Consider the following 144,179-nt stretch of genomic DNA (forward strand, 5'->3'; position numbering starts at 1 on the left):
TTATAGCATTTATCCATTAATATTAATTCATAATTTTTCTCCCACAATTTTATCCGGGCATTGCCAGGACAATTTTATTCGGCGCTCTGTCCTTTGAAGTGGGTTTTCTCGGGGTATTCCCGTTTCCCTCATACCAAGATTTCCACTCAGGCCTGAAAAGGTCCGTCTCATTGTATGCTTAAAAGTAAGAATTGTTAAAATCCAAAACTTTAAAATTTAAGTAGAGTTTAGCTGTCATCTATTCAAGTAATCTGTTTAAACAGATAAACTGAATTGAAATATTAAACAAAAAATCATTTGTAACTTATTTCTCAATCCTCGATCAATCGCTTTTTAATTACAATGCACATATTCCTTCGAAATGGCGTGTTTTTCATCAATGCCTCACTCTCCATTCAAGCACCATCACTACTGATAAGACTCACCAAACCAACATAGCGATATAATTTTGAGCCTCGCAACTTTTCATAACGCTCTGTGATGATACACACTTTAGTTAAGCCATTTTCAACTTATGTCTAACAAATTAATCGTACACACAACAACCAGGTTATATTTAACACTTTAGACCAAAATACTTTCACGTATCAGCTTAACCATAACACCACATGTAGAACGAAGAGAATCCACCGTTTTTGAATTCCCCTGGTTGTCTCCTAAGTCTCTACAGGGCTTTTTAGATTTTATATAAAAATAACTGCCATGTTTTACTTTTTTTTTTTTTTTTTACTTTTGAGAAAAATCTTCGTGCAAATAAGTTGAGCCTTTTAGCCTGTTTGAAATTTCTTTTTCTCTCCCATGGACAGCTCCGCTACAATACTAGATAAATACAATGAATTTCTATAGTTTTGATATAGTAATTTATTATTTTTTGGTTATCCAAATATGTATATATATATATACCGTGTTTCACCGAAAATAAGACAGGGCTTATATTAATTTTCACTCCAAAATATGACACTAGGGCTTATTTTCGGGGGATTTCTTATTTTGATATATTAAAAAAATGAAGTTACAAAGTAAAACTATTAAACTAACCATTTAAAATAAACTATTATTAAACTATTAAACTAACTGATTAATACTTAAACAAACTAATTAACTAACTATTAAACTAATTAATAAATTAATTTTTTTATTTCTTTTCTCTTCCTGCCACTCTTAACTAGGTCTTATTTTAAGGGTAGGGCTTATATTAAAACTATCCCCAAAAATCACACTAGGTCTTATTTTATGGGTAGGTCTTATTATCGGAGAAACACGGTATATAATATTGGTTTGGTTTGTTTTGAATTTCGCACAAAGCTACACGAGGGCTATCTGCACTAGCCGTCCCTAATTTACCAGTGTAAGATTAGAGGAAAGGCAGCTAGTAATCACCACCCACCGCCAACTCTTGGACTACTCTTTCACCAACGAATTGACCGTCAAATTATAACGCCCCACGGCTGAAAGGGTGAGCATGTTTGGTGTAACGGGTATTCGAACCCGCGACCCTCGGATTACAAGTCAAATGCCTTAACCACCTGGTTATGCCGGGCCATATAAAACATAAAAAAATCTTATTCCGTTTCAAATCCTCTACCTGCGAAACATCTTCAGACTTACCAACATATGAGTATAACGGTCATAACAAGAAAAGATAATTGTTTGTTTCACTCTTTTGTATAATTTTCTATGTTTTAAGAAAAATTAAGTTTCAAATTGTATTCGTAACTAGTAATAGTGTATCATAACTGAAATGTGATTGTGTAGTATCCTCTTTCTTAGACAGCAATGGCTAAAAGGTAAATATAATACATGTATATAAATGTACAATGTTATGATACTTAATCTGTTTAGAATAAATACTTGTATTTTTGACTTATAATTTGTAGTCATTCAAGAAAGAAAAAGTATAGCATATTTTTCTTTCTAATATTTAATGATGGTTACGATATAGTTTTGTTTTTGTTTGTTTGTTTGTTTTGAATTTCGCACAAAGCTACTCGAGGGCTATCTGTGCTAGCCGTCCCTAATTTAGCAGTGTAAGACTAGAGGGAAGGCAGCTAGTCATCACCACCCACCGCCAACTCTTGGGCTACTCTTTTACCAACGAATTGACCGTCAAATTATAACGCCCCCACGGCTGGGAGGGCCAACATGTTTGGTGTGATGGGGATGCGAATTCGCGACCCTCAGATTACGAGTCGCACGCCTTAACACGCTTGGCCATGCCGGGCCAAGGTCACGACCTCGGTCAAACCTATTAAACACGTACAAAGATTTCGATTTGATGGGTAAAATAAGAGATAAAATAAAATGTTTTTCTTTAAAATATTTGACAATGTGACGATCAATCCCACTATTTGTTGGTAAAAGAGTAGCCCAAGAGTTGGCGGTGGGTGCCTTCCCTCTATTCTTACACCACAAAACTAGGGACGGCTAGCGTAGATAGCCCTATCCCTTAAGTAGCTTTGAGCGAAATTTACAAACAAACAAACAAAATCCACCAAACATGTAACGAAATGATTAAACAATGTGGAGCTAAAGAACACAACATTTCGAAGAAGAAAGTCATTAACGTTGTGACTAGGAGGAGAAAACCATAAATAGCTATGTTTTGGACAGTAACAAGCTGTAAATCTACGTCAATTCGAATTTAGCCCAACGCCATCATCCTCAAAATCAATATTATGGTTACAGAAAAGAACCCAGAAGATCTTTAAAATAAAAGTGAGCAAATCTCATGAAATGATTAATATAACAATATGCAATACTTTAGAACTGATAAAGACTCACATTCTTGTAATCTCCCTGATACAGATCGAAGTCAATTATAGTTACAAGAGTAGGATGATAAAAGATGTAAAAATGTTTTACAAACATATATTGAGTCTTCTTTCCGGTCTGGATCTTTCTTGATATTTTATCGAGGGCTTACTTTGAGTGATTTAATTGGAGTTGATATAGGTACAGTTCACTTAACAGGGAGGGAGCTAGATAGCTCTGTATTTTTTCTTCGCCCGTCATAGGCCGAGTTATCCCATCGCTGAAGTTAAGTGGTTTGTAATGTTGTAAATCTATAAACTTTCCTGGTCAAATATCTGACAACGCTTGATGTTCATATTATAATAGTGACAGACTTTAGAGAAGGCAGCTGGTCAACACTACCCTCCACCAACTCTTGGCTACTCTTTCACCAACGAATAGCGAGATTAACCATAACAAAGTAACTTCCCTATGGCTGAAAGAGCGAGCATGTTTGGTGACGGGGATTCAAACCCACAACCTGCAGATTGCGAGTTGAGCGCCAAAAATCACCAGACTAAAGAACTATGTCTCCTGCACAGGAAGACAAGTCCTAGAATGGCAGTTGCTGATTGTGAGGATTTCTTTACTGTGGGAGATATGATCAATCTAGCCCTAATTAATAAAGCCAATTCTGAGACATGCTAAAATGTTTTGAAGTGGTCATGCCAAACAAGAGACAGGAGAAGAGAAAGCCAGCAGCTGTAGTTGCACTGGCACTACTTCTACCTAAATATGCTTCCAAGATTCCAGCATATCTAAGAAAACACAGTATTAACTCCAAGTTCCACCTCCACCAGGACCACCAAGTGACATTGTTTAATTGAATTGGTTTCCAATCAAAATTATATATATCGTTCAAATTGTGATACCTCTTATGCATTACCTTACACTTATAAACAAAAGCCATCTGGTATTTATTCGCCATGTTCACTAATTAACACAAATCCTTTTGTAAGGCAGTAGCATCATATTTACAGCCAGCAACACTTAAAACCTATTGTTAACTTGTTGACTATCCAACAAAATTATAAACCACAGTATTATGGTAAAGATGCTATATGTCGTATATTCAGATTCACTAATACCTCAACAGATAAGAATAGTGCCTGCAGATAACTAGAACAAATGTATTATAGAAGTAAAACACATTAAGTTGAAGAAAAGACCGGCCACAATGTTACACGAAATGAAATCAGTTTTTATTTAAAGCACAACAATTCAAAATAGACAAATGAACAGAATACTTATAAGCTACAGTAGGGCAGATTCGAATCCTCCATTACAACACTAGATAGATTACAGTGGCTTTCTATAATTTTGATATAGTAATTTATTATTTTTTGATTATATAAATATGTGTGTGTATATATATATATATATATATAACATTGTTTTGGTTTGAATTTCGCGCAAAGCTATGCGAGGGCTATCTGCGCTAACCGTTCCTCTAAGGCTAGAGGGAAGGCAGCTAATCACCATCACCCATCGACAGTTCTTGGGCTATTCTTTTACCAACGAATAGTGAGATTGACTCTTGATTTAAACGACCACACGGCTGAAAGGGCGAGCATGTTTTGTGCGACGGGACTTCGAACCTGCAACCCTCAGATTACGAGTCGAGTGCCTTAACAATCTGTTCATGCCGGGCCAGACACAGAAGATAGCTCGCTGTGACTCTGCTATAAAACAACTAAGCAAGAAAACTCTCTAATTATTAGAAGAAGAAGCACGCTATTTTCTCAAGTTTCACAAGGGGCACAGAATTAAGAGGAGCTTTCACGAAAAATATAAATTTTCATTACGTTTTAAGTTGAAAATAATTGGTAAATATTCAACCAAATGATTCGATTTGTTTCATCTAGATCAAATAATATTTGCACCGATAATTCATTTATCAGCTGAAAATCTATGTTGGACCCAGCTAAAGTTGATCAAGGGTCTTTATTTTCAGTTGTTAGTGATATAATTTAAAAAAAATTAAAAATATATATACATTGAGTGGCACGCAACGAAACTTTGACATCTTTTAATCATTTTCGTATTGCTTTAAAAATGCAAAAACGGTTAAAATATGTGAAAAGTTTCGTTTTTTAAGAATCGCTGTGCATTCTTTTAGATATTTTAATAAATGACGTATAAATTATAATACATTTAGACATTCGTAGAAAATTTAAATGTATGCAATGCAATATATGTATATGAATGCGACATTACTATAGCTTGCTAAATGGTGAATTGTATGATGTTTGTATTAAAATAATATTTTATAGATCAGGTAGTTAAAATATGTTTTAAAATATAATATATACAGTTCGTCCTAAATACTGATTTTCATTTCATGTGTGTGTGTTTGGTGTTTTGATTGTTCATGTTTTCCGTGTATATTTAATACTTACCTTGTAAAGAAAAAACCGTGTTTCTAGGGGTACAAAATAGCTGTCAGTGTGTTAGGTTGGAGTTAAGATGTCGAGTAATCAGGAAGAAAATGCCGAGCAAAGTCAGACAAATTTAGATGGTACTCTCGGGGATTCTTCTTCTTCGACTGTTAGAGGTAGGCTATATTTGCATATTACTAAATGGTAACAACAAAGAAGACTTATCCTTTAAAGTTTGTTTGAGAATATGAGCGAAGCTGTGAAACACCAAGTAGAATAATACAGTTGATCGTATAGTACATTTTACCAAATGATTTTGTCGTGCTCGTAGTATCTTGAACTTAAGTGTCCCATTGTTAGTTTACATAATAAAAGTAAGTAAAATGGTTTAAACTTACGGTTCTGGCTTTCGAAAATTTTGTTTTCGAATTATGTAGCAATCTTTCTTGGTGTTGGCAATTATCATACATGCAATTCACTAATTCGTAATTGCCACCTTAATTTGAGAATGACAAAAAATTATATACGTTACATTAAGTTATTTCATTTCTAACGAATAACAAAGTGCAATTTTGCCCATCAGTGCCATTCTCTTTCCTGCCACAATCCTATTTCAAATTTCAGTCTTCATATAGAAACTCTTTATCATAATTATATCTAACTTTAATATTCATCTACAAGTTTTATCCAACCAGTTTTGGGCCTGGCATGGCCAGGTGGATAAGGCACTCGACTTGTAATCTGAGGGTTGTTGGTTCGAATCTCCATCGTACCAAACATGCTTGCCCTTTCAGCTGTGTGGGCATTATAATGTGACAGTAAATCCCATTATTTGTTGGTTAAAGAGTAGTCCAAGAGTTGGCAGTGGGTGGTGATGACTAGCTGCCTTCTCTCTAGGCTTACACTGCTCAACTAGGGATGGCCAGTGCAAATAGCTCTCGTGCAGCTTTGCGTGAAATTCAAAACAAATCGGATAAACTTGTTTACACAATTCCTGTGTTGGAGCTTCTGGAAAACCTTAAGGTAATTTATTACATAGCTTAACAATCCTTTGAAAATGAACAGGTTGATGGACTGTGATATCATCATACGTTTATACAAAATGGAGATTTTAAACTTCTAATAAAACATACATCTCAAACTATTTATGGTTATTGCCTTTCAAATAGGATACACTTAATGATAATACTGTGACATGGAGAGCCATATATTTCTATGTAAGATCAGTGAAATTGTTTACCAATAAACTTTAAATAAATGATTATACTTTATGTTAGTATGTTATTTAGCATTTAAGGATGGAACTTTAAGTCTATTTAGGTTACCTTATCACTAAATAAAATAAAAATAATTAAAACCAACCTTTTTTATTGAAATACTTATGAAGTTTTTTCTTAAACAACCTTGAATCTACCAGACCTGAAGACAACCCATGATCATGTGGTTACCTGAAATACCCCAGGGTTCCATGCTTTCATAATGCACTTTTTCTACTAATGCAACAGTAACTTGATAACTTTGGTACGTCTGGTCCTGGGTGAATCTTGGTAAGACTTTATGTCATAAGGGTTCATGAGCTTTGATAACCTGATGTTTGGTTTACATTCTAGAGTTTCTTGTTTTCTTCACTGATATCCTCTTCCAGTGGTATTGCTTACAGTTTCTTATATTTTTCCCTATTATATATATCTCTTGTATAAGCAACCTGTGTACTTAATTTTTAAATAACACCTCTTTACTTTGTGAAGAAAAGTAGTTAGGCTCAAATACGTAATTCAACAATAAAGTTTAGCCTTTTAATACTTCATGCACTCATTAATTATAATGATGTCTCTTCTTTGTAACCAGAAACTAACATCATCCCTCCAACCTTAGTTTTTTACATTGGCAATTTCATAATTATTAACATCCATGATATAGCATTGCTAAAAAAAAAAAAAAGAAGTTATATAGTTGGGAAATTTACCCATCTCAGCATTTACCTCACAGCAGAAACATTTTCAACATCTGTTTCATAACTGATAGTCAGTCCTATTTGTTGGTAGAAGAGTAGTTTAAAAATTAGTAGAAGTTACTGCCCATCACTTGCTTTCCTACTGGTAAGTGATGCAAAATGAGGGACAGGAATAGATAAGTTTTCATAGCTTTACTGTAACTCAAAAGAGAAAGGAACAAATATTCTTCCACAATTTGGTAGCAGTTGCAATTAAATCAAATTGTGGACCTGGTCAGTACTTTTGTTGCTTGCTTAGTGAAATAATTTTACCAAATAATAGTTGGAAACACTGGTTTCAGTTACTCAGTTATTTTCTTGTGTTGTGAAATGATTAAGAAAAAAAAATTGAATTAATCAGAAATAATAAATTATAATGATAATATTTCAGTTACTGGGAAAAATGCAATAATTGAAAATGGTAATAATTAGAAACACTAATTTCAAATAGTTGGTTATTTTTAAGACTAATTAATTTAATAGTAATTATGATTAATTTCTTTTAATGCTTCTGGTTACCTGAGTTAATTGCTCATCTATAGTTTGTACTGGTAAGGGTTCCAAGTAATATCTATTTATATATTCTTCACACATTAGACATTTCAACTAATCATAGTCTGAATGAAATACTTTCAGAATATGGCCATTAATCATCATCACAAGATGGAGAAGATTGTTAAAGATGCTCAGTTGATGATGACAAATGAGTTGAAACTACTTCAAATAAGTGAAGAAAAGATAATAAGTTAGTTGAAGTGTTAGATTATATTCTTGAACAATTATAGTGATTCAGTGTTCGATCAGAAGAATAAGACAAAATGACAAGTTTTTGGGTATTACAGCTTGTTAGTTACTTCTGAGACCTGTTCCTCATTTCTAAGTAGAAATATTCTATTTTGACAGTAAAACTGAAAATCGCATGAGAATGTGAATGTTTATGAATATGAACCAGTCTCAAGACTGCAGATATAACTGAATGATAACCAAATTATTTTTTGCTGTTGTGAAGGGGCCTTGCTTAATGTTTGCTGTGAGACAAGAGTAATCTCTAAAAGTCCTCAATAAAAAATGTTTTATGTGTATATTGTGTAGGTAAAGTCTAAGACTAATTTTTACTAACATGATGTACCAATATACTATACAATAAATTAATGTGTAATACATTTGCAACTTGAGAAAAAATTATATAAAATAAAGTTGACAAAGTAACATAGACTGTCAGTATTTTACAGTAATGATAAAATAATGAGTTAGTACCAGCTGACCTCTTTCTGCATTTAGCTTCAAAATATGAAAAATGCTTGTTCATTAGCGTATTACTTATAGCAAATTACGAACACTAGAAAATGATGAAACTCCTTTTGAGACGTTACAAAAACTTAATCATCTGAAAAAAATTTTAAACAACAGAGCTGGACAGTTACTTCCTTTAATCATCTATTCCCAGGCTTGGTCAAATTGGATGACTTCCAATATCTTTTGTTATACATAATATTTACTATGATTCTGAGTTTACTGTGTGTTTTCACAAATTTTAGCAAGGCTTTTAGTAAGTGTTAAAAGACTAAAATTACTTCTTTATGTCTTAAACTTTTCATATTTCATTTGCATAATGTGTAGAATCAACTTAATGAATGCTAAAAGGTTTTTTTTCTAATATTTTTTTTGCTTTACCCTAATATTTATATGTAGAGAAATCATCTATGGACAGTGATACAGAAAGTTTGAAAATATGAAATAAAATGAATACCATTTTTGCTTCTCCACTGATTTTAATATTGATCACAGTGGCAATTCATAAGCTTTTTTTTTTTCTAGAGTTGACCTAAGTGGCATATGATTTGAATGTTATGCTTACCTACATATTTCTATCTTGGAACAATCTTGTTTCTATCTTTTGATTCGTCCATGGAGGGGTAGTATACCAAGTATGCACTCTACCCTTTGGGCTGACTGCTTATCCTTATGTTTTATGTCAGGTTATGAGATCTTTAGCTCTTCATCTACAAGCATTGGGACTGTGTTTCCATTTTTACATGGACTGCTGGCTACTTCTGGCCCATTCCAAACAGAAGTCAGCCAATCATACTCATCAACTCTTTCTTAAAGCTGCTTCTGTGGGCTTGTTGATTAAATTGAAGAAGTACTTCTTACATCTTACCCAATACTTTGTGCATTTGGATGTCCATTTGAATACTTGCCTCAGTCAAGCCCAACCTTCTCCAACTTTGTTCTGTGTAATTGTCAGTTGCCATGCACTGTCACTTTCTGTTCAGAAGGTTCTATCGCATTTGGGGATGTAGTCTTCTGTGACACCACCAATCCCTTTTGACTGTGCACACATGCAATTCCTTTAGTGGTCTTTCCATGATCAATGGAATATTGTTCAGGATTGCTTTGATGCTCCCATAACACTTTCTCCTTTTATTGTAGACAATCTCCTTTGGTGGTTGGACAAGACTTGCATGTTGGTGGTTATCCTGCTTCATCCTCCTTGTCTGGATTTATATCTATTTGTGGATGAATCTCTTTTAGGGCTAGGATGTGTTGGTGGGTTGATCACCAGGAGACTTTAGGTTATTAGTTTGCTGATGAATGGTCTTTACTTATCCAATGTCCTAAATGTTCCTAGCCATTTTGTTGGGCTTTGGATCACTTTCTTCCCATTGACAAACATTTTCTGGTGTGAAAAATATTCCCTTGATAAAGGTTGGGCATTTTATTTTTCCACCAAAGAATATATTATTCACACTGATCCTGAAGTTTTTCACTTTACTGTGCTGCATTTTCATACTAATAAACATTCTTCCAAGAGATAATGCAGAAGTATACACTGTGCTAAAGAAAAATGACACAAGATATAAACACAAGCCTATATGTGGGAAATATGTTGTTGTTTTTCTTGATTGGATGGATAAAATTGTGATATGGAAGTTTTTATGTCAGTAGGTCAAAGACATGCTCACATTTAAATGGATGACAATATTTTTAGTGAAACTTTTTATGTGATTTGAGCTATGGAACTGATCTTTTCCTCCTCATGTCAATAATTGACAAAAACATAAGATTTATGCTTTTATTAGTAAAGAGGCCAGAAATTTTATTATTTAAGTGGTTCAGAGTCAGTTTAATTGCTAAGCATAGGAAGTATTGGAATTCATAACTTTCATTTTTTAAAATATCTGATCTGCTTGGTGGGTGCTATGTCATATTGTATATATACCTCATTCATTACAACAGTTAAATATTTAGTTTAATTGCTTCTCTCAAAAATACTATTTGTACTTATTATTGCAAATTATGTTTCATATACAAACCATAATCATATATACAGATATGTGCACTGCTATATAAAAGTATATTTGAGTCATGATTTTTGCTTATCAGACATCATTTAACTATTAAACATTTTTGGTGAAAACAAACATTTTGTTATAGGTGTCCTGTTTCCAATGGTTTTGATATGTATTTTTCATACTTTTATAATAGCCTATATTATACAATGTGTACTTTCAATTTACAAATAAACATTTTATGTGTATATCTTTTAGATGCAGGAGCAGTTTATGCCATCTGCACTTTTGCTCTAATTTTTGCCTTTGTTGGGTTTCCTTTGTGGTGGAAGACAACAGAAGTGTTTAGAGTTCCATTACCTTACCAGAAGATGGATTCCTTACCAATGCAGAAAGTGAGTTACTTTTCCTGAAATTATGCATCTTTTAAAGAATTAAGTTATGGACAGTTTTTCACTTGTTAACTCTTTCCATATGGGGTCTGTCAACATGACCAATATTGTAACAAAAATGTAACCATCAGTTTCCATTTTACAACTTTTTAATATGTTTTGTGTATCTTTTGTGACATTTGACAAACTTTCACTAAACGTTACAAGTTTTTTGTATACAAAAAGTTTGAATTGAGTATTTTTACTAAATTGTCCATGAATATATATGAAGTCAGAGTATTGATTGTTCTAAGTGCAAAGTGATTTTCATGTTGAAATTAAAAATACTTTTATCTGAAAATTTTTAACTGCTAGTTGTATAACCTCTAAAACCTAAATAAATGTCAAACATTTTTTGAAATTAAAGCTGTATATTTTATCTGATATTTTCACTGCACTCACTCTTTGGCTTTGTAAATTTGACTGACCTTAAATATACCATAAGAAAATGAAATAAATCTATATTACCATTTTTTTGTTTCTAGAATGACTGGAAATTGTAATAGTAAAATACAGTTGTTTATCCCAGATAACTTAAAGCTTGTAACAGTACATACATGTTTATACTTAATTTTATTATTGCTCTTTGAACTGTGTTTAACTAATTATCCTGCCACATAAGTTGTAAACCCTCAAAGAATGTATAGCACAAGTTACTGTATTGAATGAAATTATGCATGATCTTATCACAAGCATATCTCCAGAAGAATTTTTATTACAATTATTGTTTGTAATTTTCTAATTCTTACATTTTAGTTACTTTTATAATAATCAATAAACAATATACATAAATAAAAAATATATATATTGTACTTTTGATCTCGTTTTTTGTTGCTGTTTGCTGATAAAATTTAAGCCCATATTTCTGAAGTTAATGGTAATAGTACACTAAATTTTTATTTGTTTAAATAAAGTACAGTTACGACAGAAAGTGTTTGTACCCCTGTGTCCCTAGTGGTTTTTTGCTTATAACTTAAAAGTATCATGATTACGCTAATAGTAGTGTAATATATTATAAATATTATACTAACACACATCTACATAATTTTTTATGTAAATTAAATGACAAATAAACTGTTTATATAGAAATAACTAAAAATAGGAGGAGCAGAAAGTGTTCGCACATTTCAGAACGTATGAAAAAACTGATATTTTGTAAAAATTTTGTTTAGTTTGGCGGATAAACTACATTATACCATTTCCAAAACTAGATACTGGGTTTATAATTATTGGAATTTAGCCAGCAAAAAATGTACTTCTGGCAATTTAGTGTCGTCACTGTCATTATCTGTTTGGTCATCATGGCGAACAGAAAACAACTGTCCAGTGATCTAAAAAACCAGATTATTGTAAAATACAAGTTTCGTGTCTCTTTCCGGTATTGCTACACAACTTAATGTGCAGAGATCTACTGTTTAAAGCATAATTGCCAAGTTTAAGCTTACAGGATCAACTGTTAATCTCCCTCGTTCCGGACGCCCCACCAAAATTCCAGAAAGAACCAAGACGAAGCTTCACAGAGCAGTTAGTAGGAACCCTCGTTTAACACGTAACGACATACAGAAACTGGTAAGAGAAACTGGGGTTAAAGTAAGCACTTCTACAGTTACGAACATGTTACGCTCTTCTGGGTTCAAAGCATGCTGTCCTCGTAGAACTCCATATTTAAAGCCTGTTCATTTAGAAGCACGATTGAGGTATGCAAGAAAGCATGTAGATAAACCCTTTACCTATTGGAAGAGTATTCTTTGGTCAGACCAGACCAAAATCGAGCTTTTGGCAAAATGATGTTCTCTATATTTTCCATAAGAAGGAGGAACAAAATCTTCCAAAGAACACTGTCCCTACAGTTAAACACGGAGGTGGCTCGACCATGCTATGGGGTTCCTTCAACTTTTCTGGTGTAGGCAGCCTTCACTGCATCAACGGAATCATGAAAAAAGAAGAGTATGTTGATATATTATGCACTTGTATCAAGAATGATGCTCGGAACTTGTGGCTTGGGTGTTGTTGGATTTTCCAGCACGACAATGACCCTAAGCACACATCAAAATATGTGCAATCCTGGTTGCAGAGGAACCATATATGCAGACTGGAGTTGCCATTGCATTCATCCGATCTCAACCCAATTGAAAACGTTTGGCATGAGTTGAAGACCAGGGTTTATCAGTGTCATCCAAAAAACTTGCAAGAGTTCGAGGCCTTCTGTAAAGAAGAATGGAAGAAAATACCAGTCGAGTACTGTCAAACGATCATGGAGGACTATGAAGAGAGATTGTGCCAAGTAATTCACCTGAAAGGCTACACAACTGGCCTTTAAAGTAGACTCACAAACACTTTCTGCCCCTTCTGTGTTTGGTTATTTGTTTATAAACAGTTTATTTGTTATTCAATTTACATAAAAATTTATGTAGATGTGTGTTAGTATAATATTTATAATGTATTATACTTTCATTATCCTAATCATTATGCTTTTTAAGTTATGAGGAAAAACTACTCACGATGCAGGGGTACAAACACTTTCTGTCGTAACTGTATCTAAGAACACAGGATAACAACATGCATAAAGCAAATAATGATCTGTGACTATCACAATTTATCACTTTCTCTCAGGTAGGTCTTGACAAGTATTTTTCTATCCAATTCAGCAGCCAGGCCTAACCCTTAGGAAATAGGTCTGACATAAAAAAATAGTGGAATATATTTTTTAGTTGTTTGTTATTATGGTAAGAGACATACACTTTTATAACAAAAAACAAAGTTTTCATTATTAAACTTTATTAATATAACATGTATGAAAGATAAACTTCTGTATGTGCAATTATTAAAATAGTAGATTAGCTATAACTTAGTTGAATTCTTGTAATAAATGAAAGTAAAATGAAAATAATTACTACAATATCAGTACACCAAGCAGATTTCAGAATATATCTAATCTACTCATCACTGTAGCACTTTACAATGATAGGTTAGGCACACCAAAAGGCCTTTATTTAACTTCACTACTGTTTGTACTGGGAAATGGAGGATATGTATTTGCTTCCACAGCAGTGAGTGTGTGCTAACATTCGCATATAAACAACCACTTCATAGTATTGCATGGACTAACTTCCTTTTGTCTTGTCTAAGTCTAAAACACAGGCACTGGTTGGTTGAATTGAGAGAAAAAAAACAAAATTCTTATAGCCTTCAAACTCTGTTGGTTACAGAGCCATCAAACAGAAGATCAGAACTTCTCTTGCAAATAAAAGTTACAAAGTTTTCTCTGACATCTAGTACTCATTTACTATTTTTACAACCAACACAAAGCTAGAGTTAAATCTATCAAATTATGTATTACATTAGATTGTCTTCTGTGCAGAAAATTCTCAATCATATTTTCAGTTCAAAGTTTATTCCCATGGGAAGTGCATCAACAAGCTTAACTGAATTTTTAATGTTTCTTATGGCAGAGGTGCATGTGTTTAAATTTAGAATTATAGTAAGGCTTAGACTTTTGGGGACACGAGTTCCATTGTCTATTTTGGTTATTTCATCCAGTGTACATATTTATCTAGTACTGTTCAAGGTCATCATTAAACCTTTGCATCATTGCTATAACTAGATCATTTTCTTTCTAACTGATAGAAAAAAAAATACTACTACAACTTCACTTTTGTAGTTTAACTTGATAAAGCAATTTTTATGATCTCACTCCTTCACTAATTCCATTATTGTGGGGGTGTAGTTATCGATGACTGATGCATTTCTAGTATTTGGTTTCCAAAACAAGGTTTCTCTGTCTTGATGTTTTTGAGTTAGTAGCTATTCTACAGGCTTGTCATTTTACTCTCTCTCTTTTTATCATGGTTGATTCAGACAACTTCTTTTTTCTTCCTTTCCAAGTAGGTGTGTCTTACTCTATTCCAAACTTAGTTTTCCTGACTCTGGGCTTTCTCTTTTGTGTTTGAGGCTATCATGTTCAACTGTCAACCTAACAGGTTGAGAATGTCTTAGCTTCAGTGGTTGATTGACTACCTCATGTGTGCCTGGACCCTTCCTACTGAATAATTTTTTTTTTTTTCCCATCATCAGGTATTTTTAGTGGATGTATTCCTAACATGAACATTGTTTCATCTCTCCTCCAGTTCTCTCTCCCTCACATTTGATATCCAATCTCAGACTGTACATCTCTGGTTGAGAATTTTCTGTATTTGAAGTGGTTCAATTTATATGCTTTTAACATATTTTTTCTTTTTCTCCCTTGTAGTGTAGTGTAGTGTAGTACAACTCACTATATTACGAACTGAGATATATCTCTTCACAAATTTCCACCCTTCCTACATATTTCTGATTCATTTTGTGTAAATTGTCAAGAATGAGCTTTTACTCACTTGTTATAGTACTTATATTGATTACTGCGAACTATAGTTTCTAGACTAGTGCAATACATGTTAACACATGTGGGTGGGAGCTTTGTTCAAGGATAGTGGCATGCACAGAATATTCCAAGGCAGTGTAAACAATGTAATAGCTTTTTGTGATACAGAGAGTTATATATTTAGGTTGTTTGTTACATGGGTAAACCTTCTTCTCCTCAACTTGTTCCATTGATCCTTCTGAATAAGCTAAAACTGTTTGAGTTGATTAAGATTTGGTAACCTTTATACACCACCAGATTTTGTTGTATTTATCCCTACCCATCCTGCAATCAGCTAGGCCTAATATGGAATTCTTTGAAATGATTTTTCAGGTGTGTTATATTTTATCCAATTCCTTCATTTTTTTATGATTCCTTTTTACCTCCATGTTAGCTCATTTGTCATCTTTGACTCTTGTTTTACACATGGTTTCATTGTAACTGGAACTTACCCATTAGTCATCCTGGTGTGTTATAATAATTAAAATTATATTACAGAAAGTCTTTTAAAACTTCTGTTACTTTACTTTCTGAAAATTACTGTAACATCACATAACTCTCAACCAGGACTGGAAAGGCCAACTTCAGGTAATGCTGATGTTTGTACTTACCTGTTAGTCATCCTGGCAAATTATGACTGTTCAATTTATGCTACAGAATGTCCTTTAAAACTGGTATTACTGTAATTTCTCTCTTACTGCTGTACATTAGATATAAAAATTGTATTTCATGCTGTTTAAGTTTTAATTAAAAACTTCTGCTTGGTTTTGTTTTACCTTAATTCCTTTTTACAAATTTTAATACTTTTAACATTTCACCTGATGTTTGGTGCAGATAGCCTAGTTGCTTTGTGCTATAAAACACCAAACTCACCACCACCACTGTAATTGGGATTTTGTCTCTCTCTCTTGATGGAGCTTTTTCTTGGGTATGTTTGCCTCCTATTTATTTTTAGTATTTCTGTATTTTTTTTGGTGATATGTTTTTAATCATGTACCTGAAACTAGAAACTCTTGTATTATATGTGGGTCAACATTCGAACCGTTCCTCTTTGTTTGCATGTTTATCACAATTGCAGCCATGACATGCTCCTATTCCTTTCTTGCTCTGGTTCCTTATCAACTCATCCCTGTCCCCATTACAGGGTTTTCTCATTTTGCTGTTTTATTCAGTGCTGATGGACATATTGCCAAAAGTACTAATGACTAGCTAGGTGGCTCTGATCTAGTGGAAACTTGTCTACATTATGTTGATACCCTTTGGAGATCTTTCACTACAGTTTCATGGGTTATTCAGGCTTTGTCCCTGCTATTCATTTTCCTCCTTCATGACTTGGGATCCTGCTATCAGCCTCAGTCAAGACAGTACAAGATTTTCTGTATCTACAGGCCATTGACCTGTTCATCATTTTTCTCTATGGTTTTATTCCAGGCTGTTTGTTGTACTTGTGCCATAGGAGATTATCCACCTGTAGAGGTTTTGTTCCACCTCATTCTAATTTTCAATCTGCCTCATTTTACCTTAGTCATTTCTCACCCTTAGGTGGGTTTTTCTCCAGGTCTGTTGATGACAGAGAGGAATATTATAAATGATTATTTGCATATTCTGATATTTCATCACTCGTGACTCTCTCTTCAATTTATTCTTCTTGGGGTGGTTTTTCTATTTCGAATGCTGCTATTTGTACTTGCTTCAGCCCTGTATGTTCTGTTGAGCATTTGCTGTGTTCATTTGTCACTTACAAGCTTTTGGTTGAACTTTCCTTTTGGTTGATTAGATACTGTTTGCTTGTTACCCTTATCAGATGTTTTTGGTGGTGGCTCTAATGGGCTGTTAATCAAGTTGGAGAAGTGCTTACTGTGATCTAGCCAACATCTTGTTCATTTGGGTGTTTTTCTACATGCTCATCAGGACCTATCATTTTTATCTTCAGAGTTGTTCAATGTGTTTTTAGTTTGGTGCCAGCTCACAAATTATATTCTTTGGGGATGTGATCTTTCAATGTAGCCCTTAGTTCAGGCTCATTTGTGGGCTCTCTTTCATGGGTTTTTCATGACCAATGGAATTTTGCAGGGATCCTTTGTTGGTACTTATTAGCCTTCCTCCTGTTCTTTTCATTGATTTGAGTTGTTGGCTAGATATTACTTGTATGTCAGGGAATGTTCCAGTTCCTCCTCCTTGTCCAGTTTTTCACATTTCCTGGATGCATCTCTTCTGGGATGGGTTGTACAGATTGAACAACTAGAAAATTCAGCAGCTGAGATATCTTATCCTGGAGTTTCTCACTGTCGGTCATGGTTTGGCTCATTTTTTCCATATTGCTAGAAATCATCTGGTAATGATATATTGTGACTGTTTTTTAGTGGTTGCTTATCCCATTCACCAGGATGGCACCCATTTTTCATCTCTTTGTATTCATTCATTGGATCTTCTTTTTAGGCTCACACACTTTATTCCAGTGAAAACAATCTAAACAACATTTATTTGATGGAGTGTTCTCTTGATCATTTTGTTTTCCAGTACCTTTGACTTCGCTGAGTGATTTCATTCATCATTGACACACTTTTTTCAGTCCTTCTGATAACTCCTTTTCTGGCTGTCTCAGCTGTTGGTTCTCCAGTTCCAAATTCCTCACCACCCTCAGTCACTGGTGTTTCACCCAGACCTTCCTGTCCTCCATATTAATGTCTGGTTTTCCTTTATTATTTGACAAGATGATATGGCTTTTCCTGACAGTTAACCTCTATTCTGGCTTGTTTTATTCACCTTTACTATGTGGAAGTTTCTCACTGTAAGTGCAATTTTTTATCATTGGTTTCTGGGTCTAGGGTATTTCTCTGATCAACCCACTGTTTTTATTCATGCAGATTTCTTCTCTCAACTTTTAAATCAGGGGCGTTCTGTCTTTTCAGTTTTGGATACTTAGATGTTCCTGTCCCATATCTTTCATTTTTCCTGATCCTACAGGTTTTTACCTCTCCTGTGCTTTACCTGTAGATGTGCTCCTTTTGGATTTATTATCTATCATGCTTTTCTGGATGGGGATATTTATATGGTCCTGCATATCTCACTTTGCTTATTTTCATACCACTCTCCTAGTGGTTCTTGTTTCTCTTTCATTTTCCTTTCTTCTGCTATTCACTTGTGAATGTCTCTGATCTGAGTAATTTACCATCTATGTTTCTCTATCCTTCTGCATGTTTCCTTTCTCTAGATCATTTTTCTTCCCTCATGCTTCAGCAGCTTGTGAGGCACTTTAGGCACTTTCCCTGCTTTCCGTTTCACACATTTATCCTTGTCCTGATCCGAATATACATTTATGTCTTCTACATGCTCTTTGTTATTTTGTCTGCATGGATTCCTTCTGTGGAGTCTTTCAGCAACTTTTTCTTTCTTGGCAAATATCCTCTGTTTGTGTTTTTCCTCCTGTGTCAACTGGGTTTGGTGCTTTGTTCAATTGCTGCCACCTTCTTCATCATCTTTCTCTCATACTTTGTTTTGAGTGTTTTCTTATCCACTTTGACACTAACTTTTCCTTGGCTTTCATCTTCCTTGACATTTGATGTATTTTCTTTAATTGGGAATTTGGACTACCCACAATATATTCATTTCTCACTATTTGCATCCAGTTCTGGCTTTCTTCCTCTTCAGGTTATCATTTTCCATCTGTAGCCATTCTAGAATATCAGAATTCGGGGAGACTTTGACTGGGTAAGTTACTTTTTCTTATTTTTCTTTTTCAGAGGTTCATTTTATTTTATCAACCTTTTCATGGTGGGCTAGATACAGTATATCCAAGTTGTTATACACATTTGCACATAAGTATTTTCATAATAACTTTTGATGCATTTGCATAATTTGGTAGACTTTTATTACAGATTACAAGTTTTAGTACACTTAAAAGCAGATATTTTTATTGAAGTACTTTTAGTGACCTTTAGTCTGTACAAAATGACCATCTTGGTTGTGTTTTAGTGAATTTGTATTTTCTGTTATATAGTAACATTTCATTTATTATGTATTATATATATATTTACAGATTATTACTTGTTTGGAAATAAGTTATTAAACTTTTTTCTTTAAATGTAAAACAATACATAAAGAAGTAAAGCAAACAAATATCTCCTCTATCAACAGCCTTTGAACTCGGTTGCTGCTGAACATGGGTTGCTAAGCCTTTTAATATTTTGTATGTGAAGGATATGAAACAATATATTTTTTGAATTTGATATACAGTTCAATTATCAAAAAATCATAACTTATTGTACTAATACTACATAATTCCACATCTTGGTTCAAAAGAACATGGTATCATTTTAACAGATTAAATGGCTGAGAAAACTACAAAGGAGAGATTCTAAGCTGTTGATTGATTATTCACATGTCATATATTGAAGTAGGTTTTTATTTTATATTGTAGCATGTCAATATTGATAATTTAAATTCCTAAATTTTATGAAACTGTAGACTTAGATGTTTGTAATGTCAAAATACTAATTTTAACCAGTACTGCTTTCAACATTCCATGTGACTCGCAAAAATCAACATTTAGGTATGTTGTTTTACTGTTTACTTTTGAATAATAAATTAATTCATATATAATATTAAAGTTTGAATTATAATCTACAATTTTATACCAAACATATTGACAAATTCATAAAATAGTATTTCATTCGCAATGGATTTAATTTTATGCTTATTTTAATGCCTATGCTTGTTTCAGTATAGTTTTCATTTTTGCATGTGACATATATTCTTGCCTGTGTATTGCACAAGTTTTGCTTGTCCTCTAAATTTGTAGATGATTCTTGAGAGTAAGAATCAACAATAGTTGTTTTATGAAAATGCTAATGTGTTCAAACTTTGGTAAACTGTTCTAGAAACTCACCTTAAACTATATAAAAGTGACACAGCAAGAAGAAGAATATTAGCTACAGTCAGTGTGCTATTGGCCTCAGAAGCTACAATTGTGATTAATGCCTATTAATCAGAAAACTATAGTATTTGACCAGGAACATGTATAGATTTCAGATGTTACAAGCTGTTCAACTTCAGTGAACTAACTTTGAATGTTGGTATTTCTACAAAGACATTAAATATCTTCATTGGAAAAAGTCAGTTTATGAGTGTGCGAGGCTAATCAACCTAGCTAACCTAAGCGAGGTGTGACAATATTAACACAGAATTAATTTACTCATCATGGACCTGGACAGTTGATAAAATATTCAATTCTAAACTGGATATAAGACTCAGTATTGTCTGTAAGTTTGTAAAACTGTTGTATACAAGTCTTTATTTCTAATAACTGTTTATTATAAATTATATTACAATCTGCAGAGGTTAGGTGTTCTACAAGAGTGCTTGTACATTTATCCTCATGATAGAACTGGTTCATAAGTTTACACATCCTGGACTATATGGGTAAAGCTTAAGAGAAAAATTGTCTATCCCCTCCATGCCTTGTGTTGAATATGCTGGTGTGGTCTGCTTTTGAAAAAGTAGGTTTTTATGGTCACCTATTGCATTATATCGGGTATTGTCATTCCTAACACTTATTATTTAAAAAAAAAAAAAACTGTGACCTACAGTTTTCAGGCATGAAGTTACAGGTGACTCCTCTATTCTACTCTGTTACCTAGCATCTCTCAGAGGCTGGAAGGTCTGTCTTTCATCCTTCACCTGATATTGCTGTTTATGATGGGAAATTTACTGCTTAGTTACATCATGAGATAACTATGTCTTATACCCCTTATATCATGGAGCAGCCTGATTTGTCTTACAGCTGCAAAGAAGATGTATCTTTAGATTTCCAATGATTTGATCTTCTTTGGTATGTGTTGGGTTCACTGTGATCATTTTGAATAGCTCACAATTTTGTTGAATTTGTTTGATCCTCACTGCTGTTTTGACATATTTATCTTTTTTCCAAATTATCTCAAACTTATCAGCATTCCCCACATCAAGGTGAAGATGAATTGGATCTTTAGCTGACTTCTACCTTTGTAAGATTGTCATCTTTTGCTCCTTCTTTGATGTCTTTGCTTGAATTGTGTTGGAATTTATTGAGTAGAGATGCCTTTTTGGAGAGAGTTCATCTACCTGCTAATTTAACACTGTGAATTCCTTGTGGCTCCTATTATTCATCCCTTAATGTTTACAGTCATTTCAAGGCATTGGAATCATGAACTTATGTTGTCTGCATTCTTCCTTGTCATCATTAACCTTTAGACCATTTTTTTGGCTCCTGCTGTAGATTTAAGCCTTATTTTTGAGACTTGTGGCATTGATGACTACATTATATGGGTGGGGTCTATAGGGACAAAGTTACATTTTCTGGACATCTGGAATTCCTTCTCCATAGATCCATGGGTACTTCAGGTTATAGTGTTGGTTTTGGGCATTCATTTCACTTCTCCACCTATTATTCTCCCAACCAGTAGTTTGTCACCCCAAGCAGATTCTTAGAGTGTGGATCTTTATTCCAAGGTTATCAGAGAGTTGTTGGTCGAGGGGGCAGTAAAGACAGTCAATCCCATTCTTCCTAGATTTTATTCCAATTTGTTGTGTCCAAGAAGATGGGAGACTAGCAAGTAATCATCAATCTTTGTTATCTCAACCAATTCTTAGATCCTTCTAGTTTCATAATGGAGTTTTTTCTCAACCCACATATGCATTTTTCACTAGATTTGTGGATGTTGCTGATGCATATCTCCACGTTCCTATTGCAAAGTTATCCTTCTGCTATCTATGTTTCATACACAGAGTCAGGTTTTGCAGTTCAAGGCTCTGCCCTTTGCCCTAGCAACTACACCATATGTCTTCTGCAGAGTTTTTTTTTTTTCTTCTCATCTTCGTGCTATGGGCCAGTGCACATGTCATTATGCGGACAACCAGTTACCTCTGACACAGTCTCATCAGTTGGCAGAATGGCACACCCAGATTGTTCTTTCAGAAGCCACCAAGGCTGACTTTCTATCACAGCCAAATGATCCATTCTCTTGTTGACTCAATATGCTGTCCATCTGGGTGAGTTTTTTTTGTTTTGTTTTTTCAGCACATTTTTAAACAGATTCACATTCAGCTGCAGGATGTGAAATGGGCAGTCAGGATCTTACTGACATCCCCTTCTCCAACTGCATGGATGGTTTTCTATTTTTGAGGGAGGTAGGCTTCTCTTGAATATCTGAGCAGGAGCAACATCTCGAACTGAAACAACCATTGTTGGAGGACCCAGTGCAAACATTCAAACTTGATAACCTCCCTTCAGAAGGCTCCCTCTAGTACAGCAGTAAGTCTACAAATTTACAATGCTAAAATTAGGGGTTTGATTCCTCTCAGTGGGCTCAGCAGATGGCCCAATGTGGCTTTGCTATAAGAAAACACACACATGCATACTCACTTCCGAGAGTGGGTGCATATATTGGTGGTCAGTGTAAGAAGACAGTTATCTCCCACATCAGCAAGTGTAGAACCTTGTGCTGTTGAATGAGCAGTGATTTAAGGTATCAATATATTGAAGGGGAAAGTTATCTCTCCATCAATTCCATAATGGTCTCTTCCCTTTCCTAGCAATGGATATTGTGTTCTTGGGATGTATGTTTTTAAAATATATTTTTTACTGGGCTCACTCTATCATATCAACCTTCTGACTAACCATGTTTCAGAGATAATGGATGTAATAGCAGATCATCTGTCTTGGTTCAGCCATACTTTCCTGACCAAATAGATACTTCATCATGATATTTTCTGGTGGACTTGCTGTAAGTTTGGGACTTTAATGATTGATGCATTTGCCACTCATTGGCACTCTCAACTACAGACATTTTGTTCCTTGGTATCTCATCCTTGGACTTTGGCAATAGATGCATTCAGTCAAGGTTGGATGGAATTGCATCTCTGTGCTTTTCCCTAATTTGTCTGTTATCTGGAATTTCAGCTGTGTATTAATCCATTGCTTATTAAGTGCTGTTGATAGCCACAGATTGGTCTGCCCAACCATGGTTTCCTCTTCTACAACGTCTTCAAATGTCCTCCTCTGCCACTTCCTCTGTTGAGATAACCCTGATCTGAAAGTTTAATCCTAGACATACCCAATCTCACACTTCATCTTTGGAAGTTATGAGGTCCTTTGCACTGCATCAGGGTTTAACTTTAAATTTGCCCTGTATTTGTCTCAATTTACCTTCAGACTCCCAGTTGCCAGTTATCAACAGTAATGGCACATTTATCACTGATAGTGTCTCATGAGGAAGATGAATCAACTTGCCCAAGTATGGCAACCATGTTTGTTTTTTGGCATGGCCTTTTGACAGAAGTCTTGCTTCATCTACTGTAACTTGATATAAGGCAGTTTTATTGACCACATTTTGATATTCTGAACATCAGATAGTATTTGAATCCCCAGTGCTATCCAACCTTCTCAAGTTATTCAGTCATATGATTGTTCCAAACAGTCTGTTTTCATGACCCCACAGGGATATTCAGGTGGTATTACATGCTTTGTCATGAAATATATTCAAGCCTTTTGCCTCATGTACCATGTTGAAAGGGGTCATGGATCAACCAATTTGTTAATTCACATTCAAAAGTTTATTCATTTGCTTTTTTAGAAATTTACTCAATAAGTTTGATATCAAATTTAAGATTATAATTCACATTTTAATATTATATCTTCATTAATTTTTTTAACTTAAATGTAACTACTAAAAACTGAAATATCGGTTTGTATGTCATGTGGTACATTGAATGCAGTATTGTTTCAAATTAAATGTTTGTGATATCCAGTTACAAAGTTTATAGTTTGTTATGAACAAGGAACTCAAATCAGCCATATTGACAAGCTAGAATATAAAGTAAGAAGCTCTTATTTTTTGTGTTTACTGACTCAAACACAGTGGCCAAAACCACTTCTTTGGAAATGCTTATGTACACCAACCTCTGTCTATGATATGCGAATAAGCAACTGAAGTCTCAGGATTTTGCACTAGAGGCTTTTTCAGCCTTTATCAAATATTGAAATGTAGAACTTTTATTTTCATACTGGATTCGAACTGGTGAGGTAAAAGTTTAGTGAGCAAGGAATTTAATTTTTTTTTAAATAGAAAATCTAAAGAACTTTTGTTTTTATATCCTCCAAATTTAAAATTTGATAATGCTTAGTAACCTATGAAAAGCAGCAAATGAATAGTGGAGGATGTCAGGCAGGCTGATATGTGGATTTCTCACAATACTTGTCTTTCACATTATTCAAGCAGTCTGGCAATTTTTTTTTCTGAGAGTTTTTACATTTACTCTGTGGCCATTTTGACCAAATCTGCTGTATTATAGAGGGGTGATTATATTTTGTCTCCTCCTCTTGTCTCTTTACTTTCCAGTGCCCATAACCTTTTTTTTTTTTTTATTCTCACTGGATTCCATTGTGTGTAAGTGTTACCCAGACAAGTGTATTTTTATTTGTCTAATGTTGCACTAGCTATATTTACACTGGTTGCAGCAAGATCTCGAGATATGAATTGCCCCATTGCCCTTGTCGGAGCCTACCAGATGGGATTTCCATTTTATGCTGGACTATCATAAGTAAAGCTAAAAGGGATCATGCTTGTCTTTGCAGATCATTGGATTGAATAAGTCGAGGTCAATTTGATTTTAAAAATTTAGGGAGCTTGGTTTATCTATTTCACTGTTTCTAGAACACTGTTCCTAATGTGTATTACCTCCCAAATTCTACATAAGGAGCTAGGGAGTCATTAATACACCTATTTTTCAGTCATTAGGATAGTGAATAGATACTTTTCCTCCTGAGTGTTCAAGTGATTTCTTTCAATCTGAGTCCCTGAATGTTTTTCCTTGTTGTTGGTAGGAGTGATACAAGCTAATGTGAGAGCTTATTAATAATGGTTCAGATTTAAATTTACCTATCTGGTTGGTGTTTGTATGACTCTTCTTTTGATCATTATTGGATTATTATATTGTCCATAGAAGCAAGTCTACTATTTCCTCATAATTCTGAATGCAGAGTGATTCCATTCTGTAGTAAGAGTGAAATTGACAGACAATTCTATCTTCAGAGAACAACATAAAACAATATGTAATTTGATAGATGAAAAATTTGATTTTCTGTTGGTCATAGATAATGTAGAATTAAAGGTGAGAGACAATTACTAACAAATCCTGAAAAAGGGAATATGACAGATGTGGCAAAAGGGGCTTAATTTTCTGTTTAATAGCTTTTAACCAACCAAAATTGAAAGCTATAAGAATTGTGGTTTTTGTCTGAGCAGTGGCAACTGTAGTTAGTAATTTGTATTTAATTTTGTACTTTATATGAGAGTTGGTGGATAAGATAGAGAAAAGGATATGTGTTTGAAAATATATAGCACTAGGGAAAATTCAGAATTTTTTAAAAAATATTATCTTATAAAATTAAGAACTTAAACTTTATATATGATTGAAATATGTTTATTAGTTAAAATTTTATTCTATAGTAATTGGTATAACATAAACAAAAGGTAAATTAAATTTTGAATGTACTAAACCTTGTGACGTGCAGTAAAGGATGTCTGTTGCAATGAAGTTAGTTCATTGATTTTTCTGATAATCTCCACTATAGAGTGCATTTTACAATGAACTATAGGATTTGCAGATAAAACTGCTTGTGGGCCACTAAAGGTATGTTTTTGGGAGCCAGGTTGGCTCCCTTAATAAAGTTAAGTGTGAACCATGGTACTAATAGCCAGCCAAATGCATAAAATGTATTTTTTAAGAAAATATTTGATTCTATTTTGACTTCTCAATGAAAATATATATTTATTAATTCTGTTGTAACTTTACTTTTATTTAGGTGACACACTTAATAGAAGTAACCATAGTGTTGATTGACAACTCTGTTGAGAAATCTTCCTTATGGGAACACCTGACACTTTTTAATTTGAAGTCTTCAGATCAGCTAGAATTCAAGTATCATTTCAATTTACGTGAACCATTTCCTGAAGAGAGAAGAGCCATAGTGGAATCATCTAATTTAATGGGTATTTATTTCAAGTTAAAATTGTTTTTCAAACAACTTTGTTTATATAAATATTTTTATTCAGTTAAAAAAGCCAAATATTAACAAATTTCAACTCTTGTGATCTTAACTCTTTTTGCTGCAGACATGTTAAATAGCACATGTTATGACCATTTGTAGCTTTTATTAAATAATTTATTACTTATGGAATTTATGCCACTCAGTAAATGTTTTCACAAATATATAGTGCACTCTTGTTACTTTGGAGAATTCTCATTTTAAACACTATAGTATAAATAAGGTGATAAAATACACATCATGTTCTTGGAGCAGGGGTTATCTTATTTTTTTGCAAATGCTTTGTTGCTCTTGAGAGTGTCATATTAGTGTAATAAAACAGTATAACGTCAAATGGTGATTTGTTGCTTTACATTCAGCAGATTTCTACTTCAGTCAATGATACTAAAATAAACATGGAAAATAAATATAAAATGTTGAAATGCGAAACAGTTCAAACTCTCAAGAGAAATACTTTGAAATTTTGTGACCAACAATAAAGGAAAGAGGACACAACTGATCATCCAATTTTACAACTTTTCATTATACTTTGATTTTTTATTGGCTGAATAATCAGTTATATTGTTAGAGTTTTACTCAAAAAAAAAGTTTTATATTTATTTAGGAGAATTTGAAAGCTATACTTATAGATTTTGAGATTTCTGAGAAAAAGAAAAGCATTTTTAACCTTAATTTAAATTTCATTGTGCCATCAGACTAATCAAAGAAAAAAATTCAGTATATTCATAGACAAATCTTTAGTAAAAAAATACTTTATATTAAAAAACTGATTTTTTTTCTGTACAAATGACATATAATATTTATTAAACACCTCCCCAGTTTTGTGAAGATGCACATATACTGTATCAAAATTATCGTTTCCAACTGACTCGGTGTTGTGAGAGTTATGCACATCAGGAATGACGGTGTGTGTTTATTGACAATGAAATATGATATTTAACATCATCAGTATCATCAATCCCCCTTCTCTTCCATTGGCATACATTTCCTACATTCTAGATGGGTTATTGCAAATTTTTTTGGTCATTTGGTTTACATAGCCCAGTTTTGTAGCTCTGTTTTATTAGCACGTTTTAAACAATTTTTTCTTTTAATTTACGTGTATATACTGATCATTCATCCATGTTTATAACTTTTAAGTTTAATCATATTATTTAAAACATAAATATAATAAAAAGAGTAATTCCATTATCAAAGTATTTAAAATTCATATAACATTGTTTAAATGCACAAATGTTTTGAATATTTTCAGTATGGAAAAATGTTTGATTTTGTTTATCTATTCATAAATTTTTATTCTGATCTAACTACTGCTTCCAAAACACACCTCTTCTCATGCTTCAGCTTTACCCCAAAAGAAGTTTCTCTACTCTACCTATCTAATCATTGGTATGTGTCTTTCTTGTTTGCTCCAACCTTTATACCCTGCGATGTTGACTATATTATTTTAAAACCTGTGATTTTCTCCATTAATGTCAGTGTACCCCCCATACCAGATCTGCATATAAACTTTGTTACTTCCTATACACTTTTCTTAATAGTAGAACATTAAAATACAGGTTTTTACATGCTTGCCACATGTTATATAACTTTAAATATGCCTACACTTTGGATTATTTTTTTATCTGAATTATTAGGTTTTGAGTTTATTGTCTATTTTATTCAAGTTTAATAATATATGAAAAATTCCAGGACATTTTAATATATGAATCTTCACATTTGCATCTCTGACATGTAGTATCCTAGTGCACCAAATTTGCCACTTCTTGAGTCTAGTGTTTCCTGGACATTGAAGGGAGATATCTCCTGTCTGAAGAATGTCATATTCCTCATCAGAGAGTTTGAGTCTTACGAGGTCTTATGTTTCTCCTCCTGTAGGCTTCGAAGAGTAGATTGATGAGAATTTATATTTTATTTTTCTGGCTCCTTTTTTTTTGCTCAGATAGCTAATTAGAAGCCTGAGGGGGGGGGTCATTCAGCTGATTATCTATTCTTTCCACCTTCATCATGCATTGATATGCATACTGAGATTTGTGGATCACTTGAAAGAGGCTGCTGCCATGCCTTTTTCTCATTTATTGAATTAGCATGCCTCAGTTTTCTATTACTCGGAGAACCAATTTTAATCTTCAAAGGCTGGATCCCCCTCTTTCTCTTTTGAGGTTCTATACCTAGTGCCTCTATTCATCTTAATCTCACTCAGTTTTCCAGGATTTGACTGTCCCTAACAACAATTTTCCATTTTTCATCTTCTTTGGAACTGTTGTTTGAGACCTTTCATAGATTAATTGCTTAATTTTCAGAGCATCTCAATCACTTACTGACATCTATTTTGATAAGGTTATCAGCTTCTGCTATCACCTGGATCTCTTGGTTGTTTGTTGCTGGGATCTTTTTAAAAGAGACAAATGCATTATTTGAGGATATTCAACTTCCATCTTTGGCCTTTTAAAGGTGTTGGAGAAGCTCCTTTTTTCAGATTTTTGCAGTCATTTCAGATTTTCATGAAATCTTGGCTAAATATAGCCTGTTTCCACTTTTTTCATGTAGACACTGGCCTCCCACTTCTCTAACTGACAATTTTCTGTATTTCCTGTTTGGGTTTTCTGACCTTCCACATTGGTTCTGCATTCTATTGGAACACAAGGGAGATTATACCATTATCAATGAGCATCCTATGCTCATGTTGGGTGCAAATAATGGCAGAGGTTACTATCCTGTGAGGTTTGGTTGAGCGTGGACTTGACACTGACAGTTTGGGTCTACATAGGAGACTTTTACCTGTGATCAGCAGATCATTCAGGTTATTACCAGAGGGATGGTCCATCGTTTCATATTTCTTTCTCCATTATCTACCATAATTGCTGTCTTTCCACCTCCCCCTGGATTGACTTGCATCCAATTGTTAAAGGCAAGCTATCTAGGATATTCTGTTCAAAGAGGCACAGGGTGTGTCAAGTACTCTCAAAAGAGTTTCATTATCATTTGTTTCTACTGATCAAAACGATGGGAGATTGGTGATCTGTGATCAACTTTTCTTGTCTTAGTCATTTTCTCCAGCCTTCTTGATTTACTTCCTGGTGTAGATTCCTGTACGTGGTAAGGGGACCTCCCAGGGAAGGCTCTATTCTTTCAGGTTACCTCCTCTGGGATCTAAACATCCACCCACATGTTTGCCATGCATGATGACACCCATGAAGGGGAGGAGAGGATATTGGTGATTGAGGGGTCCAACCCTAACACACCACTTTGGTCTTGAATTCCTGTAGATGGGCAGTCCTTGGGTCAGTCGGCTGGTCCACTTGGCTAGGGTCAACCAAGTACCAGTGTTGGATATTCTCAACAGGTGTTGTGGACATTATATCTGATGCTGGTGTTTTGGTATAGTGCTCATGAAACCCTGGCATTGCTGCAGTGTCCTTGCTTGACATTATAATGCATCCCCTCATAGTGCTGCATGGTGGGTGGGGTCAGTGGGTACTGAAATTTTCCTTTTTTCCTATAGATCCTCCAAATGAAAACTTAAATAAAATAGTTAAAAAACAGTCAATAGGTAAACGACCACGTCTTGAAGACTCTGAGCAGCAATCTGTAACACTTGTACCACATTTTCTTATATTACATTCTCTTTCAGAAAAACCTTTAGGGCAAATGTCCCCCTTTTTCATTCAGAAGGGACTAGAGGGACTTGCTGGCTCTCGAAAGTTGGTAAAGAAGCTTTGATCTGGAGACATTGGTTGAAACATCCACATCCCCACACAGTGAACTCCTCTTGAATTCAAAGGCAATTGGGGATGTACCTGTTGAGGTTACCCCTCATGCTACCTTGAATTCCTCAGGAGGAGTTATTGTTGAGAGGAATTTGAAGAATGTCCCTGAGTCAGAGATTCTTGCTGGTCTCCGTTTGAGGAGTTTCTGCAGTGAGTTGCATCTCCACTTGCAAAGATAGAGTTACACTGCTGACAGATATCCTCATTTTGACATTTACATCACCACGTGCACCTGCTACCATCAAGGCAGGTTATCTAATTTGCTAGGGTACGGCCGTACATTCCAAACCCTCCTCGATGTTTCCAATGTCAGAGGTTTGGCCACTCAAAGACGTCCTGTCGTAGTTTCCTGACATGTGCTTGTTGTGATGGCAAGGACCACAATGCGTATGAGTGTCACACGGACCCACATTGTGTCAATTGCAATGGTTTCCACCCTTTCTACTTTTGCCCAAAATGGTTGGAGGAAAAAGAGGTGCAGCATTTGAAAACGACTTATAACACTAGTTATCCTGAGGCTCAGAAATTGCTGTCTGCCACTCCATCTCGGACGTATGCTGCTGCACTTCGTTCCACAACTACAGTGGGAGTGCAGACAGATCTTTCTGTGCATCCAAGAGAATCGTTTTCAAAACAAATGAAAAGCCTTTTAACCTCCATGGTTAAAAGGTTGATGAATCGACTTCTACACCCATCTCTGTTCCTCCCATACATTCCAACAAATCTCAAGATCCATATCTTTTGGTTTTAAATGCAGGTATTTCTTCTGATACATCTTTTTCTCCCACCCCACAATGCAAAACAATCATTCGTTTGTGTCCTCAGCCACTGGAATCCCCTTCCAACAACAAAGACCTGCCCAATCAACCCAGGGCAGGATCCATGAAGGTTGATAGACTTCCTCCAAATAAGGACAGTAAGGAAAAAAAAACATGGTCGTAAACAGAAGGGTTCTCCAGCCACTTCTCCTACCTGTCATTAAAAATGGCCACATTGATACAATGGAACTGTCAAGGTTTACGTTCTAATCTGGATGATATCAAAACACTGATTGCTTCCTACCATCTTGTATGTCTTTCCTTACAAGAAACATTTCTAAAACCTGCTGATACAATCACCAATCGGCAGTTTTTTCTGTACAGAAATGACAGGCTGTGTGATGGACGAGTACATGGAGGGGTGGCACTATTGGTTGATCAGCACGTGCCCACCCTGTCTTTGTCACGCAGCACACCCTTGGATACCGTAGCCATCCCTGTTTCCTTGGGTAATACCATCACTGTTTGTTCTCTCTACCTGTTTCCTGGAGAAACATATGATCAATCAGATCTTGATGCTCTTGTTGAACAGTTGCCGTCTCCATTTCTAATCCTGGGGGACTTTAATGGACGTCATTCCCTCTGGGGAAGTGCTGTTATTGATAGGAGGGGTCGCTCTGTAGAGCGTATGCTCTCTGATCAGAATCTTTCTCTTTTCAATACTGCTTCTTCCACTTCTTCATTATTTTCCCATTTTTCATGCAGGGTTGACAATAATCCACTAGGCAGTGATCATTTTCCTATACTTTTGAGAGAGAGTGGTCATGGTCGATGCCACCCTACCCACGTGCCCCGGTGAAAGCTGGATCATGCAGACTGGTCCACTTTCACTGCTCTCTGGCTCAGAACTTGATCTTGCCATCAATAGATGACTGTGTGGCAGTTGTAACTGACTTTATTATACAAGCAGCTGCTCAATGTATTCCTAAAATCTCGACACGTTTTCCACGATATCCTCATCCATGGTGAAATTCTGCTTGCCACTTAGCACGGAAGGCTCAAAAACGGGCCTGGGAGACTTTTCATAGATATCCCACACTTTCGAACCAAGTCGCTTTCCAACAGGCCCGTGCACATGCTAGGTGGGTAAGACGTCAAAGCCAGAAGGAATCTTGGATTAAATTCACAACTAGCATATCTTCTACCACCAGTTCCAAGGTCAAATGGGACAGGATTTGAAAGGTCAGTGGGCACTATAATTCTGTTTCCCTCTCGATCTTACTCTCTGATGGTCAGGAAGTGGCTGATGTCCGGAGCATCACCGATACTCTAGGTGAAAGCTTTTGCCAGGTATGTAGCACTTCTGCTTGTTCCTCCACCTTCTTGGCCATCAAGACTTGGGCAGAGCATTGACCTCTTTCCTTTCGAACTGACTGTCTCTTTGACTATAATTGTCCCTTTACACTGGTGGAACTGAAACTTCATCGGTCTGGCAGTATGTCTGTTGGACCAGATTATGTACACTATGACATGTTTCACCATCTCTCTCGTGCTTCTCTTGATTTTCTTCTAATTGTTTTAACCGGATCTGGCAGGAGAATGTTTTTCCTGATGCCTGGCACCAGGCTATTATCTTACGTTTCTCTAAACCTGGGAAAAATCCTAAGATTCCTTCAAACTACCATCCAATTGCTTTGACAAGCTGTCTCTGTAAGACCTTAGTGAGGATGGTTAATGCTCATTTTGTTTGGTTCCTCGAATCAAACAACCTCCTCTCGCGCCCACCCATTGTGGGTTCCGACGACAGCATTCCACCATGGACCACCTAATTAGACTTGAAACGTCAATCAGAGAAGCCTTTCTCAAATGACAACATCTTGTATCAATATTCTTTGACGTTGAGAAGGCTTATGACACAACATGGAGGTATGGCATTTTGCGAGACCTCCACATATATGGGTTACATGGCCATTTACCCATGTTTATTAAAAATTCTTTAATGGACAGGAGATTCCAAGTTCATGTGGGTTCGATGTTTTCCCGTTCTTTTGTATAGGAACTTGGGTCCTTCAGGGATGTGTTTTGAGTGTCACACTTTTCAGTATAAAGATAATGCCATCACTGAACAACTCCCTCTCACTGTTGCAAATGGGCTCTTTGTCAACGACTTTCACATCTTGTGTCAGTTGTTGAACATGAGATATATTGGGGGGCAACTACAAACTGCCCTCAATCATGTACTGAAGGGGACTACGACGAACGGCTTTAATTTTTCTCTCTCTAAAACCATTTGCATGTACTTTTGCTGCCAACGGGGTATCCACCCTGATCCTGAACTCCGTATTGGTGAAGTTTCGCTGCCAGTGGTCCCTCAGACCAAGCTCTTGGGGCTTATCTTTGACCGTAAGCTGACCTTTATACAACATTTAAAGCAGCTACGGGTCAAATGCACAAGAGCACTGAACATCCTCCGTGTCCTCTCTGCCGCCAGTTCGGGAGCAGATCGATGTTCTATGTTAAAGATATATCATGCTCTTATTCTTTCAAAACTCGACTATGAATCAATGGTCTATGGATCTGCCAGACCCTTGGCCTTAAAGATGCAGGACCCCATTTATCATGAAGGACTTCGACTCTGCACTGGGGCTTTCTGCACCTCCCCAGTTCAGAGCTTATATGTGGAATCTCACGAATCTTCTCTGCACCTTTTGCTGTTTGCAACTGTCTTTACTGAATTCTTCAAAACTTCACTCCTTACCAAAGCATCCCACCTGGGGATGTGTTTTCCTTCCTCAGTGGGCCTTACTTTTTCAAAACAGATCTGCCATTGCTCCTTTTGGCTTCGCATCCAGGCGCAATTGGATAAATTGGGTCTGTCCTTGGATAACATTGCAGAATCCACTGGTCAGCCCATCCCCCCCCCCCCCCCATGGCTTATTACAGCCCCCAAATGTGACCTTTCTTTAAGTCATCTGAAAAAGGCAGGTACTCCCGATTGGAAGTACCATTTTTTTATTTACTGAACATCTTTCAAACAATCATTTCATTCCAATTTATACAAATGGTTCCAAATCAGGTATTTCTATGGGCTCTGCCATGGTTTGTTGTGGTTCGGTGGTTGCGCAGAATCCACTCTACAGCTTCTGTGTTCAATGCTGAACTGTATGCCACATCTCTTGCTCTGGATCATATTGAAGCTGAGCAGTACTCTGACTGCACTATTTATACTGACTCCCTTAGTTCTCTGCTGGCCTTGGAATCACTTCATGTTGGCTCACACCCTGTTCTCACTGATATTCAAAACCAACTGGCTCATTTCTCATTAACATCTACTTCTCTCCAGTTTTCTGGATACCAGGCCACGTTGGTATTCGCATGAATGCACTTGCAGACATGACAGCTAAATCTGTCTGCTCTGGCACTATCACCACTGTGCCTATTGCGTACATGGACTATGGTCCTGTATTCAAGGATCGGCTACATGCCAGCTAGCAGTCGACTTGGATTGAGCAACGGGAAAACAAACTTTTCCAAATAAAACCCTATATTGGACTTTGGCTGTCTTGCTTCAGTTAGGATCGGAAATAGGAAATTCTGACTACACTATGTATTGGTTACAGTTTTTTAGCTCATTGTTTTCTTTTATATGGAACTGATGCACTGGTGTGTAGTTTGTGTAACTTCAAATCATTGTAAGTCACATTTTACTTTCTTGCCATCGTTACGACTCTCAGCAACGGCACTATTTTAAACATGTTCTGTCCCAGGGTTTGTCTGTAACATTGGACAGTGTTATTGGTGATGTTGACACTGTCCTCCTTGATAAAGTTTTTAGTTTATTAATGGCCATTAATCTTTTTAACCTCATTTAAATGTTTGATATTTATTCATTACACCTTTTTCATTGTGGTTCCCTTTTCAGAGTCTCAATCTCTCTAGTTCAGTTTGATATCGGAAAATGGCCAGAACATTAAATAACTCAACACCAGGACTGGAAAGGCCAACTTCAGGTGACTAACACTGCTGTTTGAACTACCCGTTAGTTGTCCTGGCGAGTTGTTATTACAATTTTGCTGCATGTCTTTTAACACTTTTATCACTTTACCATTTGATTATGGCTGTTATGACAACATAATCCGGAACCAGGACTGGAAAGACCAACTTCAGGTGACTGACGGTGGTTCTTGTACTTACCTGTTAGTCTTCCTGGCAGGTTATGATCATTACCATTCTGCTACAGGAAGTCCTTTACAACTTTGTAGACTGGGTGTCAACATTGGTTTTATGCCATTTTCTGTTTTGTTTATACCTTTGTTTCCTTTTATGAATTTTACTACATTTACTTTACTTTTACCTTTTTACAGGACATTTGGCTAATTTTTTATTACAATTTTGCTTTGTCTTTTAAAACTTTTCTTATTTTACCTTTTGATAATGGCTGTTATGACAACATAACCCGGAACCAGGACTGGAAAAGCCAACTTCAGGTGACTGATGGTGGTTCTTGTACTTACCTGTTAATCTTCCTGGTGGGTTATGATCATTACCATTTTGCTAGAGAAAGTCCTTTACAACTTCTCTTACTCTGCTTTCTCTCTTAACATTGTTGACTAGGTGTCGACATTGGTTTTATGCTTTTTCTGTTTTTCAATGATGTTTTGTTTTACCTTCATTTCCTTTTGTGCATTTTACTACATTTAATTTATTTTTACCTCTTTACTGGACATTTGGCACAGATAGCCTTGCTGCTTTGTGCCATAAAACACTAAATCAATCAATCAATCAATCAATTCAAACATCTCTTCTCTCTACAGATACTTTCTTTATGGACCTTTCCCTTGCTGGCCTTTCCAGCTTGTCATTTAGGGATTGTTGCTAAAGTGGAAGTGTGTTCTTATAGGAAAACAAAAAATGTATTTCTGATAATACTTGCCTACTTTCATACTCTCCGACCCATCCTCCTCACAGAATAACTGATTTCAGGTCTTTTAACTTGGATTCTCACAAAATGTGATTAGAAAGTAATAATGGGAAGATTATATATGGTTATGGTATTGGGTGCACATTGACATAGGTAGAAGGAATCACCAGTTTTAAATTGGTATGGGCAATATAGTGTGGTATAAAAGCTGGAACAAGCAGGGTAAGATTCATATCAATGCTTAGGTGGGCAGAGAAGAGAAACCTTTGTCAGAAAAAAGCTTAAGGGTAAGAGGTAGGTAATTATTGCCACATATATATTTTTGGTGTAGGAAAATGTTAACTGAAATCACAGTAAGTTGTACAACTGTGAAGTAATTTACTGGTGTTACCATGATGACATTCAGGAATTTTGTAGTAAGATAAAAGAAAAGTTTCTAATATATGTTTAGCATAGACATAGACAACATTTATTTTCCATTCAATTGTGTTTAACTTCGTCCATGGCATTCTTGTTTAAGTATTTATTTTTCTGGTATTTTATTGCTGTATTTCTATAGCTGATGTAAGAATCAACTGTGACATTGCTTGGTTTTCCAGAACATGGGTAGATATACTTTTGAATAAGTTTCTAAAGGATATGGGAATAAATTTCAAATTTTGAAACTTCAGGAAGAATTCTGGGGCTCTGAAAAGAGAAGTTGGTAACAAGAAGCTGTATAATGGCTGTTGGATTTTGGCATTGAAGCCATGTTGTTTTGATTGTGTTGTGAGTTAGACATGATGAAGCTTTGATTTAAGGTGCAATAGTAATGTGTTTAATGTAAAGAATATTTACTTTTATTTCAGAATTTATTGTGTGTGTGTGTGTGTAGCACATTGACACGAGCTTAGTTTAGAGGTATTGTATCATTACTTTTTGGTGATTAGAGTATTTTGTAATTCAACAGCAAGATCTGTCAAGAACCCAGCTAGTTAAGAGTGGTAAATGTTAACAATAGCTAATCATGTTGTTATGGCTTTTAAGAGGAATAATAAGAAACCATAAAGGAAAGCAAAGGAGAATGTTATGTCAACTACACTATCATATCCAGTGTCAGTATGGACTTTCATCTGGTATTGAGCTTCACCAGAAGTGATGACAATGTTTTGCATTTGCTACGACATTAACTCTGTTACTTGTGTTTCTGTTATCAAACTTTACATTGTTTTATCATAAAGTGCTTAATATTAATGGTTTTACTAACAATAATTCCTAAGTATTGTTAAACAAATGATAGGTAATTGTTAAAATTAACTGTTTTGCACCATTTATGATAGCTACTATTGTAGGACTGGGCATGTTATGGATTTTGCTGATTGATTAATCATCTGGATCATTTATTACATTTTTAATAAATGATTATTTTCATATGAAAGGTGTGTGTGTGTATATGTGTGTTTTGTTTTTTTTCATTAGTTAATTCAGTTTAGAAAGCAGATGAAAACTTTTTATAACATTTCTTTCAGTATAATACAAACGTTTGCTGTTTGGCATATCACTGCTATTGAAATGACCCCATATTACCTTTTTTTTTAACTTGTGCAGTAATTTATTGAGGTGTGTAAACTAAATTGTGAAAACATATTTTCCTATCACTAATAACAGTACTAATGTTTTTATATGAAACAACATTATTGCAGTGAGAAATTATAGAGTAACCTGGTATCCAAGTTATTTGTGTATGTTGTGTGAATATCATAATCTTAAAAATAATGTTTAATAATAAGGATTTGAATCATGAGACTATATTGAGGTCACTTAACTTACTCATTAAATCTACCTAAACCCTACCTGTTTTATTTTTATCTTAAATCATTTCTGTATCTAATCCTCCCCACACACCCACACATAAACAACAACTTATAATGAAGTAAGCTATATCTCCTGATACCATGAGAGTGGTATTAAATATTTAAGTTAGTAAAAACTACAAGCTTAATATTAAAGCTTCATTCCACATCTTAAAATCAGAGGCTGTTTTTATAGAAAAGTAATGGCAGTTCCATTCTATCTTCTACCTGTCAACTTCCCTGATGCAACTTTAATGGAAACATATTTTTGGTGTGATTAGAATTCATTGGTGTAAGACATTAACTGTCTTATGGAATGATATACAAGAGTAGAATAAGGGAAAAGCCATTGTTGAAAGCAGCTAGATCATAATAGGAAGGGAAATAAAGTTTTCACTAATACTGTATCAGAGTTAATAATCATTTTTAGTAAAGTGTGAATGACTTTTTTTGTCTGTAATAGAACTGGAATTACGATACCTTTCCTGTCTTTCAACACTATCTAGTTGTAAACAGAGTATTTACTTTAGATTTGTTTTTGGGCTAATGTTATTTCCATTCATTTATGAAGTTAAAGTTATTGATATATGTTTCTAAAATTCTAAGTAGAATTGATATCTTGATTTATTTGTTTATAATTTTAAAACTTTTCCAAGTCTTTTATGTATTAGAAAAAACTAATAACTAAAAACAGTTATATTTCATGTTAAACATTTTAGTTGGGTAGCAAGAAAATAGAACTTTTACCATTTTGAGGAAATAAAATGTTCTGACAAATTGTCATGTTGAAGAGGTTAATTTGAGTATTTTTTGATGCAGACTGCAGAAGAGGTTCTGTTCTAACAGCATACAACTTGCTATAACATCTGAGAAACATTTTGGCGATATGAGAAGTCTCGTAATATTTAACTATTGTACTTGAGTTTTCCAACATTTAACTTCATTTGCAAGTAGATATACATAGAAGATAATATAGTTAAACATACTTTTTCTTAGAGATTAAGGACAGCAAGGAAAAAAATGTCATTTACACTTTGTATACAACTTCACTTCATTTTTTGGTAGTTTTACGTGTACAGCTGTTTGATATAAAACTGTCAATTGTTTGTTTATCTGTGGTAAATGGTTAAATCATTTTTGCTCTTATTTATAAATATTTATTTATTATAAACTGTTATAAATATTTTGCAACCTCTTCATGGGGCATGGCATGGCCTGGTGGTTAGGGCACTTTAAATCACAATCTGCCAGCTATGGAACCAAAACTCATCACTGAACATATTTGCCATTTTAACTATGAGGATGTTATATTATGAAAGTCAGACCTACTATTCATTAGTAAAGAGTTTGTGGTGAATAGCTGCTTTCCTTCTCATCTGTCACTTGAAAATTAAAAATTGGAAACAGCTAAGTGGCTACCACTTATATTCTTCAACTAACTTTGTACAGAACTTGTATGAATAAGCAAACAAGTTTTACTTTAGAGACCAGGGAACTCCTTCCTTGCTGGTCAAATGAAGCAAGTTTCAGTTCTGTACTGATATTTTTTCCTAAATTGTTAATGCTGTTTTAATTTGTAGTACATTTTGATAGAAGTGCTTTCCTTTTTATCCTACACTGAATGTTTTTTGATGTTGAAAATTATTTCTATTTCTATAGACACTTTGCAGAATATCTCTGAAAATATAACCAAACTTGTGGATTACAGTGAGAGTAATCTAATAAAATTCACCTTCTTGAATCAGTTTCCAGTATTTGGCTGACTTAAAATAAGAAAACTGTATTATTTTATCTATGTATTAAAATTATTTGAATCTACTTATTAGTGGAAATCTGTTATTGTTTATTTTCTGTTTATAATATTTTTGTAATGTAACGTAACAACCAGTTTCCATACTTTAATAGTTTTGAAGTATTTAATTCCTTAAACTGTAGATGATGTCTATTTCTTTTTCTCTCCACTTTCTCTAGATTTAGATAGGAAGCTACATGAACTAGACTTAATGAAGAAATTAGGTAGTTTGTGGATGTACATCTTACCTACCAATATGTTTGAATTCAAGCAACCAACTGTTGGGTCCCATCGAGCTGCATATCTGCAATCATCTTCATGTAAGTATCCAGCTTATAACTTGTAACACAGGGTTGGTATATTTGTACTCATTTGCACTCATTTAAAGTCTTTATAGATTTAATACTTAAAACATTTTGTTAACAAACATACTTCTAATACCCTGGCACATTCAAGAATACTTGAAACAGGATAAAGGTTACACTATATGGAACATAAATGGCTGGATATCAGTTTTTTTTTTACTGATAAATCCAAATTTTGTATTTAGTGTATTGACAAGTAAACCAGGTCTGGAGACAGTGTGGTGAACATTTCTTGTAACAACATGTTACATAATGCAACAGGTATGAAGGATGATCTGTAATGGTGAAGCTTGTGTCAACATATTCATGTAATAAAGAACAGTAATCTAGCTGCAATTGGATATTTAAATCAGATTCTTCATTTAGTTTTGTAACTTGGCCAAATATCAGTTTAGTTTACAACAGTGGACACTCACACTAAGCAAGGACCATTACTGCTTATCTTGAACAAGTGATCAGGAGAATGGGTTTGCCAGTAATATCTCCAGAGTTGAACTCTATTGGACATGTTGCAGAGAAATAGTAGCCCATTCAGTACAGTCCAGCACTGTGAATATAGAGAACAGCTAATCTTGTTATGGAAGGTATGCATCATATTGTAAGTTCCTTCAAACTTTTGTTTTTACACATAAATCTTCTGCTCCTCTTTTGGAATTGAAAGGTTCCAATACATCTCTTTTACAAATCATTATGTCACCTCTTCATCAATAGGAGCATGATATGCTTATGTTATGCATGTGACTCCCTCTACACTCTTATACCAAACTGTTCCTTCTCGTTTGGCAGCACTTGGGTTCATACATGCTCGTTTATTTTTGTAATATTTCATGTTTGACTTTGTTTCTTCACATTGTTGTTGGTTTTAAATTAACTTACTTTCATTAAACCTGTTTCTTCTGTTAGTATTTATCAGTTAATTATAGTTTTCTTATTTCATGCACTTGAATTTGATGAACCTTTTTGTGCAAAGAATTCCATAATGGATGTTACCACTTAGGGGGTTACACAACCAACCAGCTTTTTTTTTTTTTTTATCTTAAGTGTGGATGACTCAATGGTGGATTTATCTGTTTTTATATGCCAGGGATTGTACATTACATGGGATAACCTTTTGTACTCTGACATCATCCAGGCTTTTTCAGAAAAAATAGATACTGTACAGGATAATTAGAACTTCAATCGTCTTTTTCCACCTCCTAGATTTTCCATTTCCTTCCCATTTCTAATCCAATGAGTCTGCTAGGTCTAATATGGTCTTTATGGCATTTGTGTCTCAGGTTTGTGATGTTTTATCCCTTTCCTCCCTTACCTGATATTTGAGTTCATGCTGATCATTTTGCTTTGTAACTAAACGACAGAATTAGCATTGCACATCCTTTTTGGACTTCAGATCAGTTCACACTTTCCTACCATCATGTTGACTATCAATTTTTAGTTCAGCAGTTGTTAGGATCTTTAATGCTTTCTTGAAGGATGGCTCTCAAATCATCTGTCAGTCCTGGCCATGCGTAATATTTTTGCTTGCCTCTTACCCTCACCAATCTATTATGGTATATTTCTTTCATATACCTCCTATCTCCTATCTGAGGGTCTCATCAGAAATCCTGATAGGTTTTCTAGCTATACCCTTACCTTTCTATCTCCCACTTTAGCCTGCATATTGTCTTCTGCTGTGGTGTTACATGTATGGTTTCTTTATTGCTGGGATTTTATAGATCATGATGCCTTACTGACTCATGGCTGTTTACCCTCAACATATCTTAGGAATTTATATATGACCCCATTTCTGAGACATTACATTTTTGATATGGTCTTTCCCAGGAACTGTAGAGCCTTTTGTGTCATTGGTCCAATGACAGTCAATCCTTATGAACGTTATAGCCCATTTATGTCAGTCAGAGCCTCGTATACCTCCAAGTACCATTTCCCATCCTTCCCCTTTCCACTTGTCACCTGTCTCTTGCACTTGTGGTACTTCTTAACACTTTCTTTGGTAACATAACCTCTGTCACTATCAGTACCAGTGAGTTCTTTTGCTTTTGGAGATAGGGTCATCAATGATATTTCTAGTCCATTTTGGTTATGCCCATGTGATATCCCTTCAGTGGGTGCTTCATAATTAATGGGTCCTTGCTCAAGATCCTCTTTACACCCTATTTCCCTTTTTTTTTTTCTGCGAATTGATCTGCTTTGGTGGTTGGACAAAGCCTGTACTAAGGTTGGAGTGTTGCTTCCTCCCCCTCATCCAATCACCATCAGCCTGCAGACACAGTGCTTTACATGTCAATGTCCTTGAATTTCTAGCTATATGCTGGACATTGCATCCTTTCTTCCTTCTTTCTCGTCTAACATTGTTTGGTGGTGGCATACATCAACTACCAAAGGGACAACTGTTCAGTGATCTCTTGTACTGGGTGTTTTCAATCTTGATTACAAATTGTCTTTCTCAACCCATCTGATTTTTTTTTTTGCCCACAGAGTGGGCATTAAATAACCCTAATTTTCAGGGGTCTTTATCATTAGTGGAGTTCTCCCTATATTGATGCTTTTGCTATGAGCCTCAGCAACACGTTACCTATCTTTTGGTCATCTGTACCTCATACCCCAGGATCTGTCAATCAATTCCTCAACTAGGATTTGTCACACAGGTATCTTTTATATGTACCCACCCATATGATTGCTTTGTTGGCTAATTTCTCTCATCCACTCAACTCACTGCCAGTACCTCCTGATTGCTTCTTATTGACCAGCTTAGCCTTAATTAAAATGACTGCTCCTTTCCCCTCTTTTACTTTGTCTCTACCTTCTTTATCAACATTAGTCACGTGTCCTTCATATCCCCTTCATGTACTCTTCCATGGCTTCACACACTCTCCATTGAGAAGAGGTGTTTCACAAGATCACTTGCAGGTTCATAATCTCATATATTTTGCTTAATAAATATGCTCATCTCAGACCATATCACCCATAAACTACATGGGTAAAATACAAGGAGATTGCTGCCAACCCTTGCTGTGCCTGGAGTGAAAAGCTTGGTATGGTCTACCATTCAAAATGAGGTTTTGTGGTTACCCATTGCACTGTTTCAGGTGATGACATTTCTAGGGACTCTCCACCACATTGTCACCCTTCTTTTGTTGAGAGTAGTATGGGAGTTCTTACCATTTTCCAATTTTAAGCATCTAGGGAGGTGGACCATGGAGGCACCCTGCTGGAGGAGTTCCACACAGTAACCATTCAGTTAAAGAGAAGAATGGTGGTGTTCTGAGGGTGTCCTATTTGCAATAACGAGTAAGAACAGAGAGGTACGAGAATGCAGTTCTCCCCTTCGATTGGGAGCCCTTATCCTACCCTCACATGGATGCAGGTATCCCATAGGGTGGCTTTGGATTTAAAGTGAACCAGTCAACATAAGCCCTAACACAGGTTTCAGATTGTCTAACTACCTGTCTTGATTTTCCTCTGTCTGTGTTGTGGGCTACAGTGACAGTACATATGATTGTTGTGGTTCTGTTCTTGGCTATCCCTTGTCCTTTCTTCTTACAAGAATGTTATTGCCATTTGAATGGTCCTGGCCTGTTTCATTGTCAGAGAATTGATTGCATGAGATATACATCCTATTAATACTGAATGTTATGCTCCTGGATTGATAGCTCAGAGTAGTTTTCAATCCCCCAGTTCTTGGTTTGAGGTGAATACAGTATGATTTTCATCCTATCCCCAACAGATAAGTGAGACATTCAAGTTCTCAGTAGAGGCTTACTAATTCGTTTCACATTTTCTTCTCCATTGTCTCACATACTGGTTGGCTTTCCACTTCCCAAGGATCCTCTTCATCCATCCATTAAGCTCAAGCCATCTAGGAACTACAGTACTAAAAGAACATAGTGCATCAACTTATTTCTTGAGGGATTTTAGTTCCAGCTATTTGTAGTTCTAAGAGATGTGTGATTGATGATCTATCATTGACCTATCTCATCTCTTTTCTCCAGCCTCCTTGATTTACAATATAGTCGTTTCCTTCTCTTCAGTAGCTCTTTTTTATCTGGTCTTTGGATGACAGAATTCAATGTTGGTGATGCCTGTCTTCATTTTCCAATCACAAAGTCTTCATAGGGTTATCCCCATTTCATGCAGGACAACCACCTTTTTCAGTTTTTGTGCTCTTCCAGCTGGCCTCACAACTGCTTCATACATTTTTTGCCAGACAGTCAGATCCTTTTCCCATTATCTTCTCTCATTGGGCATTCACACTTACCATTACATGAACAACTAGCTTCTTCCTTCTCCCCCTACTACTTTGCAGAACTTCACACTCGAAGTTTGTGATAAGAAGCTGTGAGAACTTAATTTTTTATTGAAAAGGACAACATTTTTATCCAGCAGTTGGTATTATTTTATGCCTGATATTTATGTGGTACATTCCATAATGTCAAGGATTGATTACTTATTAACACAGTCCATTCAACATTCTTTGTTAGGTGTTTTATTTAAAAAAAAAAAAAGGCTTTCTTATTGTCAGTTGTCTCTCGGGCAAAGTTTTTATTCTTCTCATCTCACTGTGCAGAATGTCTTTCAAATTCTGACATGGTTGTTTGACAAAAGTTTAATGCCTTTGTCTATTGCCCTGTATAAATGTATGGCTGCTTTATTGATTACCTTTCACTTTTCTAAGGGAATAAAAACATTTGGATCTCTCATTTCATCAGTACATCTCAAATCTTTTCAGATTATCCATCCTCATTGTCCTTTCCAGGTTCATAATTGGGTTATCACAGTGGTTTTTTTTATGCTTTATGTTGTCCACCTTTTGAACCTATGGGGTAGTGTTTCCTTTATCATGTTTCACTTAAGAGTTTTTTTCTGTTGTTGGATAGCAGACTTCAAAGTTCAAGTGTTTGCATTTCATGTTCACAGGACCCTTTATCATTTCACTTTTTGTATCCAGACTGGGCTTCTCTATCCAAAACTTCAGTAGCTAGAGAAGGAAATAAAACTTTGTCCTATTCATTTTCTTTCCATTTTACATTTATTCAACTTCTTGGATCTGGATCTTTTTTATATTCTGTTTGGACTCCAAAGCATTTTGGGTCACATATCAGCAATTGTTGTATCCAGTGGGATCCTATTGTGTCACATGATTTATTCACTGTCCCTTTGACATGTGGGATTCGTCACTTGGTTGTATGGCTTATCCTGGAATTTCATTGGAGGAATGGAGACGTCCTGTGGTCTCATCTAATGAAGATCAACATACAGAGATGTCCTTGGTAGCTCAGTTGTTTAGCTTTTGGATAAAATTATATAAACTGGTATGTGAGCCTATTTTAATAACTCTATATGTCACTATTTACATGATTTAATGGATTCCTTCTTAACTGAAGGCTGTTCATGGTTATTCCACAAACCCCAACTTGATTGTGACAGAGGTGAGTGACATCATTTATTCTGTGTCATTCTGTTCGTTTTCAGGGACCCTCTCATCATTATCATTTAGATGCTACTTATTAGCAAGTGTTGCCTGTCAGATATGCCCTCACCAAATTTGCACTAGTTACCAGTGGACTGATAAATAATATTCCTGTTAGCAGTGAACTCTGTTGAGGTAGGGTGTTCTGTAAGACCACCTTTTAACTTTCTGGGCAGTATACAGTTATTTAGAACTATACATAATTTACAATATTGGACTGCTATCCATTGAATAAAGCATAAATGTATTTTCCCCATCCCTGCTGACTCATGAATTGAATAATATGGGGTTGGTTTGCTTTTAAAAATAGGGAAGATATTTCACCTATTGCACCATCTTTGGAGCATCATTTTTTGGGACTTCCAAAGTGAGTTTGTTCCATTTTCTTGCTGAGTGGTTTTTGAACATTTTATTCCACTCAAGGAGTAAAGGACAAAGCTGGATACTCTCCCATCCATAACCATGGATGGTGTGCCTATGTGTTTTATAGGAGCAGATTCAACCCATGTGGGAGCCTCCTTGTAATTCTTATTTAGGAGATGAAGCTTTGCTATCCAGTTATATTGAGCATGACCTTCTTTTTATTTTTACATTGCTTTCTATAATCATGTCAGAAGGTTCTTAACTTTTCATAATTCGTAGAGTGTCTAGTCCTTGAGACATTGGTTAAATTTCACATGTTTACATCCTCTTTGTAATTCCTGGGGTGGGGATGTTGCTGTGCCTCTCAGGTTGAGGGGTTAAGATTTTGGTTCATAATTCCAGGCAAGATGTCTTTTTTTTTTTTCCTTAGGTTGGGTAAAGTATGTATGACCCCATGATTTTATGTTCACTGTTTTGTATTCTGTGATTCTTCAGGTTGGGGAGAGGTTTGCTTACTTTTTGTAAATCCATTGGCTGTCATGCAACATTCTGTAATTTTCATGTTCTGTCATTGGACCAATATTTCTGAGTTCAGTTTGTTGCATTTTGTAGTTCTTCAGGTTTTGGTGAAGGTTTTCCAACTTTTATGTTGCTTCCCTTCTTATAATAATTCCAATAGCTTCACGTGCAACAACTGGTAAATTTCTGGTTGGGATTCCTTAATATCATATTACTATAATATGATTGTATCACACTCAAGTCCCCATTCCTTAGCTTCTATACCTTAAATCTAGCTTTGGGTCCTCAGTCCTATAGTTTCAATGGCAAGACATGAGACCTCATCTGCATTTTTTTATCCTGTACAGTTCCTTGAGCACCATATTTTAAATCTAGTGTGTTTGATATTGCAGGATTAACCTGTTTTGGAATAGATGTCCCTCCTTACATGTTTTCTACAAGGATACTTTCTGTGTGAATTCCTTTTGATGGCCTGTCTATCTCTTCATTGTAAGATTCTAGCTAAAGTGGAAGTGGAGTTGTGTTTTGCAGCTTTACATTTTCCTATACCAAAAATGTATTTCAGTAATACTTATCTTCTCTTAAGCTATATTCACCTTTCCACCACAAAATGGCTGGTGTTTGGTCTGATAATTTTGCCTATTTCCAAAATGTGAATAAGAAGTAATAATAGAGCTTACATACAACTCTGGTTAGAGGGTACATTGATGTAAATGGAAACAGCCACGAGATTAAAATTGCTGTGGGTGATATAGTGGGGTATGAAGACTGGAGAAAGAGGTATTATTCATACCAGTACTTAGATGGGTAAAGAACAGAAACTTATGTCAAGATAAAGTTAAAATGGAGAAGAGGTAAAGTAAGTATTATTAGAAATACATATTTGGTATAGAAGGCAAATGTACTGTGTCCTTGCATATAAATTATCGTGCTATAACCCTCCACCAATAGGAGTGTAATACATGCTCCTAATACCATTTACTCATCTGCTTTAAATTGAAGCAATACATATTAGTTGGATTATAAAGGTGGAGAAGTCTTTCCTTATACTTAACCAATATCTTGTCTACTTTGCATTGTTTCTTAACAACTAACCCAATTGGGCTCAACTTTGTTCATGATGTCTACATTTGAAGTTTTGTTGTTTCTGGGGACTTGAGCTTCCTTGTGTTATAGTTGTGTTTCCTTCTGTTTTGTTTTGTGTTTTGTGATCAGTGGAATTATGCTCGGGATCTCTTGTACTCCTTCATTACTATGCCTCTTCCTATTCTAGATTATTTCCAGTGATAGTTGAACAAAGTCAATACTACAATGGAGGTGCAGCTTTTTCTTCCTCTTCCAGGTTTGCATCTGTTCACCAATACTTCTGTTAGGTGTTTTGTGACATAGGCCAATCATCAGAAAAATCTTGAACAGTAACATTTTCAAACAAATATTTCTTCCATATCATCATCGTAGAGCTTCTGGCAGTATATCTTTGTTCAGAATAAATTGATTATGATCCATTCCATCAACTCCATTTTTGTTTTGTGTATCTATTGCCAAGGGGGATACCTGTTCATCCCCAAGACTTGGTTGTGGGTGCTCTACATCAGAATTGGACCAACCAGTAAATAACTTTATACTTATTCCCCAATCTGGCTCTTTTCCAGGGAGATTTCAGTCATCTAATCCACTCCATGTCAGGTCTTTCTAGTTGCTCATTTCTAATTGGCATAGCCTTAGTTTTCAATCTTCTGCTCCAAATAACTCTTCCTCTGATACCATCCCTCCTTTGTCAACATTGGTCACTAATCATTTATCTTACCATTCACATTCTTTGTTTTCACATGTGGCATTTATGCAGTCCCCTGTAAGGAGATCTGGTTTATCCATGTGTGTAGTATCTCTTTTGTTCTGCTCCATTGGTCCTTCCTTCCCTATAGTTTACCAACAGAAGTGGAAAGCCTTCAACTGTTGAATTTCTTCTACTCAGCTTACATTTCCTCACCTAGCTGTTTAATGGTAATGCTCTGTTTCATCCACTGTGTGTTATCATACATCTCATGTTTTGTCCAATACCTTCTGTTTTCCATCCTACCAATTCCTAATTGTTTAAACCCAACCCCTTCAGATTAGTGGTTCTTCTAGAAGGGGGTGTTGATACTGTTTTGCATTATGTTACTCTTTCTCTGTTTGATCCTTTGACCTACTGTTCTATGTATCACCTCTCCCTTAAGCCTAATTTCCTTCTCCTCTTAGCTTGTGGATGTTGTCTGTATGAGATGTTTTCTATACTGTTTCCCACTTCACATATGTTTTTTTTATTCTAATCAATCATTCTTGTCCAACAGTTCAGCAACTTGTAAGGGGAATTCTTTGTTTATGCCAAATTTTTCTTCTTATGAGTTACTGAACTGTTGGGCAGGAATGGTCCATTTATGCTCTTCATTGTTAATTCTTGATCCCACCTCTTCATTCAGTAGTTGCTTTCTTCACATTGTGATCTTTCTCTTTTTACCTTGACAGACTGTGTTCATCAGCCCAAGGAGGCTGTAACCATCCGTGTTTCCTTGGGTTGTACCATCACTCTTTGTTCTCTCTACCTGCTTCCTGAAGAGACCTGTAATCAGTCAGAATTGATGTCTTCATTGAGCAGTTACCTTCCCCTTTTTACTATTGGGGAGGATCTTAGTAGACATAATACCCTCTGAGGTGGTGCTAGTATTGATGGGGAAAGAGTCATTTTATAGAGCATGTGCTCTTTGACTACAACCTGTCTCTCTTCAGTACTGGTTTTTATACATATTTTCATGCACCTAGTCAGTCTTTTACTGCTATAGATCTTTCTATCTGCTCCCCTTCACTTTTCACTTACTTTTCTTGGAGAGTCGACAGTAGTCTACGGAGCAGTGATAATTTTTCTATCATTTTGAGAGAGACTGGCTATGGTCGATGCCATGTGCCCTGATGGAAGCTGGATTAAGTCAACTGGCCCTCTTTCACTGCTCTTGCAGAATTTGATCCTGTCATTATGTGTAAACCATTGATAGGTGACTGTAACTGACTGTTGTCCAGGCAGCTGCTCAGTGTATTCTTAAAACCTTGACACGTTTCCCACAGTATCCTTATCCTTGGTGGAATCCTGCCGCCTGCCACATGACAAGAAAAGCTCAAAAATGGGCTTGGGATACATTTCTTAGGTATCCCACATTTTTAAACCACACTGCATTTCAGCAAGCCTGTGTATATGCTCAGCTGATCAGATGTCAAAACAGAAGGAATCTTGAATTAAATACACCTTTATCATTTCTTCTACCAGCAGTTCCAAAGTCACATGGGAAAAAATTTGAAAGGTTAATGGCCAGTATACTTCTGCTTTCCTGTGCTTCAAAACACAGGCAAAACAATCACCTCTTTTTCCTTTTGGGCAGATCATAATTATGACTATAATCGCTTCCTTTCACTGGTGGAACTTGAACTAGCTCTTTGTCAGTCCAGCAGTACATCAGTCAGAACTGATGATATTCATTACGAGATGTTTTGCCATCTCTCTCTCCTGCCTGTCTTGCTATTCTTCTGGTTGTTTTTACCAGATCTGGTAGGAAAATGTTTTTCCTAATACTTAGTGCCATGCTATTGTATTCCCTTTTCCTAAACCTGGGAAGGATCCCAAAATTCCTTTGAACTACTGTCCAGTTGCTTTGACAAGCTGTCTCTGTAAGATCTTGGAGAGGATGGTTAATGCTAGTTTTGTGTGGTTCCTCAAATCAAACAACCTCCTCTCACCTGCTCAGTGTAGGTTTCTAAGACAGTTCACCACTGTGGACCACCTGATTCGACTTGAAACAACAATCAGGAAAACCTCTTTCATGTGATAGCATCGTGTTTCTGTATTTTTTTACCTTGAGAAAGCTTATTATGCAATGTGGAGGACCTCCACTCATATGGGTTGCATGACAATTTACTTTTTTTATTATTATTATTGAACTTTTTTTAATGAATCAGCAATTCCAGGTTTGTGTAGGTTCAACACTTTCCCATTCTTTTGCACAGGAACTTGAAGTTTCTCAGGGCTGTGTCTTGAGTGTCATACTCTTCATTATAAAGATTAATGCCATCAGTGGACAACTACCCTGTAGTATATTGAACAGCAGCTACAGACTGTCTTCAATCATTTACTGAAGCAAACTACAGCAAATGGTTTCAACTTTTCTCTTTCCAAAACTGTTTGCATGCACTTTTGCCATTAATGGTGTATTCACCCTGATCTTGAACTCTGTATTGGTGAAGGTGTACTTCCGTGGTCCCTGTTACATTTCCACAGTTGTTTTCTAGCTTTTTAGTTCTTTCTACTTAATATTTTCTTGCCAATAAATTTTTGTTGTATCTTTATTTTATTGTTCAATACTGATTAGCATTTTCTTTTATGGTTATATTTTTTTAACAAAAGCTTTTTAAGTTCTTATATCTGTCTTGTTTCTGATTTATTCCTGTCATATTGCACAACAGAAATAAGTCACACCTTCAATATTCCTTTGAATGCTAAGCACAACACTGAGGGTTGTCATTATAGTAAGTTACATAACCATGATCTCATTTCACTTTTTCTTACACTTATTTATTTTCTGTGTGCTCTTAGAGTAGATCCTCTTTTTTAAATGCACATAAGTTAAAGGGTCTGTTTTTCTTTTGTAAATGTAAGCAGTGCTGTGTGCAATGTGTAAAAACAGCGATTTTGTGTTTCGTGATGAGATTTTTTTTCATTGTGGTGGATCTTCTTTTCTTTGTGGTTCTTACTATTTATTTAATTGATGTTGCATTGTATGAATCCATAAATGTCTCGTTGAAGGTAACAGGCCATTTGTTGATCTAGATTTATTTTTTGTTTCTGCAAGGTTTTTAACCGGAAGATGACCTAAGAAGGTTGTAACATTGTTCTCTACTTTATTTTAATAAAGTTTTAATACCCCTACCAGCCATCTTGATATACAAGGAGCAACTTTTTTTCTGTTTAAAAACTTTAAACCTCTACAATAAACACACAAAAAAAAAAAAGCAAATCTGTATAAACAATAAAATTGCCTAGTTGATTATCTGCCTGCACCAATTTATGATAATATCAAAGACACCTGCTAAATTACCTGCTTCGTAAAGCTTCTTTGCATCCTATTCTGTCATAATGCACACATTAACATGATTTAGGCAATGAATTTATAAAATAATTAATTTTCCTTCATGTTAACTAATGCATTTAGTATACTGATTTATGTGGGTATTGTATTACCACTCAATGTGTAAATTAGAAATGAAAATTTGGTAACCTGCATTTCAGATTCAGCCACGTCAAATTCACAGAATAAAATTAGTTACCAACTTTTACCCAAATTGCCTGTAGTTTATTTTTTCTATCCTCTTTTTCTGGTTTCTACACCAGGTTATGATAGAAGGAATTATGTTAAACTGAGTTCTACATAAGATTGTTTGTTTGCAAAGTTTGAGCATGATCAGTTCATTCTGGCTTATCTATGAACTGTAAATTATATCAATATCTTGCAGATTTAAAGTGAGCACTAATAAGTACTAGTTTTGACCTCTAAGGTACAATTTAGAAAACAAAATGATTATGCAGTTTTTTTATCAGTTTCCATACAGAACTTTGTAATGTTCCTTAAAATGTATGACTAAATAATACTGATTTATAAATGTTATATATAATAACTAAAAACCTGGTTCACAAAAGTCTGTTTTGACAAAAAGATATTTAACTTTAGTCAAGTTTTTAACTTGAAATGAATTGTACTTGTAAAAGAATTGATTTTTTTTAATAAATATTAATAAGTAGAAAATTTATTCCAAAATACTTTAATTATGGCCATCTTGGAAATGTTATGTAGCTTTCCATAATGGTGTTGTTTTATGTGTACTTTTGAATTAACATAAAATTTTATTGCTGAGTACTTTAATTAAAACTGAATGCCACAAGACAGAAATGTTTGTTCTATTGTTTTATGCAACAGAAAGTTAAGCATGTACATCTACATATTTTGATACATTTATTTACAAAATAATGGGAGAAATATGTTGTCATCACAGCACTGTATGTACTGTCTAAATAGTGAAATAAGTGCAGAGTTATTTTATGATTGCAGCTTTTATATACGTAAAGTACATACATTATGTATGTATTATCTGTTTATATTGTAATATATGAACATTGAACAAAACATTTCAGTCTAGAAACATTGAGGTACAGCACTGAAAAAAAAATAACTTCAATTCCTATTGGTAGACTATTAACACTCCTACGAAAAATGGGGCCTAATAGGCCCCAGAGCAACTTGAAAGGTTATTAATATTAGGCTAATAATTTTGTGTTTAAATGAAGTTGCCATTTAAATCCATTAATGAATGGATTAACGAGATTCCCACTGTCCCTATCTACTATCTAGCGAAACCACAGCCAGAGGAACGGGCTTGGAGAAATCAGGACTAGAAACGTCTTTTCGTAGGAGTGTTAATACTTTTAGCATGCTTTTTCTGTTAAGAATTAAAATACTACATTTTAATTCACGTTATTAATATACATCACTAGAAATCTCTAGCACATATTTTTTTTTAGGTATGATTAAAGTATTAAACATTTGAAATGAAATTGTTATAATTGCAATAAAGAATAAATTATATAATTGGACATAAGAAAGCAATACCTTTGCTTAAATATTAAATACAACAACCTCTATTTCATCTTTATTTGTGCATTTCATACTATACGAGGGCTGTTCAAAATATACGCGGACTTTTTGAATTGCGCGGCTCCAGTTGGTTTCAGGGGAATCCGCTTGGTGTCGCTAGGTTTGCACAGATCAGCTGATTACGACGCCATTTCCCGATTGCAGATATCTTCATTTGTAGCCAAACCATTTCTTTTAGAAAATGCCTTGTTCATTATGGAACCTTGATAAAGTTTAGTTGTACGTTTCAAAATGTTCTACTGTTAGGAAAATGAAACCTTAACCAATAAACCTAACACTAGATTTTATAACATGCCATGCAAAATGCTGTAATAATTCTCTTCATGCATTTTATTTATAATTCATTAAAAATTTCCTGGTCTCTACACATACAACCTGAAAACAGTTTCTACACATCATGTTCATTAACAAATACCAAGGATATCTTCATAATTTTAGTTTGTAGGGTTGGTATCAAGATACACTGTGGTAAAAATAATAAGATTATTATTGCAGTTTTTATGTCCAATTACTTAATTTGTTTTTATTACTGTTTTAACCAGTAAATTAGGTTTTAAGTGCTTTTATTTTTGTACCACCTCCAAGTATTAATGTGCTTCCAAACTCTTTAATGTTAGTGAACACAGCAATCCCTTGTATAATGAATTTAATTCATTATATGAAATCCTTCATTATGTGAGTATGGGAATGCATGTTAAAGGCTTAATTCAATCCAAGACCATTGTAAGTTAAATTTTCTTTACCTTAAAAACATAGTTTACAAAATTAAAAATTAAGTATTTAACAAATAAACTTCAAGAACATGGTAAAGAATAATAATATTCATACAGTAAAACAGTTCTTGCCTAAGTGAAGAAGATTGCCTTAGGAGAAGTTGATGGAGAAGTTTTGGTAGGAGAAATTTAAGTTTTGGAAAAATTTTTACCATTATAATATCTGGAGGTTCAGGGGTGTTGTAAAAAGAGATTTTTTTCTGAGTTCCTGGATATTGATTGCTCCAATCTTGACTTCTTTCTCAAGAAGCTATTAAGTGTTGACTGCTGTGCTGCCTTTTGCTTTTCTGTTAACAATTTCTTGAAGTAGGACAAAAGTGTGTCATCAGATTGACATATTTGAAGCTCTTTTTACTTTATGGACGTATTTCTTCACAGTTTTCCAAGAGTTAAAAGTTCATTCAACCCTGCAGTTGTCATATTCAATGAAGCATGTAAGTTCATGCAGGTATTCTGCTGTGAATTGCCTATTGTGAGAATTAACAAGGTCTTTCACATCTTTGTGGTGAACTTCTAGCCCCATAGATTTACTAAGGGAAATAATTTCTTGTTGTACAGCAGCATCATTTTCAAACCTTACGTCTTGCTGGAAAATGTATATGTATAACTATGCTTATATTTCAAAATCATAAATTTTAATACAATATCTTGTTTCTTTTCACATAACAATGTTTTTTGTTCAGTGCTGTGCTGTCCTCTAGAGCATGCTAATAAGTATGGAGTGTAATGTGCTCTCCTGGTATATCTGATTTCCTGTATACTCTAGAACCAAATTTTAACTTCTCAATTTGGCATACTGCACATATACTTAATTTTTGTTCATGTTTGCTTTGGTTTTCAAAGATGATATGGAATAACTATGTTATCTTGATTCTAAAAACTCTCATTGTCAGTTGGAATTATGCATTTACAATTTCAAATTCAACTGCTACTGTTCTTATTTCTACTACTATTGGACCTCACCCTGCAGTTTCTCAAACTTTGGGCTCCACTGTTTCAGCTGAGGAGGTTTTGATCTTAGTTTCACACTAGCTGGAGTTTGTCAAATGGCTTGCTGTGTCTCCTGACTCCACCCTAGACATATAATTTTCTGAAGAACTTGCTCAGGATGATAAGGATGTGGATAGCCTGTTTCTACCTTCACTTTCTTCACTGTGCAATCCTGGGAGACATCAATGAATGTTTTCGGATCTTCTGCCTTCCTTTTTATTTCCTCGGTGTTTCAGGTATGCCACCTTTTGTGTATGTCTTATCAATCCTCTCCTCGAGGTGGATTTCTGTACATTTTGAGGGGACCTCCAAGGAAATATTCTGTATTTTTAGTTTATCTCCTCTAGGATTTGAACATCCACCCATATGTTTGCTATGCATGGTGATTATATGAAAGAGAGAAGAGGATCCTGGCAGTTGTATGGTGTCTAGGACACTGCAACACTCCACTTTGGCCTTGAATTCATGTAAGTGGGTGGCCTTGGGGTAGCCCACTCAGGATTTGTTTGCTAGTCCTATTAGGTTAAGGTCAACTGAGTACTAGTATTGAGAATTCTCAATTGGTATTGTGAACTCTGTCTGATTTGGTGTTTGAATATAGTACTCGCAAAATCCTAGCATTGTAGTGCATCTCCTCATAGTACTCTTATGATAGATGGGGTCAAAGGGCTATGAATCTTTTTCTTGTGGTCTTCTCACCACCAAATAAAAATAAAATTGTAAAAAACAAACATTTAATTGGTAAGTGACTGAGTATTTAAGCTAACCATCCTGTAAAAAAAACAAAAACATTTTAGTTGTAGATGACTTCTAATATACTCTAGTCCTACTGTTCTCACTATTAGATATGAAATATTTTGTAAGGAATAAGGAATGTCTTTACTTTGAATTTTTAAAAATTCATCTTCTTAAAACATTTCCATATCTGAGTAACTCTAAGTTACTCAATTGCCCAGTTCACAAAATGTAATTATTGTTGCATTCAATCAAAATTCCTTTTTTTTTTGTAACCTAAATATCATTATTCGTTATTTTCATATTGAGCAAAACTTTGAACCTAATATAACAATGGTCACTTGCACCCAGCTGTTCCTCAATTTCTACTCTCTCTGTTGTTTCTATGTTTAAAGTTAACAACAAATCTAAAATAGTATTGTTTCTACTAGGTTCCTTTACTAATTGGTGAAGAAGACCATCTTAAACAGTTTCCAAAAACCTTTCTTCCTCATGGTGTGACTATAGCATTTCTCAGTCTGTATGCCTGAAGTTAAAATCACCTATAATTATGACTTCATTTAATTAACAGCAGAAATCTTAATATCATTATAAAGGTTCTTTTGAATTTCATCAATATCATCTAGTGGTTTGTAACATACTTCCATAATGTTTCCTTTTATATCTGTTAAAAGAAACTTGTATAAATTAAAGTTCCTTTGATATTCTTAACTTTAACAGGATATAATTCATATTTTATATATAAAGTCACTCCTTCCCATCTCTTCAGTTCTCTATCCTTGATAGATAGCTCATAACTCTGTATTTCAAAACAATTTCAGTCAAAATTGTTTGTTTAATCAAGCTTCAGTTATTCCTATTAAATCAAAATCCTCTATTTCTGCTATTGCTTTGAACTTATCTATTTTGTTTCTTGTACTTCTAGCTATTGCAGTTGTAAACAAATTTGCCTACTTTTATAACAACTCCTGCACTCATTTTTTATTCTGAACTATTCTCTGCCTCTTATTCTTTTTGCATTTAATTTTTTCTGGTTCTCACCAATGTTTAGTCCTAGTTTAAAACTTCCCTTACAGCTGAGTTAATAGCCCTAGCCAACAAGCCTGCTTCTATCTTATTTAAATGTAAACCATCCATTTTATAAAGCTCCCTTCTTTCATTGAACTGATCCCATGAATGCAATCATCATATCTTCTCATCATTACATATTAATCTAAGCTTAGAATTTAGCCCTAATAACCTTTTTATAATTTCATCACCACAATTATTTCTATGGATACTTATAGCATTTTTATCTATGTATCTTTATCAACCCATCATATTTATTAATTAGCTACTATTATACACTTTTTCCTCATGATTAGCCCTTACGTGCACAAAAGAACTGCATCTTTGTTGGTCTCTATTATATCTCCTGCTCTGACAGTTATATCCTCCACCTGTGCCTCTGATTAGTATAATCTAATTCTTTTTTCCATATTTATTCCACAGATTATCCAATCCACATGGTTTGTCATTTTGTATTAAAGGTCTAATTAAAGTTTTGAATTAATTTTTATATCTTGCCTTGTTGTACAGATAGTATTAAAAACAAGTACATAAATTCATTTTTAAGAATTAGTTAAACTTAAATAAAATATGAAGATATTTTTAATGTCTCATCATATAAATAATTTCAAAGAGAAGGCCATGTAGAATGTAGTCAACCTGTAATAAGTGTGCTAATTATTGTGTTTACAGCTGCAGTTTCCTTGAGTGTTGAGCTCATGAGAGTTGTTAGCAATATAGTGGAAGAAAAAACTCTCAGGAAATTATTCTTGCCTACATCAATGCCCTTAAAGCAAGTATGTATTTACAGTTATTTTTAAAATATTCACAAAAAGTAGGAGTATTCATTTTCAGAAATAATTTGTGATAATTAATATGAATTAAAATACTTGAAAAACAAAGGCTAGTTCAAAAGATTTTTTTTAATGTAGAGAATGGTGAAAGTTTTTGTATTTTTGAATTATTAATATTAACTCCTGTTTTAAACCCTTGAGTGTATAATATAATATATATGCTTTTTAAGAAATGTTTTATAATTGTCTACAAAAGGCTGACTTAGCCATGGTTTCATCTTCTTCACCAACTTGGATCCAGGGTACACATTTCTGTACTTTTATCTCAGTCTCTTTTAGTTCAACCTGATACATCTTTCTCTTCTACCTGGGAGTTTCATCCCTTTGTCTTCATATACAGGATTTATTTTGTCCCACGCTGATTATTCAAGTTTCTCTAAGTGCATATCTCTTCTGTTATTTGATTCATCTTGCCTTTGTACTCTCTCTGGCTGTCAATGAAAGTGGCATGGTTTGTGCTGCTGTTAATCACTGAGCTGCCCTTGTGCTGCCCACAGTTTAGCTTTCCTTACCTAAGATAACTCAAAGCTAGTAGCATGCACAAAATCTCAAAAATGACAGGAATAGCTACTGTGTAAAGAGAGGTATTTATTAGAAATGTTTTGAGGGAAGGAAATTGTAAACATTGTCTCACCTGCAATTTTTCAGTTACTTAACTATTTTTATTTATTTACATATATATATATAAAGCTATTTTGTACCAGAAAGTAATAGAACTTTCTCACTGATTCTCAAACATTTACATAAAAATGTTTAAATATTTTTTTTAGAAAAAGGTAAAATGTTTAATATATTAAATTAAATTGACCCACCTCTAATTCACAGCAATGTTAATGCCATAAGTATTGCATCTGTAACTCCAGTTACTCAAATACTTTGTGATAAGTCAAGGGAATCAAATAACCATAACTAATTTTATTTACTAGGTAGATTTAAAATATTAGGCAAAAGTAAAACATAGTGTTTTTAGGTGTTCTTTGAATAGCCTAAATTTTAAATCCAAATAACATAAAAAGTAGGTTAACATGAATTGATTTTGTGGAATAAAACTTTGGATAAATATAACTTTATCTTCACAACTTTCAATTTCAAAAGGTTTTAAGGAATTTATAAAACCAAAATGAGGTTTATACATATAGTATTATGTTAACAACTAACAACAATGCCTAATTTCACATTCACTATACACTGGTTATGTTTCATGTATTATACCAATCAGTCTTTTAATACTAAGCTATATGTCACTGTAATCAAATTTGCAGTATTTTTTCATATAAGAGAAGAGACTTCCATTCTAATTGGATTAATTAATGTAGAACATTTAGTACTAAAATGGCCTAAATAATTGGTTAAAATAATTTAAATATATTATGTAACTGATTAGGTTAATTAGGCTATAATTGGGTGAATTCAAAACTTGTGTTTGATATGAAAATAAAAAAGAACAGTTCATAACCAACATTTCAGTTTTGTTTTGTCAAAATTAAACTTATTATTAAACAGATGTCTGTTTTTTATTTTTTTTAAGTTGTTATTTTTACTGTTATTTGCATGTTCATTTATTTTAAATATCAAGAACAAAAATATCTTTCTCTAGAAAATTCTAACTTTAAAACAATAAAAAAGGCAGTCAATTCTGTAAAAAGTATTTGTTCATAAGAGGTTTAAGTGCCCTAAATAATACTAACTTTGAAAACAAGTTTCTAAAGTCTAGATGCATTTTTAAAGCATCTGGAAAAGGTTAAGAAATGAAGCTTTACAATAGCAATGTTTGATTTACATTCTTATTGTTTTATTAGGCTAGAAATAATTGGTATTTGCTGGGGCTTTAACTGAATTTCTTAGATTTTAGCTGTGTTTAGGTATTATGAAATCAAATTAATTAGATTAATAATTCTATCAAATAACAACAGTGACAAGATTATTTAATACTAAATGGTAGTGTTGAGATATCTGACTGCTTTTATTCATTTATTTAAAAAAAAAATAGAGAATTTCATACCACCACCCCCATGATTGGCATGCACTTATACAACATTAAATGATAGTTATTTCTAAAAACAATTGTAAGAGCATTCGGCCTTCTGTACCTTTCCTCAAGCTACAAGCCTGCTAATTCAACATTGAAAGTGTAGTTATTAATTCCTAAAAAAAAAAATAGAAAGGGTGAGCCATATTCTTAGATTCCTCCCCCAGTCCTGTATTGGCTTGTACAGCATTAAATATTAAAATTATTAATTTCTAAACAAAAATTGATAGAAAGATTTTGGTACCTGGACCCTTTTCCTAAAACTTCATCTGCTCATACAACATAAAAAAAAAACAACTATTAATTCAGAAAACATTGGTAGAATCTCAACCCCCGTTGAACCCTCCCCTGAATTCGGGCCTGATTACATAATTTTAAAGAATACAGTTACACATTTATAGAGTAGAGACATAGCACAATGTTTATAAAAATTGAAATTTATACTTTATTTAGCTCTTTTGTAGCCAGAGTGATGGTAAGGGGTGCTGCCACTCATATTCCTTTTTTTCTAGTCAGCACTAACAGTTCAAAATTAGTAGCAGTGGCAGATAGCTTTAGTAGCTTTACAGTAACAAAGTGATGGTAATCAAGTTTAGTGGCAGTGAGAATCAAACCTGAGTTCCTCAAATCATAAGGAAATCCTCTTTCCCATCCTACTTTCACTATGTAGCTTTGTACCAAATAACAAATAAACATAATGCTAATATTTCAATTAGTGAATTTGTTTTTTAATTTAATTTAATTTAATTTAATTTTTTTTACAACTGATTTAATTGTATTTTCTTTAATTAGTTGTTGGAATAATTGAGAACTGTAATAATCAGAAATACTAATTTCAATTAGTTGATTATTTTCATGGCATTGTTTGGTTAATTATACTTTTTATTGATTGATGCTAGTGATGTAATCACTGCTCAGAGATAATTGAGTAAACCACCCAGTTCTATTTATAGATGATTTAATCATAATTTTCAGCTCTTGGAATAATAAAAAACAGTAATAATCAGAAACTAATTTTGGTTAGTTGATTATTTTCACAATGTTATTTGAAAAGAGAAGACATTAGAAAACTAAGTATTGATAATACTGTGGATTTTTAATGTTATTTGGCTTTATTATTTTTATTTTCAGAAATTATATTTAAATAACAAAAATTTAATAGATTTAGTAAGACTGGACTAAATTGTAGGTATGAGATTTTTTTTAGATTTTAGAAGTGTAATGTACTATAACGTTAAGTTAGGCTTAGTTATAATTCAGCTTGTAAAATTGTAAGACACGTTAATCTTCTTTTTATTTAACAAATAATCTTAAAATTAGTTAACTGTCAGTCTTAGACTTAACAGTGTTAACAACAGGCTACTGGTATTTAATCAGAGTAATGAATGTTTATTTTAATTTTACAAATACAAAGGTTAAGACTAGTTCATGGGTTAAGTATTCCTATTTTGTTAGGTGCAACAAATGGGTTTTATTTGGGAACTAAATTACTGTACACTTTTAAGGAAGCTAATAGTGAGGATGTTCAATTTATATCTAAAATTTGCAGGTTGGAGAAAAAGTTAGAAATTATCTTAACTGAAGTTGAGGAAATAGATAAAGAGAAGTATAAACTGTGGGAAATAACAGCAGGACTTCAAGGGGAGCTTGAACTTTTACATGGAAAGAAGGCATCAGCTAAGATTAACAATGACATTCAGAAAGTTAGAAAGGGTAGTATTAGGATTAAAAGTAGTGAACTTAGTTGTAAAGATCCTATTCTGTTGAACAACAGATTTCAACCCTTGGCTTATGTGGATAAGGAAGTATTGGAGGGAGGGAAAGCAAAAGGAATAGAGAAGAATATGGATTATGAACTTAAAGAATTATAGGTGATTCCTTTACATGGCTTGGATAGAATAGTCTGTGAGGTAAATAGGAAGAAAAGAGTCAAATTATGCTCCACTGGGACACAGGTGGATGACAACTGATAGAGCAAGAGATGTAATGAAGGGGACTGGTAATGATTGCAATCTTTTTTGTACACTTAGGAGCTAATGATATAGGGAAGAGTAAGTCAAAGGAGTAATTAATAAGTACAAGGAGTTGGTAAAAGCATTGTAAAGCTCAAAACCATAATTTAATAAGGGATACAACTAAGAATTAATTGTGGAGATGAAATTTTGAATAGGTCATGAGCTAAATGCTAGGCTAAAATTAACATGTAAGAATTAACAGGTTATACTGACTGGACTTCTTGAATCATTTCAGAAGAGGATATTTTGGGATGGATAGCTTATACTTAAGTAAGAAAGAGTCTAGCATATTTACAAGGACTATAAACTCACCTGTAAGGGAAGTTTTAAATTAGGACTAGATAATGGTGAGGGCAAAGATAAACTAAATGAAACAAAACTTAAAATGTAGAGGGAAGTTTAGCATAGGAAATTGGTGTGAAAGTAGTTATAAGAATAGACCTAAGTGTTACTATTATAATGCTAGTAGTATAAAAGATGAAATAGATTACTTTAGGGCATTGGTAGGAATAAAAGATTTTGATATAATGGGAATAACTGAAACATGGTTAAACGTAGGTGATTTTGATTGAAATATATGATTATAGATTTAGTAGGGACAGAGTAGTAAAGAGAGGAAGAAGAGAAGATTGAATACATTTGAGTTTCTGTTAGTGCATATTGAGGAAGAAGCTCTTAGTAGGAATTTGTTACAGACCACCAGATGAAACTGCTAAAAATTATGAGAAACTTTACAATGAGATTAAGATTTGACCTATTAATGAAGTCATAATTATGGGTGACTTTAATTTTGGACATATTGATTGGAAAATACTAGTCAAACTTTGAGGGAGAAAGGTTTCTGTAAACTGTTCAAGAAGGATTTCTTCACCAATTAATCAAAGAACCTATTAGAAATATTACTATTTTAGATTTTTTGTTAACCTCTAATATAGAAATGGTTTAGAGGTTTCAAGTTTTGCTGCATGTGGAAATCAATAATTATGATATTTTGATTCCAAATTTTAAAAACACACATTTTGAAGGGATGCAAAAAGAATTATCTTTTGTGAATTGGGCAGGTGAGTTATTTGGAGACATCTAACAAGTGTGGAAAATTTTTAAAGAAGAAATTTTGAATATTTAAAACAAATATATTCCTTGCAGAAAACAAAGGTTAGTGGTTTGCTGCAAGTAAGAAAGCCCAAGTTTGCTCAAAGGATATATGAGATAAAATTAAAGAAAAATATTACAAATATAAGAATTTTAAATTGACTGGTATTATAGAATCCTCAAATGCCATTCTTGTTTATAAGGAAAATGATAAAACATTTTTGTATAAAGTAAATAAAGGGAATTGGCCTAAATTCTAAAAAGCATTATGACTGAAGTAGTATAATTTCCATATAGGAATTTCTGTATATGTTAAACAAGGAAAATCATAAAAGAAAAATGGCCAGGAAGAGGTCTTTATGTTATTTTGAGTGTTTTTAATTATTTTAACGTAATAGCAAACTTCTATAAAGAGCAAAACTTGTACTAATTAATTTCTCTGCTAAACTACACATTTTATAATTATGACAAGATCTATTTGAATGTCTGTTATGATTTTATGCAAGTCTGTAAAAGTAATTTTTCTGTGAATAAATATATATATATATATATATATATATATATATATATAATTTTACTTTAAATTATTTCTGAAATGATTGACTTGCAATATAAAAATCATTCACAAATTCATTTTAATGCTTTGTGCTGTATTTATAGCATTGACATAGTGCATGAAGAAGCCATGTTTGTATTGCTAGATAGATGTTTAACAATTTTATTTTTTATGGTAGAAATAGTTAGAGGATATTTTAATTTTTGGAATAACTTTTGTAAAAAAATATTTTTATGAATTGTAGGGCCATATTTAAATTGGTCATGGTTAGTGACTTTCTAAATCTTGTTACGAAGTAATTTATATCCTATATTTCAGTTCCCAAATCAGGGGCTTCTGGAACAAACTAAGTGATAATTGTAACTGAAATTCAATTCTGCAGTTTTTTATTAGAAAGACAGGCATATCATCTACTTGTTCAGCTTTTTATTCCATTAAGACTTGAACTAATTAATTGGAGGTTCTTAAGAGGGTTATGCAAATTTTGTTGGCTTCTGTGTTAAGTTAGCTGATTGTGTTGAAAGTCAGTTTAGTGTTGAATACTTTTTCTATATTTTTTCCTTGTGTTTGTAACTCATTCATTAAATTATCTGTAAACTTACTGTGCTCTGTAACTTATGTGTAATATCCCTTATAATGAATTGGAATAACACTAAACTTGTGGGATATTATGAGTCACCCATGAGGAACAAAAAAAAAAAAAACAGGTCATATAACAATAGTTCTAATTTTAACCTCATGATAATATATTTAACCAACATAATATTAAAGCAAAATACTTGTATCACTTTGAAAAACATTAAAATGGTTGATTCCAATCCTGGTGAGGTGAGAGCCCAGACAGGTTGATACCACACCTTTATTTCCAACATGAGTGAATCTCATCTCCTTCCATCATTACAGATCTTCTCAGAATTCCTCCTAAACAACAAGAGATTAATAACATAGAAAGTAAAATAATTGATAATAAGAGTCTAACAAGAGCAATCAAATAGATTTCATATCCTCACACTGCTCCTTCTTCAAGACTGCAAGTTATATATTGGATAATGTAAATTTTCATCTTCAGAAAATTCTTTTCGGATCCAGAATGATCAATGATCAAGATCACTTTCTGTAATATGGAGAATTTTAACTTTAATATGCCCATGAAATTTGATACAAACCCAATTATATTTCATAGAATTATTAACCAAAAACTATGAAAATACCCATCATTATAAAAAAAAAAAATGATGTAAAGTGATCTGTATCCAGATTCAAATTTGATGAGGACTGTCCTACAGTGAGTTCTTGTCTTGTATTCAGTTTTTGTGTACATCAATATGTTAGTCTTGAGATACAAAAATGGAAGCAGCAACTCTTTCTATCTCTCTCATACACAAAGACCCAATTGCAATTTCCTCACAGAGTAAAGGTAATAATAATAAAAAGTGATTGGTGTAGGCTGATAACTATGACATGCTTTGAAAACTGTTAGATGTTTACCTCAACCTTGTATATTTTATGCTGCCTTCATGCATGTAGTACTATATGTTAGCTGAATTTCCATGAAAGTGAACATTAAGTTTTGCAGTATTAGTACTGACAATTTTCTTGACAGTTGAAATAATTTTTCCAGATCTTTTGAAAAGGAAGTAATATGCCTGTAATATTGCCAGTTTAGTTTTGTCTTTGTATTCATCTTATTGCATAATATGAAATTGAGTTTTAGAACAGCATGTGTAACTATTCCTGACCTAACAATGATTATGGTAAAAAGTTTATCAAATTTTTTTGAAAAATCAATAGTAGAGTTTATACCACAGTAAAATAGTAACTACTGATTTTTCCTATTTAGTACTTCAAGTACAGTTCTGATGTCCTTAATTGAGGATGAATTTTAATATAACCAATATAAAATAGATACCTCATGTTAGTAGAATAGCTGGACAAATTTTTGATTAGTTTTTGGTTTGATAGCCTGACAAGGATATTATGAGAAGTAGAAGTGCTTATACTGGTCTTGATGTTATCTTCACATTGCTATCTTCTCAGCCGGAAGTGTACGATATTCAATGGGATATAGAAAGAGCTGTGGAAGGTAAGTATTGAATTTAAAACCATTTCTATTTATTGAAGTACTCGGTCATTTAGTATAAATAATTAAAATTTGGTATATCAATTAACAATTTGTGTTTACATACTGAGAGGGGGATTGCTCTCAGTTAAGATTGTCCATGCTCTGATTTGTTGTGAGATGGAAACATATAATTAGTCTTAGACATTCTGAGGGTGCTTTTGCCAGTGATCCAGGGCATTGTGAAGAGAATTTGGACTCTCTCTCTCTCCCTTTCTTTCTTTTTTTGTCCTAGTGTTTTCGTTTACTAGGTTGGCTTCTCATGAGGCTAATCTGAATCATCCACTTCCTGCTCCATTTCTTTAACTAATCATTCAGGTTATGTGGGCTTTTCCTAGATGCCTTTGAATCTATTCCTTGCTTTATAGCTGAAAGGTCTGAGGACATCTATTTAGTTTTTTCGCATTTTACCTTTTTATGCTTGGAGGTTTACCTCTCAGTTATGTGACAAGATAGCTATGCTTTGACCCCAACATTTGTCAGAACAGTATGCTCTGGTTCACCTGTGCTAGAGAGTATGTCTATTTAGATTCCCAAAGATTTGATCCTCTCTTGAACATATGGAGTTTCAGATAGGACCCTGTGATCACTTTCAACAGATCACAATTTTCTCAGATTTTTCTGACAAACAATACTGTTCCCGAGATATTTATCTTCTGTCCAAATTTTGTCAAAAGCTTCTTTGCATTCCCCAAATCAATTTGATAACAAACTAAGTCCTTTGTTAACTTCTACCATGATAAGATTGTCAGCTTCTGCTCTTTATTTGGTTTCCTGGTGTATTGGAGTGCTCATACTGATGCAAGTAAAGTTTTGTTTGATTTGTATAAAGAAGTTATAGATGCACTCCAGTCAATAGCAGATGTTGAAACTGAAGAACCCATTTTAAAATGAGAGGTACATGAAATAAAAGAAAAACTGGAACATTTTTAAATGGTAATTCTGTTTTGGTGTCATGTTTTGGATAGACTGAACATAAATAAAACATTGCAAAGTTCTGGTGTGGAGACCATTGTAATGCTGTACGACTCTCTTGATGATTAAATAATTTATGTTCAAAGTTATTCAGATACTTTTGAATTAGATGTCATCAGTTTGAGTGGAAATTAGAGTTGAAAGTTAGAAATGAGAATAATAATAATAAAGAAAATATATTTTAATGAAAATAATTATAGAAATGACCAATTGAAGGACAAACAAAAGTTTAGGATGGAAGCATTTCTTGTTATCAAAGTTAAAAACAGTGGTGAAAAACTTACAGCTTATGAAGTGACCAGCATAGAATATGGATCTTTGGTAAAGCTAGGCTCAATGAATATGCATGACATTGATGAAAATGTTTTGAATTTGGTGTCTGTAAATAATATGGACTTAAAAGATTCAATGGCCAAGGAATGCATGTAACTGTAATATTTAATTCATACATCCAAAGAGCATGTATCTTCAGCTGTAAAACTTTTAAAATTTATTAAAAGCCTATATGTTGAATATGTATTTTTAAATTTTGAAATAAGTTTACTTACTGCAGCAAAGAGACCTTTTTCAGAACTTAACTAGCAAAAGACTATTTTGAGGTAAACACTCTCAAGGAAAAACACTTAATGATCGTTCATGCTTATTCAATGAGTGTGGTATATTAAGAAGTTTCTATTTTAATGAAATAATTGAAAACCTTACCAATGCAAAAGCCAAAAGAAGAAAATTCTGTTAGTTAAATATGTCTTACAAAAATTAAACTTATAACAAACACAAATTGCATTGTTTTTTAATTTATTGTTTTCATTTTGATGGATAATTTCTGTGGTTGTCATTAAGAAAGGAAGGGGGTACATCTAAAATTGTAATCCTAGAGTGCTAGTTAACCTTAATATACCTCTGAGTGTAGGCTTAGTGTCTTTGAATTTTAAAGTGTCTAATTAGTTGACTTTTCAGAAAAGTTTAAAAAAGCAAATGAGACTGAAGGAAATACCTAGTTTTATTCCTTGTTAAAACTAAATTTAACCCATTTTCTGCATTGATCATTAAAAAAATGCTTTTTAGGGAAACGCACACTATTTTAGTAAAGATTTTATAACAAATTTCTGGGCCACTTATCAATACAAAAAGAATATTTAGATCAGATTATATATACAGTACTCTCTGCTCTTTAATAAACTTTTTATTTTGTAGAATTTTAAAAATTTTGTGAAATGTTATGGTTGTAAACTTTTTTTTCATGTCAACAGAATACTTGAAACCCTTTTCAGAGGTTATATCTCTTGTTGTTAATGTGGATGTGAAGAGCCAGGTAAGAAGTATTGCTATTCTTTAAATATATGAAGTCCAGTTTCTTAAACATTAGTGTAAGTAGTGATAAAATATTACATATTTCACTTAACATGTCATTAGGTACAGAGTTGGATATACCTCTTTTTTATGGAGTTGTTTGTACATAATTTTCTCCATAGTTTTGACAGTGACATTCATGTTGCAATTGTGAGTAAATGTTTTATAAGTGTAAGTAGTGATAAAATATTACATATTTCACTTAACATGTCATTAGGTACAGAGTTGGATATACCTCTTTTTTATGGAGTTGTTTGTACATAATTTTCTTCATAGTTTTGACAGTGACATTCATATTGCAATTGTGAGTAAATGTTTTATAACAAAAAAAAATTGGGGCATTTCAGTTTAGTCTTCTACTTACCTTCTTAGATTAAATGTTAGCTTTATTAAGCTCAAACAATTAAAATTATTAGAGCAACTAAAAGATCCAAGACTTGTAATAAGAATCACAATGTGTAGTTTATCCCCTCCACATTTCTCTTAATTTATCATGCCAAAACAGTGCTATATTTCTATCGTTTTTCTCCTAGTAGTCACTGCTCAAAAGGTCTTTCATTCAGTAATGTAAAGAATTCATTTATTTGAGTGGACAAATGATTCTCTGATATTCCATTACACATATAGTATAATGCTTTAAAATATAAATTATAAGAGGAAGTTAATGACTATGAAAGAGAACTTATAAAATGTAATGTAAAAATGAAAAGAATACCAATTTAATTACTTCATAAAAGAAAAATTACCTTTATTTATTGTCTCCAGGTGATCACTAGCAAACATTGCAGTTATGAAAAACTTGCTTCTGTTTCATGACAAATTTAGGTTGTTTGATACATTATATTTATTTATTATTCTTATTATTACACAACTAACAATAAATGAAATAGTACTATGAATTATCAATTGATTGTATTTTCTTGTGTCATTATTGCTACATGTGACAGTATTATAAATATTACTTTTGATATTGAGATAATATTTTAATGTGATGTTCTGAGTATAAATACAATAGCATACAGTTACGAAAGAAAGTGTTTGTACCCCTGCATCCCAAGTGGTTTTTTCCTCATAACTTAAAGTATCACAAGTAGGCTAATATATTATATATTATATTATACTATATATATTAAATATATTATAAATATTATACTAACACACATCTACACAAATTTTTGTGTAAATTAAACAACAAATAAACTGTTTATAAACAAATAACCAAAAATAGGAGGAGCAGAAAGTGTTCGCACATTTCAGAACGTGTGAAAAAACTGATATTCCCGTAAAATTTTTGTTTAGTTTGGCAAATAAACTACATTATCTTATTCCAGATCTAGACATTGGATTCATAATTATTGGAATTTAGCCAGCAAAAAATGTACTTCTGGCAATTTAGTGTCGTCTTCGTCATTATTTGCTTGGTCATCATGGCAAACAGGAAACAACTGTCCAATGATTTAAAAAACCGAATTATTGTAAAATACATGTCTCGTATGTCTCTTTCTGGTATTGCTACACAACTTAATGTGCCAAAATCTACTGTTTAAAGCATAATTGCCAAGTTTAAGCTTACAGGATCAACTGCTAACCTCCCTTGTTCCGGATGCCCCACCAAAATTCCAGAGAGAACCAAGAGGAAGGTTTTCAGAGAAGTTAGTAGGAACCCTCGTTTAACACGTAATGACATACAGAAACTGGTAAGAGAAACTGGGGTTGAAGTAACCACCTGTACAGTTACGAACATGTTACGCTCTTCTGGGTTCAAAGCATGCCGTCCTCGTAGAACTCCATATTTAAAACCTGTTCATTTAGAAGCATGATTGAGGTATGCAAGAAAGCATGTAGATAAATTCTTTACCTGTTGGAAGAGTATTCTTTGGTCAGACGAGACTAAAATTGAGCTTTTCGGCCACAATGATGTTCTCTATACTTTCCATAAGAAGAAGGAACGAAATCTTCCAAAGAACACTGTCCCTACAGTTAAACACGGAGGTGGCTCGACCATGCTATGGGGTTCCTTCAACTTTTCTGGTGTAGGCAGCCTTCACTGCGTCAACGGAATCATGAAAAAAGAAGAGTACGTTGATATATTAGGCACTTGTATCAAGAATGATGCTTGGAACATGCTACTTGGGCATCGTCGGATCTTCCAGGACGACAATGACCCTAAGCACACATCGAAATACGTGCAATCCTGGTTGCAGAGGAACCATATAAGCATTCTGAAGTGGTCATCGCAGTCACCTAATCTTAACCCAATTGAAAATGTTTGGCATGAGTTGAAGACGGATACATCAGTGTCATCCGAAAAACTTGCAAGAGTTGGATGCCTTCTGTAAAGAAGAATGGAAGAAAATACCAGTCGAGTACTGTCAAACGATCATGGAGGACTATGAAGAGAGATTGTGCCTAGTAATTCACCTGAAAGGTTACACAATTGACCATTAAAGTAGACACACGAACACTTTCTGCCCCTCCGATGTTTGGTTATTTGTTTATAAACAGTTTATTTGTCATTCAATATACACAAAAATTTATGTAGATGTGTGTTAGCATGATATGTATAATATACTTTACTTTCGTTATCCTAATTGTGATACTTTTTAAATTATGAGGAAAAACTACTCACGACACAGGGGTATGAACACACTTTCTGTCGTAACTGTATAACTATGATGTAAAATAGTATATGTGTCATTAATGATTATACTTAAAAATGCAAACAAAGGCAGAAATGATAATGTGCATATGTTATTTACAGATTTTGTTCATGACTCCTTTAAACCTTCAACCAAAACTCTTGAATGAAACAGAACACATTATTTCAGTTGACCAGTTGTCTTTAGCATTTAATCCAGTAGAGTCCAAATTAGGTAAGACATTTATTTTAAAAAATTGTAAACCCTAAGATTTAAGTTTTTTTTGGTTTTTTTTATCCCTATCAAATATTTTTATGGTGTGTGAGATATAACATCAGCTGCTAAAATATAAATAAGGTTATAATTCAATTTTGTATTGAAAAAGTTGGTAAAATAAATACAGCTTTTTTAAATTTTAGCTGCAGAAATTTTAACTCTCACCAAGAACATTCTTTTTTGAGCATGTCACAAAGTTTTAGTTATATTCAAAATTTAAATACTTATCAATAAACAGTAAATATAGTATAAAAACATAGCCATTTATTTATATTTCAATAATTTATAAATTATAATTTCTTAACTGTTTTGAGTTGGGCTTGGTATGAGATATACAAGCTCGTATTCACATTTGCACATGTAAAGTATTTATATCATGACTTTTAATGCAATATGTGTATTTTCACAAAACTTAGTAAACAGGTCTTTTGTGCACATTATAGAGAGAGAGAGAGAGAGAAAGATAATTTTTTGCAAGTAAACAAATACAAGGTTGTTGTAAAGTAAGTTGGCCTATTCTGATGTCAAGAATTTAAAAACATAGTTACAAAACTATCATACTTTGTAGATGAAGTATGAACATTGTTACAAAGAATGATCACTATGGTGTATATCTGATAATGAAGAAACTTCATTCCATGATACCACTTTGTTATCAGAAATTTTGTTACCAGAGGTAGATGTAACAGGAGGTATAAGGATGCATTACAGACCGGACTTCAGAGAAGGGGGGCTACAACATAAAACTTCATTAAATATAAAGAAATAAGGTTAAAATATGCCTAAAATATTACATATGTATAAAAAAGAAATACATGTTAAAAATACTTTTAAATAAGATAATAAACCCACAAAATAACACTAACTTTGGACTTGTCTTGGAGCTAACACTATATTATCACCAGTTATGATTTTTATTTTCAAAGATGTATTTACACTGCAATTTTTGCCTTGTATTAGATAGTCATTTGGATGACATAACAGTAGGTAATAAAATTACTTTTTACATAAAACACCATTTTATCACCAACACAACAAGCTTAAACAATGGCAGTATGGAGTGGCTGGCTTTGCAAAGCTCACTGCTGATTGAGCTGAGTAAGGGAAACTCATGAAGCTGTTCCCTGATGGACTGCTAATAATGTGAATAAACCTCACTTGGTTGCAGTTATAGAGCATGCATAATGTTTAAACATTTACTCTTATAAATCACTTTCCATGATTTCTAAATTTTTTTTTTTTCCTTTTCAATTAAGGGAGAAAAGGGGCTTATTATGGCCAACTTTGTTATAAAGCAGCTTCATTTCTAGATATTTTGTTAATAGATATTACTGTACTGATCATAAAATTTTTATACTGAGAGCTAAATATAAGTGTTGTGTCCAAAGGTGGATTTACTAGATAACTTTTGAAAAGATAAACTTTTACAAATTTAAAATTAGTTTGTGATCCAGTTATACTTGATTGATTTCAGGTTGATGTCTCTGTATGAGCAACCTCTCTATTGATACACAAGTTCTGTTTGTTGATCCTTGCTAAGACCTTAAACTAATTAGAAGGAATTAGTGCATCACCAAAAGCATGTTCAAGTACATTTTATACTTAATAGGGGTTCTAAAATTTTTAGTGGACTCTATTATAACACTGCTGACAGCAGTGACTTCTAAATTTATAAACTAAATCTGATGATATTAATGCTAGAATATAGTTTTTAATTATAAAATTATATATAACAATAAGTTTTAAAAAGGTACTTCAGCTGTACTTTACAGGTATTTCTCAACTGATTTTTAATATTCAAGAGATATTTATCTTTGTGTAGTAAATTAATGACAATAGTTTATTTTGAATCTTGATATAAAGAATGTTTACTTTGTTTATTTAAATACTAAGTTTTCTATCCATGACAAAAATGGGAAATCTCAGTCTCATTATTTAGGGTTTTTTTTATAGATATTTATAATAATACGTTATAAAACTTGAGGCCAAAATTTTTTGAATTTCTTTGAGTGATGTTCATTATTATAAATTGAACTTTCTTTGACTTAGGAGAGTTAAATCTTGTATAATCCATAAATATTATATTTATCAATTCCATCATTTTATGGCTGTCTGGTTCCTCATTTGTAAGTTCTTCCTCAAGACACCAAACTTCTTGTAGAAACTGATTGGGTGGGTTGGTTTATGAAGGGGAGAAGTCCATCACCCACCCCATTCAATATCTTGTTCATCTGGGGATGTTTTTCAATTCACATCTCAGTCAGGTCTAGCCTTCTCTTTGTATGTAATCCATGGATCTTTTAGTTCAGAAGGTACTATCAGCACCTTCTCTCGCTGTCTTGGAATTTCTTTTTCTTTTGAAGGTTTGGGCATCACTGAAGGCACTTGTCTGGAGCATGCCCACATGTGTTCTCTGAAGTGGGTCCTACAAATTCATAGGCACCTTATCAGTAATTCCTTATATGTACAAATTTCCCTTCCTGATTACTTTCAATTTAGTTTTCTCTGGTTAGACAGGCACAACATGACAGTGGGAGACCTATCCATTTTGTGTGTGTGGATGACCATGTCTTCATTGATGTTTTGTTGTTAGATTTGAATGTATGCTGCATAATGTAGGTGATCTTGGGCTGTTGATCTCAAGAGGAATTAGGCCTTCATATCAACCTTTTGGTATTCGTTGCTGTTCATGGGATGATGGTTCATTTTATGTCATCTCTGCAGAACAAACTAATTAAGATTCATTCCATCAGTTCTATGATTGTCTCTTACATCACCAGGCAAGGGGGCACTTGATTCTGGTCCTTATGTTCCTGCACACTAGATACCCTTTTCTGGACTCACTGCTGTGAAATTCATTTGCTGGCTTGTTACATAATGAGTGCTCCCAATCTTGTCAAGGATCATCTGTCTCATTCTGACAAGATTCTACCTGCAGAGTTGGCTCTCCAAGTATTCTAATGACATTGTCCTCAGTAGGCAGTAGAATACTCTCAAACTAGGTATATTCACCTTTCTTTAGAATGCCTAGCTTCCTCTTTCTTTGACCTTAGTTGCACATCTTTTAGTTTGGCTGTGGACGTGTTCAACCAGAACTGGAAGGACTTTTCTTTTATGCATACCTTAGCATCCATTTTTACCCTGCATAATTTCTCTCATCCATTCCACTTCTTATCAGATCAGTTTTTTACTTTTTTCCCTCGTGGTCAACCATGTTTTTCTTCTCTGTCCTTTCTTCATGAATATCATTAATTTTGTCTCCCTATAGCCTATCAAGCATAGATTATCCATTTTTTCTCATTCTCAGATCATAAATTTGACAGGAATCTGTCCTTCTCAATCACCGTGAGCTGTAGGTTGGTTCTGTCATCTCCCTTTAATTTTGACATCTGTTTTTCTCTTCAGTTATTTCTCTAACTTTCATATCCCATATTTAATCCTGCTGTGACCTAGATTGCCTCCTGTGTCCAATCCATGCTTTATAGTATTACATTTTGCACACAATGCCCATCCAGGACTCTCACTCCCATTTTTATTTATAGGAATCTGTCCACTTTTAATGATATTCTCCTGTCACCCTTACCAGTTGAGTTCAGCATGTTATCCAAATTAAATATTCCTCTCTTTCTCCAGAATCATGCCAGTTGTTCTGTGTGTATCATTCAGCATGATTTGTTCTGTGTATCATTCAGTATGATCTGTCATCTCCCACTGTTCTTGGTTGCTCATTTATGGTCATTTTTTGGAGGAGGTTATCCAGGCTAGCATGCAAACTACTCACACTTTGGTGTTATGCTGCTTGCACCATCTGGCAGTTTCCTGCTGAGCTGGATATTGTCTTCCACCTCTAGCCATTATCCATACATCAATACAACTCTAAATGGGGTTTTTGTTGTTGTTTTTTTGCAGGGACCTTATTCATATGCTGTGGATTTTGCTCTGTGACAAATGGTGTCTGTCCAGTGTCCAGGTATACTGATATCCAAAATTCACACCATAAATTCTAAAGGTCTAATACACACACTGTTGAGATGGGTGTGTTCCACAAGACTGCTTGCATATCCTTTCCAACAGTATATTGCATTACAAATATGTTCATACCACACCATACATTCATGGACCAACATGAGTAAAGCAGAAATAGATTGCTGGTCATGTCTAACATTCCTTAGGTTGCACCTCCTCCCCTCCCCTTTTTTTTTTCAGTGGAGTATGAGAGTCCTTACCATTTTCCAGCTTCTGCTGAGGTTAGGGTGGTGGCTTTCTTCCTGTCGGAATATGTGATTATCCTTCTGCTACAGATGTGATGTTTTATTCCAGATGCTGCTGGCCTGGACTGGATATTTCCATCTATTTTACACATTGTCTTTCCATCTGGGAACTCTCTTTCCTACTAATTCCTGGATGTCAGTTCCTATGCAACTGGTTTTGATTGGAACTGGACCAGCCAATATGAATACTTACATGGAAGTGGGCTGGGATATTCCTTCTATAGGTGGACTGATTATTACATCTGCAATGGTGATTTGTTTTTATACTGGAATTGTTTCTCCACAGTGTATTTGTATTTTCACCTTCCTGATGTCATCTGGATGTACATTCCTGGTGTTTTTTTTGTTCCAGGTTATGTTGAACTTGCACACATGTTAGTTTAAGTTCTTGAAACAGGGCTCTCTTCCTTTCTGGTTCCTACACCTGAGGTGAATGGTTGAGGTCTAAGGGCTAGTCAAGTTCCTCTCAGTACCACTGATCTGGACTGGAGTAGACCTCTGGATTATGGTCCAACATACCCTACCCATTCTAAATGCATTCCTCTTTCTCTTGGATTTGAGATGAATCTCTTTCACCATTGAACTGCAATACAACATCAGTTGGCTCCACTTGTGCAAAGAGTATACCTGGTTCAGATGTATGACACACTACATGGGTGTTCTTTAGATGCTTTTCAAGGATGCTCATCTTGGTAATTTTAAACTGTTCTCTCCATCTGATCACTGTGGGATTTTAGCTATAATTGTGAGAGGGGTTAGGCAATCATATTTGAAGTTAATATTTTCCTACTATATTTTCAGTGTATTGAAATTTTCACTTTATACCTTTTATGTCTTAGTAGCACACTGGTATGTGCAAAAATCTGTGCAATTCAGACTTAAATGACAATTTAGCTTAATACATTTTTCCTATCTCAGTGTTTACACAATTTTTTATTACTTAAGTTGTAATGATTGGACACCAATCATTGTCATGGTTGGTAACTTATACAAGTGGTCATTTAAATCAACTTATTAATTAATAACTAGATTTTATTACATCTCAGCTGCTAATCTGCTGCTATATTCAGGGATCTCCTGAGGAGGGCTATTTTCTGTTTCGTTAGTGGCCAGGATGTGATCCTCGTTTGTTTTATGTAATTCTTGTACATTTAAAACTTGTCTGAGGTCTAGGCCATTAGAACTTGAACTATCTTACTATTTTAATGTTTTAAAGAGGGGCATCCAGGTTTGTTGACTGAATATGTTACCAGTTAGATAGATGTAGAAGGCTATTTAGTTTTACTTGTGTGTGGTTAGTATTACTCTGGTTTTTCATTTATTTGCATGGTGTTTATCTGTTAGCAGTTTTTCTTTTTCCAATTGTAGTTTCAAAATAATTTAAATATTGTAGAGGATAGTTATGCATCAATAAGAGTGACGCATAAACTAACACTTCCAAAGAGCTGGAATTAGTTCAACAAGGTGACAGAACCAGATCATGCATGGTAACAGTTTTTGAAATGTGCCTTAAAAAGTGTCAATTAAAAAAAATCAATTATTTTAAGTTGCTTGAAGTATTATCACAGTTTCTTCAAATAAGTTGATTTTTTTTATAATGCACTATATACTAAGACAGACAAAACTGTTAACACGTATTAAGTCAGTGGGTAGATCAAGAGGTCAGTTAAATCATTGTGCCACCAGTGTTTTTACTTACTGTTGCCATGAAAGAACATTGTATGACATTGTATTATACAAGATTATTTTCGTTAAATGTGATAATATTTATTGTTATGATTATTTCTAAATCTTTCTCCTGTGAAATATAAAAATAGTAGGTTTCACATCATTTATTGATGGGGATTGTAAATAGAATAGAATATCACATACAGATGCTTGTATGTGTCAGTGCAAAGGTGTCTTTGAAAACAGAAGCACTGATTTGTGTAAACTCTGGAATTTCTATTTTTATTTTATGGAATGCTAACTATGGTTACATACTTGATGTTTTTCATATAGTGAATACACAAACAGTTTTCTCCGCACAAAAATGTGTAATTTTTAACATAAATGATTTCTTTCTTAAGATAGAAATTTGTTTAATATTCATATTTTGGGAGTCATGTGCAGCATATTTAGTAAATGTAAAGTTCTAGAAACTTTGCAAAAAATTAACAGAGAGAGTGGCATCATATGAGAAATTTATAATCCACTTGTAAGTTAAATAAGTAAGTTGGGTTAATTTTTTACTGTGTTTCACACACACATAATTAGTGTAAAATAATCTTAACATACAAATATTGGTGTGGACATTGCCATACTTGGCATCTTTGTAATCCAAAGTGGACTTGTATCAAAAAGTATTACTGTTTTTTCTAATTTTATTTATGCAGATGTAGTATTAACTTTTGGTTTGTTTAAAATTAATATGAAAGAAATGGAGATTGAAACGCTCAGTAGTGTAGCAAACCTTATTCATTCTAGAAACTGAGATTAAAGTCTAAAAGCACTTATTGTAAAGAAATACTAATACACATTTTTTTAATCCACTTAAGTGTTCAGATGCATATGCTTATAGCATTTACTTACCTTTTCTTTATTAAAAATGTGAAGTAGTTTCATTTTGATAAACAGGCAAATGTTGTCAGAGTAATGCCACATTTATATTCACACATTAAACAAGTTTGTTGCTGTGGTTACAGTTAGAATATAATATCTGGCATTAATAATTGTTGTATTTATTTTAGATGTAATTCACATGGTGTATAATAAAAGTAAATTATTCTGAACTATTAGGATCTCATTCTTCACTAAATCCAACCTTGAATTTTGTGACATATGTGCCACCTCAGGAACTGTATCCTCTACAAATCTACACAGAGAAAGGTAATAGCTCTTATATTGCTTTTGAATAGTTAAAAGCAGAATAGAGTATTAAATGTGAAGTTTTCACGGAGTTTATCAGTGTGTGGTGATGCAGTTTTTATTATTTTAGCTTATTGAAATCCACAAGATTTCTTATATTCTGCTGTCAATAATACAGTTGGATAACTTAAACCACTATAAGCATGTGGAAGATATTGTCACTTTTCACGTTAATACCTTGAACAGAGACCAAAGCCACATACACTCTTAAGCAGATACAATGAATGCAAACTGTTCTCTGTCTCTCTGTATTTGAAGGTTTTGAATGTTAGTAATAACATTTTTTTTTCTTATAAGATTAATATTGATATAATATTTTTATATCGTACTGTTTTTAGTTGGTCTACAGAATATGCTTTCAGTAGTATTTGTTTGGATAATACAAATGACAGTACAATGGAACCTCACTATAATGCATTCCAAGGGTCCATGTTGCTAGACTACATCAGAATGCGATATCTGAAAGTGTCAAGTCAGTTGCCAGAATAATACAAAATTACTGATCAATCATTTGATTTGATCTAAACAGACTTCTGGTAACACACATTTGACTTGTAGTGAAATAGAAAAAAATTGTGTTTAATTACTGTGGGGGAATTTCATTTACTGAGCCTCTTAGTTGTGACGCTACCACCTCATTCTCTAATTATAAATCTAACTGTATGTTTTGTAATCATTAATTTATTATTAAAATAACAATGAATGTATAACCAATAATCCAGCAGTTAATAAAGAACAAAGTGTCATCATTTATGAAACATTTATGCTGCAGTAATGCTTAACACATTATAAAAAAAACATCAGAAATGTGGTCTGAAAGGATACATTTAAATTGGGTTCTAAGAAGACAGACATTATACCAAGTTCTATGCTACAGCAGATCAAGTTATAGCATGGCCTTAATGCACTTTATCAGTTTTTGAAAGTATTTTATTTTTAATAACTTCATACGTGTTATTGTGTATTGAAAATACAAACGTTAATTGTTCAATTACTGCAGTAATCTACGTACCGTTATCATAGTGATTTTAATATATTACATCATATGAAAATAATGGAGGTTTTAATACTCCCTGGAATCTTTACTTTACAAAATAACCTTCCAATAGCTTTGTGCAAAATTGAAAACAAACTAAATCTTTCCAACAGTGTAAAGAAAAAATTCTTTTTTTCAGTTTATTTTTTAAAACAAATTGAATACTAGGTTTCCTGTTTTTATTAGGAATTTACAGTTATTTTACAATTATTATATCTACATGAATAAAGTTTTTTTTTTTTTTATAAATCCTCCTCTGGCTTTACTATAATAAAATACACTCATACATATTTTTGTAGAATTTATGTGAAGTAAGAAAATTTGCTGTTTGTAGATAAACTTAAGCAGGTTTTATAATTAAACCAAATGAAATATTTCCAGACTAGCTCAACTATACCAACTTTATTATATTACTTTTGATTTGATATTACTTTTTATGTGTTTTATTTATTAAGATTTTGATTTTTATATAGATTCTCACATGAATGACAGATTTTCTGTATGCTTCTCTGTGATGAATATTTTTGTTCATTGTGTTTTCAAGGTGAACATCTCAACACAAATTCCTTCCTCTCTGCACGATGGGGAGGGGTTTATGTGTACAATATTCCTCCTCCAACAGAGGGCAGTGCATTACCTTCCACTGTACATCTGGATGTGAAAGAAGTGATGAAAGTATTTCTGTCTCAGTTAAAGGCATTGATTGGAATTCATCATTGTGGTGACAGAGTAAATAATTTTTATGTTCTAAACAGATGTGAAGGTTATGGCAATCACTTACCCAAGAACGAAACATTTTTATTTCATTTTGAGTTTAAAAATATTATGAAGTTAACTCCAGGTTTTTTGTTTTTTCTAGCTAACAGTTGTCATAAAATAAGCATAATAAAAGTTTTCAACTGATAACTGTCAATTATAATAAAGTTAAAAAAGCTAGTTTTTATAAATAGTTGACACAATTTAAAAGTGTAGATGAAACTAAGTATTGAATAACTGTAACTTAAAGCACTGTGAAATACCAATGTTGTAATAATTTGAGTTTTTTATAACACTGAGTAATTGACACACTTTTATGAAGATTCCTGTCACATTTGTGTGTGTACATTTGACATAAGCAGTATGACAGTTTTTATTGGTTTCATGTTTTCCTAAACAGAGTTGTTTGCTTTCACATTCTGTAAAATATTTCTTGAAGAACATGGTATAACTCATTCTCTTGAAATGAAACAATATCTTTTTTTTTGCAGTGAATTTTTTACTAATTAATCTCATTTAATACCTTGTAAATTATTTATTTTTAAATTTTCAGATTTATTCTTTTGTTTAGTTATAATCATTTAAGTGTATGAAAATCTACAAGGCTTTTCTACATGTTTTTGATACATGTATTCAAGTTAATGTTAGCATTAATGCTTTTGTTCCTTTCGACCACATTTTTATTAAATATAAATTTTCAAAAGTTTTCCTTCTGTCTTCTATTTGTCAAACATCTTTCAAACCATTCTTCTATTCCCATTCAAAATCAGATGACTTTTTGGGTTCTGCCATGGTTTGCTGTGGTTTTGTAGTTGCACACAGGATTCCCTTTACAGTTTTTGTGTTCACTGCTGAATTGTATGCTATTTCTCTTGCTCTGGATCACATAGAAGCTATGCAGTACGGCAATTTCACTATTTATACTGACTTGCTTAGCTCTCTACTGGCTCTAGAATTGCTTCACGTTAGTTTTATCCCTGTTCTTTTGATGTTTGAAACTGACTGGCCCATTTCTCATTACCTCCCATTTCTATCCAGTTTTTCTGGATACAAGATTACGTTGGTATTCACGGGAATGAGCTTGCTGGCTCTGCTCTGATGCTGGCACTGCTGTGCCTGTCCTGTCCATGGACTATGGTACTGTATTCATTTGGCAGTTGACTTGGAATGATCAACGAGATAATAAGCTTTTCCAGATAAAATCTTCAGTTGCTCTTTTGACATCTTGTTTTATTAAGGATCAGAAGGAGGAAGTTGTCCTGGCTATGCTACATGTTGGTCACAGTTTCTTAACTCACCATTTTCTTTTATCTTGAACTGATGCACAAACATGTGACCTTTTGTAACACTCAAGTCACAATAGCCCATGTTTTATTTTTGTGCCATTGTTACAACTCTGAATGACTGCATTATTAATATTCACAGTTGAAGTTTGTTTAGTTTCACTTTGATTAATTTTTACATTTTATAATAATTTTAATTTTTGTTACTGGTTGTTTGGCACAGATAATATAGTTGCTTTGTTCCAATAAACATCAACCAATCAACCATTTATTTCCTGCTACTTTCATTATGTAGTAGGGCTAGCACATGGTTGAGAAACTATTATTCATTTAACTGGTAATAGGAAATGTCTTAAAATTCTTTCTTCTAATTTCATGCATTCTTCTTAGGTAGTTGACTATTATAAAGAAAAAAAAACTCAACTGCTTATATTAATGTTTCAAGTAATGGTTACTAGTTTTTGTTTATTCTATCTTAGGACTGCAATGGATTGCTCTTCATCCAAAACTATACCTGTACTGATTGGGTGAGTGAAATGTTGCTCTACAAATTGTATTACTGTAAAACAATGTAAAGTATTTTGTATCATTTAATAAATATATTGGAAATATTCCTTAAAGAAAAAAATGGAATACTACAGTTTTATTGACAAATTTGTAATACAGATAGAATCATTATTTCTGTGGAGAACTTGATGTGGTTAGGTTTCGTGAAATGCAAGCAGACTCTTCCAATGTAGTAATGCATGTGTGTGTGTCTATACATATATATATATATATATATTAGTTGTTGTTTTTTTTTTATTGTGATTAGCCCCTTACTTCCAGTATTAAATCTAATCAAAATTATGTAAACTGCTGTATTTTTATTTCTTGAGGTGACTAGTTCAATTTGGACATAAATACATGATTATAACTTTGTTGCATGCTTTGGTTTATAAAATAATTTAAGTTATCTAAGCTTTATGTTATTCAACATGACTAACATTTTACAGATTAACTGATTCTCTGATTGTTCTTGTTTTGTTTTTAAATTAAAGTTCATTTGATAAAATGTTTAATAGAAATGTCAGAAAAAATGTAAAAATGAATTTATTAGTGCCACCTAAAACTTTGACCTGAAAGGTAATATCACTGATATCTGGAGGAAACAGGTTAGTTTATTTCAGTGCTGTATAAGAAGGTTAATAGTCTGCAAGAGTGTAATGCTCATTCTTTCTTCAGGTATTGGAATACACATGCTAGAAGCATTCTACAGGTTTTCATTAATTGAAGAAAATGACTTGGGTACTGCTCTCGTAGTTTGAAGAGTTTTGTGATCTTAAGAGAAAGGAAATGTTTTAAAAACATAATTTAATACTCATTCTGAAGGGGGTACGAAAACTATTGATCAGTATATTGACAAAGGTGGCAACTAAATCACACAAATGTGGAAATCCTCATGAATCTTTAATCAAAGATAAAACAGTATGGGGGATTAATTTGAAAGAAATTCATTCTAGAGTGTTGAGGGAGTTTGATTTGAAACTGTAGGAAACAATACATATTTGTAGAACTTCTAAAATGACCAGAAAGGGGAGGAAAGCAAGAAAACAAATCTGCAAGTTGAAAAAAGGCAGTTTATGCAAAATGAGACTGAACAGAAACTTTTTAAAGTGTGTAAAAAAAAAATCATTGTGCAGATGTGTAAAACAGATAAGGTGTTTCTGATGGGTGAATAGGAATTCTAAAATGGTACTGAGGAATTCTTCACAGAAGGTATCTATACATAAACACTTTCATGTAAAATGAATGGGAAAGTGGACTTATCTAATAATAATAAAGATGTAGTTTATATATTGAAATGAATCTTAAAAGTTATGAAGAAAAAAAAGAAAGACCTTGTATCTGGAAAAATAGTATTAGGAACAAATACAGAGATATCTGAGAAGTGGAATTTTACATTACTAAAAGAAAGGTAGAAGAACCAATTCTTAGTTTAAAAGCATATATGAAACTTAACTAAATACAGTTAATAATGACATTTAAGAGAGACATCATACAACAAAATTAATGTGATCAGTGAGTAAAATAAGGCACTGGCTGTTGAATAACAAATAAATTGAAATAGATCCAACTGTAATGCTACTGTGTACCCACTAAAAAAAATGCCTGTTACAAGTAGATAAAGACTGACTAATGAAAGAAAAACCTCACATCCTTGTATCATTACAGGCTACAGGCATGTATTATGCAATGCTAAGTCCATGATTATCCAAACCAACTTCTGTATGTCTTTGTCCAATATGCACATATTGTCTTTCTCTTTGGGGACATGTGGCAATATTTGGGCTAGTCACAGTCATCTAAGAGTTTCATAGAGACCATCTCAATTGGTTTTAAGACATTCGTAATGATAACTGCTACAGTGACTCATGTTTGATATACTGTAATATTGCTTTTGATAGTTAATCAGTAGGGCAGCTGGGATTTTTTACTACCAATTCTTTAACCCTTTTTCTATGTTTTAGATTAAACTGTGCTGACATTTTACAATTAAGTTCAGAATTTAATTAAACTACTTTATTCTCAATATATATATATACAAATAATTTTGTATTAAACCTATGTGTGGATAAATCAAATTTTCATATCATTTAAGTTTTCATTCTAGATAATAAGGTGCACTCACATTTTCAAGAGAGATAACAACTGAACATTATATTAATAAGTAAAGAAATATTTGAATAAATCCTCAGTCTCCCTTTGTATGACAATTTTGACACATGATCTCTAGATATTGGTTATTGTTTAATTTATTTACCACAGCTCTCTGAAGAAAAGAGTTTTTAATGTAAATTATCCATAATAATACAGATACTATTGAGACAAAATCTTAATTTTTATAGCATTGAATCTTATTTGTGTATGGAGAGCTAAACTAGAAAATCAGATTCACTTGTCACATCCTTTCTCTCAAACTTTGCCAATAACTCTATCTGATGTTTTACATCACAACAGTTATAACCAGTAGAAAGGCAGAGTTTTAATCCATTAACTGAATTATCATATGTTTTCAGTATAGACTACTGTGTATTTGATTTTCATCTTGAAAAACTCTCTCATGGTGTTCAAATCAAGAAGCTTATGGAATTATTTTAAGGCTTTTATGCCACACTTAGAAAGCAAGTTAAATTATTTTATTTATAGCACATTGTTTGCTTTGTGCTTGTTGTTGTTTTTAGGTGAATTAATGAAGTAAATGAAAATTATTTAATTGTTTTATCATTAATATTAAAAGTGTAAGCTCAGATTTCAGAGATATCAAAGCTAAGTACTATACTTCATGTTAAAAGTAACAAAAATGTAAAGATTAGAAACATTCTAGGCTAGATAAAGTTAAAATATGAAAGACAGTGAAAAGTAATAATTCTCTACCAGGTGTGCTCATGAATATTTTGTACCTTATGTCATTCAGTTTGGTAACTTGAGCTTTACATTTGCCAAGTGATTTACAGCTTGCTTGAATAGATCATTGGTTAGACATGATTTAAAAGGTAATAAAACAATAAAATTAAATAGAAATAGTTGTAAATTGTCATGAGCCTTAAGTTATTTAAGATAAATAAATATAGTTTCCTGTTACAGTTTGGAGCCATTTAAAAGAGAAAAACAGGTTAAGTTTATTTCATTTTCTTTTTATAGTGGTTGGAAAATTCTGAAATTGACTAAGTCCATATAAAGTGAGGGGAGAGAAAATAAAAATATGTATAAAGGTTTACTATGAAAACATAATTTAAAATTCTGAGTTGTTCTGTACAAAAGACTTGTTATATATTAACTGGAAACTTGCTAAATATTGTAAAGACACAGAAAATGTATATTAAAAGTTGATAATATGGCAACTCTAATGGTTACTTTGTAGTTAATAGGTCAGTCACATTGACTCATCCCATATGGAAAAAGTTAATCTCTTTGTCTCAAACATGGGTTGACAGCATGACCAAAGGTTTTTCAATAGCTTATTACTGACTTTGATCTAGAAGTGCCCCTTTCCTGTCCTTGAAACATTTTTAGATCAGTCCCATCTCAGCTGCAGCTTTTTCTCCACTGTTTGTTTTGTGTAGTTTCAGTGCTTTTCCGTAATCGTAATTTGCTAACATTACAATAACCAAAAAGTCAAGTTAAAAAGAGTAGTACACTTAGAATAAATGTAATTGTAACAACGAAGAGAAATTAAAGTTTTTAGTTTTAAATAACAAAGGCACTAGGTCTCATTAATACTAACTTTTAGCTGTCTGCAATAATGTCTTTAGCTACTGAAAGTGGGATATTATAATTAATAACTGCATTTCCCAACATATGAAAGAACTAATTGTGTTATTTACAAATTCAGCATTATGTGTATGTGCTACACACTATTAAATTAGACAAGAGTCATAGTGCAGTGTATCATAGATATAAATTACCTGTGCCAGTTACCATTTTGTTATATGTATTAAAGAGAAGATTACCCACCAGCTTCTGTATTAACTTCTACAAACATCTGGGTATAAGTCAACCTCAGGGATTCAAAGACACAGGAGCATGAACAAGTGTGTATGAAGTTTTCAATAGGATATGTAGTCAGCCTAAGGTGAGGATTAATGCAAATTAATGAAAATTTTAAAATTCATCTCATTATGTTAGAATAAAGATTTATTCTTTTTTAGGTTAAAAAAAGGGTAACATTTGGAAGTTTTACAACTTCAGTACATGTGCCACCCCTTGATTAAAGCTTTCCTACTACACATTGAGCTATGCATGTGTTATTTCTTAGCTTATTTTACTTGTAATTTGTAAATAAACAGGTAAATATTGTAAGTAAATGTGTTTTAAATTAGTTTATTTACAAAAATTCTAAACTAACAATTTCATTTTGCTGTTTGACTTTAAAGGTTTATATTAGCATTTTGCAACTTAAAATCTGATATGCATATTCACTTATTTAAGTGAAGAACTCCTCTTCATAAGATGTACTAAGTTTAAATGGCCAAAACTCTGGTGACTGAAAATGCTTTATAGCTTCCAATAAATGTAGTTAAATGTTGCTTTTCAAAACCTTGTCAAGTGCAGGTTGTTAGGTCAAATGTGTGTGTGTGTACTATATCTACACAATACTGGAAGTAATTATAGAAACGTTACAAAAAAATGGGTATGAAAGGCATATACTACAGGAATTCTACCCCTTTACAGTATAAAAATGAACTGCACCTGAGTACATTTACGTGTTGATAGTTACACTGTGTTTAGTTGTCATTCAACTAGTCAGAAATATCTTTACCATTGTAAAGTCTATAGGAATGCAGATAGCTCAGTCAGTACCTAATAGTAGTAGTGTCAATCTAATAATGGCTTCCAGAATTTAAATGCTGTATAACAGATGTGTAGAAATAAATATTTTGGCTTTTTGTGAATACTTGTACAAAAAATTGCAGCAAGACATCATGTTTCAGTTGGAAGTCTATGGAAAATTCTGAAGATAGTTCATAAAACTAGCACTGTTAATGATAATAGTGGTTTGATGATGAATAACAGGACAGTGGGAGGTTCAATGAACATTTGACATGTGCATGTTCATTAACAAACATTTAATTCTTGGACATTTCAGAATATACAAGTTCCATCTTCAGCAAGCTATAATAAACGTAGTAAATTATTAGGTACAGATATAAAGTTTAAACATTATATAAAATTAATTGAAATCTCAAAGTATCATTAATAACTTACATTCAGTTGTGGAAAGATAGATGCTTGTTATGAAACAGATGGTGCAAGTAAAAATTGAAAACATTGTCAACAAATTCTTTGTAGAAAGTATTTGTGTAGAAAACAGCTTTATGAAAATCAATTGGATGTTAACTTACCTGTTACTAATAAAGATGTAATTTAAGTTATATATTAAAATAGAGCTGAAAAATTGTGGGTGAAAAGAGATAATGTTATTGGAAAAGCTAATTCTGGACAGATACAAAAAGTTGTCTAAGAAATGGAATGTTATGTTAATGAAAGGCCTAAAAGGATGTATCAAGCAGAAAATTATAGCACCAATAAATAAGCTCATAGATTGGGTGAACTCTCTAATCACAGTGGAAAGAGCTAAATGCACAAAGTACTACTCTGGGGATGCACACAAGAAGAGCAGGATTTTGATTCAGAAAAGCATTAAAAAGGCATATAAAAAAAAAAAAAGCTTAAAATTAAACAAAAGAAATCTTCACCTCTACATAAAATAATCTAAATATATTGGACACATTAAATAAGGACAACCTTTAAGTGTATAAAGTCCAAAGTGGAAGAAATCAGTGGAATATTTACACCAAAAAATAATGAGAATATGTACCATGTGGTAGGTATTATTGTGTATCTGTTCAAATTTATAGTTACGACAGAAAGTGTTAGTACTCCTGTGTCCCGAGTAGTTTTTACCTCATAACTTAAAAAGTATCACAATTAGGCTAATAGACGTAAAATATATTATAAATATTATACTAACACACATCTACATAAATTTTTATGTAAATTAAACGACAAATAAATAGTTTATAAACAAATAACCAAAAATTGGAGGAGCAGAAAGTGTTCGTACATTTCCGAACGTGTGAAAAAACTGATATTCCCTTAAAAATTTTGTTTAGTTTGGCGAATCAACAAAATTTACCATTTCCAAAACTAGACAGTGGGTTATAATTATTGGAATTTAGCCAGCAAAAAATTTATTTCCAGCAATTTTGCACTGTCTCCTTCATTATCTACTTGGTCATCATGGCAAACAAGAAACAAGTGTCCAGTGATTAAAAAAACTGAATTATTGTAAAATACAAGTCGCATGTGTCTCTTTCCGGTATTGCTACACAACTTAATGTGCCAAAATTTACTGTTTATAGCATAATTGCCAAGTTTAGGGGTACAGGATCAACTGCCAACCTCCCTCATTCCGGACTTCCCACCAAATTTCCAGAGAGAACCAAGAGGAAGGTTCTCAGAGAAGTTAGTAGGAACTCTCGTTTAACACGTAATGACATACAGAAACTGGTAAGGGAAACTGGAGTTGAAGTAAGCACCTGTACAGTTACGAACATGTTATGCTTTTCTGGGTTCAAAGCATGCCATCCTCGTAGAACACCATATTTGAAGCCTGTTCATTTAGAAGCGTGATTTAGGTATGCAAGAAAACATGTAGATAAATTCTTTACCTGTTGGAAGGGTATACTTTGGTCAGACGAGACTAAAATTGAGCTTTTTGGCCACAATGATGTTTGCTATATTTTCTGTGAGAAAGGGAAATAAAATCTTCCAAAGAACACTGTCCCTACAATTAAACACTTAGGTGGCTTGATCATGCTATGGGGTTTCTTCAGCTCTTCTGGTGTAGGCAGCCTTCACCGCATCAATGGGATCATGAAAAAAGAAGAGTACGTTGATATGTTAGGCACTTGTATCAAGAATGATACTTGGAACTTGCGGCTTGGGTGTTGTTGGATCTTCCAGCATGACAATGACCCTAAGCACACATCAAAATATGTGCAATCCTGGTTGCAGAGGAACCACATAAGCATTCTGGAGTGGCCATCACAGTCACCCGATCTCAACCCAATTGAAAACATTTGGCATGAGTTGAATACCAGGGTTCATCAGTGTCATCTGAAAAACTTGCAAGAGTTGGAGGCCTTCTGTAAAGAAGAATGGAAGAAAATACTGGTTGAATACTGTCAAACGATCATGGAGGGCTATGAGGAGAGATTGCGCCAAGTAATTCACCTGAAAGGTTACACAATTGATCATTAAAGTAGACACACGAACACTTTCTGCCCCTCCGATGTTTATTTGGTTATTTGTTTATAAACACTATTTGTCATTCAATATACATAAAAATTTATGTAGATGTGTGTTAGTATGATATGTATAATATACTATAATTTCGTTATTTTAATCATGATACTTTTTAAGTTATGAAGAAAAACTACTCGGGACGCAGGGGTACGAACACACTTTCTGCCGTAACTGTATAACTATGATGTAAAATAGTATGTGTGTATATGCCTTTGGGTGGCCTCCCTTGTGTCAGTTGGCTGGTCCACTTGGGCTAGTCAACCAAGTACTAGTATTGGAAGTTCTCAACAGGTGTTGTGGACATTGTGTCTGATGCTGGTGTTTGGGTATAGTGCTCACGAAACCCTGGCATTGCTGAAATGTCCTTGCATGACATTGTAGTGCGTCCCCTCGTACGGCTGCATGGTGGGTGGGGTCAGTGGTACCAAAATTTTCCTTTTTTTCTATGGATCCTCCACATGAAAATTTAAATAAAATAGTGAAAAAACAATCAACAGGTAAACAACCACGTCTTGAAGACTCTGAGCAGCAATCTTCAACATCTGTAACACCTGTACCCCATTTTCTTGTATTACATTCTCTTTCAGAAAAACCTTTAGGGCAAATGTCCCCATTTTTAATGTAGAAGGGACTAGAGGGACTTGCTGGCTCTCAAAAGTTGGTAAAGAAGCTTTGATCTGGAGACATATTGGTTGAAACATTCACATCCCAACACAGTGAACTCCTCTTGAATTCAACGGCAATTGGGGATTTACCTATTGAGGTTACCCCTCATGCTACCTTGAATTCATCACAATGAATTATTGTTGAGAGGGATTTGAAGAACGTGTCAGAGTTAGATATTCTCGCTGGTCTCTCCACTCAAGGAGTTTCTGCAGTGAGGCGCATCTCCACTCGCAAAGACGGAGTTACACTGCCGACAGATATCCTTGTTTTGACATTTACATCACCACGTGCACCTACCACCATCAAGGCATTGCCGATACTCTAGGTGAAAGCTTTTGCTGGGTATCTAGCACTTTTGCTTGTTCCTCCACCTTCTTGACTATCAAAACTCGGGCAGAGCGTTCACCTCTTTCCTTTGAACAGACTGTCTCTTGACTATAATTGTCCCTTTACACTAGTGGAACTGAAAATGGCCCTTTATCAGTCTGGCAGTACATCTGTTGGGCCTGATGATGTACACTATGTCATATCACTATAAGATGCTGTGCTATCTCTCTCCTGCTTTTGTTGATATTCTTCTAATTGTTTTTAACTGGATCTGGCAGGAGAATGTTTTCTTGATGCCTGGCACCAGGCTATTATCTTACCTTTCTCTAAACCTGGGAAAAATCCCAAGATTCCTTCAAACCTGTCCAATTGCTTTGACGAGCTGTCTCTGTAAGACCTTAGAGAGGATGGTTAATGCTCGTCTTGTTTGGTTTCTCGAATCAAACAACCTCCTCTCGCCCACCCAGTGTGGGTTTCGACGACAGCACTCAACCACGAACCACCTAATTCAACTTGAAACATCAATCAGAGAAGCCTTTCTCAAATGCCAACATCTTGTATCAATATTCTTTGACATTTAGAAGGCTTATAACACAACATGGAGGTATGGCATTTTGTGAGACCTCCATATATATGGGTTACGTGGCCATTGACCCATGTTTATTAAAATATGTTTAATGGACAGGAGATTCCAAGTTCGTGTGGGTTTGACACATTCCTGTTCTTTTGTACAGTAACTTGGTCCCTCAGGGCTGTGTTTTGAGTGTCACACTTTTCAGTATAAAGATAAATGCCATCACTGAACAACTCCCTCTCACTGTTGCAAAGGTTTTGTCGACGACTTTCACATCTCGTGTCAGTCGTCAGATATGAGATATATTGAGCGGCAACTACAAACTGCCCTCAATCGTGTACTGAAGTGGACTACAGCAAATGGCTTTCATTTTTCTCTCTCTAAAACCATTTGGATGCACTTTTGCTGCCAACAGGGTATTCAACCTGATCCTGAACTTCGGATCGGTGAAGTTTTGCTGCCAGTGGTCCCGAAATCAAGTTCTTGGGGCTTATCTTTGACTGTAAGCTGACCTTTATACAACATTTAAAGCAGCTACGGATCAAATGCACAAGAGCACTGAACATTCTCCGTGTCCTCTCTACCGCCAGTTGAAGAGCAGATCGATGTTCTATGTTAAAGATATATCGTGTTCTTATTTGTTCAAAACTCAACTATGGATCAATGGTCTATGGCTCTGCCAGACCCTTGGCCTTAAAGATGCTGGACCCCATTTATCATCAAGGACTTCGACTCTGCACTGGGGCTTTCTGCACCTCCCCAGTTCAAAGCTAAAATGTAGAATCTCATGAACCTTCTCTGCATTTTCGCCGTTTGCAACTGTCTTCACTATATTTTTCGAAACTTTCATTCCTTACCAAAGCATCCCACCTGGGGATGTGTTTTCCTTCCTCAGTGGGCCTTACTTTTTCAGAACAGATGATCTGCCATTGCTCCTTTTGGCCTTTGCATCCAGGTGCAATTGGATGAATTGGGTCTCTCCTTGGATAACATTGCAGAATCCACTGGGCAGCCCATCCCCCCATGGCTTGTTACAGCCCCCAAATGTGACCTTTCTTTAAGTCATCTGAAAAAGACAGATACTCCTGATTGGAAGTACAGTTTTTTATTTACTGAACATCTTTCGAACAATCATTCCATTTCAATTTACACGGATGGTACCAAATCAGGTAATTCTGTGGGCTCTGCCATGGTTTGTAGCAGTTCAGTGGTTGCATACGGGATCCTTTCTACAGCTTCTGTGCACACTGCTGATCTGTATGCCATATCTCTTGCCCTGGATCATATTGAAGCTGAGCAGTACTTTGACTGCACTATTTATACTGACTGGCCTTGGAATCACTTCACGTTAGCTCACACCCTGTTCTCGCTAATATTCAAAACCAACTGGCCTATTTCTCATTAATATCTACTTCTATCCAGTTTTTCTGGATACTAGGCCACGTTGGTATTCGCGGGAATGCGCTTGCAGACACGGCAGCTAAATCTATCTGCTCTGACACTATCACCACAGTGCCTATTCCATACATGGACTATGATCCTGTATTCAAAGCTTGGCTCCGTGCCAGCTGGCAGTCCACTTGGAGTGAGCAGCGTGACAAGCTTTTTCAAATAAAATCCTATATTGGGCTTTGGCTGTCTTGCTTCTGTAAGGATCGGAAGGAGGAAGTACTGACTAGACTACGCATTGGTCACAGTTTTTTAAGTCATCGTTTTTTTTTATCTGGAGCTGATGCACCAGTGTGTAGTTTGTGTAACACTCAAATCACTGTAAGCCACATTTTACTTTCTTGCCATCATTACGACTCTCAATGATGGCACTATTTTAAACATGTTCTGTCCCAGGGTTTGTCTGTAACATTGGACAGTGTTATTGGTGATGTTGACACTGTCCTCCTTGATAAAGTTTTTAGTTTTTTGATGACTATTAATCTTTTTAACCTCATTTAAATGTTTGATATTTATTCATTACACCTTTTTAATTGTGGTTCCCTTTTCAGAGTCTCAATCTCTCTAGTTCAATTTGACATTGGAAAATGGCCATGACATTAAATAACTCAACACCAGGACTGGAAAGGCCAACTTCAGGTGACTAATGCTGCTGTTTGAACTACCCGTTAGTCATCCTGGCGAGTTGTTGTTACAATTTTGCTGCATGTCTTTTAACACTTTTCTTACTTTACCTTTTGGTACTGGCCATAATGACACATAACCCAGAACCAGGACTGGAAAGACCAACTTCAGGTGACTGACGGTGGTTCTTATACTTACCTGTTAGTCTTCCTGGCAGGTTATGATCATTACCATTTAGCTTGAGAAAGTCCTTTACAGCTTCTCTTACTCTGCTTTCTCTCTTAACATTGTAGACTAGATGTCAACATTGGTTTTATGCTTTTTCTGTTTTTCAATGATGTTTTGTTTTACCTTCATTGCCTTTTATGTATTTTACTACATTTAATTTATTTTTACCTTTTTACTGGACATTTGGCACAGATAGCCTAGCTGCTTTGTGCCAAAAAACACTAAATCAATCAATCAGCCATCTACAAACCAGGAAAGGAAATGCATCTTCTCAGATAGGCCATAAAAAACATATGGGTGAGCCCAGATTTGCTAAGATGATAAAAGTAATTTATGAAACCAAAGCCTGTATTGTTAGAAAATGTGTATCAGTTTCAGATAAAAGATTAATTCAAATCAGAAAAACACTAAAATGCAAAAACCATGATAAAATGCCTGGCTAGTTTAACAAAGTACAAACAAAATTAGTGTGAACTATATGTGTATAGAGATTAACTTATGATGGACTGTTGTTCAGAGTGCAGAAACTAGTATTACTGAAGTCAATGTGAAATAATACTGAAAATTATCATTCTGGATCATTGGGGATTTAAAAAAGAGAATAGAACTGGATTCTTGGGTCAAATTAAAAAAATCTGTGTCACTTTTTTTTTAATGTCAAACAGAAACATGATGCAAAAGGAACTGTTAATAAACATTAAATTGCCAAGTTGTCCCTGATAACTTGTTGGAACATAGCTGCTTGTTTATTTATTATTATAGATATTGTGAAAAAAGTGAAGTTAAATGATACATGTATGATAGTAGTACATCATATAAACTCAGTCTTTGCAAAGCATATACCATGTGTTCTAACATTTGATAATAGCCCCCTTTAACAACAAGTATTTCAAACACTAGAAGAAGATTGGAAATTCAGATGCATGATATATAACCTCAATTGTCAGAACTGACTAGATTTGCAGAGAGAACAGTCCAAGGTGTAACAAAGATGCTGTGAAAAGCAAAATAAGTTTGACAAGTTTTAGGCTAAAGGCAAGATTACCATTGTCACAATAGCTGGTACAACCTAAAGTACTGGTAGTTTTGTTCAAGAGAAATTAAAAGAACATAAATAAAAATACTACTGTGATGAACGTCCTAGATCTTCAAATGAAGTGCAAGAATACTGAAAATAGACATTGAATACTGACAGTCAAACATTAATACTAAGATCTGGGGTGATTATCAAAGACTTTTCAGTAGACATTACAGACCAGAAAACTTTTTTTTTTTTTAATCTCAGAAAGTTACAGCAAAACTTTTAGAAACTCTTAGATTACCTTTTCTCACTATTAAAAAACTTGCAATTAGAGGTATCAACAAGAGCCTGGTCTAGTGTCAAATAGAAGTGGAAGAGTCATCAACACGATAATAACAATAAATATATAGTTTTGCAGTAATAGGTATTTTTTCAATAATTAGTTTAATTAATTTAAAGAAAAAGTGTTACAATAAACTGCACAATGAGTATCGATTTCTTGTTTGTTAAAACTACTAATAATGTTTTATATATGAGAACTTCAGTACAACAGGGCAAATATAAACCACTTATGAATTCTTATAAGCCACTAACAGTTAGCTGTAAGGTGTAAAATTTAGTTATTGTTAATAAGATGAATGTCATTATTACCAACTATTGAAAGTATAGGTATTACATATGTTTAGTATTTTATATGAAAACAGTTTTGAAGCCTCACCACAGTGTTACAATCAATGTTACAACTTCTAATTATGCTCTACTTGACACAACCAATCTATACAATATTCCTGCAGCATATTTTCCATCAAAAATAGTCTAATGCAAAACTATCATGTTAAAAAAAAAAAAAACTTCCTAAATTCTCTCCATAATCTATCCAGCATGTGAAAATGGCATTTCCCTAGCAACTGCTTCATCTGTCTGACCATGCAATTATACATGAGCACTATTTCTGATAACTTGACCAGTATGTCTATATGGAATAATATGAACACCCTTTTTTTTTTTATTATTATTCTCCATTTGCTTGATGTATGCCATGTATTATTGGATAAGTTGTAAAAACAGTTTGTGTACACATGACTTTGGTTGCTTATCCAGATGTGTACCTCCTCCTTGATTATGTTGTATACTATTGCCAGAAGCATATGGAGAGGTCTTGTCATTGGCCTTTATGGATTCATGAATTCTGTACTGTTATAAGGTACAACTGTTTATAACTGTTGGGCCATGACTTGTTGTAGGTTTCTTTCTGAATGGTCCTTATTCTTCAAGTTGATCCAAATTTTTTTTGTATTTAGTGCTTTATAAGTGTGTGTGTGTGTGTGTGTGTGTGTGTGTGTATATATATATATATATCTGTGTTGAAAGTTATAAATCCCTGATAAAAATGCATCTTTATGAATATGTATTGAAAAGGACTGTTACATACTTTTACCAAAAGTGATCAGTTTTGGGCATCAAACATTTTATAAGCTGTGGTTATCATATGATATACTGGTTCATATATTCAGCAACATTGTGACATAACATATTCAATCTTTTGCATTTGGTAGAAAAATTATGATAGTGTACAAGTATGAAGTTGTTTAAAAATTGTGTAAATCTAAACATAATGCTAATATTTCAGTAAAATGTTTTTAAAAAACATTATATGTTGCTTAATACATATGGTATAAATTAAAAATTATGTGATCAAAGCATTAATAAATAAAAGGTTTCATATTCAAGGAAGTGGACTTTTTGATGAGACGTCAAGCTCAAGAGCAGTTGGCAAAGGCTTCAGGATCATTGTATTCTTTAGCTAATCTCCTGGAAACCATCAGAAATATTGTTATTACTGATGTGGTCGGTGACAAGGTGCTGTTTGGAGTATAGAGATAAGAATTTTTTTTTATCTGACATCTTAAAAACTGTGCTCTTAGCTGGCAGAGAACTAATTATGTAACTAAATTTATATGGGGCACATCCTCTAACTTTCAAATGAATCATTAATTGTTTTCTTGAACTTGTAATGGTTAAGACTTGTGTATTTGGATTTAGTAACAGTATTTTTATTTATAATTTACATATAATTATCACCATTTCATTGCAAAATATCAGTTTTCTTAATTTTGAGGATACTAACCTGGTTTGTATTAGTTTTCAGCCAAAGAGACATAAATGTTATTGGATGCTGTCACTATCTGATGGGTAAATAGGGATTTTTGGGTAGATGTTGGCGGCATTCACTCAGGTTTGAGGAGTGTAAAACACCAATAATGTATAAAGTTTAGTTTCTACACCTTTTAAGACAGAAAAGAAGTTTGAAATAAATTATTTTCACTTGTAATTTAACACTTAAGCAGTTAAAGTAACACTTATCAAATTAGGTTAGACTTGCTTTGATTATAAATTTCAGCATGATTCAGTTTCCTAAAATATTCTTTCATAAAATGATTTAATACACTTTGACAGCACAGTATGTGTAGCAGTATGTAAATCAATCAAATACTTATAAAATTATTAAATAGAATTACAAGGTGGGAGAAACATGGGTTAGGCTGATTAGAAATTATGTATTTTATATAGTGAATCACACAAAACTTAGCATGAAACATTTTTTGTATTGACTGAATCTATATTTACTACATTGTAAGCATTGAAGGAGAGACTGAATTAATTGAAAATAATACTAATGTTATGAATCTGACTTTTATGTTATTGCCATATCTTAACCATCCTGTACCGATTATGTATCATTTTAGTAATTTTCAAATGGCAGTATGACTTAAATCTCGATTGCAAATTTGAACAACTGCTTTTATATTTAGATTTGCATATTAAACATTACCTAAAACAAATTACTATACACTTGCATGTATAAAATTAACACTTTTTTGTGTTCAGATTCTACATGATTATGAAGACTTAAAATTAGAGGTGTAAAAGTAATCGATATAATTCATTACATTGCTTAGTATGATGTAAAATAAGGATTAAAATTACAATTACATTTATTAATTGCACAAAAATGATCAGCTGATCAAAATGGGTATTTTTTATTATTAATTGTGTTGTATTATTCCATCTTTCCAAATAATCCATGTATTGCCACATGATTTACCTTTTATTATTTGTCACTAATTCAAGGTTCAGCTAAATTAGTTAGTGTCATGACTCACAAAAATAATCAACTAATTAAAAATTAGGATTTTTAGATATCAGTATTTTTCATTATTCCATCTATTCGAGTCTGAGATGAACATTTTAAATTAGCAAATTACATTAATTGCCTATCTGTACCTAAAAGGCTAACTCACAGTTGCTTATAAAGTAAAATAAATGAACAAATATAATGAGGAGGGATATGATTGAGGTATTTAAGATTGTGATGATGTATCATCATTTTTCATATTTAACAGTGAGAATAGTAGAACTAAAGAACACAAATTTTGATAGGGTAGGAGTCATCTACAGCTAAGACTTTGAAGTGGGTTGACTTCAGATGTTGTAGAGGCAGTAAATTTAAGTGAGTTTAAAAAAGCTTCAGAATTATATGAATGATAAGAGCAGGTTTTGAGATTTTTTTTATTATTTTTTAGTTTAGAATCTGGAATGGCTGAAATGGCCCAATAAGTTTCATGTTGTTCCAAAATGTTACGTTAAAAGAATGACATTTCATCAATAGCAGTTAGTTACTTTGTTTTAGATCACCAGTTGACAGGAATATAATTTCATTCTGTGATGATCTATTGTTAATTGTTACTGAGTTAATTAAAATGATAGATAAATATGCAAGTTTCATTAATCACCACTGTCTGGGGAAATAGTTATATCTGGTAAACTGTATCTATTTTGTATGGTATAAGTATTTCATTTGTGTTTCAGTATTTTTCTAGATTATTACAGTTCTCAGTGAAAATGGTAAGTTATTTGTATTGTGTAAGTGATGAGCTGAAGACAGTGTATGTGGCTCAGCGATTTTAAAATTAAATGTCTGAAAAAGTAATATACAATATTCAGAGATCTTTTATTTTAAATTATCCTTTCTTTGACTGATCTGAACCACTTTATTTGTGCAAAATTCATGGAAATGTGAAGTATTTGTTAGTAAAACAATGTTGTTTTAAATCTTTAAAAAATTCTATGAGAAATAAAAATAGATTTTAATTGTTGTATTTGTTTTTTGCTTCATATGTACTTTGCTTATTTATTTCAGATTCATTTAGCCATTGACTCGTTAGAAAAAGGTATAGAATTCTTAAAAACTGGAAATTTAGAAGAAGCTTTTCATTTTATAAAATGTGCCTTCATTTCATCAGGTGAGGAATAACAGCATGTGCTACATTATATACATTTGTTATGGTGTGTATGCCTTTTACAAGCTGACAAGAATGATTACAGTTATATTTGTCATAAGATGTTAGTATTAAGGCTAAACACCATATTCTCTATCTGGTACTTTTGAGATTTTCAAGAATTGAAAGGTAATATAATTTTTGTTCCAACTGCACTGTATTTGTCATAGCCATTGCACACGACACACTTTGAAGAGCTCTAGATTGAGCAGACTGCCTGCAGTGCAACAAATACAAGTGATTGGAGTACTACTTACATGAGACAGTTGTCATAGTGTGTATGCTTTTACACTATTGCTTTTCAAATATTCTGTTATGAGAAATGTACATTGAGTAACTTCTTAATTAGTATATAATGGGAAGGTTACAGTTAGTGATTTTCTTGTCAAGTAGCATTTGGTGCAAAATGTAAAATAAATGATCAGGGCTCAGTTAATTTTTAGAAGTTTTCAGGTTGTCTAGAAGGCCGTATTGATTGTCCAGAAAAAAATATATATATAGACCCTCATAAAATATCCAATCATAATATTATTGATGTACAAAGATACTAAAGAAGACTCAAATACAGTGATGCTCATGTTTTTATATTTTATTTAGTTCCTAAATGCTCAATTAAAGCTTAGTTGGCAATTTTGCATCTTTATTCAGCTAATTTTTTGGTGCCTTATTTCTTTGGAAGTTTCATTACACTGGAAAAAATAAGCTCAAAACATGTTAAAGTTACATAGTATCATAAGGAAACAAAGTGTTAGTAACCTGTAAAACTTTTAAATAGAGCAGCGTTCTTAGCCAATTACTTTCAATATTTCCATCCTTACCAGCTTTATCTGCCCACCAAGCACAGTAAAGTACAATCTATAGTAAGACTAGAATTGCATCATAACTCTCGCACATTATTATACTGTAATATGTACACAATGCCTGAGCACTGCACATGTACAAACACTGCTGTTATGTATTGTCATTTATACTCATAATTTATACAGACCTGTAGAGAAGCAAAGCTGATCTTATTTATTGTTATTCCACTTCACACTGATCAAAACATTAATAAAATTTTATTGTTTTGTTTAAATCATAGATTTTCTCAGTTTCTCATGGTAGCTAGGCCTTCTGTATTTCCTACACTTGATTGGTCATGTCTGTGTAATGTTAGCCTTGGACCAATACATGTGTATTCAAAAAGGGTCAATATTTTAATTGTGATAACACTGTGTAACACAAATTTTGTTCGTGGATAGTATGTGCTATTTCTTAATTGCATATGTTGTAAAAGTACAGAAAATGGCCATTATTCCCTTCAAACTCTGCTTTTGTGACCAGGATAATGAAATTTAGAAATTAACCTATTTTCTAGGTAAAAACAGGCAAATTTTCACATTTTCATTTACATAAGGTCTGAATAAAACAACATATAAATCAAAATTTACATGTGTTTATACTAAAGTTATACAAAAATGTTTAGAAGTGAGTAGTTTTTCGAGAGTTGCAACTGAAATGTAAATCACTTTCATGCATCAGCCCCCAAATATAGTCTCCCATCATGTTTTTGTTATATTTTTCTTGGTAGCAGCATTCAAAGTCCAGTATATCTTGGTGGAAGCACTCGCCTTGTTCTTCTGAGTATGCTCCCATTTTTCTCCTTGAATTTATGAAGATGAGCATCAAAGATGTGGACTTTCAGGGACATCCTGCAACCCATTTTGCCATAGTTTTTCACTAAAGCCTCAACCACTTCCACATAATTTTCGGCCTTGTGATTGCCCAAGAAACCCCAAACCACTACAACAAAGCTACCAGAAGTTGTTGTTTTTCCTTCCTACTGAGCTTCTTGGAGAATTCTGTGCACTCCAGGATCTTTATTTGTGGTCCAATGAAGACACCAGCTTTGACCTTTGCCTCAGACAACTTGGGGAAGAAGGCTCGAAGGTACTTGAAGACCATAGACTCCTTATCAAGGGCTGTGACAAATTGTTTCATAAACCACAATTTTGTGTGCAATGGTGGGAACAACACCTTCTGGAGGTCCACTAGTGGCTCACACATGACGTTGTGCCTTCCCACAGAGAACTCGGTTCATTGTGGCCAGTGCTTTCTATTGTAGTGTGCTGCAGTGTCTTTGCTATCCCAAAGGCAAAGATAACAGGGAAACTTTATAATGCCTCTGGAGACCCATCAGGAATGCCATTATTTTGAAGTCTCCGATAACCTCCCAGCCATACTCATCATACTTCAAGGCTTCTAGCAAGGTCTTGACACTGTTGTATTCCTCTTTGAGGTGCACCAAATTTTAAAAGGTCTAAAGTTTGTATAATATAAAATCTTACTATTCAAGCAAGCAAAAATTGTCCCTCTTACATTCAAGAGTTTTGTTTGCAGTCCTCGCAAGTAAAATGAGATGTCCAGGGTTTGTTGTGATCCCCGACAGGCATGCATAAATATGCCTTGTAGGCTTTACACATTTTAGCAGATGCTGTCACAGAGTACTTTTTCACTATTGTCTTGATATATTGGTTACATACATAGCAGAATGCATCTGGAGAATGCTTACAGCTTCTTGATGCCATCTCTAATGAGATCAGATAGGTCTATGTGTTCAATTAGGCAGCTAGAACTAAACTGAAGTGGTGAGTGGTGAGCCCCTGTATATATTACTGTGGAAAGTTCTAGAAAATTTTAAAAGGTTCTTGAAAATCCTTGTAAGTTCAAGAAAATTTTCTATCAGCTACTTGGCACTGAACATACCTGGAATGTTCTGAAAAATGAGTAAATTTGAAAATTTCATTACCGAAGTCACAGAAGCATAGTTTCAAGAGAAAAATAGGTCTTCTCATTTACTTTAGGCATAAGCAATTGGGAAATAACACTCTACCCAGGAACAAGAAAAAGTAAAAAATTTTTTACATAGTGTAACTAATGAGGAAAATTCTAACTTTGATTTTGTAAATTTGATCCTTTTTGTTCCTATCAATATTTGTAGGAACTTGGGACAGCAATATTAGTTTTAGTGTCATAATCATCTATGCTAGAAATTAATTTAAATATTCATTTTATCGGAGTTTGCTTATGTTGCAAATTTCTGCCTGATCATATATTTGCATACAAACATCATGTAATACAATGTGTGGTAATGTAACTAAGTTGTACATACCGTACTGTGTTACTACACCTAAACATTCATGCTTATTAGAAGTCTTTACAAAATTTGTGTACATAAAGCACAACAGAGGCTTATCTTGTCCATAATAGTTTATCATAAACACAAACTTTTTCTGTTGGTTTTAACTCCTTTTGGTGGATTTTACCAAAATTTCTCTTGCACAAAGTATCATCTTTTTTAAAAGAAAAACAGTAAACCAAAAGATATTTTTTTGAAGTTTCAAATTTTAGATTTCATAGTTAGGGAACTTACCAAAAGTTTTGATCAAGGATTGAAATCAATATTACCTTTGTAGTACGGGCATGGATAAATATACAATGGACTGGAATGCTGTTTTTTGTAAGGGTGGTTTTAATGTGACAGTGTTGAGAAAAATGTGCAGTTGGTAATTATGCTTTTCATATACTATGAGGTTAAAGAAAATTAACATATAGTGATTATCTTGCCATGTAGAATGTAATCGGAAATTTACAGGTGTTGATTATAGTTCTGATATAGTATGAGGTTAAGGAAAATAATCATTTATTGTGTATGTTGATAAGTAGAATGTAGTTGGTTGTATATGATTTGAAGCATGCTTTTGATAATTATAGCTATTATCTGGTCTGTTCTTATAGGAAATGTCCAGTTAATGATTATACTTCTCATATATAACAGTGTTATGAGAAATGTAGAGTTAAAGAGACTGATTTACCAAATTGTATATTATGGGGAATGTCCAGTTAGAGATTCTGTTTCTTATGCAGTTTCTGAAAATACACAGTAAGTGATAATACTTATTTATTATGCCCCTAGGTGTGGATTCCTGTACATGGTGAGGGGACCTCCAAGGGAAGGTTCTGTTCTCTCAGTTTACCTCCTGTGGGATCTAAATGTCCACTCACGTGTTTGCTGTGCTTAACAACCTGTGAAGGGGAGGAGAGGATCCTGGTGGTTGAGGAGTCCAAACTTTTCACACCACTTTGGCCTTGAATTCCTGTAGACAGCAGTCTTGGGGTGACCCCTCTTGGGTCAATCAGCTGGTCCACTTGGGCTAGGGTCAACCAAGTACCAATGTTGGATGTTCTCAGCAGGTGTTGTGGACAATGTATCTGATGCTGGTGTTTGGGTACAGTGCTCACAAAACCCTGGCGTTACTGCAGTGTCCTTGTTTGACATTGTAGTGCATCCCTTCCATGGTGGGGTGGGGGGGTCAGTGGGAACCAAAATTTCTCTCTTTTTTTTTTTTTTATGGATCCTTCAAATAAAAACTTAAATACAATAGTAAAAAAACAGTCCATAGGTAAACGACATAGTAAAGGGGCTCTATGTTGACGACTTTCACACCTCATGTCAGTCGTCGAACATGAGGTATATTGAGTGGCAGTTACAGACTGCCCTTAATCATTTACTGAAGTGGACCACAGTAAACAGCTTTAACTTCTCTTTCTGTGGAATCATTTGCATGCACTTTTGCTGCCAATGGGGTATTCACTCTGTGATCCTGAACTCAATATCAGTGAAGTTGTGCTGCCTGTGGTTCCTGAGAAAAATCAAGCAGCTATGAGTCAAATGTACAAGAGCACTGAACATCCTTATGTGTCCTCTCTTCCACCACTTGGGGAGTGGATCAATGTTCTATGCTAAAGATATATCATGCTCTTATTCGATCAAAACTCAACTATGGATCACTGGTTTATGGCTCTGCCAGGACCTCAGTCTTTAAGATGCCTGACCCCATTTATAATCAAGGACTTTGGCTCTGCACAGGGGCTTTCCACACTTTCCCAGGTCAGAGCTTATACATAGTCTCATTAACTTTCTTTGTATCTCTGCCGTTTGCAACTGTTTTTACTATATGCTTGAAAACTTGGTCTTTACCAGAGCATCCCACCTGGGGTTGTGTTTTCCTTCTTCGGTGGGCCAGAACAGATGATCTGCCATTGTTCCTTTTGGCTTTCAAATCCAAATGCAGTTGGATGAATTGGGTCTGTTTTTGGATGACATTGCTGTATCCCCTGGTCAGCCTGTCCCACCATGGCTTTTTATAGTCCCCAAATGTGACCTATCTTTAAGTTATCTGAGAAAAGCAGACATCCCTCATTGAAAATAGTGTTTGTTATTTGCTGAACATCTTTCGAACCATCCTTTTATTCCTATTTATACAGATGATTCGAAATCAGGTGACTGTGTGGGCTCTGCCTTGGTTTTTTGTAGTTTGGTGGTTGCACGCAGAATTTCCTCTGCAGCTCCTGTGTTCATTGCTGACCTGTACATCATTTCTCTTGCCCTGGATTATATAGAAACTAAGCAGTACTCAAACTGCACTATTTAGACTGGCTCGCTTAGTTCTCTACTGGCCCTGGAATCACTTCACGTTAGTTCACACCCTGTTCTTGCTGATATTCAAAACCTACTGGCCTATTTCTCTAACATCTACTTCTATCCAATTTTGCTAGATACTGGACCATGTTGGTATTCACAGGAATGAGCTCACTGACACCACAGCTAAATCTATCTGCTCTGGCATTATCACTGCTGTGCCTGTTTCATACATGGACTATGGTCCTGTATTCAAGGCTTTGTGCCAGCTGGCAGTCTTTTTGGAGTGAGCAACACAAAAACAAGCTTTTCCAAATAAAACTGTATATTGGACTTTGGCTGTCTTGCTTCCATAAGGATCGGAAAGAGGAAGTTGTTCTAACTAGACTACCCATTGGTCACAGGTTTTTAACTCATCATTTTCTTTTATCTTGAACTGATACACCAGTGTGTAGCCTGTGTAACTCTCAGGTCACAATAAGTCACATTTTATTTTCTTACCATCGTTATGACTCTTGACGACAGCACTATGTTAAACGTGTTCTGTCCCAAGGTTTGTCCGTAACATTAAACAGTGTTACTGGTGATGGTGACACCATCCACCTTGGAAATATTTTTAGTTTTTTTTTAAAGGCCATTAATCTTTTTAATGCAATTTAAATTTTTAAATAAGTACTTCACATCATTAATGCTTGGTCCTTGGCGAGTTAGATATCTACGTATCCTTGGTCATCTAAGATACTGATTATACTTTTTTTTTTAGCCAAATTTGTTTTGCATGCTTGTTTATTAATATTATGTGCTGTGTAGACTTGGCAAATTTTGTTTGTTCATTTGTTATTACTAAGTACTTTGACTAGTAATGTTCAGATTATTTGTAAGTTAAAAATCATTACTAATAGTAATATCTAATTCACTGTGATATTTGAGTAATTTTCTTTATTGTTGTTAATTATGTGTCATATCATCCTAATTTTTGTCAATGTAGAACTTGATTTTATGTGTCCTTTGTCACTTAGATTTATTGAGATAAACAGTAAGTTTGATATTGATTATTAACAGGTTTCTAGATAATTTAAGTTGGTTTGAATGTTTATTATTATTATTATTATTAGGTACTTTGTGGAGTAGCTAAATTTAGGTAGTTTGCCCATTTAGTACGAATAAGTACTTTTTTTATCTAGATATGTTTAGATACCTTATATATTACATATCACTATACCACTAGTAATATATACAGTCATGTAAAAAAATTAGGACACCCTATGAAAGCCTGTGTATGTATGTAACAATTTTGGATAAATGGATATTTAATCTCAATTGTAACAACACTGAGAGATTAAAGTAATATAACTAAACAATTAAAACTGAAGAAAAGACTTTTCAAGATCTTCTGTAAAATGTAATTTGACAAAAATTCATATTTGAACTAAGGAAAAAGTTAGGATACCCTACCCCCTAATAGCTGGTGTTTTACCCCCTTTGGCTGTAATAACTGCAGTGAGATGCTTCTTGTAGCCATCTACCAGTCTCTGACATTGGTCTGAAGAAAGTTTGCCCCACTCCTCAATGCAGAATTCTGTCAGCTGTGAGATGTTTGAGGGGTTTCTTGCATTTACAGCCCGTTTCAAGTCACCCCACATCATCTCAATGGGATTAAGATCTAGGCTTTGACTTGACCATTCCAGGACTCTCCATTTCTTAGTTTTCAGCCTGTCTTTGGTAGATTTACTGGTATCTCTCAGTATTGTTACAATTGAGATTAAGTATCCATTTATCCAAAATTATTATATATATATATATATATATACACATGACTGTAATTCATTGTTCTATATAAATATTTTTGTCATACTTGTTCATCATGTGAACTTGCATCCAGGTCACATGATCTATCTAAGAATGAATAAATATGACACTTGTTTCTTACACATTCACTCCTGGTGATGAAATGGTAAATGTTGAAGCATGTGGAGTTCACTTTTTAGAGGTCATAGATTGGCCTGAATTAAAAATGTTTTTAACTGTGTGGTGATTTTAATACACTGTGTGTTTCTTACTTATTATTTTGTAGATGAGTTGCTTGAAACTAACCAAACTGTAGTAACTGCAAGAGTACATAAATCTTGTAGTTCCTTCTTCCATCTCCATTGATGATCTTTGTGATGACCCTGGTTATGAACTGTTGATCTTGAGAATATTTTCTGGTGGAGATGTTTTTTGTATAATGCATTGAAGTCAGTGTTGCTACTTTTCTTTAGATGCTTAAAAAATCCATTGTGGTATAGTGTTATTGACTTGTTAGTTTGAGTAGTATACAAAGTACACCTCATTTTTCTCAACTATCTGACCATATAGCTGTAATCTGCAACCTTCCTATATCTTGGAAAAGCTTTCATGATATATCCTGTGAAATTTTTGAAATGCTTTATCATTGCTACATACTTTTGAAGATGCTTAAGTACACATGTGCTTCTTATAGTATCAAGACACACTGCCATTTGTCCATTGCCAAATGATATTCTTACACCTTTCATCAGTTGATCATCTGTATAGGTATATGCTTTGAGGAAAATCTGTGGAACCTAGATCTTCTGTTACTTTTGTGGTCCTGAATTTATTAAGTTGCTTCCACTAATAATGATTTCTAATGTAGATATTCATCATGCTTTGATCGTGGATTACTTTCATATGTTTAGTCTCACTACCTGTAGTGCGCGACTGGAAGCTAGTAACGAGGGAGCTTGTTTCTTTTCTGTTTATTCAGAATCACACCTTTTATTATTTTATCAGTTTAGTTCTAAAGTACAAGTACCACTTTCTTTTAAATACTAAAATTTTGTCACTTGTGTACTTTTTATACTTAAATCTCCCCAACAGGGACAGTTTTATGTGTACCATATGTATTTTTCGAGTCACCAAACTTTAACTATATTGCAACAGGAAGATCAAGGTTGTGTAGATTACAGGGATGGCAAGGGGCATTGTAATTGAATATCCAAATTACTGTAAATGTGGCAAGGTTTGACTTCACACAAGCTATAAATTAATTTATTTTAAATCCTGGTTATGAAGTCATAGGTTAAGAACACAAGTACAAACTTGTGGAATTTACATGTGGAGTAAAGAAATATGCTGAAAGAAAATTGTAACATAAACACACAGTAATTTTTAATAGAAGCTATTGATCAATTCCTCTACATCAAAGCTATCTTGAAATAATCCAAAATCAAAATTATCTAACTGATACGTTTATTAATCAAACTTTCTAGTGTGTCCATTAACATGGATACTACATTAAACAGATTATCTTTTAACATAATACAGGAAATTTATTAGTCATAGTTTTTATTATAGAATTGTGGTATCAAACTTTTTCAGTACATCTCTTAGGAACAGTGATATGTTTTAGTAGTCTTACTAAAACTTCAGTGCAATTAATGTTTTTCACTTTTATATCTTCAGACATTCTTTATTATTAAATTGAAAAACTATTAGACTAAATAAAATATAACATTACTTACAAAGAGTTATGAGATGAGTGTCCTCAAGGGTTTGTAATACAGCTATGGTAATACTTTCACTAGTCATTCTAAATCAACTAAAGCAAGATGACTTCAAAGTTGAAAATGCAATGTTTTATACAATTTTTTCATGTCTATAATTTCTCTAAGTGCAGTAGGATCTACTTTTGTAAGTAGTTCCCTTAACGTAATTTATTTGCATGGAACCTTCCATCAGTCTACCATTATAACCACTTGTTCATTGAATTGTATGGAATTATCTCTTTGTAATTATTCCTTGACATTGGCATAAACACCTAAAATTATTCATTTAGAATGTATATAGACAAACATTTAGCTTTGACTTTTTTACTGATAACCTTGTTATAACTTGTTATTTTTCTTCAAAATTCCATTAATCCTTTAACTAATCTAGTAAATTGGTTCCTTGCACTACATTTTTTTCAAAACCTCTTATCTAGTCTCACCTACTTCTTTTGACTATGAGTTTGTAACAAATGTGATAACTAAGTTGTTGCTAAAACTCGTATATAGTTTGTTTAGAAACTCATACATCAGAAGGATTTTGTGTAAATTAATATTGTAAATTAATTATTATTTTAATTTTCTAATGCACGTATTTTAAGGATACAAAAATTAATAGTTCTTCACCCTTCTTTCAGTAGAATAATTGAGGCTTATGGTGAGGCTTAACGTGTAATTCTCCAGCATAAAGTCTTGTAACAACCACGAGTACACATAATCTTTGTTTTTCAAAGTACCTTTTGTTTACTCTTGAACATTTTAAGAAAAATTAGTAAAATTCAAGCATTTGTGAGAGTAAGTAATAACAATTTGTGCATGTACATGTGTAGTGTGTGGTAGCCAAAATTGCTCTATATTTTGCATTATACTAAAATGCTGGTATTGTGTTTAAAGATTTGTACTTTGTAGGCCTACATAGTTATGCCTACTGAATTTGTATTCTAATTGTCCAAACTGAGATAAAATAAAAGCAAATTATGCAACATTAGAAGCTTGACAACTTAAACAAAAATTATTCATATCATTTTTAGAAAAAATCTGCACACCTATACAAGATATCACTAAATGTCTAACATCTTGGAAAGATTACCAATATTCAAAGAATTACACAGTGTACTATATCAACACAGAAGAACCATAAAATAAATGATTTGACAGATTCAGAGTGCAGTCTTATTACTCTGGAGAATATTTTTACAAGCACTGTAGGGTAATAAGCCAATAAATTCTGTGTCCATAAATGCTTTCATTGGTTTTAAGTGCATTGTTATTACTTTGTTGAATTTTTCTAGTAAACTGTATAAGATATATATAATCCAATACATTACATATCCTGTTCTTGGAGCAGGAGTCAAGTTGGATATGTCTTCATGCATTCTTTGTCACTTTAAATGGTGTAATAACACAAGTGATGATTTGTTGCACTATTTTGAGCAGATTTATATTTCAGTTATTGATAGTAAAATAAATACAAGGGATAAAAATCAAATTTAAGCAACTAAAACTACCAAGTGAAGTACTTTGATATTTTGGAAAGAGTAATCAAGAAAAAAAGGTTACAGCTGCTCATTTCATTTCTACTTTTACAACTTTTGCCATACTTGATGACTTCTGTACTGGCTAAAGAATAAAATATACTGTTATGGTGGGGTTAACAACAGGCAAAATAAAATTATTTATTTAAGAAGTTTTAGCAGTCACACATAGGATGTTTGAGAAATTTAGGATTGTTGTTGATTTTAACATAATCACTTTGCTTTCACACAAGACAAAGAAAATTTGATTTTTCAGGAACAAATTGTTAGTAAAAATATTTCCTTAAAATATTTTGTTTGTACACAAAAGATTTGTAATGTTTACCAAACGTATATCAAATTTTGTTTAGGTAGATATATGGTATTGAAAGTTACAGTATTAAAACTATATTCGTGTAAAAATGGTCACATGGTTGGTCCCTGGGACTGAGCCCTTATTGAAAGAGTTAATTATTTTTTTTATTAAGTTGCTTCCACTAATAATGATTTCTAATGTAGATATTCATTACTTTCTCTCGGGAATCATTCCTGTTGTGAGACTTGTAATCATAACTATTAGTGTTCATATTTCTTGAGCCAAGACCTGGAATTTATATCCAACTGACTCGCACAATGCTTTTGAGTGTATCTCATCCTTATTTTGTAACATGATTTGCTAGTTAGTGTACATGTTTTTTATAACATCCTTAGTCTGATATGTATTCTATAGGTTTATATAGGATGTTTGGAGTTTTATATTTCTCATCTCCCTATATAATACTTTATTTATTAATTAAAACTCTTGTTTTTTGAAATCCTTAGCATTTGCATTACAGCAGATGCATCATTATGTACGTGAATCGTGAACAACTCTCTGATATATCCTTATTTCTTTTATGTGGAATAAGTCGGTAGTTTTTCATTAAATAGGTTAATTACACCTGTGTTGAGAATCACAGAAAACTATTTACGGTATATATATATATATATAAGGATCACTTTTAATAGCAAGTACAAAGGGTATTTGGTGGTAATCATAACTGTTAGCATTTGTATTTTTTGGGCCATGTGTATGAGTTGCTTACAATGTTTATAGACAAATATACCTTGCAAGTAACTCTTTCAAAATGTTTGAATGTAGTATTATTTTTTCCAACAGATATTTCTAATTGTATCAAAAACTTAATATTTAAAAACGTTTTTTTTATACATTTTGTGCCTCTTAATATTCGTTATACTGGTTTAGTAAATATTCTTCCCTATTTTATCACACAACACACTTTGCTTAACACATTGATCTACATGTTTGTAATTAAGCACTTTACAATACTTTTGTACATTGTTTTGAAAAATTAGAAATTAATTATTGATGAAAGTTATTCATCTCCATCTGAAAACTGAACAATAACACAAACAATGATGATTTGAAGCTATTAAACTGAAAGTGTTTAAAAGTATTTCATTCTCTTTTAATATTAAACTTTACAGTATATTTGTAGAATTAAGTGGATTTGATGAAACATACTTATTAGTGTCTTCATTTGTTTTCAGAGGAAGCATTTTATCATCCATCACTCCTTGCTTTACTCTATTTTCCAGATGACCAAAAGTAAGATAATTAACCATGTTATAAAACTTGTTCAATTTCTTATGGTTTGATAACAAAAGAGCTGTTGTAATTATTAGTATAAAAATATCTAATCTGCAAAATGTGGCTGTTGCTTCTAATGGTAAAAGTGCATTAAAACAGGATATTGTGAGAACACTGTGGGTCTCTTCTTAGAAAAAAATGAATGTAGGGTGCATAATGTGGAGATAATTCAATTTGGCACTTAAGAATCTGCACTTAAGAAAACTTGATTTTTTTCAAGGACTATTAAAATGTTTATACTTTTAGTGAAACACTGTTTCTTTGTGTGCTAATTAACAAGTTGTTTGAAATGTTTTATTTCATACAGTGATGTTAAATATGATTCTGAAACTTTTAGAAAAGTGGTGATAGCCTTTACGTTTTTAGCTTTATACTGGTAAAACTTTTTATGAGTAGCTTGATGACAACCAGTAACAATGTAAACTATCAACACATGATTCTGTTCTACTCCAGTTCATTTTCACATTATAAAGGAGTAACATTCCTATAGTATTTGCCTCTCATATCTTCTCATGGCTGTTTGTTGTAGTTATTTCTAACACTTTAAATGCATATACAGCTATGTGTGTGTGTATCATTTGGTAATTTCTTGGCAAAATTATTTTTATGAAATAAAATTTATGTTCATAATGACAAATATGTTGTTTCTTCTCCTAGGTATGCAGTTTACATTCCCTTGTTCCTGCCTGTTAGTATTCCAGTGATTCTTTCTCTGCCACATTTGTGGAGGTTTCTGCAAGTAAAAATGAAAAAGAAACACTAGTTCATTAATGTATGAACAGCAAAACCTAAATTAACATTAAGCATTCAAGCCAACAAAGTTTAGTTTGATGTTGCCTTGTGCTGTTAAGAGGCATTCATCTAATACTACAGAATTACTTGGCTGTGTAATGTAGTATGGTGTTGAGTGTGTTCAGTGACATAACACAACTGAATGGTTGTTTAAGATATGTTGGCATGTAGTTTCTAAACTAATATTTGTCAGATGTAAATGAAAATTTGTGTAATATATATATATAAAAAAATTAAGACCTTCCAACCAAAACCTAGATTTTTCATCTTCCTATTTAGTTTCTTTTGTGTATATACTATCATCTTATATCAATAAAAACAACAGGAACTTTAAATTTTGCTTATCAAATGGTTCAGTGATACCTTCAGTATGTCCACATGAAAAACTAATTTAGCCACTGAGAAGAGCAATATTATATTGTTCAGTTGAAGATTATTTTTTTCACAAACTTTTGTGGAAATAAAACTACAAAATGTATAAAATTAATTGACATTCTGAATTTGAATTTGTAATGTATTTTCATAGGTGCAGCTTAACTTAAGAGTTTTGGTGCTGAATAAAAGCCTACAAGAGCAGTGAATAATGAAGGAAAATAAAAGTGTTTTGTATGTTTTTCTGTTTAATATTGAATTATTTTAACGTTCATGATACATGAAAGTATCTTTTACCTGTTGTTATGTTGTAAACACATTTTCCAAGCTACAGAAATATAATTATGATTGTCATAAAACATTACTGTTAGACCTATTAAATTTTTAACAATACATTACTTATCTAATCCTTCAGAGATTTATAAAAAAAACAGAAGAGATTATAATAACAGTATTTCAATCACAATACCTCTACTATATTCAATGTCGACAATGTGTTTCACTCAATCTAGAACTTATCAAGCCAGTTAGGGCACAATAAACACAGTAGTGGTCATAATATTATTTATATTAACCATTTGTTGCAACAATATGTGTAACAGTGTATATATTTTTGGGACTGATGAGATATGGATTTAGTGAAATGCATCATCTGCAGTGAATATGGTAAATACAGTGGTTATCATACTATTCATATACATTCTTCTAATTCTTTAAAGTCTCTAAAATGTGGTGTTAAAATATAACAGGCCTAATACTAATACCTTATGATAAATATAAATGAAATCAAGTATAATCACACTTTACATCATAACTCACTTTTGCTTCATCACAAGCTGATTTTAGTCTTTCCTGGGTAAATTCGTGTATGATATATCTATTCTTCACATCCAAAAATTTCTTCCAACCACCAATTTCTTAAAATGTACTGGAGTAATTACCTCAGTCACAAGATGAAGAATCATTGATAATAAATCTTTGTTTGAATACTCAACTTCTCAGTTGTGTCATGACCAGTGTTCTGTTTTCATTGGGAGTTCAACCTCTAATATAGTAAGTCCAGTGTTATACATAAGGACTCTTTCCTCACAGACAATGAAGCTCTTTGAAGCTAGCCTGATCCCATATCTGTGCCTGCATAAATTAAGTACCCAATGTCAGTGTCAATTCTGCACCCATCATGAGACATGTAAGAAGCTACCTATAGTATGGGTAATTTCCAGCTTATCTCTTGCTGTAACTATATGTCCATCTGCTATTTACATCAATCCCAATCCCTATTTTTCTTCATTATCCCAGGGGCAATTTCCCATTTTTCATTAAAAAAAAGTTGGATGAGCAACTGTAGTAATGGAACCAGTTTCAATCAACATACCGTAAGATTTTCCATTAATGGATTCCTCGACAATTGTCCTGGAACAGTTAAATCCTCATCTCATTAGTGGTGGATAGAGTATTTGTATTTGAACTTCATAAGTCTAACTAATTCATTTTTCTTGATACGGTGTTAGCTCTGTGTTGTTCTTTTTATCTGGCTATATGCTAAGTCCTGCTTCCTTGTTTTTGTATTAGCTGTTGGCCTCTTATAGTTTTGTCAGTAATGCTCAGGTTCCAACATATATATATGTCACTTCTTTCTCGTATTCTTTAAGAGAATGTTTTATTCCATAGGGATATTTGCCTGTAGCTCTTAGCAACATGTTCCTTCATGTTTCATTTGAAACTTGTTACATTTTTCTTTTATTTCAACCAATCTATGTAACTAGTTATATAACTACTACTTTTAGTTCTTGTAAACTGTCATCAGTGTGAGTTGATGTTTCAATGTTATTCACTGTAATTATCCCATAACTTCAAGATAGTATCTTTAATTTGTTTTCTGCAGCCTTAATAAATTCTACTTCTATCACCAACTGCAGAGATTCTTCTAAGGAGCTAAAACCTACTTTGAGCCTAATTCTCATACTCTTATATGTTATGGCATCTATAAATTTGTTATAAACCAACAAATTATCATTCCAAGAAAAAGTAATTAGAATACAAGGACACATTCATTTCCTAATCTTTCATAAATTTGGCTAAGGAATTTTTTTCTCGTTTACCCTGTCCTGGAAATTTGTTCTGAATTCTTGTTTTTGGTGCAACAATCAAAATCTATTAGATAAGACAGTTATTACAGGTTGATAGATTTTATGGCCCTCAGCTAGAAAATTGCTATCAAAGCTGACCCTTAATGGGCAGCAAGATGAATAGTAATAGTTCACTGTTCCACTAATTTACTCTAGAAATTATATCAAATGAAGATTGATGTGACTCCCATGATTCCTTTCCATCATAATCCATTGTTTTTTGTTTTTCCTTTTTTCCATTTTAATAAATATTTTTATTCTAATCTTACCTATCAAAGGAAATGCTAAGGGCCAGGCAACTTCAATGCTGGGGGTCAAGGGTGGAAGACTTGCGTTGAACGTGTCATTATGCATCATGTTTCGTGTCTTTGATTTTGCTCGCTTCATCACAGAAAAAAGTACTTTCACAGATATATGTGCTTCCACATATTGAACACATTTTGAGTGCAAAGTTTCCTAGTTTTGAGAAACACATCCAAGAACTATCATGACTTCATGGTGAAGTAAAACAAATTTAATGGTTTGTAAATACACAAGACACTGGTTTACCATTGTTTTCAATAAAGAAGGAATATTCCTCCACTTCAAGTTAAATTCTCTGTGTTCCTCAATTACCTTTTTGTTGTAAACGTTCATTTTGGGGTCCAATTTACTAGTCACTTAATATATTTTTAGCAATTGAGAGCTATAAATGTAAGTACTATAACACTAGATTTACCTTTTTATATTTTTAACATCACCTCGTACTGTAGGACAATTACAGGTCAAATTTTAAAACCATATAAATTAACCAATGACAGCTTGTATTTCGTGTGAGTAGGTAAGACTTGGTCAACTAAGTTGTCTACCATCAAAGAGTGTGTTACTAGTGGTGCACTGTTAGGATAAGTTGACATAACATGTCTTAACACCAGAAAGCGTGTTGCCGAGAGACAGGGGTGATATACCAATATGTCATCAACGCTAGAGAGTGCATTGCTAGGAGAGATGTGGCATTATATGATTACACCATGAGCATTATTTTTGTAAGAGGCAAAAGTTATCTGGCACTAGGGTACACATTGCTAGGAGAAGGGTTACTTTGTATGATTCCTTCTTCAACGTCATAATTTTTCACTTATGTGTTAGTATTTGAACAAAACAGGTATTTTGTAGTAACTAAATTCAAAATGGTAGATCATACTTTAAAATGAATAAAGGATTCAAACATAGTGCATATTTTATTTTTTCAACTCGGTTGTTTGTTTTTTTAATATAAAAATACAATATGCTTTAAACAGTTTATATTAGGTAAATCACAGACTTAATGAGACTGAAGCAAATATTAATAATGTATGATTAACAAAAGTAAGTGATGTTTCTATAAATAGTATAACGTTACTATATTTCTATAGGACTCAAAGAAAAAAGGTTTCAGCTTGCTTTAATTCATGTTTATAGTTTTCCATTATATATTTAATTGCATCACAAGTATTTTACAAAGGCAGGTGGAGTTTCTATAACTAAATAGCATTACTGACAAATTTAAGTAGTATGTAATTAAAGTTCTCTCTCATCTATTTAATTTCCATCACATACTTTTTGCATGTTGAAGCAGCAGGAAGAATGCAAAAGAAGTCCAGCCAAAATATTCAGAAGTTTACGTTTCTTACTGCGTCTAGGTTTAGCATTACGTGGACATACTGATACGGAGGGGAACTTCCTACAGTTAATAAAGATCCTGAGTTAACAGCCTACTTGTCAAAGAAAACCACATTCACATCACCCCAGGCTAAGAATGAAATAATGGAGATGTTCAGTCATCAAATACTGAGGAACATAGCACACGAAGTGCAGCAAAGTAAAATCTTTGCATTAATAGTTGATGGCACTCAAGATGTTACAGGTGCCGAACAGGAAGCAATATGTGTACGATACGTAGATGAGAACCTTGACGTCCATGAGACATTTCTTGGTTTGTACAGAGTTTCCAATACAACTGGTGAAACAATATCCTCGACTATACTTGATGTACTGACTAGACTCAATTTACCACTGTCAGGATTAAGAGCACAAATTTATGATGAAGCTGCTAACATGAGTGGTGCGTACAGTGGATGCCAGGCAAAAATAAAAGAGAAGCAACCGTCAGCTTTGTTTTTCACTGCAGAGCACACAAGGCTAATTTAATAATGCAACATGCAGTTGAAGCTTGTGAATGTGTTCGAGGTTCTATTCAGTGGGTACATGAACTTGGTGTCTTGCTTCAGAGGTCAGGCAAATACAAGACAATCTTTGAAAATATTGTATCGTCAGACAGCCACAATGTTCCAGTTAAATACATCCGCCCACTGTGTTCAACACGCTGGTTGTGCCGCCTATCTGCAATTGCATGTGCTAATGATCACTACAGTGACATTGTTGATTCTTTGTCTGAATTAGCAAATGAAAAATCAGATGTAGCAGTAAAAGCACGAAGTCTGTTGGACAGATTTGACAAAAGAAAGTTTTAAAATTGTTGATGGCTCAGCATCTATGAGCTACATTAGAGGAACTAAACCATGCATCCCAAGCAAAATGAGCAATTGCGGGCATTGCGAACAGGGGAAAATTACAACAAGATATTTGAAGAAGCTGAAAAAAAGTAACTTCCCTAGATCTGGTGCCTATTGAACTACCACACATTCTCAGACCTCCCAGAAGGATCACAGGTGATGGCTCAGCACACCATTCTGCAACAGCTAGAGATTACTACAGAAGCCAATATTTTGAATTTGTGGACACAGTCATAGAACATCTGACCACTAGATTCAATGCAGACAACAACAACTTGAGGCAATATCAGGCACTTGAGAACATGATCACATCTGGCAAGATTGACAACTCTGTTATAAACTTCTATCCAGAAATCTCTGCACAAAGGTTCGAGTTTCAGTTGCCCATGTTCAAAGGAACAACAAAAGCAGTATCTCTGAAAGGTGCGAAGAACGCTTACTGTAAAATTCATGAAACAAGCCAGCAGATGTTTAGTGAAATGTTTCTTCTCATGAAAATTTTGCTTGTATGTCCAGTATCCAGCTGCGAATGTGAACGCAGCTTTTCTGCATTAAGACGGTTGAAGACGTGGTTAAGGTCAACTATGTCTCAGTGCCGCCTCAACCATGTGGCAGTTTGTCACACTCACAAAGATGAGGTCAACAAGATAAATATAGAAGAGCTTATAAAAGAATTCATAAACAGATCATCACAAAGGAGGTCTACGTTTGGGAGCATGTAGATTAGAGGACTAAATGAATCTTTCTTCAATGAAAAGTATAAATAATTATGTGCTACATTGTATTGATGTGTAATTTTCAAGAGTTCGCAAATAACATGAACAGTTTTTCAGCAAATATAAACTTATCAAGGGTAATTACTAATTTTATTAATATTTGAAAACGTAATTCGTGCAATGAAAGTTATTAGTAACCTATCAAGTTTCATGGCCATCTTTTATACTGTGCGGTGTGGAGGAATAAATTCATCTGGCAGTTAATTTGTGACACATTTGTCTTTATTCTATTAACATTTTGAAAACTATTCGCAACACCTCACTTATACAAACCTACATGGAAACCTTGAAGTATCGTGGCAACAAGATTACTCTGTAATTGCATATTTACAGCTTTCAGGTTGACGTAATCAGAGATTACCAATTTGCAAATTGAACAGTTCACATAAGTGGTTGCAAAAATCATCCCCCCATCAGATGTAAAACATCTATGCCCCTGTATACAATAATTTATTTTGCCTGCTTAACTTCATATATTCGTTTGCTTCACTAAAGTTTAGTTTTAAAAGATCTATATAACTATATTTAACCATTACTATTGAAGAAAATTATATTCTTATCTTTCTGTAGAAATTTTCACAAATATTTAAGTAAAACTTGTTTCTTGCTGGTTTAGAATTTTAAGAATAGTGCTAACTACATTCGTTTTGGCACCATAACCACAATACTTTACAATATGAACTTTTGGCATAAGTTAACTTAAAGGAATGTTTCTTCCAGTACTTGTGTCCACAAGAAAGAGTTTATCTCTAGAGAGACCATTGTATCAAAAAGGTGTCAAATCTGGGAGATTATTGCTTGGGCATAGATTTTTCATCAACATTGCAAAGACTGTAGGTGTATCAACCTCTCTACAACTGTTGACTCAGAAAAATCAATCAACATCTGGTGTACCCTGAACCACAGATCAGATATAACTCCAGGATCTATTTCAACACAAGGGAAGCTCATATAACGAATGTTGCTGTAGAGAAATTGTAACTGGAGTGTTTGAGACCGCATAGAATGTTTTCTATAGGATTCATGGAACATCATTAGCAGTCAAAGTAACAGCCCATTTTGGGTCAAAACCACTAAAAATAAACTGGACATACAACTAAAGGACAATCTCCATTAGTCAGAACTGTTTCACTTGAATATGAGACACGATCATGGTTAATTTGCACTATTAATTCGACTTAGTTAAAAATTGAGTAATACATTGAATCATATTTTGGTTAAGTAGAAAAGCATCATTAAAGGTTTTGCTGCTTAAGAAAATGATCTGTCCCATTTGCATTGTAACATTTACTTTGCAATAGTTGCAGCATATCACAAAGATATACCTATTGATATGTTCATTGAAAAACTTAGCAATCAAGCCATGAACCTGGGTGTGAAGGTTATCCTCACCCTAACTGAAGCAGCATACAATGTGACCATGTAGGAATATAGGTAGGTATTCACTATACATGATCAGTGTAAGACTAGAAGGAAGGCAGCTGGTCATCATCACCCTCTGCCAACTTTTGGGCTACTCTTTTACCAATAAATAGTGGGATTGACCATCACATTATAATGCCCCCACGGCTGAAAGAGTGAAAAGTTTGATGTGACGGGGATTCGAACCTGTGAGTCGAGCACCTTAACCACCTAGCTATTCTGGGCCTAATATGACTGACATTGTAATTACCATGAAAATTAAAAGATTTAAAAATGCTAAATAAGGTGCATAGTGCTGTTTTATCCTTTTTTAGCAATGACCTTGAAGTTCTAAAGTACTTCTCCTGAGTTTTCTTATTTCTACCCTTTTCAAACCTGGATCTTGTTATTATCATATTGTAATTGGCTTAATTAGAAACATGCTGAGCATATAATAATTAATCACTGCGTTTGCTACTAGACTGTTTATGTGACAGTGTAAATGCATCACCATCAATAGCAAATAAGCTCGTGAATTCCAATTATCAGAACTTTTCCCCAGTATGTGTTGTATTTCTGGCTCCAAGAACATAGCAGCAGATGATTTGTTGGCTTGATTACACTACATTGGTTGCAAGGAGGATTGTCTAAAGTAATAAAAGTGCATGGAAATGTTTGTGTACAAAGTTCGAGCTAATCCAGTAAATGAAGTAGGTATTTCAGTATTAGTTACCCCTCCAGTCTTGTCGTAATTTAATATTATATATGTACAAATATTGCTTTTTTTCATAAATATTTAATTTTTAGTTATTTTTCTTAAAACATATAACAACAAATGAAAACGTATTGAAAAGCAATAACTTATAATACTTATGATGGTATAAAATTAATTTGTGCTGATATGTTGAACTTGGTCAGCATCGTTTATTCTACCCAGTAAAGGGGGTACACATATTAATTTCTTTAGTTTTCAAATATGAATTTTAAAAAATCAAAAAGTTATCAAATTACAATATTGGGACAAGTAAAAACACTATAATTTTTTTGTGTTTCTAACTAAGCAATGTGTTAATTAAAAATATTTTAGTTCTCTTTATTAGTTTTTTTCTAAATGCATTGATATCCCAGCAAATCAAAAAGTTCAAAATTTTAATTTTTTATTCTAGGTGGTCAGTGCCTAAAAGTTGAGTTTCTAATTCATTACCTGCTATAGACAGTGTATGGTAGATTAATACAAACACATTACATAAAAGTATATTTGACATTTTTATATAGATATTTGTTTCTCAATTAAGAAACTAAAACATGCATGACATAAAATTTGAGTTATAAACTACGTTATGATGGCATTGGTATTCCAGTATAATTATAATAAAGTTGTTTAATTAAATATGAAAATTAACTCTGAAACATCGTTAAGGGTGTCATTTGATTTATCCATAGTGGGAAGGTTAAGGTCTACCCAAGTCATTGCACTTGAATTTGCCACTCAACAACATGAAAAAAGTCAATAAACAACATAATAAGTGTGATAATAAGACAGTAAAAAATGAATGTATCAGTGCGTGGATTGTATCTGGCTGTGGTATATATCAACAGCAAGGTTGGATCCAGCTAGATCAGATTGTACTGTGTACTTTTGCACGTGGCCTGGCATGGGCAAGCGCGTAAGGCGTGCGACTCGTAATCCGAGAGTCGCGGGTTCGCGCCCGGGTCGCGCTAAACATGCTCGTCCTCCCAGCCGTGGGGGTGTATAATGTGACAGTCAATCCCACCATTCGTTGGTAAAAGAGTAGCCCAAGAATTGGCGGTGGGTGGTGATGACTAGCTGCCTTCCCTCTAGTCTTACACTGCAAAATTAGGGACGGCTAGCACAGATAACCCTCGAGTAGCTTTGTGCGAAATTCCAAAACAACTTTTGCACGTTGAGAAATTCATGTGCAATACAGAGCAGATGCAAGTAAAGTGCGGTTTGTTGGAGTATGTTAACATGCTGTGTTCTTTTAACACAAATGAACATTTGATATACTGGCTTAATCAGGAATCTGAGGTTGAGACTGATGAGTTGGAGGAGAATGAGGATGCCATTTGAAGTAATGCTGACTCACTTGGAAAAAGAGCTGAAAGTATTTATCTGGCTGTTCATGATGATTCACATGAGGGAGTAGTGAAAGTAGAAGCAGAAGACTGCTTTTGCACTCAGCTGAGCCACTGATGTCATAAATGTAATACCTAGTAAATCAACATTTTGTGCTACTGATAATGGCAGCTTACATCTTGAAAACTCAGTTGAAAAGGTGTTGTGAACCTTGATTTATCAGCTATTAGAAGATATGGTAAATTATAATATATAGATAAGATTGTATGATTACCATTTAATCAATTAGAACTAGAACAGTCACTGATTGTAATAATAGCAATCCTAGTTGCAATAGCAGAAAGTAGCAATTCTTGTTTTTTAATCTATCATCTGGTGTTTACAGTACATTGTGAACACTATATTACCTGATTTATGCCTAATTATTACATAGTTATGGTTGTTTGTTCATCATAATGTTAATGGGAACATAAAGGCATAGTCACCCTTACTTTCTAAGCTACTGAGTAAATATTCACTATATATAGATATACAAGATATATAATGAATATCTGATGATAACTGGTTGATTACTGAACTAGGACAGCTAGAGCTAGCTCATGCAATGCTTAGTAAAACAACAGTTTACGAAATTGAAGATTGTAACTAGAAGTTCAAAAACTCAAATGAAATGGTATTTTTAACTTTGTTTCCTGAAACACCAGTTGGTAGTTTCATAGTATGATATAAGCGGAATATTGCACAATTACTCCTAAATTTACTTTATAGATAGGATGGTCATGTGGTTGAAAAATTTTGACTGAAAGGTCATTATAACATTTGCTTTCTGAGCTCCTAAATAAACTTTCTTGTGTAAAATATCTATGTTTTGAGAAAATCATTCTCCTTATGTCACAGAATGGCTAGAATTTCACATAGCATACTGTCTAGTACTTGCTGTATTATCCTATTCCATTTCTACATGCAGTAAAGGAATCCCTTACATCCCTCAGTGTAAGATGGCATACAGTAGTAACAGTAAAAGTATTAATATTTGCTAATTTATTGATTTGAATTTTAGTTGAAAAGTTTCAGTGCAATTGAATTTTGCCAGTTATAATTTTTTTACGACAACTAGAATTAAAAATGTGTTGATCACCAGTCAAAACCACCTACACTGACATTTGGGTTAATCTTTTGTCAACGAAAGTTGGATTTACAATAGAGCACGATCGACGAAAGGGATTCTGAACTGCGACTGACGGTTTCCATTAAGTAAGAAACAGTGTATTTAAACAGTATACACACGGAGTGACTAGTTTCCAAAATTTTACTAGGAAAGAGTTAGAAGGGGCCCATAAATTTGACACAAAAATAACAAAACTACATCATTTTCCAAGTGACGTACCAGAAGTTTTCCTGGTGTCTCTTTTGGCCAAATTGCATCTGAATCAATATAGTATCTGAAGTGAGTTTGTTGATGGAAGAACCTTGAGAAAAGAAAATCAGTCGATTAATTCACAAGCTCAGTAGGAAGTGATTGTAGAAGGATGAATAACCCCATAAATCTTATAATAGCAGTTACATTATTGTAGGACAAATTAAGGAAAAACTTAGAAAGTGTATTAGATTCAGTACCTTAGCAGATTCACATCTCAGGCTGGTGTAAAGTACAAAAATTTGTGACTTTAAGATTATGAAATGCAGATGAGGCTAAAAGATTTCTCATGGCATATGAGGAGCCAAGGGTGACTTATGAATTTGATGTAGTAAGAGACAAAAGATACAGAAGCCCCAAAAACCCTAACCTAGTCATAAAGCAAATAAACATTCTGACCAGATGCATTGCCAAGTGCTTAAAAGATTCAAGCTTCAGACCCATAGGTATGGGAATTTTCGACGTTTTATTATGATATCGATCATGGTCTCCTATTCTGCCTTTTTAGAACACCAACTAAGTACTGGTGCTTACAATAGAAATTAGTGAATTCGAGCCACTGTCAACTATAGTCGGGGCATGAGCCCGTTGTGTCAGTGCCAAACAATGCTGACTCAACAAAGAGGTAAAACTTTTCACATATTTGGATATGAACTACAAGAGTCAGGTAACACATCAATACGAGAATAAAGTTTGAAGATGGCTTGAATAATAATAAAAAAAACTTTATTATAATCTTAACCTCCTATCTTATTTATTTTCTGATATCAATACATACTCTTTATTCATACGAACTTGCCACTGGTACACATTTTTGGACTATGTTATTCTGATGTTGATCTATTTAGTTTTCCTGGTCAAATCTGCTATTTAAAAGATAAATATTTCTACATGCAAACTAATTTAGTGTTTATAAGAGTAATGGCATTTTGTAATCCATTCGAAACTTATTAAGAAAGCCAGATAAATATATTTTAGTGCCCAATATATTTTCATATTCTAAAATGGTTATTTGAAAGCCACGTGGATTAATTCTAGATAATGAACATAACAAGAAAAGTTTGTTTGTTTTTTGAATTTCGCGCAAAGCTACTCGAGGGCTATCTGAGCTAGCCGTCCCTAATTTAGCAGTGTAAGACTAGAGGGAAGGAAGCTAGTCATCACCACCCACTGCCAACGCTTGGGCTACTCTTTTACCAACGAATAGTGGGATTGACCGCGCCATTATAACGCCCCCATGGCTGAAAGGACGAGCATGCTTTATAACAAGAAAAAAAGAAGACTTTTAAAAACAGGTACTCGAGTGGAAATCGTCTTATGACTAAAGTAACTAAATGTTAACTTTCTTTATTTGATTTGTAAATTTAGTTTTTCTTATACATTTTTAATTGAAGTAAATAAAATGTTAAAGCTGGAAACTTATTAGGTTATAGTAGAAAGCTTAAATAAAGTACAAAAATTATGTTCATCACTAGAGGTAAATACATACACAAATGATTTTACTGAAGGTTGAAGTGAAACCAAAATTAATTAAGTAGCAAACAAGAATTTATAAGCATAACATTAATCAAAACGTTTATTTTTGGAAAACATACTACATGTTTTGAGAGAAAATTGTTCCCCAAAAATAAAATCACCATATTAGGCATATAAATCGTTGTTTGCCAACTTATTATTACTTGCTATAATAAGAATCAGTTTTATCTGTCCTACAAATAGATGATTTTTTTTCAAATAATGAAATTCTTGTGTCATTTTGTGTAGATGTAACGTTCTCAACTGAACATTGCCCCACAAACCCAGAGAGTTCCTGTCTTTTCTCATGCCTAGTTAGATGTTTCTTGTTTCTTTGATCTAGATGTGCTCCGAGACATATTTTTAAAGTATTGTCTCTTGAGCTTAATAAAACTGTTTATTATTTTTACAGTGTCAACTGTGATGGCCATTTTTCCTACAGTTGTAACAGATCCTTCTTCCTAGTATCATCTTGTAGGAGCTCTTATTCCATCTGGATTTCAATTTACAATTCCTTGCAATATATCCTCCCAATTTCTCTTGAATCACATATTTTCTTGTGGTCTGTTTTATTCTTTCTGAATAAGTAGCTGTCTTACTAATATTTTAACCTCTTCTGGACTATTCTTACGGGAGAATTGGTGTTTCAGTAATACAGGATATGATATTTTTATAACTTTTAAATTGTGCCTTTAGTAGTTTATCTCCAACTTTACTGAATTCAAGTTCCATCATCAACTGAAGAGTTTCGTTTAAAGGTATAATCTACCCTACTTAAACTTAATTCTCATGTCCTTATATGTTATGGCACCTATAAATTGTTAATGGACGATAAATTCATTATTTCACAAAGAGCAACTGGGTAAGATAACTGACCAATTTTTCCAAATATTTTGAAGTTGCGCTAAGTTTTTTCTTCATACCGATTCTGGAACTTTACTATGGATAATTTTATAGTATACAACTTCAAACCTGTTTTATAATTCAGATACCTATGTTTAATAATTGTCATAGTTCTCGACTAGAAGGTTACTTAACATCATTAAAGTTGGTCCTTTTAAATGTGTAGCAAAATGAATAGCTTGTTCTTTACTATTCCAACTAATAACCCTGGAAGTTATATCTTATTGCCATCTCCTCATGAGACCTTTCCATATTAGTTTGTAAGTTTCTCAATTGGAAAATGTTTAATTGTCTGCTAAATCCCGCAATTCCGTATAAAAATAGTGCTATGGCTGGAGTTGTTCAAGAACTTCCAATAGTCATAGATGGTACAGCAGTAGAGGTAATAAGAGATGTAGACAAAATACGTTCTTCTACTTCACATTTTGTAGTAGACAATCCTTTAGGTTCCATCTTCAGCAGGTACAAAAAGTGGTGCAACCATTTTAATATTTGAACTTAATAATTTGTTTTTCTTATGATTCTTTCTATTTTTAATGGGTTTACCTATCTCAATGATGCCTTTTTTATTCATTAATATATTTCTGTACTTTGTTGATGGTTTTTATACTTTTTCGATGTTGTTGTAATTTTTCTGTGCGTCTCCAGTAGCTATATAGGACTTGTCTTAAATGATATTTATTTTGACTTTAATGATTTTTTAAATGATGTATCTCTTTCTTTCAATTCCTACCTTAAATTATCGTCTCTTACCTTTTGGTCTTTTAATTTCATGTAATATTATTCTGATTTTTAATTTCCTGTCTCTTTTGCTCTCTCACTTCTTTAATTTATTAATGCTACTTATGTGTTACTGAACAGCAATACATAAAGATACCGACAACACACTCTCATCATTCATGTTTGGTAGAGAATGTAAAGTTCAAATAGTATTCTTAATTCGGGTTTTACACGGAATAAGTAGAAAGACTAATGATACCATTTTTGTCACACATGACTACATTGAAAATATCTAAATAAGCTAGGTTTAGCAATAAACATTATTATGATGTTAATGTTGAAGAGACTGAATTTCATTAGGTTGACAGTACAAGACTGCACAATACCTGCTGCATGAAAGAATGAACTCCAAAGTTAAGTAGGCCATATATTCTACTGAAAATAAAAGGCAATGTGATTTATATAATACAGAATGACAGGTGGTCCAAACAAAAGGTCATCTACCGCGACTGTATTTAGAAATATGTCAGTAAAATATAGTAATTTGGACGATTTCAAAGAAAACTTGAAAGCCGAAAGTAAATCTGCCAAAAGAACACAAGCTTCCTGTTGAAACCACTTACAAAGGATTGCTAAGAACAAAACCACAATTTCGCTCAGCAACCTACCTGTAGGGAACTCTCCAAGGCATAGGACGATTAGGGAGAAATGTTATTTCGCCCACAAACCATAACCCTTGGAGACGAAAAAACCGCTCATAAGAGTTAGTAATGAATTTGTTTAGTGTACCGTTTTAGTCATTTAACGAGATTTTCTATGGCTTAACAGTTCAGGAGAAAAACAGTGTTGTAAGTTATGTATTTAATATTTTGATTTTGATCTTTGTTTGACATAATATGTAGAAATTTCATGAAAAATAAAAATTTGGAAGCCTCGTACAGTGTATGGAAACAAAGGTATGATATAAGTACGAGATTCAACGAATCGGTTTGTTTATGAGCATTCAATAGAAGATTCAGTTCAGAATTAATAATAAGAGTTGTTACTTATATTAGCTAGAAAATTCTTTAATCGGATTTTTTGTAAATTAGTGTAACACGAGTATCACACCTCCAACTTGTATATGACAAACTTTATTGAATTTTAAGAAATAAATTAAGTTTTTTTTTTAATTTCGCGCAAAGCTACTCGAGGGCTAACTACACCAGCCGTCCCTAATTTTGCACTGTAAGACTAGAGGGAAGGCAGCCAGTCACCACCACCCATCGCCAACTCTTGGGCTACTCTTTTACCAAGGAATAGTGGAATTGACCGTAACATTATAACGCCCCCACATTTGGTGCGACGGGGATGAGTCATTGTCATTAAGTGAATTGAACTTTGGATTATTTTTACCTAGCAATCCAAAAGAACGTGTTTAACGATAGAACACATTACAAAGGAAGGTTGAATACGAAACAAAAGTATTAAACACATAAAACTAGGCATTATTTGCTGGTGCCTGGCATAGCTAGATGAGTGACTCAACTTGTAGTCTGAGGATCACGGGTTCGAATCCCATCACACCAAACATGCTCACCCTTGTAGCCATGGGGGCGTTATAGTGTGATGGTTAATCCAATTATTCTTTGCTAAAACAGGTGCCCAAGAGTTGGTGGTTAGTGATGATGACTTGCTATCTTCCTTCTAGTCTTACACTGCTGAATGTAGTTTGCGCAGAAATTCAAAAATAAACATTTGCTGGCAGAATCTACTGAACTGTTGGACTGCCTTTTCTGAACATATCACTGCCCTGAGAACAGAACCCTGGGTTGCCGCTACTAATTTTATTTATTAGTAGTTGATAAGGAAAGTGCGCACAAATGCTTCAGTGTTTGACAGTCTGTTTACAGAAGGTTGTGAACCCATGTTATTATTTAGTATCAATGATATATTCTTGTCTTCAGGCCATCATGTGATTCTTAGCATAACAAATTAATCAATATTTAGATTCCGCTGATAAGGCAAGTTATATTTTTGGGATGTTTTTCCACGAGAAATTCAAAAACGTAGCAAATAATATAGATTTAAAGATTAAAGTAGGTGATTGCAGTAAGAAACTTGCCCAACTAGTACTCTGGATATACAGTTCAGGGGGTTATGATACCAGTGCTTAAGACTGCTTTGTTCTAGAGTAGATATTTGTCGATGCACAAACAACTCCTCCATTTATAGCCAGCTACTATTCCAGGAACTTAAAAGAGTCGAGGTAAAATATTGAAGTCAAAATTGAATATTGACCCATATGTCCATGATTGAAATTGTTTTATACCTTGGAGGCTCAAACAACTCAGTGATCGAACTTCAAATTGTTTTTCTGCACACTGTAGCTATAAGCAAAATGAATCACTAAAATCATGTACATTATTTACGGCTGCCCTTCATTCCTTACACAATGAAACGTCCAAAGTATCTTATGCCTGTGATTTTTAGGAAACTATCTGTATCATTGGTTAGTTAGCATACATTAGCAGTTCATAGTAAAGGTATTCAAAACACATTCTGCACTTGTAACTGATTGTACTAGTCCCAGATATTAGTCTGGCCCAGCATGGCCAGGTGGTTAAGGCACTCGACTCGTAATCCGAGGGGCGCCGTTTCGAACCCCCTTCACACCAAACATATTCGCTCTTTCAGCTGTGAGGGCGTCATAATTTTACGATCAATCCCATTATTTGTTGATAAAAGAGTAGCCCAAGAGTTGGCGATGGGTGGTGATGGCTAGCTGCCTTCACTATAGTTTTATACCTCTCAATTACGGACGGATAGCGCAGATAGTTCTTGTGTAGCTTAACGCGGAATTCAAGAAACAAGCATTTCGTTTTCGTTCTTTATAAAATCTTCATTGTTTTAAATTTACAATACAGAGTACAAAAGTAATACATACATACATAAGTATAAAAAGGTAAAGATGAGTATTTAGGAAATGGAGCTCTACGAGCTTTTGATATGCAAAACCTTTTCTTTATTTTTCCGTATTAATTTCTCAAGACGTTTCATTTTCTGTAAAAATTATTCTTCGGATGTTTAATCTCTCTTGTGCCATTACGGATCTTTAATCTGATTATAAATAACCGTGTTATGAAACTCAAAAGTTTTTATCAAGTTTAGTCTCGACAATGAGCTTTTGGCACAAGCCACACTAACGGGCAGAGTTAATAAAACTCTTAGAGCGATAAATGTGTTTGGAAAATATTCCTGATTTTGGCACATAAACAAAACATGGTGAAATATTTAAGTTCTCCACACAAATTATTACAACAAATATCTCTTTCCTCTTTTCATATTAGTTTCTCTCTCCCTCGGTGAATAAATATATATATGTGTGTAATTACACACACACACATATTGCAGATATTCAAGGCTCATCAACACAGTTTGGGTCAGCAAACCAAAGAAATGTAAACGTCTATTCTAAATGTGTTTTATTTTTAATACTTATTAGATTTTTGAATCAATTTTAACTCACTTTTCATTTTATTTATCTGCTTTGGTTATTTATACATTTCATGATTCTTTAATTCTTTCAGTGCAGGGATTGCGTGTTTTGTTAGATTGTCTTTAAAGTATATACTTTGATACTTTTGAAAAATCTTTAAAATTTTGGGACTACTCTTCTGTTTATTAAGCGATTACTCTTCTGTTTATAAAGAAAGGCTACGAACTGGGATATTCCTCATGAACGAAAATACACTATGATGTCCCACAGTTTATAATTTAGTTCGCTTGTATTCATCAGAAATACAACAAAATTGTCAAGTACAGTGATTACTAGAGTTTGGGTTGAAATTGATACAAAAAGTACAACCTGTAATCTTCGAGACTTTGAAACATTAGTACCACGTTGCAATGACTAAAGTGATAGTAGTCCAGGTGAAAGCAGCTTCATCTGAGAATATCAATAATAAGAGTTTTCCAAGCAATATGAAAAAAGAGGTTAGTGGAAGCTGAAACATTATTATAGAATAATTGGTATTTGTGGAGTATCTGCAACAAAGGGCATACGATGATATGCGGAAAGTGGTATTCACTGGACAAGATCGAAAGTTCAACTATAGTTATGTCATAATTAACTAAATATGGGAGGGATGGACTTGACAAACCTTTCGCGTTGTCACGCAAAATCGCCCAAGATAGTGAGATTTTGAGTTTCATCAAAAGTAATCCATAATATACACTTAAAAAAAAAAAAAAACACGTTGAAATGAATAATAGATTATTTTAAAGATTTATATGAGGAAGTTATCTTGTAGATGAGGAACTGCGCCTCAACTAACTCAATATTGCCATTTTAACCACTGTCACATGGATACATTTAATAAATAGTTGGAATTTGTGGAAAAAATTTGGATATAATGGTTTTATAACTGCTTAAATGTATAAACATTTATCCCCCTCCACATCTCGCATTTATAAGTGGCAGCCTCGTAAAGTTTACACCTCCAAGTAATTTTGATGCAATAACTTTTTATCAAATTACACTGGGGAACACTCATTTTGTTGCATTTAAAAAAAGACCTTTCTATAGTCAATTTGAATGTGTTGATTTCAAATCTGAAGTCGGTTTTTGTCTGCAAGCTACAGATTTTATGCAATTTGACATTTTTATTTATTTTTTAATCTTTCGTTATTATAGGAAATTATAGGAATAGCTTATCAATTTGTTTGTGTATTTTATTCAGGTAGGAATTTGCGTTTGTAACTTTTGCGTTTGTACACTTCATCTGGACAATGCTCCAGCAGTAGTCAGCCATCATACTTTTGTCCCAGCGCCCTTGGTAGTGTTCTTCCATGACCTTTAGGTCTTGGTGGAATCGTTCTCCTTGTTCGTCACTCACAGCCCCCAGGTTGTCAGGGAACTTATCAAGGTGGCTATTCAAAAAATAAAGCTTGATGCGCATGTTGCACCCGAGATCACGAAAAGCGAGAAGCATTCTGTTCACAAGTTCACTGTAGTTCTCCGCCTTATTGTTTCCAAGGAAGTTCTGAACGACTGCCACAAAGGATAACCATGCTGCCTTTTCTAAAGCGGTCATCTTAGCAACTAACTGATCATCACGAATTAGGGTTCGAATCTGTGGGCCATCAAACACGCCTGCTTTGATCTTCTCAAATGATAACCCTGGTAAAGCTGTGATAATGTGTTGGAAACATTCACCTTCGGTTTCCAGTGCCTTGACAAATTGCTTCATCAAACCTAATTTGATGTGAAAAGGAGGAAAGATGATCTTATCTCTGCTTACAATTGGGTCTTGTATGATATTTGGCATGCCTGCTTCAAGGGTGTCTCGAATAGGCCAGTCCTTTCGGACCCAATGTCTGTCTCGTGCTCGGCTGTCCCACATACAGAGGAAACATGGAAACTTGGTGAAACCTTTCTGTTGTCCAAGAAGAAAGTTGACCATCTTTAAGTCTACACAAATGATCCAATTGTGCTCATGATATTTTAATAAGTCAATGACCATTCTCATATCATCATAGTCTTCCCGCAAATGCACTGAGTGACCGACAGGTACTGCTCCATAAACATTCCCATTATGTAAAAGAACACACTTTAGACTGCGTTTTGAACTGTCTAAAAAGAGTCTCCATTCAGCAGGACTATAGTAAGGTACACCCAGTTCTTTGAGAAGCCCTTGGATGTCATGGCAGTAAACAAACTGTCTGTCTTCTGAAAAGAAGGTCACTAAAAGCTGGTCACGCTTTCTGAAATATGATACTTTAACAGAGTGATCAACAATATTTCTGCCTTGTAATCTTGATGCCAAAAGCTCTGCTGCTTTCTTTGAAAGACCTAAATCCCGCACTAAATCATTCAGTTGAGCCTGGGGAAGAGGCTTGGGGACGGGGAAAGGTTTAGTGTCTGAAGAACAGTTCTCCGATTGTGTACACTTTTCTGACAATTCACTGTCACAACTGTCTTGTTCGCTTGTATCATGTCCAATGTCTTTATCGTCCAATGAAGGCAAGCCTTTGAAAACTGGAACAGGAACTTCTTCAGAGTGCGGAGCAGGCCGAATAGCTGAGGGAATGTTCGGATACGCAATCTTATGTCGGTTTTTCTTCCCAACACCCGTTGTGTTTACCATGCAGAAATAATAGTCAGTTACATGGTTGGTGGGTTCGCGCCAAATCATTGGAACACCAAAAGGCAAACCATTGCGTTTTCCTTTGGTCCAGTCTCGAAGCATTTCCTCACAATTGTGGCACACAACATGAGGAGCCCATTGCTTGTCTTGATCACCAAGATGAAATTCAAAATATGCCTTGTAGACACGCTTGACGAGGATATGTTACGTCTCTGACGATTGAGTGTGTAGCATCCACATATGTAGCAGAAGGCATCAGGCATGTTTCTGCAATGATATCTATTTTTGGAAGCCATGTTTGATCTGAAACAAAAGAAGAATGATCAAAATATTAGAAGCTATCTATATATATGGACGTGAAAATGCTTATACATGGTTTACGCAAGTTCATATTTGTACAATTTCATTAACCTCAAATTGCATACAAACTAGAGCTTGTAGAGAAAAACTAATTTCAGATTTGAAATCAGCGCCTAAAACTCCTTTAGAGTCAGTTAAAATATCCAATGCAACTCAAAGTTACTGAAAAAGTGTTCCCCAGTGTTATATTTTGTATGATCTTGAGATCCATATTTTCCGGTAGCTCATCTTCTAGGTGCTTATAATGTTAAAATGTGAGTTTCATGCAGTACCCGTGTCGAGCAAAAAGAAACAAACGAACAATTTATAGTGCAGCTTTTTGGTTAACAGCAAAGAAAATAAAAGTATCATTTTAGAAAATTGTATAAAATATTATAAAATTTTGTCTAGAGATAATAATTTAATCTACCTGATTCAGTGTTATTATAACTTCACTTGGAATCATTTTTTATACACAAACAATTAAGAAAAAGGGGATTATACGTGTGTAATAATATCTATCACAGTTTAAGCCTAGTGTGTGTTATTTTTGTTAGTGAAAATATAGAGAATGAAAGTAATAGTATTTTAAAGAAGTTGATTCTGTTTAAATTTAAATTATGGGTAAACTATATTCTGTATTTATTCGACGTCCATTACAAAATTTTAATGTTGAAAATCGAGCAAGCAAAGTTCTCTCCGATAAAAAAATTAGAAAAGTTCCGAGACATCCAAGTTCTATTCCTTATGTTAGTACATTAAGTTCTGGTGAGTAGGCTTTGTTAAGTAACGCATGTCAGTTTTAGTTATGACCTTCAATTTTCGTATCGTAGGCTTGTTATCCCGAAATGTAATATTGATTTACTGAATTACTTTTGCGGTAAACTTAAAAGCATAACATACGCACATCAAATGACCATTTGACCTTTTAAGCTTAAGGATATTAGTATTAAAAATTTCAAATAAATCATGTACATTTGCACAATTCCCTCGAATTTTGCATAACTTCCTCAATTCTAAAAAAGTGTCGGTACTGTATAAGTCAAAATACGGTTTTATTCTGCATAACGAGTTAAAAAAAGAAATGTTTGAGCGTTTTATTTTAAATTTTACTTTGTATTTTCAGTGCATTATTCAGAATGTATGGTAACTGGCAGTGGTATCCAGAATTAAGTTTCTTAACCCACTAGACAGAGTTTACTTCGTGCAGTATTTTGGTGCTGTATGAACTGTATATACATAACCTGTTTTTTATGCAAAAATTAACGTATATTTAACTTGTTTTGTAAAATCATCCAATTTTTTTAAGGCTGAGTTTTCACATCCATTTTTAAGAAAAGTAAAATTTGAGCCTACCCTTTATTTTTTAGGATGTTATTGGTTATTCTCTTAAACACCTGTGAAGTGCTTGCCTTCACTTTTGCCAACAGTAACTCATATCAAAAATCAGGCATTCTATTGAGATTGTAAAACTAACTGATTGATGCCTAGTCTGTATTTTTAAAATTTCAAATATTTGTCTGAATACAGCATTTTGGCTATTAGTTTTAACAGTGACAGCCAGTTTCTTTTTAATAAGCCCTTTTTAATCTTGTTTTTTTACCCAAATTCTTAGGAATTATAATTCCTTGAATTGATTAACCTATCTTTCAGTTTAAGTCTCTGTAACTTGCAGCATTTATCCAGTTAGTTTTGTAGTTTTTTTAATTTTTGGAAATATGAATTAAAAACAATGTATTTTTTAATAATTCTACATTTGTTGCACATCACCTTTTAATTCATCCCAATTAACTAATGATAAATCTTATAGTATAAAAATTGTCTTTCTGAAAATTATAAACTAAAATTTCATTTTTGATTTCAACATATGTACAAAGATACTCCTAATTATGAATTGATAATACTTCACAAAAGTTTCCCCATTTCAACTCTTATAACCATATCTTCATTAAGTGTTAGTAGTTGGGTTATAACTTTATTCACCTTCATTAACTTTCTAAACATTTTATGTAAAAAACCATCATGAATCACTTCAAAAAAATCTTACTATTTGATTTTATTCAATTCTAAGAATATATATGGAATTAAAAATCTATCATAATTACTGCATCATGTGACTGCTTAACTTTGTTGGAAGGTGGGGAATGTAAGCTAACTCAATCCAACAACTGCTACTGTGTGTATATATACTAACTAGAGAAAGTAAGGGGGGAGCATGTACCTCTTCAGCTCCATGTATTAAGCACCTATGTTGCATTATTATTCTTAATCAGCTCAATCCTGAGCTCATTATACAATTTCTTATTGTTTTCTTTTGTCTCATCAGATGACCTGTAATAATTGCCAGTTTAGAAATGTTTTCTTATAACTTTGATTGTAACCTGTATGAATTCAACATCTTAATACCTTTTTCTTTTTCTTCATCCTAACAAGAGGCATTTCATCCATTAATTATTTTGATGAAGAATCATGCCACTTTAGTCTTAAATAACTTATAACCTAAAATTTCAAATAGCTTTTGTCACCAATACATAAATGTAACAAGCTTTCTGTAACCCTCGTTACAGTTTATATCATAGTCTTTCATTTCAACTAGAGCACTTAACTCATTCATTTTTTTCCTGATACCCTTGAAGATAGAATAATAGCAAGTTTAAAAGCTTATTCTTAACCTTTTGTTTTTAAATCTTATGCACTTAATTGTAGAAACTATTATTTAATTTGTTATGCTGCACAGCTTTTAGTTCTAAGGTACTTGTTGTCATAGCTATTCTGTCAGTTTGTTTATTCACAATTTCTGAAGCTCCCTAACCAGTATGCTAGTTTAACTTAAACTATTATCTTTAATGGAGGTACTTTGAGGTTGAGAGATATTATATTGGTTACAGTAACATACCTAAGCGGATCCTATTTCTAGCGTGTAATTCATTCTTACTGTGAAAAATGCCCTTCCTGTTGTTATAAACGCATCTCTTTTCAATCTTTCATTTAAGCCTCATATCTGCTAGGTAAATTCATAAGTGTATCTACTTTAAGGGAAATCTTGAAAAAAAACACACATTTGTTTTTCTCTTTAAGACTCTGATAGAGCTATGTACAGTGGTACCTCAGTTCTCAAACAACTCCCTTCTCTTGAACAATTCAGTTTTTGAATATATTGTTTGAGAAAAAAATTCCTCAGTTGTCGAACATAAACTCGGTTCCCGAGCCAAGCTGTCATGGCCCAAACCCCCGAAATAACCTGACTGATGACCCGAACAACCCTTCGACCATTTTCGACCCATGCCAAGCTTGCCCAAAACATTTTACCCACACCTGTTGCTCAGTCCACACCCCTGTTAAAATCTGCTGTGAATGTTCTTATTTTTCTTTTTCTATATATTTGGATTAAATAAGCCACCATGGGATCAAAGAAGGATAATGAAAGCAGCAAACCAAAAAGAAAAGTTGTTAGAACCACAATAGAGGTGAAAAAAGATCTCATAGCAAAGTATAAGAGTGGTGTTTGTGTGTCTGACCTTGCTACACAGTTTGGTATGGCAAAGTCTACAGTCTGCACCACACTGATAAATAAAGAGATCATCAAAGGAGCTGATGTTGCAAAAGGAGTGACAGTGCTTATGAAAGAAAGAACACAAACAATGGAAGATGTAGAAAAACTTGTTGTTGATTTGGCTAAATGAAAAATAGTTAGCTGGTGATAGCATTTCTGAGACCATCATTTGTGAGAAAGCAAAGCACCCCTGGAACAAGTACTGATACAAGTGATGCCTTTAGTTTTAGTAGGGTGGTTTAGTGGTTTGAAAAATTTAGGAAGAGAAGTGGCATATATAGTGTGGTGAGACATGGAGAGGGTGCCAGGCAGAAACAACCTCATTAGACAAGTTTTTAGTGAGAAATAGGTCCAGTGAGTCTCAAGCAGGTTGTAGCAGTGCAAAGAGACAGAAAAGAGAAAGAACCCCAGAAGGAGAGTTACCTGACGTTTTTATGGAAGGTGAATCTCCTTCCAAACAATAATAACCCTCCTAGTCTCCACATTCCTCACCACCATTCACTTAAGCCATCAGGTCTCTTCAGCACAGGTAAAGTGCAGTTAAATTTTCATTTATTGTTTTTTTATTGTGTTTATAGTTTTTGTGGTTGACTTTATGCATGTAAGTATTATTATACAGGTATAAATAAGCAATATTTTTGCTTAAAATGCTTCATAACGCATAATTGTTGGAGGTCTATAACGGATTAATTTAATTTACAGTATTTCTTATGGGAAAAATTGATTCGGTTTTCAAACAGCCTTCTGGAACAGATTAAGTTCGAGAACCAAGGTGCCACTGTATACATATCATACAGCTTCTGTGATTACTAATGTTAGTAGTTCTTATTCAAACTTAAGGGAGATCATAACCTCAAGGCAATACCTGATCTACCATAACAGGAGAGTGCTATCAAAATTCTTGTAAAGCATGTAGTATTACATACATATTAATCATAGGCAGACCAAATGTTATCTTAAGAGAATGACAAAGAACAAAAGAACCTATAACAAAAGCAACTTGAAACTTAAATAACCAAATATTGTGCAAAAACTGCCCATACCAGAGTAGCTTACAAATTTTGATTAATACTGTTTTACAGTAAGACAAAATGTCTGATATTTTTATGCACAGCACTTTTTCTTTTCCTTGCTACTTGAAGCTTATCCTTAGACAATTGTTTATCTTAAAATGTTAAAACTAATAAAATTTATTCACATTCATTGGTCGAGGAGTATAGTAACCTTTTATTTCCCCCTGTAAACATGTACATGCAACACCCTGAATGTGAGGCCCCATATGTTTGGAATATGTCCAACCAAATTAATTATTCTTACTACTGGATTTTCTCATTACACTTCTGGACTAGCAACCATTATTTCCCTCGTTCTCCTGGTTGCAATAGGATCTGTAGAAATGAGGTGTTCCATAAGACCACCTAGAAGCTCATCAGGTGGTCTTACTGTTCTGTTCTGGACCTGCCACACATATACTCTCATAAGTGAAGCTGATCATCAGGTTGAAGAAATCAGGATTGGCTTGCATTTAAAAAATTTAAGGAACCTGATTCACCTATTGCATTGCTTCCAGAAGACTGCCCTCCCCTCCTCTCTAGATTCTACTGCTGGAGTTGGGAACTCCTTAACATATCCAATTTCCACTTGTTGGATTGGTGGATAGTGATTTTTTTTTCTCCAGAGTGTTAGAGTGAATTCCTCTACTTTTAGAGAAGAGGATGAAGTTGAGGGCCCACCTATCCATGCTTGTGTATGTTTAGTTGTTGTTTTTTTCACCTGTAGATAGGAGCTGCACAAGCCTATGTGGGAGCTTACTCTTATTACTTATTTAGGTTTGATAATCTGCTGAAGTTGAGGTGTACCTAGATTTTCTTTTTGAGTAGTTTCTGTTTATTTTATTTTTCATTGACATAGGTCCACTGTCTCCTCAATTTTAAACACAGAGTGGTCTCATGTGGGTTGTGGAGAATTTACTATTATACATTTATTTTTATATTGATGATTGTTTCAGTTAGATATATGGTTAGAGAGGTGTGTAACTTATACTGATAAATCTGTATTTCAAAATTTTTGTTTATCCACTAAAGTTACAGAAGATCCTTGAGCATAAGAATCAACAATATATGTGTAAATCCTGGTATTGTTGTGCAGGCTGAAATTTCTAGAAATTGTCCTCCCACCTATAAATATTAACCAAAAGAAAGTGCTAAGAGACAGTATATATTATTAGTTTGCTACAGTCAATTTACTATAAGCCTAGGAAGCTATAATTGTGATAATGCTTATTAATTGTGAAACTACAGATACTTATTCAAGAACCTTTATAGATTTCAAACATTATAAACCATTCAACTTCAGTGGATTTGCATCAAACATCAATAATTTTATGAAAACATTACATAACTTCAGTAGTGAAAGACAAAAATCGACTTGTAATCAGTTTGATGCCAGTGAAGAATAATACACAGCTAGCTAGTTATCTATTATGTGAATACTACTTGCATCAACTTGAAATTAATTCTTGATTACGAGAAATCCACTGAAGATGACCTAGGAAGGTCGAAACATTATTCTCTTTTTAACAGTAAAAGTGTTAATACCCATACCAGCCGTTCTGAGATATACAACTTGGAATTAATTTGCTTATCATGAACCCTTAATAAGATATCAAGGAAGCCTCAGACCAGAAAGAAGACTTGATACTGTTTGTAAAACTGTTGTGTATGAATCATTATTTGTTCATTAAAATATATTTGTATTATGAAAGAAAACTGCTGTGTGTATGAAATTTGTTTACAAATATCATAAATTAGATAGGTATCAACATTTATTAAAATTCTAAATTTAAATTATCATTTAATTCAGTTTTAGGCTATTTGAAATCATAATATGTGACAGGGGTCCTTGATTAAGCATAATGGTCCATGTCCTCCCCATATTTCCAGGGGCAAGTGGAATACTCCTTGTCCACTTGGTTGAGGAGTAAGGATGCATATTCATACTTTTAGACCAGAAGAGTTCTGTTTCTTTCATTGGGTACAACATATACATTCTCATCATTCCGAGCCTGTGATGTTATTTTTCAAGCTTCTTCAGATGGAGGAGAAAATATGTTCATTTTGGTGTTGCTTTTTTTCTTGCTGTAATTCCCATGGTTTGGAATGCACAATTCTATGGCTACACATTTGGATTAATTCTGTAATCTTTTTAACTAAAATTGCAATTCAGTTGCCTTGACCAGCAGCATGAGATGTAAGTACTCTGATCCCTTAATTCCAATCCTGAGTAGTAAAATCTCAGCCATCTGGAGTTCCTGATGTGTTGTATCTCTTATACAACAACCATACCTTATCATATAAGGGAACATTAGCTGTTCAAAGATATGCTACCATTAATAATATCTGTAGGCTATGACAATACAGTTAGGCTATAATAGTTATTTAGAAAACACAAGTTCCAATAATAACTTTATTTACCCATTTCACCTATACATTCAACAGTAACCTTATTTTAGAAGGGAAAAACTAAAAAATTAACTATGACATTAACTTACCCCCAAATTTTGTTTGTAGTATATCATCTTAGTGTTTCAATAATATACATGAGTTATTTGTTTTTCTTCCTTCCTTTGATGAGTACTGTTGTCAGTCAAAAGAATAATGTATTTTGTTGTCTTAATTTCTGACAAGGGGTGAGTTTAGTTCTCCTCAATGCTGTAAACTGAACAAATGTTAGCTTATGTCTAGTTAGGTAGTAGGCAGGGTGGAAAAGCTTGAGCATCCATCTGTACACTGCTTTGTTTATATGAACTAACATCTATGTAGTTTGCTCTTTCATGTTAGTACATCAAATCTTACTTGCTGTATATAGAATAAAAACTCAGCTTTTCTTCCAATGATAAGTAATTATAATAATGAAGTAATTTGTTACTAAACTTTAAGAACCAATTGCAGTCTCCAATAAGACATAACAAACAATAGGAAAATACTTTTATATGTGACAGATAATACTGTAAGCTTGTTAATTGTAGTAGGAAATACTAGCTATTGCAATGCATAATCTCTTATGAGTAATGGCAAAACAATTTTCTGTTGTATTGCTCTTCCTACATGTTTAAGATTTCAATTTTTATGTGTTTAGATGCACCTTGGCAGTTACCCCTGGCAGTTGGTGATGATTATTTCACTAATTTTCAGTTAAAAAAAGGTTTGAATATGGTAAGATTCTTCCCTTTTAGACACTTAAAATTTCACTTTCTGCCCATGCCAGCTAAATTTTATTACAAAGTTTAAAAGCAGTATACTAAATATGGTCTTATTACATTATGATAGATCCTAAAGCCAAGGAATACAGTGCAATTCAAAATGATCTTTTGGAGCATTTAAAATCTATAAAAGTAGTATCTAAGGATCCTGAAGGAAAAGTACAGGTAAACATGAAACACTTATTACTTTTTTTTGCATGTAACAATGTATGTCTTGTTAGTTTCAGTAAATTTATATGTGTTAATTTCTACATTAAAGCTAAACAAATTATTGATTCATATACTTAAAATCAGAACTGAAGCTTCAAAATATCCCTTATATAATTTAAAAGTGTTTTCTCTTCTTTTTTATTTTTTTGATAAAAAGATTTATTATAAATTTATATTTGAGAAATACCATTATAATTGTTCAGTGCATTAAATGTTATGAGAAATCTGGTGGATGTGTTATCAGTGTCCATTTGGAGGTATTTTTTAAACTCCTATCTCAGCAGGGTCCAGCCTTCTTCTCCTGCAGGACATGTATTTGATATCAGAAGCCATGATTTCTCCTTCACTCTTTTTGGGGAACTTGAGCTTGTTTACTAACATGAATAGTACATTTTTCTTTATTTGTCTCTGTGTTGTCTTCTTCCCTTCCAAATTCAATATTCCTCACATTTTTTTTTTTCTTGGTTCTTTAACAACAGTTTGTCCATTTCAATTTTATGGACCATGAGGGAGCACTATTAAATAATTTTTATTTTCCTACTTTTGTTGTGTCTCCTCCTGTTTAAGTCCTTTCACCTTCTGCATCCTCCCTGGCCTGCCATCCTATTGGATTGGAACCTAAATGCTTTTCATGCCTTTACCATACCTCCCTTTGAACCTTTAGTTTCTTGTTTATTGTATCATCTTTCCCTTAACTCTATAAGACCTAACTACAAATTCAAATAGTAGCATTGCTCTCATCATATTCCATTCCAAAAATAAAACTAATGGTTAGAATTGTTTCAACTTTGACAAGAATATTACAAAAAGTATGTATTTTCAGAAAAATAAAATATTTAATTTTGATTTTTTCTACTATTTCTAATTTTAAAAATATTAGTTCTTTAGTATAATTAATCTCTAGAATCTTCTAAGTGAATAGCAAAAGTATTTTAAGGTAACTGTTTATATTTTACTTTATTTATCATAACTATACATTTCTCCTTAAAAAATCAACATTACAGTAGAAAAACAACATGTTAACTCCTTCCCTCCATTGCTTTTATCCCATGAAACTCATATTTGGGATTTCTCTCATGTTACTCTCAGTGGTTCGCTTTGTCAACCCATCTGTCTGGCTTATACTTTGTTTTTAGGGATTCTCATCACATATTCCAGGTTTGTTTTCACTAAATTCAGCAACTTTTTGTCTTGGCTGCTCTTCTGTGGAGAAGGTTGTGGAGGCTGGCACATGGACTATGCCACACACTTTTATCACACATTACCTTTATCATTGGGCAATCTTTTCATTGTATAAGATATTGTTTGCTTCCCATTGCTATTTTCCTTATCTTTTATTGGCTCTTAATAGGAAAGTTCTTAATTTTTGTATATCTTATCAATATACAGTTGTATTGTTTCTAAATTTATGGATCCTACTAAGAGGCAAGTGGTGCCTGTCAGGTTATACATAACCTTTAAATCTGCACCTTACAATCTTTAAAGTCTGTAATGAACATGGATGAGATAAGGTACTCCACAAGACTGCTGTAGGTCTGCTTTTCAAAATATGGTGTTTGTGGTTATCCATTACATATTCTAATATGTTGCATTTCTCCAGACTATGCATTGTGCCTACTTTTCCTTGTTTTATCGTATTAATGGATCTAAGCATAGATGAAGATGTGTACATGTATGCATTACATAATGTCATTGTTTTTATTTATATAGATACCTGTTCATGTATCTGTTTTCTGTGTACATTTTTATATTTACACTTATTATTTTATGTTGAAAAGTTTATTATTAAATTCTGGATGAACCAAACTAAAACTGTGGTGAATACATAAAATAACAATGGAAGACTATTTAAAATTTTTGGCTTTTCATTTTATTTGATAGGAGAATGTTCAAGAAGTTGAAGAGATACGACCTTTACCACAAGATAGAAAGCCTCAAGATCAACCAGAATATGGCTTTATAGAACCTGCTACAATTCCTCCAGGAAAAATAAAAATTCGACAAGCTCTAGAATTTATAACAAACCACCATTCTGACCCACAGCAGTGGACAGTTGATATTATTGCCAAAGAACACAATATGAATAAAGTTGATGTGGAGCATATTGTCAAATATTTTAAAACGTTTTACTTGTATATTCCACAAAAGGCAGTTGAAAAAGGACAAAAACAGAATTTCTTGACATTTGGTATTAACAGATTAATTCCAGGGCATGAAACAAGAACCTCAAACAATAAAACTGTTTCTTAGTTTAGGAGAGAAAAAAAAAAGATATCAGTGATAGAAATAAAAATTATCTGTGTTGTAGTAGATCTGTTTTCTTTCTATAGTGAAAATCTAAAAAATAATGCTATACCTGCATGTTTCATGTACTTTAACAGTATTGTGTTGATTATTGATATTTTCATAGTATTTTTCTCAATAAATTATAAGTAATCAAGTTATCAAATGTTGCCAGTGATTAGGTTGATAATTTCATTTGAGTCTTTTAACAAGTATTCAGAATTTAGTTTCAAAGGTTTAAAAATGTTAGTTATACATATTGCTGTATTGCACATTAGTCAGCCTGTGTAAGAAACAGTAGAGCATAAAGTTGTTCCATGATTTACTGTGTATTAACAATTTCTCCTACTTCAGATCCAAATCAACATATGGAAAAACAAACAAACTAAAGAACTGAAAAATAGCTCAAGGTTAGACATCAAAAGGTACAGATCTTACACCAAAGATATTTTATTCTAACTTTTAACATAAATATTCCATTGAATTGTACACCAATATGCAAATTTTATGCTATTTATTTGTAGTTTAACTTGGTTCTGTGAAAAATTTCTTCTTAATTTATACAGAAATAATTTTGATTTATAATTTTTCTTTACAACATATATCACTGTTCCACTTACATTCACCACATTGCCACAATGCAATGCCACATATCATTACTAACTTCAATATATTAAAGTTTTTATATGAAATTTTATTGTTCTTCCTACAAATTATCTAACTAGTAATCCTTATATCAACATAGTTCCAATGATATACTTTTATGCCCAGTCTTTTTGTGATTTGTCAGGCATGGCTTAATTGTTAGTATGCTGTACTGTGATTGGAAGATTCAAGTTGTGTTGTCAGTGGACACTTTCTGATACTATACTTGACTTATCTGGCATAATAGCTTTCCTTGATTTGTGCTGCTCTTTAAATGCACAATTTTCACTTGTTACTACCAGGATTCAAACTTAATTTTTTAAACCATTAGACCAGTTTAATAAGTAAATAAATTACTAGCTCTAACCTTCAAAGCAATTAATCAACACATACTTTGTTCCTTGGCATTAAATATAAAAAGTATGTTTGCTGTGAAAATATCCACTATTTTCAATTGAAATGCTATTCAGCTGTATTATGTGCTCTTCAAGCATAGTTTTTTTATTAGAATGTTTCAATTTATCAAATTACAAGGATGAAATATGTTGTATAAATTAAAAGAACAATTTAAATGTCTATCTTTATTGACAATAAATTTTAGAAGTAATAAACCAATTATTTAAATGTTTTTTTTATATCTGTTAATTTCAGTATTTGTACCAACATTACAACCTCCTTGCTATTAATCTTTATCACATATTGCATTTTCTTTAAAAAATCACTACACGTGTATATCTTTACATCAGAAGGAAATTTTTTTTTTCCTTCAACCTTCATATTTACACCATCTGAATTAATTGCAATTAGTTTTTCCTTTCAGTTCTAGACTGCACTGTTCAATGCATACTGTATAGCTGCCGAAACCTCTTCAGTATGAGCATGGCCCATGTTATTTATTTTTGGAACACCTTCCACAGCCCTAGCATACACAATCTCATGGACATAAATCTGTTGTACCATCAAATATTATAAGTAATACCTGTGCATTCTTTAGTAAACTATGTTTTTTGTTAGATATTTTCATATAAGGACTTTATAAATCTTCTACAATCCTAATCAGTCTGATAACTATTTGGCATCTGAACATTCTTGATTTATAAATCAAGAAAAATTGGGTTTTAAATAAAGATCAGTTCATTCTTAGCAATGAAGTAAGCAGCGTTAAAACAAGTAAGCAGTTGTGCTTTGTGACCTTCATTTAGCCTTCTGGTAGTAACATGTAGAGCTCCAACTACTGTTGTTTGGAAAGCTGATTCCCTGGCATTAGTACATACACCTATACTCATTCATACCTCCAGTTCTCCAGTATATGAATAAAACACTGTGCTCAATTTCTTTTTCATGCCTTCTTTTAGATGATATATGTAATGTCTTTGCATCAAGTTATTTCAAAGAATCAGTTCTAAAATTATTCATTGCCATGATGAATCTGCTCTCCTTCTCAAACTTTCAGATCAGTGCATCCAGATCTTCACTCTCGTTGTACCCTGCCCATTTATATTCATTTTTCTACTTAGGTAAACACGTTTTTTTTGTTTTTTTTTTTCTTTTTATAATTTTGTTAGATTTCATCTCTTCCTTACACTCCAAACAAGTAAAACTATGTCATGCAGTCATGCAGATTTTTTGCTCAGTACATCATGATTTTGTTTTAATTTTATCTCATGCTAGAACAGTAGTAAGCCCAGAGATTTACAGTGCTAAAATCAGGGGTTTGAACCTCCTCAGTTGACACAGCAGATAGCCTGATGTTGCTTTGCCATAAGAAAAACACGTTTTTAAAATTTTGGACATCTTTAATTTTTTTCATTTTATTGTGGAGATTTTTCTTTTTTTTAACATGTTAAGAACTTGTAATTTAATATTTTGTTTGATTTTGAGCCATGTTCATATCTGTATTTTGTAGGGAGTTTATTCCTGAGGATGAACACTTGGACAGCTTTTTCTCACCTTCTGCTTTTGCAGTTCCTTCAATTATTCATGTCAATTTTGAAGCTATCCACCATTACCCTCAGGATTTTTTTGTAGATATGTATTCACTTCTTTTCTCAATGATGGCATGGATCTTCTTCCCAGGGATGTCCTTTAATCATACATGCATTAACCTGCTTTTTATCTACATGACCTTCATCTGACTCCTTTTTGGCACTAGCCTGATTTTGGTGATGCCCCTAATATTTGGAGACCTATGTAGAGGCAATGCACCATTGTTCCTCTACTTCTTCCTTTGTTTTCTCTCCTCATGAATCCCCTTT

The 144,179-nt window shown here is 33.5% G+C and overlaps 2 protein-coding genes across 5 annotated transcripts; both read left to right on the top strand.

The window, feature by feature from the left end:
* Positions 1-5,132: 5,132 nt before the first annotated feature.
* PIG-S (phosphatidylinositol glycan anchor biosynthesis class S) lies at positions 5,133-111,252 on the top strand. 4 transcript variants are annotated; one of them, XM_076460927.1, is made up of 16 exons: positions 5,181-5,344; positions 7,798-7,906; positions 10,713-10,849; positions 26,125-26,311; positions 39,620-39,760; positions 57,130-57,233; positions 64,945-65,065; positions 67,327-67,388; positions 70,188-70,299; positions 77,391-77,480; positions 79,100-79,284; positions 81,074-81,121; positions 95,066-95,194; positions 97,536-97,638; positions 109,749-109,806; positions 110,506-111,252. In XM_076460927.1, exons 1-16 carry the CDS (start codon positions 5,306-5,308, stop codon positions 110,609-110,611), a joined length of 1,731 nt encoding a protein of 576 aa, XP_076317042.1. In that variant the 5' UTR covers positions 5,181-5,305; the 3' UTR covers positions 110,612-111,252. The 4 variants fall into 4 exon arrangements, with proteins under 4 accessions (XP_076317045.1, XP_076317043.1, XP_076317044.1 ...); XM_076460928.1 differs by lacking the exon at positions 7,798-7,906 and having other exon boundaries at positions 5,134-5,344; XM_076460929.1 differs by lacking the exon at positions 95,066-95,194 and having other exon boundaries at positions 5,180-5,344.
* Positions 111,253-131,462: 20,210 nt separating this feature from the next.
* On the top strand, positions 131,463-142,553 carry LOC143229102 (NADH dehydrogenase [ubiquinone] 1 alpha subcomplex assembly factor 4). Its single transcript, XM_076460925.1, has 3 exons — positions 131,463-131,740; positions 138,854-138,951; positions 140,878-142,553. The coding sequence occupies exons 1-3, from the start codon at positions 131,593-131,595 to the stop codon at positions 141,244-141,246; spliced, it is 615 nt and encodes a 204-aa protein (XP_076317040.1). The 5' UTR covers positions 131,463-131,592; the 3' UTR covers positions 141,247-142,553.
* Positions 142,554-144,179: the final 1,626 nt, after the last annotated feature.

The sequence above is a fragment of the Tachypleus tridentatus genome, chromosome 10 (assembly GCF_004210375.1).
Source record: "Tachypleus tridentatus isolate NWPU-2018 chromosome 10, ASM421037v1, whole genome shotgun sequence".
In the NCBI taxonomy this organism is placed as follows: Eukaryota; Metazoa; Arthropoda; class Merostomata; order Xiphosura; family Limulidae; genus Tachypleus; species Tachypleus tridentatus.

Coding starts and splice junctions, on each gene's coding strand:
- PIG-S (XM_076460927.1), top strand. CDS start 5,306: ATGGTACTCTCGGGGATTCTTCTTCTTCGACTGTTAGAG. Junction 77,481..79,099: donor ACAAATCTACACAGAGAAAG/GTAATAGCTCTT, acceptor TGTGTTTTCAAG/GTGAACATCTCAACACAAAT. Junction 79,285..81,073: donor TTCATCATTGTGGTGACAGA/GTAAATAATTTT, acceptor ATTCTATCTTAG/GACTGCAATGGATTGCTCTT.
- LOC143229102 (XM_076460925.1), top strand. CDS start 131,593: ATGGGTAAACTATATTCTGTATTTATTCGACGTCCATTACAAAATTTT. Junction 131,741..138,853: donor TGTTAGTACATTAAGTTCTG/GTGAGTAGGCTT, acceptor ACATTATGATAG/ATCCTAAAGCCAAGGAATAC. Junction 138,952..140,877: donor ATCCTGAAGGAAAAGTACAG/GTAAACATGAAA, acceptor TTTATTTGATAG/GAGAATGTTCAAGAAGTTGA.